Raw genomic sequence first — 144,179 nt, forward strand, 5'->3', positions numbered from 1 at the left:
ATCAGTTCCTGGCTTTGGCCAAAAACCTGTGCTAAAAACTGCATCAAACATTTCATGTGTGAATCTATGCTTTATCAAGAACACAAACCTTTGGCCTATCATTTAAGCATTTTTCAATAGGAGCAACCTTTAAAATTAGCAAAACCTAATCATGAAACTTACAGATGTTAGACATATGCAACATTTATATACAGCAATTATACCAGGCAGAAATACAGTTAAAAGAAATATTCACCTGAGTGAACCAAGTCAAAGATACCTAAAGCTCTCTGACTCTGCCTTCAAGTAGATATCTATTTTGTGTAAACATAAATGGCTTTTGTGCTCAAGTTAAAAGAACTTCAGTTTTGTAACTTCCTTATATTCTTCTACCCAGGACTGTCCAGACACACTTGTGCACAGCAGACTTGGAAATAGAGTGCGTAGAAAAGTCAGCAAGGCTGGGGCCCCATGTGGCATAACACAGTGTTTTACCGCCATGTGAGGCCCACACATTGTGAAAAATGTGCGTTGTGGTTGTGGAAATTGTAGCATATCACTTATACCTACGGAAACACTCAAAGTTTCCATATAGGTATAATAGCAGTGCTTTCTGTAAAAAGAGCTGCAGGAAAAAACACAATGTGGTTTTTACTGCATCGCTTTTTTGCTGTACTCCGCTACTTGGAGCCTTAGCCTAAAGTAGGTTTCCTTTTTACTTTAGTGATCCCACGATACATTATATCACTCACCAACCTTGTTTTTATTCAATGTTTATAGATCATCTGGTTGCAATTTGTACATTGCTGGAGATGGATTGTAAGACTTAAGCAAAGCATTATCCAGAAATCCTAAACTGGAGCATAAAAAATTGGTGGTAGCCACCAAAGAATGAATTAAGTGTTGGACCACTCTATCCGGTGGCGATATATTGTGAAGTGTGGTTATTGGCTACCTTACACAAGACATAATGAATTGCAGATCATATATATATATAAATATATATATATATATATATATATATATATATACAGTATATATATATATATATATATATATTAATATAGGGCTACTCTAAGTATCCCCACAATATTTAAGATGTTAAAATTGAACATACAACAATTCCTGACAACTTATCTCTCTCTCCCTATCACAATAAGCAAGCACACCAGCACACTTGACCACCAGGTTTCTAGAGGTGGCCTTATTGTAAAGGTCAACATGATATCAAAATCCATTATGTAGCATGAAGCCCGAGTACTTGAAAGTAGGGCAGAAAAACCATTTAGTTGCCATATGTAGACCTATTAAGAGGATACTGGGCGTTGGGAAGGGTATTAAGGGTACTAAGTGTATTGTTTATGCACCCTAGGAGCAGGCCAGGAAACTGCTATTGGGGCCCATGTATGAGGGTCCATTACAGATTGCTCATCTACTGGTTCCCAAATTGTGGCTAATTATTAAGGAAGGCTTTCCAGGAGAAAAAATGGTGTGGTGTTAAGCAGCTCCAACTGAGGCTCCACTGAAATGTTAGTTTTGGGCTCTGCCTATAACATGCACAGCTCTGGCTAGAAATCTCAGTGTTGATTAAACCAGCACACATATCGAGCAGCGGTGAAATTCCCAGAATGCCAGGATACACCGGTATGCAGCAGATAATACAAAATCTACGGTAACTAAAGGCACTGTTGCAACATATTAACACTTAACATTTAATAAATATTTTTAAAACGCATCCCCACAGAGATACCTTCAATAACAATTGGCACCACAGCCGGTCTAGAAATAGGTAGTATAGTAGGTAGAAAATACAACGATCTTACCAACATCTGTAGGCAGGATTCCCACGGTAAGGGTGCATCATACAGGAGAACAGAGGGAGAACTCTCCCTGTAGCCAGAGACTAAATCTGTCACTACAGGGAAAGTTAAGTAGTCACTTTCTCCTCCATTGTGGGGTTTCTTTAATACTGTTTTTGCCATTGCAGACAGCTATTTGGATCATTTATAACAGAAAATTTCTTTGAGCATAGATGTCAGATAAGAGAGTTCATAAAGTCCCCTGATGAGTTACTGTACCAGGAAACGTGTAGGGACTAGGGAGACTTAGGGTCACTTTGGAGGGTCAGTTTGGTACTGCCCTCATAAGGGTGGGGGCACTTTTGGGGTTTGAGGATGAGCATTGGAGGGTGAATATAGGGACCTCTGTTCTCCTTTATGATGCACCCTCACCATGGAATCCCGCCTACAGATGTTGGTAATATCATTCAATGTTCTACCTACTATACTACCTATTTCTATACCGGCTGTGGTGACAATTGTTACTGTTGGTATCTCTGTAGGGATCAGTTTTAAAAATATTTATTAAATGTTAAGTTTTATATGTTGCAACAGTGCCTTTAGTTAAATGTCAGTGTTGCTCGATATGTATGGTCATAAACAGAAGCGTTAGACATCTATGTCCCACTATTATGCTATAAGAGTTAGAATGTCGATGAATGGTCATTCTAGGAAGTAATGAATGGGATATACAGAAATTGCACAAGGTGGGTACACTCCCTTAAAGAATTAGTAACCTATTTTCATTTTACTAGGAATAAGGTAATACCATAGCAACTTTTCTTATGAGATATTAGTACATTCTGATATTGCCAAGGCACATAACACAGCAATTATAAAATAGTGTACAATAAAAGAGGAGTAGCAAATACTTTTGTGTCAGTTTCTTCACTATAGCAAGGCAGTTGGTGATTTTTAATATGCATAAAGTTAGGCCCCATGCACACAACAATGATAAATGGACATGTAATTGACATATTTCTTAATGCCTGGTAAATATCCATTTATAGAACAATGGCAGTCAGTGGGTACATAACTAAATACTAAACTAAGAGTACCTAAATACAAGACAACTGGAGTACTGTAGTGCAAATATTACCAGTAACCAATTCATATCTGTCTAAAGGGTTCTAAGAGTGTATTCACACATGACAAATTCTTGGCAGACATTTTTGTGAATTTAAATTCATTCCATAAATATAAATGAGGCTGATTGTCCAACATATACATTTCTGCAAGCTACATTCACATTTATAAATAGATATAGAGTATGTTTTAATAGACAAGCTGCCCTTTCAGTGTTTGTTACTTTTCGTTACTAGTTAGGTAGCTCTGAGAGGTTGCCTAAGGGTATGTTCACACAGAGTTTTCTGGCAGAGGATTTTGAGGCGGAATCCGCCTCAAAATCCAATGCCAAAAATGTCTCTCATTGGCTTCAATGGGAGCCGCTTGCTCCCATTCTTTCGGACCAAATCCAGAGCAGAATACCGCAATGGGATGCCGGTGCACTGCATCGGCATAGTCGCGCAGAATGTTCACATGCAGAACCTATTTACTGCCGTGTGAACATAACCTTATCTTGATCTTGCCAGTGTTTTTGTTACAAACTTTTTCAGCCAAAAAAGTCCATACAAAAATGTGACAAGATTTGTTGTGCATATTTGATTCTGCAATGATCTGCAGCAAGTGAGTAATTGAATGAGGCCGTCTCCTTCTTCTAGTAGCCACTTCTGACTTAACACAGACTTCACTTCTTTAAAAGATTGACTTCTCTCAGAAGGACAAGCTGTTTATGGCCAGGGCCCCACATAGCGTAAACACCGTGGCACAAAAAATGGGGCAGTAACTACAACGTGGAAGGGATTCCGGCTAATCCCATCTATACATCACAGAAAAGAATCTGCAGCGGATATGCTGTGATATCAAAAATGATCAAGTTTTTGTAAATCACAGCATGTCAGTTATACCTACAGAAACTCTGGTGCTTTCTGTATAGGTATAAGGGTCAAAAAGTCCGCAAAGATAAACTCCAAACACTTTCTGTGAAAATCGCTGTGGGAAAAACCATAATGCATTTCCGCTGAGGTTTTTACTGCAACTCTTATTGATGGTGAGTTCTTAGCCTATATCATATTTTCTTAATTTCAATATACCATTGCATCCACCCTTAACTTACAATTTGATTGCTTATGAAAGCAATTAAATACAATGTCTTTAGATATTCACAAAAACAATACAACCATTGTGTACTTATGGCACATTTGGCGCATTTGGACCAATATTTTCCTTCAAAAAGGTGGTATTGTTTTTGTAAACATACATGGGTTGTGGGGAAAGGGGGCATGAGCTTAATACTCCAAAATTGTGGAAATTTTAAAGTGAAACTCTGGTTCAAAGTAAGAAAACAAACTGATGGTATAAATGTAGACTAGACAGTCTAAAGAAGCAAGAGACTTACTATCTAGCTAATGCCCCTTGGATATATATGACACGTTTTCAGACTGTCTGTTACTATCATCTTGAAAAGCTGTTCTCATCATACACATACAGTATTTGGTTATGCCTAGGCAACAGAAAAGATAAAGAAAAACATATAGGTAGCTCTACAATATGTTGGGAATTATGTCAGACACAGTCAATGGCAAAATGTGGTCCAAAATTCAGAATATTCACAAAACAATGCAATAGAAGTACCGTATTTTTCGGACTATAAGACACACCTAGGTTTTAGAGGAGGAAAATAGGGAAAAAAAATTTTGAAGCAAAAACTGGTAAAATATTTAATATAAGGGTGCATTCAGACTACGTAACGCCGGGCGTGTATGAGAGCCATACACGCCGGCATTACGGCAGACTGCCGAACACTTCCCATTCACTTCAATGGGAGCGCTCGTAAACGCCGCTGTTACGAGCACTCCCATTGAAGTGAATGGGAAGTGTTCGGCAGTCTGCCGTAATGCCGGCGTGTACGGCTCTCATACACGCCCGGCGTTACGTAGTCTGAATGCACCCTAAGGGAGTTGTAGTTTTGCAACAGCTGCAAGGCCACATTGACAGGTGACCCTGCAGCTGTACGGGGACGCATAGAGTGTTTTTTTTTTACGGGACCAGAAGTACTTTTTAGTTTACCATTTTGGGGAATATCTATTGCTTAGATCACCTTTTATTGAAAAAAAACCCAGTGGTTTATGACATATGATTTTCTACTTTTATATATATATATTCTAGGGACAGGAGGTGATTTAGAACGTTTATTTATTTCATATTTTTATTATATATTTTTAAAGCTTTTTTTTTTTTTTTTTTACTATTTTATTCCCCCCCCGGGGCTTGAACCTGCGGTCACTTGATTGCAAGTCCCATAGACGGCAATACAACTGTATTGCCGTCTATGGGACATTCTGTCTATTACTATTACGGCTGGTCATAGACCCAGCCGCAATACTAATATTTAGCAGTGACAGGCCCGGGAGCCTCATTAGGCTCCCGGCTGTCACCCGAACAGGTCGGCTCCTGCGATATCGCCGCGCAGGAGCCGGCCTGCATCTTTACAGGTACGGGGGAGGCACAGGTTCGGGGGAGAAGGGGCCACCGATACTGTCCCGGCATCCGCTGTACTAGAGAGGCGGATGCCGGTGAGGGATAGACGCCGGGGCCTGAGACATCGCTGCCCTGCTCTGCATGAAGCCAGCGGCGGGGGGACGGAGGAGCGGAATAGCATCACTCCTCCCGCTGCTGGCTTCATGCAGGGCAGAGGAGCGCAGCGATGTCGCAGGCCCCGGCACCTGTAATGGCGTCTATCACTTGCCGGCTTCCGCCTCTCTATTACAGCGGATGCCAGGCGCCACATTCGGCCTATAAGACGCACCCTTCTTTTCGTCTTATAGTCCGAAAAATACGGTATGTTAAATTATAAACGAAACAAAACTAAACAACTGAAGTTTTCCATGTATCTAGAACAACTTCCTACGTTATGCCTTTACATAGGCTTTGTGCAGAAGGTCTTATATAATTAGCAATTACATTTTCACCATAGAGAATCTGTTTTTAGAAAGCTGTCAAATAAATAGTCAAACTCATATTCATATTAAAAACATAATAATTTATAGAAACGCTTAGCTCTGTTAATATCCATATTGCTGTAGTTGCTTTGTCCAAAATAAATATGGTAATAATTCTTTTTGAATATGACTATGTGTGATATAGGCAGCTTTGGCATCTCTTGCAGTTTTTTTTAGTGCCGTAGTGGAGATAGGTCAGCTGGAATCCCTTTCCATTCTGGTAGGAATGCAGCATCGTAATGGAAAAGTTTCAAGAATTCTGATTCAGGAAGTGTAAAGTTAGTGAGGTAGATGGTTTCTCCTCCAACCAGGTAACTTGCCCAAAATCCAAATGTCCCAATAGTCATGATTGTGTGGTTACAACTAACCAGAAGTGCAAAATCTTTGCCTGGAGTAGACTCATTGCCATCCCCAGAGAAGTAGACATCTCCCTTGGAATTGTCAATATTCTCTTTACACCATTTCATTCCATTACTGGTTACAACAAAAACTGGTTCTTCATATTTATTTCTGAAATAGTTCATGGCTTTCTGCAGGTATCCTTTGTCTGCAATCACACCCTTCCATACATTTGGCATGACGGTCACATAATCCCCTCTCCGTACATGAACCCCAATATAGGTGACATTTTTCCGAGAACCTTTTATGCCTTCTAAAACTTGGTTAGCCTCGGTCTTAAGATAATCATGGATGGTAAATTCTCTAAGGATATCCTCCCGAAGATGATGAAAAAATGTCCATGAACAAGGATAGCCTGTTAGTTTAATAAAACTATCTTCAATGTGATTATATTCCTCTGACATCCAGTCATGTATCCAGTATTCTTTAAACGGGACATGCTTGGCCACATTGTCATGTAAAACTGGCAATGTGATTTTAAATATTGGTGCCAAGTAGTTATGCATGTCTGAAAGTATAAAAGCTTGACGTCCATTTGCTTTGGCCAAGGCGTACAATGCAGCATATTCACCCATATGATTTCCCAACCTACCATCAGGTTTTACAGTCCATATTCCTAAATCTTTGCATTTAGCTACTATCTCATTGTCACTTTTTTCTGATACATCTTTTGTTTTAGGTGGTTTGTCATCTTTTTCTGGGCATATTAAAGATATAGGCAGATGAGCAGAAAATGTCAAAAACTGCATTCGATGCTGTAATCTGTATAATACAAAGAACACAAATAGGGACATAAACAGACAGCCCAGGAGAAAAAGTCTCTTTTTCTTGTTAGACAACTCCATCTTCGTCTGGTGTCTTGCCTGCTCTCTGGATGGTAAAATTGATTCATTGATAAGGAACCTAATACCTGTTGAAAAGCAAAAATATGTTTAATTATTATACACAGAATATAATCATATAATAATCCATCTCTTCAATAGAAGCATAAGCTGATATGTGTTGCAGAGTGGTTTAGTGGTGAGCACTGTTGCCTGGTTGCACTAGGATACTGGGCCAAATAAAACCAAGGACGACATCTAGATAGACGTTGAATGAACTGCTTTTGGTTACTGGCAAAACATACTGGCAAATTGTCCCTAGTGAAAGAGAAATAAGATCTTTGCCTATTGGAAACAGACAGTGATAGTAACGTCTATGCAGAGCTAGATACTATGCTGAGAAATCAAGAATATAGAAATAAACACAATTGGTGAAATGAATATAAATATATGGCAACAAAAGAAATATAACACATGTGACTTGTTGCCTGATTTGAGTTGAGTAGGTGGTGTTCTGATGGATAGTCCAAGGTCATGTGATGGACACATAGGTACTTGGCTCATTCTAGTCACAGTACAATAATCACAGTTGTATCTTGCTAGGAGCCGTATACCTGTGTATCTATCACATGACCATAGACTCATACTCAATGAAAGTTAATGAATCACAGCAGAGATCTAGAAAATAATAGCAAATAGCAATAGCAAGAAAATAATACTGCAAATATTGGAACAAGGGGCACAATCTGAAATTATTTTGTGAGCGAGGATCAAAAGCAATTCCAGAGATTATTATTTTCTGGAAAAGGTAGTTGAGGCTTGGACAAACTTCCAGGAGATAAATTCGGAAAACCAACAATAAACAAATTTATACATGACTAGGAAAAATAAATCTATCCTAAGATAAAAAGAAGATAATATAAGGACAGATTAAATGGACCATGTGGTCTGCTTCTGCTGTCAGTCACACCATTAACAATTGTGTCTATGATTCAAGTGGTTATGTTAAAGGATAAATACAGATGCGTTTTCTGTTCATCGGTCAGCAGCACACAAATGGGTTTATGTCCCCCTAGGTCCAATCTACAATTTGGACTTGTAGATTGTGGACAAGTCCTGGACTTAGTTTATGGATTGTTGATCTTCCTGTTCCCAGGAAGAGGGTTTCTTGTCATGGGAACCATGTCCCCTCATTTAGATTATGTTGGTGCATACTCTTGTCGGTTAACAGGGTCACTGCAGATGGAGGATTCCTCTTGCCCTCCTTGCTGTTGGAAAGAGTTACTGTACTTGGTATCCTACAGGGGACAAAGTTTGTGCACGTCTATGCCATTTTTCATAAAACATTTTTAAGATATGCACTCTTCCAGTATATAGGGGTGTCCGAAATAGGTTCTGTAACAATTTAAAGTTAATACTTCTACATTCCAAACATTATTTCATGTATCAAAACTTTATTCCGACATGTTGTTTAAACAAGAATTCATTCACACAGCAGAAAGTCAATCAATAACAGTGCCCAAACGTTTCAGTCCCTCGTGGACCTTTATCTGCGGGACATCTGTTAGGATGACCTGTGATGCATGAGCACACTGGCATATGAAAAAGAGATTGGGATATTTCTTTCACATATATGATGCAGCTGTATATACATATCCTAATTCAGACTGTTTGCAACCAGTGATATCTCTGGAAATAATATAGATACCATAGAGATTCTCCTTTTTCATATGACACAAAAAGCAAGTTTCTAAGGTTATAATACCCGAGATATAACTGTTTCCCTCCCCTACCCTTATTTTATCTGCATTTCAAACAGTGAAGTACTCCATATAAAGTAACACTCATTGAGAGGCAGGAAGAGCTCTCAATACAGAAGCCAGGGGAAAAATACAGAGATACAGGATTTCACAGAAAGGAGAGAAAACTTGTTAATAAAGTATATTATTACATTTATTATGACACAAATATTGCCAGAAAATCAAAAGTTGTCAGAAAGTTTATTTATGCTTTAAATGGATAATAAGGATATACACTGTGTGGTCAGGCAGCATGACTTATGCTCTGCTCCTGTTGGCCGCTTTGCTACCTGGTGCCAGGTAACATAACTGGTGTGTTCATATATTACGTCATATGTTTTGCAGATGATATCTGCTGTTCCCTTGAAGCTGGTTACCTCCACTCTCATGTGAAATCTGCTGTGATCTGATTATCTAAGGTATTCTACGGTCTATAATCTGTATGTTCATGCATGTTGCCTTATAAATTGGCAGGTGATATCTGCTGTGATCCATCTGATAATTTCTGGTATCATGTATTATAGATAGAGATGGGCAAATTGGTTCATAACAAACCAGAGTTGACCTGAATATTCAAAATTGTTTGGTTTTTAACTAATCCAAACAATTTGGAATTCGTTAGCGAACTAAAAGGGCCACTACGTCATGTGCCTGGAGTCAGTGCTGAGGTCCATGATTAGGCCACAGCAGTGACATGGACACACTGAGCATCATGACATCATTATGTGGTAATGTCAGGTGTATGATGTCAGAGGAGAGCGCCACGTGTCACTGAAGAGACCGAGACAGAGAGCCAAGTAGGCTCTAAAGAGGTAACAGAAGGTGAGTATAAGTGTTTTATAGTTTTACACCTCCCCTGCACCTCCACCTATTATACTCTGGAGTCTGAAGAGAGAATAATAATTTCAGATAGGTGCATGAAGCTAGAAACCTGGCTCAGCCACAGCACCCTCCACCTTGCAGAGAAGAGCCTGAATCTTCTAGTTTTCCCATAGATGGCGCCTCTTGCTTTCCATGTAATGGCAGCTCAAATCCATGCAAAACAAACATTTTGCTTTCTAATCTTTGCTGGGTCACTCTCTGCCCATGAATGAACTGGTCAGCAGCTGGACAGGCAATCTTTTTGTATTCCTCCATTTCCATCTGACAAAGAATTGCCAGAAAGATGATGAACAAGCATGTGGATGTCATAGCAAGAGTACTATTTTCTTGTATTGCTCTCACATCATGGCAAGGGGCTACTTCATTCTCACATCAACAATCTTCAATTATCTTCAGTTCACCAAACCATTCTGAAGCTTTGGAACTCTTATTGGACAAAAGTCCCAGATTGATTTTCCATCCAGGCTTCACATCAACTACTTGGGCTGAGATTCAGTATTCCCATCTCTCAGGATCAGTTCTGCAGAATTGCAGCCTGACCAAAAAGTAAATAGAAATGCAAAAAATATATGCACTAATTAGAAAACTAACAAACCAAAAACGAAATGCACTAAAACTTGACCTTTATTAGTGATTTTAAGAGCCCAAAAAATAGTGGCACCGTTTGACTACCACCAATAGTAGGAGATATTAAAAGGTGGAATGGAGTGGAGATAACGTCTTAAATATGTAAGTCTCTCAGGAAAAGGCCTTAATATTCGAGCTATAAAATCCACCTGACATAGACTCACTAGCCTTAGGATGGGTTACTGGTCTACCTGGTTTTCGTTATTTGGTTCCATGAATCACCCACAGCCCCCACATGCTAGAGGACAGGCATGCATACAATCAGGCTGAGCCAATATTAGGACCTAATACACACTAGCAGGGAATGCAGTTATCACTCCCTCCTATTTAAAACCCTCCACTCCACACACACTGAATTGTCAGCACATTAGTAGAATATAAGCTCGGCCTGACGGTCCGTTTCACCAGACAAAAATCGGTTCATCAGAGGCAATGCGAGCTATTTAAATAATGCCGGCAATGTTGTATAGCATCAGTATATGTTAGTAGCATGTAGTCGCTCAGATCGGTTGTAATGTCACCTGTTAGACCAGTAACCCAGCCTAAGGCTAATGAGTCTATGTCAGGTGGATTTTATAGGTCGAATATATATTAAGTCCTTTTCCTGAGAGACTTACATATTTAGGACGTTATCACCACTCCATTCCACCTTTTAATATCTCCTACTATTGGTGGTAGTCAAACGGTGCCACTATTTTTTGGGCTTTTAAAATTACTAATAAAGGTCAAGTTTTAGTGCATTTCATTTTTGGTTTGTTAGAATAGCAGCCTGACATCATCTTCATCTTCAGCAATTACATTATAGATAGCATGGGATGGAGGGTTTAGTTTTTGGCAAAACCATGCTGATAAAAGCTTCTCAGATCACACCCAAATTATTAAACATTTACAGATCCGATTTGTTCGCTGCCAATGGATGAACAATAAAGAGAAAATTTGCCAAAATTTGTTTCCTGTAGTCAACACAACTTACCCTATAGTCATGTGAACTTCGTAGTATTCATTAATGTGAATGGCAGATATATCACATGATCAATACTTTAACTCTCCATTTTAGGTCCTGCTCTATTTTTGTCCATTTTTAAGGATCCTTCTATGCACTGCAATATATGAATGATCTGTAAAAATGGATGTCCCTTGGGCATAAAATGGTCATTAAAATAGGACATTTTTCACTGCCGTTTGCACCCACAGCCGTGTGAATGTAGGCTTACCTATCCTTAAATATATTTTCATTGCTACATACAAGTGCGGGGCAGTCTCTCCAGCCTTATATAGGGTTGGGGGAGTATCATCACTCCATAGGGAGAGACCACCATTTAGGTGTGTGGAGTCTTATTAAGCCATGAGCGTTCCACTGTGCAAAGGAACATGGGAAGAATATGCAAATCTGACTTCCATGATGTAATTAGGAAGTCAGTGCCTCAGACATGCACACCAATAGAGGGCGCTCACTGAGGATGTGTAAGTCTATCTTCCATGATGTAATTAGGAAGACAGAGCCTCAGTCATGCAACCCAATAGAGAGTGCTCCCTTTAACATCATGCCAACCTTCTCAGAGGCCTTTGTTTGCAATGATGTTGGGATTTTACCAGGTAGTCTCTCAGCCAAGGACAGCTGTTTTGATGTTATTGCATCTCATCAGCTTGGTGCAGAGAGGACTGACCTGGCAGAGGTGAGAGGCTTCTAGACAGGGTTGGGGGGATATCGTCACTCCATAGGGAGAGACCACTATTTAGGTGTGTGGAGTCTTATTAAGCCATGAGCGCTCCGCTGTGCAAAGGAACATGGGAAGAATATGCAAATCTGACTTCCATGATGTAATTAGGAAGTCAGTGCCTCAGACATGCACACCAATAGAGGGGGCTCATTGATGGTGTGCAAGTCTATCTTCCATGATGTAATTAGGAAGACAGAGCCTCAGTCATGAAACCCAATAGGGAGCACCCTCTATTGGAACATTGGAAAAAAAAGATTTTTTTTTTAGACATCTTGCCTTAGACATAATATGCTATAAAAAGTAATCAAAAAGTCTTATATATCCCAAGACAGTACCAATGAAGAGCACAGGTTGTCCTACAAAAAAAAAAAAGCCTTCAACCGACTCTGTCAGTCAAAAAATAAAAATGTTACACATCTCAGAATATGTTGATGCAAAAATAACTGATTTATGTCCCCAAATGGGTTTTTGTTCTGTAAAATTAGTAACACATAAAAAGACAATATAAATTAGGTATTTCTAGTTAAAGGAAATATGTTATTTATGCTGTACGCCACATGGCAAAAAAGTTAAAAGGTAAAACGCAATGCCAGAATTGATGCTTTTTTTATCCACCGAAAAAAACTGTTAATAAAATGTATTGAATAAGTTATAGGCACCCAAAAATGGTGTCATCACAAAATGCATCTCATCCCACAAAAAACAGCCCTCATATTGTTACATCACCAGAAAAAAATAGCTTGTACAATGTAAAGACAAACCCCCCCAAAATCAACAAGTAATTAGAATAAAAAGGATTCCGGCAGGAAGGGAATATATAAGCTGTGCAAATGTATATCAGAATACACCCCAGATTTAATGCTTATGAGGAAAAAGACAACAGAATTGACCCCCAGAGTGACCCCAAACTATCACAACTGGGTCTCTGCAAAAACAACATTGCATCCAGAAAGTCCATCTAAATCTATACTCCAAAAGCTAAAAAGTTCAGTGCTCCTTCCTTTGTGTGCCCTGTTGTGGCCCAAGAAGCAGTTTACGCCTGTTTTTATTCATATGCTAATTAGCCTCTTAGTGCACCCTGGAAGTCTCCTCGTGCACCCTCTGCCTATTCTTTCCTATGTATGTGTACAGCACAGGCTGCTACTGCTGCTGATGACTGGCTGCTTGCTGTTTGCACACACATATAGCAGAGATGAGTGCTGCAGGGAACTTTCTGTGCTGGCTGGAAGCTAATCAGCATATGAATAAAAACGGGCTCATTCGAAAACCATGGAGCTATGCATGTATGTACTTAGTTAAAAATGACTTTTTCCAATGATAGAGCCCCTTTAATAGTTTAAGGATTGCTTGTCTCTGAAGATACAAAGTGGACACAACATATTGGACACTGAAATGTCATATTTCTATTTCTTGGGCTGAAAATGATGTTTTCCCTTTAAAAAAATCATTGAAAGATGTAGTTTCTGAAATCGGGTCACTTTTTGGGACTTTCCATTGTACTGGTGCTGTAGGGGTTCTGCAAATGTGACATGTCACCTGAAAACTGTTCCAGCAAAAGTTTGTACTCCAAAAGCCAAATAGAGAGCTCTTTCCATTCTGAGCCACACCATGTACTCATACAGCAGTTTCTGACCACATATGGGGTATTGTATGTTCAGGTGAATTTGTGTAACAAACCTTTGTAAGGTTTTTTTTTTTTTTTTTTTTTTTTAATTGAAACGTTTTAAACCTTTGTAAGGTTTTTATCCTCTTGTGAAAATAAAAAAATTGTGACTAAATTGATGACTTATAGAAAGAAAATAATTTTTCATTTTCACATCCCAATATTAATAAACCCAGTGAAAAAGATCTGGGGTCAAAATGCTTACTATACCCCTTGATATGTTCTATGAGGGCGTGTAGTTTCCAAAATGCGGTCACTTAAGGGGATTTCCATTATATTGCTACCTTAGTGGCTTTGCGAATGAGCACCTGAAAACTATTCCAGCAAATACTGCCCTCCAAAAGCCAAATAGCAGATGTAAGGGTTCATTCACACGGAGTAAACGTGTGCTCATTTTGGCAAAATACACGTGTAAAAATAAGACTCCCATTGACTTCAATGACATTTTACACGTGTATTTTGACATGTATTTTGACATGTTTTTTGAGATGTATTTTTCTGTGTTTTTTTACACGTGTAATTGAAGTCAATGGGAGTCTTATTTACACGTGTATTTTTTACACGTGTATTTTGCCACGTTTACTCCGTGTGAATGGACCCTCAGATCACATATTGCTGTGTTGCTGTGAACAATTGTTTAACAAACTGTGGGGTGTTTTTCTCTCCTTTAACCCTTTGGTAGAATGAAAACTTTAGGGATAAAGTGACGTTTTCATAATTTTTCATTTACATATCCCAATGCTAATAAGTAAAATGTGGCTGTGAAATGCTTAAAGATTTAACAAACATCCTAAATGCTGTTTTGAATTATTTGGGGGTGCAGTTTTGAAAATGGGGTGATTTATAGGTTTTTATAATATATAGGCCTTTTAATCCCTTTAAGTACTGAAGTGATCCCTAAAAAAATAGTTTGGGAAATTTTCTTGTAAATCTGGAAAATCGCTGTTAAATATGTAAGCCTTCTAACATCCAAAATAAATTAAAGTCGATTAGAAGATGATGCCAATATAAAGCAGAGATATGGAAGATAATATTTATAAGGTATTTGGATGGTATAATCTGTCTGAAAGGCAGAGAATTTCACAATTTGAAAATTGCAATTTTTTTTTCAAATTTCCTATTATTCTTTTTTTTTTTTTTACAAGTAAATACAAAAATATTGATGAATGTTTACCACTAACATGAAGTACAATGTGTTATGAAAAACCACCCTCAAAATCACTTGTGTAAGTAAAGCTTCTCAAAGTTATTGCCATATAAAGTGACATATGAGGGTTTTGAAAAATGAGGCCGTGTCCTTAAGGTACTTTTAGACTGTGTCTCTAAGGGATTAACATTCTGCATTTTTTCTGCAGTGCAGGAATGAGGATACATAGAATCTTAATCACTTTGCTGGAACTATAAAATGCTGAATTTTTTCCCTGGGGCCTTAGGGTAGTTCATATGGTGTTTTTTGGACCGGAACCTGAGGCGGAGGCCACCTCAGGTTCCGGTCCAAAAATTGGGTAGCTGCGACTGAAAGCTGTTGCACTGCACCAGCATCCAACCGCGCACTCCATTCCGGATTAGGCCCAATGAATGGGTCTAGTCTGGAGGAGGGAGTGTCTTCAGGCCGAATCACGAGGCGAAACGGCCTGAAGAATGAGCATCATTCTTTTTTCCAGCTTCTCAGTACATTGTATAGAATAATAAATGGTCCCATTATGGACAACAATTTGTCCCTCAAATATTAAGCCATCCTATTCCTCTGTGAACAGAAAAATAAAAAAGTTATTAACTTTGAAAGGCAGGGAGTACAAAATAAAAATCAAAAATTGAAACGTCACCGGTGGGAAGGGGTTAAACTTCACTGGGTTTCGCAAATCGTATCTGCCTTGTCTAAAGTCTACATTTCAGCTAGCTAGATCAAATTACACATCTCACAGATACTCGCAGAACATTATGTGGCATGGCTTATTATAATGTGTGTAAAGTTAGGGGACTGACCCTCCATCATAACCAAATGAATATGGAAATGTGTCAGAAAAGAATTAATCAAATTTTTTTGGCACTGAAGTTACATTAGTTGTATGTGAGTGTAAAGACTCAGGACACATCCTGTTACTGTCCATTATTGCAGCTTGGTCTCATTCATTGAAGGCTGGGTGTAGCTACAGGGGGTGGGAGATGGCGCCCCAGGGAACACTGACTTTGTGGACAACAATAGTACATGCCGTACACAAATCTAGTTAAAATGAATCTTGGAATTCTCTATATTGCAAATACAAGGCACTTCAGGCCTGCAGTTTACATGACGCCAAAACCAGATGTCTGCATCTCAGCACAGTCAGGTGTGATGACGTCATAGCATCATGCGTCCCGTGCTGAGACGCAGACATCCTTTGCATGGTCATGACTTATAAGCAGGGGTGAACCTACCTTTGTCGCCGCCCGAAGCGGATGACAGAAGGCCGTCCCCCCCCCCCCGGGAGGTGAGGGTGGGGTGCAGGGGGCGGGACAGAGCGAGGGGGCGGAGCGAAGGGGGCGTGGCGGAACGGCATTAGCAGGCAGAGAGCAGACAGGGAGAGGACCTGCTCTCTGCCTGAGCGTGAGGGGAGGCCGCTGCTCCAGCGGCCTCCCCAATCCACTGCTTGGTGATGGTGACACTAAGCCAGTCCAGGAAAGCCTGTCCTGGACTGGCTTAGGTAAGCAAAAATGCCGCCCTCCCCGGGGCCCTGGCATAGCGCCGCCTGAAGCGGTCGCTTCAGGTCGCCTCATGGGAGGTGTGACGCTGCTTATGAGGCGGTGGTGGCTCCATTTTTGTCTATCAAGGAATCTCAGGCTGTATAGCTTTAGTTTGGGCTTTATTGAAGGAGTTTTCCAGGTCATTTTTATTGATGATCAATCCTCAATATAAGCCTCAATAAGCCTGTTTATATCGCACACAGTTTTATAGTGATGTAATTGTAATAATGTAATTACAGCTTGTCCCCTATATGTTTATAAGACAAATCTGTAGTTACATCACATGGTCACTATAAAATGAATGATACAATGTAAACAGAGAAGGGGTTATGGCACTTGCATTCAAAAAGCCAACTGAGGAGGTCCCAAGTGTTGGAACGCTAATATTTATTTTTTTTATCATTGACCTGAAAAACTCCTTTAGGCTAAAGCTCCATGGGACGTTCCACAGCAATTAAGTGCTGTGAGAAAAATAGTGACAGCAGCGCATCACAGTTCTTCCCAAAGCAGGAAGAAAGTTTGTGGAGTTTTCCTCCATGGAGTTTCCGTTACAATTATATCTATGCAGAAACCAGTGTTTCCGTAGATATAATTGACATATTGCGATTTCCGAAACCGTGCCACATTTGGAAATCGCTGTGTGTCTGCACTGCAGTTTTTACTGCAAAGTGTGCATGGGATTAGCTAGAATCCCCTCCACTTTGCACTTACTATAAAACGCTGCGATTTTTCCACCGGCGTTTCTGCCGCGGGAAGATCATTGCGTTTCCATCCCGTCGGGCCCCGGCCTTAATTAGGAAACACATGGGTTATTATTAATTAGGGGCACTATCTAAGGGACACACAGGGACATTATTAATTTAAAGATGTTCTTGGGACTATTATTCATTCTGGGGGGTGGATTCTATCAAATATTTTATGATTGGGGGTAGCAGCAGGACAGGGGCTTTGTGTAGGTGAGGACAATGTGGATAAGGTGTCTGGAAGAGTGAGGAGCCAAAGGTGTCTTCGTTTCTAACTTCACAGAGACAAGTCACAGTTGGTTAAAGTTGTCATGGTGGTCCACATGGGACAGATGGAAATGCGAATGATTAGTCAGAGACATCACCTGTAAGTCACTAAATGCTTCCTGTGCTGTATGCACCTAAATATTCTGCAAAGCCCTATGTAGAACCCCAGTATATACTAATATATGGTGCCACCATGTGGTGATAATATTGGTATACCTTAGCTGGGGAACCACTTGGACTTGTTTGCCCTATCCACTGTTTCTTCATGGACCTGTATGAGGACAGAGTTCTGTGCATTTAGCCTAACAGAAAGACTCACTTGTATTTATACCTAGATACATTTGCCTTTGCCCACTTATAAATATGTTACGAGTGAAACTGGACTTTTTTGTTGCAGAGTTTGCTGCGGTTTTTTGAGCCAAAGCCAAGAATGGCTACGAAAGGAATGGGAAATATCTAGGAAGTTCTTATACTTCTCCCTTCTGTTCAATCCACTCCTGGCTTTGGCTCAAAAAACTACAACAAAACCTGCAACAAAAAAAGCTGCGTTTCCACAACGTGGGGCCTTAGCCTCAGACAGACTGTACCTTAGGTGAATGAGCCCCTAAGGCTGCGCTCAGCATATGTACCAGAAACATACATGTCGCAATATAATGTAAAAAAGCTTTTTGAACATAGCCCTAGGACAGTGTATGAGTACATTAGGTGCAGAACTGGTATCCAAAGAACAGTACTACCAGAATGCTTTGATGATTGATGGAAAATCATTCGGTGGAAATTAGAAGAACGGCTCCATTATTTTTATGACGTTTCCTGTGTTGCACGTGTTTTCATACCTTAGCAGTTTTCTCTATATGACCTTTAAATAATCTCTTGTGATAAGGTGTTAAATCATAGGCACAAGGCACACCTAACTAAAGTATGTCAAACAACCAAATTAGGGCCCTATCCCAGATAAGGGACAAGCCAAAGGTTGTCCTATGCAAGAAGTCTGTATTGTCTGAACTGGTACAAACTGTTTAACTGCTGTATGTGAACAGGTAACGCTAGGTTCACACCTGCGTTCTACTTTCCGTTCTGTGCTTTCCGTCTTCTGCATGCCAGAAGACGGAAAGCACAGACCGGGTCCGGCCATGAGCGGCAGTGAGCGTTTTATGCTCTCCGCCGCGAAACCGGATTTTTAAATCCGGACACAGAGTACTGCATGTCCGACTCTGTGTCCGGATTAAAAAACCCGGTTTCGCAGCAGAGAGCGCAAAACGCTCACCGCCGCTCACGGCCAGACAGCTTTCTCACCCATTCAATTGAATGGGTGAGAGAGACTCCTGCAGGTTTCCGTCTCCTGCTCTGTTTAGGAAACGGAAACCTGCATAACGGAGAGGGCAACGCTGATGTGAACGAGCCCTAACATAACTTCCCAAGAATTTAAGCAGCTCCGTTCATTTTGCTACTGTATGTGAAGGGAGAAAAGTTTGAAATCTGATCTGAAAAAGCAGGTTTTGTTCTTCATTAACTCAGACAGCAAAGTATTTCAGAACAGATTACTACACAGACTCTATCCAACATATTGAATGTCATAGAGAATTACACAATGTGGGCTCTGATATCGGATTCTCAGAAACATCACCCTGGGGGAGCCCTTCACAGGGTGATTTGTGAATAGCAGAACAGGCAAAAGTGGGAGTGGTCTTTCCAGGGGTGAGACCTTTATAAAAGTGGATAGCTCCATATATTCAAACCCCAGTAATATTAGATCCCACATTGCTACTGGTCAAATAAAACAAACAACTGCCAATTTTATTTACACCATTTAGTGATCAGGTTAAATATTGTATTATTGTATGTGGTTCATAATGATTATGGAGATACCAAACACGACTATGTTATTTACTATGTTTTGTGACAGATATTTAATAATGTACATTACTAAAATGAGTTTATTATAAATTAAAGCTTTAGTAATTTCTAATATATACTATATATACACACACACACTCTAAAACTCTTATACAAATTACTACAGCTCTTAATAAATTACTGAGGAGATCCCTCCTTCTATTTAGTCACATAGTAGATGAGGTTGGATGAAGACATCAGTTCATCAAGTCCAACCTATAACCCTATAGTCCCCTACAGTGTTGATTTAGAGGAAGGCAAAACACCACATGAGGCTTCTGTCACTTTTTACGTCAGGGGAAAAAAATTCCTTCCCGACTCCAAAATGGCAATCAGTATAAAACCCTGCATCAACTTGGCCTTAACAAAATCTAGAACCCATAACTTGTAATGTCTTTCTGTTTGAGAAACGCATCTGGGTCATCTTTGAACTTTCTAAATGAATCCACCATCACCACTTCCTGGGGCAGTGAGTTCCATAGCCTCACTGTTCTTATAAAAATGAATCCCCTTCTATGTTGCTGGTGAAACTTTCTCTCCTCCAGATGTAGAGGGTGTCCCCTGTAACTGTCACTCAGGGGCGGATCCAGGGCCGGGCGAGCCAAAGTGGTCCCGGTCGGCATGTCCCGACTCCAACTTAGCTCAGCGTTAAAGCAGGAGCTGACATCAAGTCAGCTGACATCAAGTCAGCTTTAAACGCCTATGTATTTCAGCTCATCGGCGGTAGGACGCCGATGAGCTGAATGCATAGGCGTTTAAAGCCGGAGCTGTCACAGCTCAGCTCCGGCTTTAACGCTGAGCTCCGGGCCTCCGGCATTTGTAGCCGCGATGTGATGACATCATCACATCGCGGCTACAATATGTGCATGAGGGAAAGAGCGAGGGAGGGAGGAGGGAGAACGGCATGGCACTGGGGCAGATGGAGGGGGAGAACGGCATGGCACTGGGGCAGATGGAGGGGGAGAATGGCATGGCACTGGGGAAGATGGAGGGGGAGAACGGCATGGCACTGGGGCAGATGGAGGGGGAGAACGGCATGACACTAGGGCAGATGGAAGGGGAGAACGGCATGACACTAGGGCAGATGGAGGGGGGAGAATGGCATGACACTGGGGCAGATGAAGAGGGGGAGAACGGCATGACACTAGGGCAGATGGAGGGGGGAGAACGGCATGACACTAGGGCAGATGGAGGGGGGAGAACGGCATGACACTGGGGCCGATGAAGAGGGGGAGAACGGCATGACACTGGGGCAGATGGAGGGGGGAGAATGGCATGACACTGGGGCAGATGGAGGGGGGAGAATGGCATGACACTGGGGCAGATGGAGGGGGAGAACGGCATGACACTGGGGTAGATGGAGGGGGGAGAACGGCATGACACTGGGGCAGATGGAGGGGGGGAGAACGGCATGACACTGGGGCAGATGGAGGGGGGAGAACGGCATGACACTGGGGCAGATGAAGGGGGGGAGAACAGCATGACACTGGGGCAGATGAAGGGGGAGAACGGCATGACACTAGGGCAGATGGAGGGGGGAGAATGGCATGACACTGGGGCAGATGAAGAGGGGGAGAACGGCATGACACTGGGGCAGAGACAGGGGGGAAATGAAACTGTGGGCAGATAAAGGGGGAGAATGGCATGAAACTGGGGACAGAGATAGAGGGGGGGGGACATGAAACTAGGGGTAGATGAAGGGTGTATATGAAAATGGGGGGGAGATATAATTTACGGGTGACTGTAGGAGGATTATACTGTGTGGAATCACATGAAAATTGAATGAGAATGGGTGGAGTCAACATAAAAGTGGGTGGGGTCTAATTTGCTGCGGCGCGCGCAGCGGGCCGCACGTTTTGTTCCCTCTTTCTAGTCTTCAACAGTTGGGAAGTACAGGTTAGAAGTGCGAGACCCCCACTATGTAGGGCCCCGCCAAAGTCAATTGCCCAGGGTCCCGCAAACCCTGGATCCGCCACTGCTGTCACTGGCCTAGGAGTTAAAAGATCACTAGAAAGCACTATCTGTGCCTTGTGGCTCTATCAGTGATTTGTATAGAGGTATAACTATCTTCTTATCATGAGACTCTTTTGATGCATCTCATCATTTTATTTGCCTTGGCAGCTGCTGCCTGGCACTGGTTACTAAAGGTAAGCTTGCTGTCCACCAAAATCCCCAAGTCTTTTTCATTGGCCGTCTTACCCAGTAATTTATTATTAAATACGTGAACATACATTTTATTTTTTTGACCAAAATTCCTAACCTTACATTTTTCAACATTAAATTTCTTTGCCAAGTCTCAGCCCATGCTTCTAGCTTCCCTAGATCCCCCTGTAATATTCTACCATCCCCCTCATTTTTGATTACCTTACAAAGTTTAGTATCATCTGCAAATATGGACACCCTGCTCTGTTATACAGGGTCATTAATTATGGATTATCCACAGCAGTGCGCAGAGCAGTGCTGGGAGAAGAGTGCATGCCTGCAGAATCAGTAAAGAAGGGAGTTGTCCCGCAGGAAGAAGCCTGTAAGGTAAGTATGATGGGGTGGATAGGGGGAGGGGAATAGTAGTGATGATCCATTCAGGAAATGGGGAAATAGATTGTCACTGGATAATCAGTAAAATGTCCCTGGGATGGTCATATGACCTCCCCAGGGATATGGGTAAATATACATTTTAGATTAATTATGTTATTTAGAAAGTAGGAAGGGGAGGGTGTTTAGATTAGTATAGGGCTTGCCATTTATCCTAGACAACTCCCTTATAGGCCTACAGTTTCCAGGCACACTTTTAGACCCATTTTTGAAAATTGGCACCATGTTTGCTAAACACCAATCCTGTGTAACAGACCCAGACACTGCTTAATCCTTAAATATTAGATATAAGGGTCTATCTATCACCGTGCATAATTCCCTCAGAACTCGGGGGTGTATACCATCTGGACCGGGCGATTTCTCTATTTTAGTGTTTTGAAGGCAACGCCACACTTCTTCCTGGGTTAAAAAGGTGACATTTAATGTCCCATTTTGTTTGCATTCCCATCTCTTTGAGGACATTGTCCCAGTTTATGCCGCTAAGCTCCTCACTAAAGCTGGTTAAAATTAGCCTTCCAGATGTTCAGTATTTTTGCACCCCCTCTACTGAACATCTTCTTAATGTGTACAAGAGAACTTATTATGTTGTGGTCACTATTACCTAGATGACCCACAACCTCCTCTTTTGACAATGTGTCAGGTTCATTGGTTAAAATTAGGTCTAAAAGTTGGGTCGTGCACTAGTTGTGATAGGTAATTGTCTTTTATTACTGACAATAACCTGTTCACTTTGTTGGACCTGCAGTTTTCTGCCTCCCAGTTGAAATCCCCCATAATAATGACTTTATTATGCTTAATGGCTGGCTGGTGTCAGCACCCAGCATACCCGTCCAAGTGCCGGGGCCTCAAGCTCCTTAGGGGGCCCACTCGGCAGTGGAGTAGAGTAAGGGGCCTGCGACCAGCTGGAAATGGCCCGGGCCCCAGACCACCATGGTAGCGGTTGGGGAAAACCTGGTTCCCCAACAGCTATATATACTGCTAATGGAAAAGGGCCAAGCGATCCCCTGGCCCCTTTCCATTAAATGCCAACCCATGGGAGGCGATTTAAAATAATAATTAAAAAAACAGTTATAATCACCTCTCCTGGGCTCAGCATCCACTCTGGAGCTCTTCTGGCCGGTGAGTGAGGCCTTGCTTCCCAGACCTCACTGTTGGGGCCTATGATTGGGCGCCAGCGATCACTTGGGGCGTGTCAGTGTAATCGTGCTCCACGTGACTTCTGAGGCCCAATCATAGGCCCCAGCAGTGATGTCTGGGGTGCAGGACCTCAGTTACTGACAGAAGAGGAGTAAGTAAGTGTAAAAAGCACACAAACAGACCAAGGATGCTCCCGGAGAGGTGAGATAAGGTGAGTATGAGTGTTTGTTATTTTTAATCACTTTCCCTGGGCCTCTGATTATTACACTCTGGGGTCTGAGGTGACCTCAGAGTATAATAATAGTGCCAGCTTCTCTCTGGGAGGGGGGCCATTGTGTAGTATATAATACAGTGTGGGGGCCACTGCGCAGTATATAATACTATGTGGGGACCACTATGCAGCATATAATACTGAGTGGGAGCCACTGTGGAGCATATAATACTGAGTGGGGAGGCACAGTTGAGCATATAATACTGTGTTGGGACCACTGTGCAGCATCGAATACTGTGTGGGGGCCACTTCGGAGCATATAATGCTGTGTGGAAGCTACTCTGGAGCATACAGTGCTGTGTGGGGGCCACAGTGGAGCATGCATTGCTGTGAGGACCACTGCGGACCATATAATGCTGTGTGGGAACCACTGTGGAGCATATAATGCTTTGTTGGGGTCACTGTGGAGCATATAATACTGTGTGGAGGCCACTATGCAACATCGAATACTGTATAGGGGGCCATGGCGGAGCATATAATGCTGTGTGTGGACCACAGTAGAGTATACATTGCTGTGTGGGAGCCACGGCGGAGCATACAATGCTGTGGGAGCCACTGTGGAGCATATGATGCTGTTTGGGGATCACTACGGAGCATATAATGCTATGTGGGGGCCACTGTAGTGGCCACAGCGGAGTATATAATTCTACCATCCCTCTCTGCATTTACCCCAGCGAGTTCCTGCTCTGTGCACCACAGCTTCTGTTTTGGTTGTTTTTTCCATGTGGCTGAAGCAAACCACACGTATAGGTAGAGTGCTGTTGTTTAGTTAGTCATCCAGCCAGGCAGGTGATTGTGTTTACTATTTTTGCCTGATGTTAAGGCCTGTTTATTTTGTCTGTCAACTCCTTTTATTTTGTTGCAAAATAAACGCACAGGTTTAACACCCTGTTGAACCTGATTTTGGTGTCTGTCTCTGACTGTCTGGGACAGCTGCTGCTACCACTGAGCATACCTCCCCCACACAGGGTATACCCCAGATTTAGACATTATGAGGGAAAAGAAACCATAAGTGACCCCAGAGTAGGGGTGGGGAAATAGTAGGGAATTTGGTGTTCCCAATGTACTCTGCACAACTTATACACTTTTCATCATGCACTGGGCATTCACTTACGGGATACTAAGTCTCACTACACCCGTTGATAAACTCTATGGGTGTGGATTTTTCAAAATGGGGTCACTCCTTAGGGGGCGTACCTTCTGGTACCTCTGCAGACTCTGGGCAAACAACCAGGCACACAAGGCAAAGAGCACTATTTGATTTTTGGTTGCCATTACATTGGAATACAGTGGAATCACCTGAAATGTGACACCATTTTGGAAACTATACCCTTGAAGGAATTTATCCAGGGTTAGAGTGAGCTTTTTTAACCCCCAAGTGTAGCATTAATTTATTTTCCAGAAATGAATATGCAGCTGAAAGGTAGAAGGTGAAAATAGCAATTTTCCCAGGAATATATCATGTCAGTGCACAATATGTTGTGCCCAGCTTGTTTCAGAAATAAACACTCCAAAAGATGTTGTGCCTGGAATACCCACTTAACAGTCTTTGGAGTCTGTGTCTCTACTCACACAAGCTGGGCACAACATATCGGACACTAAAATGGCATAACTCTGAGAAAATTGCAATTTTCACTTTTCATTATCATTAATTTCTGGAAATTAAATTAATGCAACACTCACGAGTTAAAAATGCTCACTACACCACTTGATAAGTCCCTTGTATCCTTCCAGTGCAGTTTCCAAAGTGGGGTTACATGTCTGCAGATTTTACTTTACTGGCAATTCAGTGGCTCTGCAAAAGTGGCATGACATCCAAAAACCAGACTGTGCTCCAAAAACCAAAATAGTGCTCCTTCCCTTCTGTGCATGGCTGTGTCAAACTCACATTAACTATTGTTAAAGGTGTATTCCCAACTTGCAGGCTGTATGCTCTGTTCACTTCCTGGTTTTCTTGGTAAATTGGCGGGCAGGGTTTCACTTGCTGTCTCACAGGCAAAGCCAGCTCTGGAAGATGCTCTGGAGGAAGATGTATCTCTGGAAGATGCACAATATGCGCGTATCACATTGAAAGCAATAGGTAAAATGGCCTCCCATTGAGTTCAATGGGTAGTGCGCGTAAGACCGAACCCATTGAAGTCAATGGGATTCTGTTTTACTGCGCTCATTCTGACACGTGTTTACGTGTCAGAATTAGTGGTGCGTTACTCCGTGTGAACGCAGCCTAAGGTCTCTGCAGATACAACATGGAATCTGAAAACTATTCTAGAAAAATCTGCCCTTTTCCCTGTTCCATTCTGAACTTCACCATGTATCCATACAGCAGATTATTACCACATATGTGGTATTGCCCTGTGCAGGAGTAATTCTTGAACAACCCGTGGGGTACGTTTCATTTTTCTCCTTTAATCACTTATGAAAATGAAAATTTTGGGGATAAAGTAATATTTAGTAAATTTTCATTTACACATCCGAATGTGTATAAAATCTGTGAAACAACTGTGGGGTGAAAATACTCACTATATCCCTTGATAAATTTTGTCAGGGGTGTAGTTTCCAAAATGGGGTTGCTTTTAAGGGTTTCCATTGTATTGGTACTCTAGGGGCTCTCCAAATGAGACATGGCACCTGCAAACTATTCCAGCAAAATTTGCTTTTCGAACAGCCAGTGTCAGTCCTTCCGTTTCACACACTGCTATGTGTCAGGATACAGAGTCACCGCGGTCTCCTTGCTGCGCGGCGTCTCCCTGGGAGACGTGTTAGGAGTTCTATTGGGTGTGCTTAGGTCATTAAGGGTTAATCTTTTACTTACCTTCAGTCTCCATGCCATTAGCCATCATGTGTGTTCTCTGCTGCTATTTAAACCCCACCCAGGAATGGATCCTTGCCAGCCATTCACTTTGGGTTTCCTGGTCCCCCTGCTCAGTCTGATTCCCTGTCTGTTTGTATTCCATATGTTTCTTGGTTTTTAGACCCGGCTTGTATTTTTGACTCTCCCTTGTCTTTTGATTCGGTACCTTTATTATATCTCCTGGCTCGACCTCTTGCTCGTCTGACCTCGCCTTCTCTTCTGTGTCTTACTGGGACTTGTGGTCCTCCCTGGTTCCATGCTGTTTTAGTCTTTTGTTTTGCATTGCAGTACACTGTGCTTTCTGTTCAGGTGTGACCCCCGTGACTCCAGTCCCTAGGACTTTCAGGGCCTCCTCTTCCCTTATCCTAGCCGCCGGATAGAAGTGTCAGGAGCCTTGGTAGGCGCACTTCAATTAGGAAGTGCATTGGTCTGCCTCATCTCAGATACTACAGCATAGTCATAGCCGCAGGGCCTACGACCCCTTTTGTCCTTAGCTGCACAGTGTTGCTTTCCCAGCTGTGTCACTTTGCACTGCCTGACCCTGACTCCAATCCTTACACTATGTGCCCAAACATGAGTTTACACCCACAGTGGGGTATTTCTGTGTGCAGGAGAAATTGTGTAACAAACTGTGAGATGCATTTTCTTCTTTTTTTTCTTTTTTGTGTTTACCTATAAGGTGGTACCCCATTTTTAATATTCTAATAAAGTGTATATTTTAATACGTCCTACTGATGGGTTATGACTCACCTATCAATCCCTTCCACTAAATACAGTTAGTCCTCGGCTTACGACGGTCTCGGCTTACGATGTTTCGTTACGACAGCTCCCTTGTAACAGAAAACTGCCAGCACTCCCAGCTAGCAAGGACTAGCCTGCGGAAAATCAATGCTGGCAGCTTGCTGTTACAAGTGAGCTTGTAAAATAAAACCCTGAAACAGAATGTGAAACTTACCGTACGGTGCAGGGTGGGCGGGCGGGCATTCAGGCCTCCTCTTTCTCCGATGTTCCGTCCTCCTCCGGCGCTCGCAAGCTGATAATGGCCAGGGCACATGCGCAGTATCATGATGCTTCTATTACGGCTACTGCGCATGCGCCCAGGCCATTATCAGCTTGCGAGCGCCGGAGGAGGACGGAACATCGGAGGAAGAGGAGGCCTGAATGCCCGCCCGCCCACCCTGCACCGTACGGTAAGTTTTAAAGGGGGGGGGGGAGGTTGATCCGTTCCTACGCGGCGTCGGTATGGTAGGTTCCGACTTACGTCGAAATTCGGTTTACGACGCCGCGCAGGAACGGATCAACGTCGTAAGTCGAGGACTACCTGTACTATAGGCATGTAAAACCTCTTAGTCCTTTGTATTTTTCTCAGGAGAAATTGTGTAACAAACTCTGAGATTTTCTTTTTTATACCTTTGTGAATGTGTAAATTTTAGGGCTAAATGAACTTATTGAAAAAAAAATGAAATGTCTAAATTTCACGTCCATATTGTTTTAATTTCTGTGAAGTGCTTAAAAGGTTAACAAACTTACCAAATATAGTTTTGAATTATTTGTGGGGTGCAGTTTTGAAAATGGGGTGATTTGTGGGGTTTCTAATATATAGGCCATTACAATCCCCTTCATAACTGAAGTGGTCCCTAAAAATTAGTTTGGGAAATTTTCTTGTAAATCTGGAAAATTGCTGCTACACTTGTAAACGTAACTTCTAACGTCCAAAATAATTTACAGGGCGATTAAAAAATTATAATAATATAAAGTAGAGATATGGTAGATAATATTTATTAATATATTTGGGTGTTATAACTATCTGTCTGAAAAACAGAGCATTTCACATTTTGAAAATTGCTATTTTTCCCTAGTTTCCTATTTTTTTTTTTATAAATAAATATAAAATGTTTGATCAACGTTTACCACTATCATGTAGTGTCAGGAAAAAACACTCTCAAAATCACTTGTCTAGGGTAAATTTATTGCCATATAAAGTGATACATGTCAGCTTTGAAAGAGTTTTCCTCTGCGGACTTTCTCTTAACGTTATATCTATGGGAAAGCTGCCGGCGTTTCCGTAGATATAATTAACATGTCGCAATTTGCAAAGCCGCGACGGCTTTGCAAATCGCAGCGTGTCCGCGCTGTGATCCTTTCCGCAAAGTTGGGATGGGATTCACATGAATGCCATGCCTGCACTGTACAATGCCGTGATTTTTCCCGCAGCGTCTCCGCTGTGGGCAAATCGCGGCGTTTACGTCCCGTGGGGCCCCGGCCTTAGGGCGGGTTCACTCCTGCACATGGCTCCGTCTTCTATTCCAGAAACTGAAGAGGAGACGGAAACTCGCAGTCAGTTTTCAAACCCAATTACTTGAATGTGTTTGAAAAGTGTCCGCCCATGAGCGTCTTCTGCCTCTCCGCGGCAAAACAGGTTTTTTTAACCGGATACAAAGTTGGACATGCAGGATTTTGTGTCTAGTTAAAAAAAAAAAAAAAAAGGTTTTGCCCCTCACGGGTGGACACTGACTGCCAGGTTTCCATTTCCTGTTTCTCGGGCAGAAGATGGAAACTCACAAAGTGGAGAGGGGCGCAGGTGTGAACCCGACTTACACCTAATGAAATAAACTTAAGGCAATGGAGGGATCACCAGGCAACCTCCTCATTACTATTCAGAACTGTGCAGTGAATATTAATGAGCTGGCAGCCAGGTGAAAGTGACTATTTACCAGGTATGGGGACCTGAAAACCATGAGTTGACATGTCTGGTTTCTAACCTACTAGTCCCAGGGGCAGATATAAAGCTGTGTGCAGTGTGTGCAGCTGTTCAGGGTCTAAACTACACTGTAGTAATAACTTGGGAAATAAGTCGTAGAAGAGGCTGAACACTCCAAAATGCCCAAACTATTCAAATTTACCCATATGGTTAATGGAGTAGTGGGGACAAATATTGAAATGGCCAAATGGTTGTTTTTTTCAACATTTTGCGTCCTTTAAAAAAAAAAAGGAATAAAATGTGATCAAATCTTCAGATCTTGCCCAAAATGATATTAATGAAAAATGCCATCTTGTCCCACATAAAATGACGTCTTGCCAAACTCGATACACATAAATATAAAAAAGTTATGCGTGTCACAATGTGGCAAAACAATTTTTTTTTTTACATTTTTTAAAAAAGTATCAAAACATTGCAAACACCATATAAATTTGGTATCGCCGTTATCGTACTGGCCTACAGAGTACAGGTAACATGTCATTTTTACCACATAGCAAATACCATTAAAATTTAACCCATAAGAAATTGGTGCAAATGCATTATTTTTAATTTTAATCTCATTCTGAATTTTTTTCATGATTCCCAGTACATTGTACAAGATAGTGAATGGTGCTGTTACAAACTACAATTTGTTTTGCAAACAATAAGCCATCATGTGACTTTGTGAACTGAAAAATTAAAAAAATATGGCTTTTGGAATGGGGGGAGGGAAAAACGAAATTCCAAAAATGAAAATTGGCTGGGACATAAAGGGGTTAAGGGACATGTTTATAGTGTTATATTTACTGTTTACACACCGTTGTATGTGCCTGTTATTTATGTGCTGTGCTTTATTTGTATATATTACCCTAAGGGTGCCTTCACACGGCGTAGTGCGCCGCTCCTTTAGACACGTATACGCGTGTCCGAGTGCGGCGCTTCAAAACAGAGCCCATTGATTTCAATGGGTGCCGATATACGCATGCTACCCATTGAAGTCAATAGGAGGCTTTTTTACCTATTGATTTCAATAGGTAGCACGCGTATATCGGCACCCATTGAAATCAATTGTCTCTGTTTCGAAGTGCCACGCTCGGACACATGTATACGTGTCTAAAGGAGCGGCGCGCTACGCCGTGTGAAGGCACCCTTATCTGTTTTGTGTGATCTATGAAGCTAATGTGAGCAGCACTTGCTATGTGATGTAGTATTCTGTGCTTGCTTGTGTTTACTTTGCTTGTATGATGTGTGTTCTGCATCTCTGTGATGTCTTTGTTAAGTATGCCTGATGTGTATACAACATATATTTGCTGTATTTCATTTAATATGGTTATCCAGAATATCTAATGGCCGATTCTTAAAGTAGATCATTAATTTAATCCCTTCCTGACTTTTTTTTATTTTTCTGTTCACAGAGCCATATTAGAGTTTCCCTAGCTATATCCCTAGCTATACCACTGATAGGTCATCAACGAAGAGTAAAGTACATTTAACGTATACTCAATGAAGCTAGGAATGTGGGACAATTAAAAATGGCCCTCAAATTCCTGTCATTGGAACTATGCAGAATGAGCTGCCTGATCCTGCCTCTAACTCCTAAAACCTTATTTACAGTCAACACGACCAGTCTACACTCATAAAAATAATCATTCTCTTTAGTGTGTCTGTGCTGGATAATATATATATATATATATATATATATATATATATATATGTATAGGGTCCAGGAGAGGTATTAGTGTAGGGTCCTACCTTTATGAGGTCGCCTTGTCGGGGCAGGTGGGCTTCCTACTGTTTGATCAAATATGTACAACGAAGAACCTCAAATTTATTTACATATTTAGTTTATAGTATTTTTATAGTTTTTTTTTTTTATAGTTTTTTTTATAATTTTTATGTACTGTGTCAGAGTGCTGCTATATTTTTCTGTTTTTATGTATTTTTGCCACAGTAGCATGCACCTGTTCACATTGGGAGGTGCTGTCTGAATTTTCATATATATATATATATATATATATATATATATATATATATATATATATATATATTATATACACCTTCTGGCAAGTGTTCCCAGTACATGACAGTTTTACAACAAAGCCAGGGCAATACATCTCAGCTTTACAGGTACAGTGAAGATAACTTCTGACACATGATCATTGAATATGATGTCTGGCACATGCTCCTTGAAGTAGTACTTGTATTAGCTTCATTGCAGAACTGCCCATTTGCACATGTACTAGAAGCAGCAGAGATGAATCCAATGAGATTCACCCCTCTGTAAGTATAAATGTTTTTCATAAGCCTTGCATTGGCAGGCTTTATGTAACAAGATTTGGTACATTAAATCACTAGCCCATAAAGACCTGTTGGTGGTTTAGGGTCCCTAATTCAGGTGACAATTTCTCTTTCAAAAGAGTGTCCTAATAAATGTTTAATTGCATAACAAATTGGGATATAGTATGCTTTGAAATACAACTGTATAAAAATGTTAAAAGACATTATGATGAACATATGCAACTAGACAAGCATACTGGTGTATAGGTTTTAAATGGTCCCCCTGAACATGATGTTTCTATGAAGACTATACCTAGTGAAAAAGTACTAGGGGAAAAACCACGGTGGAAATGCATCATGAAAGCCAGGGGAATCCTAGAACATCATGTGTTTTGATAAAAATACCACCACCAATAAATGCTACAAAAATGCCACATGCCAATATGTTATGTATACAGAGAGCTTTTTCATTTACAAAAAAACAACTTGCTGCACCTAAAATTTCTGATAAAAGACAAAACCCCGTGCACCTCCTAATATCAAAGACTGAGGCTACATTTACACCGCTGAGGTGCAAAGTGTCCATTTTTCATGCCACCCTTGCAACAGAGGGGCAGTTGTTTTCACAAATCCCCCTATGCATTTATGGAGTGATCCATGAAAATGGATATATATAGGACATGACCTATATTTTGATGGTAAGTTACAACGGACCATCAATTTAACAGTCATGTGAATAGCCCACTTGAATTGAATTTATTGCTTTAATGTGACAACGGAAATCACTGTTGTGTGAATACAACTTTAACAGTTTTGTACATCCGCCCAAACCCTATTGGGCATGCTTACAGATAGCAGATTTGTTGCTAACATTTCTGTGACTCTTAAATAGATTTAAATGGGGTTGGAAAAGTACTGTAAAAATAACCTTACTTACATGTACCATATGGAACTATACCTATAAACATACCAAAAAGCTTTTATACATTGAAGTTGTAGCTGTTTACCCAACAGTCATTCGGGAGATAAGGTGGATGAGCCTCAGGGAATCTCAATTCCCCATGAAGGCTCCAGCAGCTTCACCAGCAGAACATAGATGCTGTACACTATCTATATATTATTACTATTAATGAGACAGGAGCTAATTATTACAACAATTCACTAAAATATAATTTTATTAGTCAATATTCGTTTTATAGTCATGACTATAAATAGCTACAACAGTGGTTCACACTTTATAAATGTGTCATCAGGCAGCATTTCCCAACCAATATTGTGGATCGCTCAGAACACAGGAACAAGTCCTGTCAGTTCTAACATGGTTTATGGTAAAAAAAAAAAAAAAAGCTGGGAATTACTGGGCTCAAATTAAAGAATATTTCTCTCTTTGTCTCTCTTTCACAGTAACCACATCTCACATCAATAGTAATATTCTCAAACTATATATAGACACAGTATGTATATAGAAACACATGTACACACTATATATATATATATATATATATATATATATATATATATATATTATACAGTATTTGCACAATATGTAGTGTCATCTTTATAGAAATAAGATATAGATTTTTTTTATGCATAGTGCCATTGTTTTCTGTAGCACTAATATATACACATATACATACACAAGGAAAGTAGTAGGCAGCACTCTATAAAAAAACAAAGTGTATGGTGAGTGCTAGCAGTTACATCCTGATCCTAGGTAGGTATTTTAAATAAATGTAAAGAAGTTGCAGCAATCCAGCAGAGATCCAGTTAAAAACAAGTATAATACTAGGTTCACACCTGCGTTCGGGTTTCTGTTCTTCAGGTCCACCTGGGAACCAAAAAACAGAAACTCACTCCCTTTAAAAAGCGGTTACCCACAGAAACCTGTAGACCAGGGGTGTCCGCCCAAAAAATGTGGAGAAAAAAGTCCTGCTTAAGGACTTTTCTCTTTGCATTTTTCCAGCGGATTCAGGGACAGAAACCCCGAACGGAGAGCATGTGCAAGTGTGGACCTAGCATTAGGATTTCATACAAGGCTTATTAGACAGCATAAGTGCAAGGCTTAAAATAGTTCCATTGTGGAACTGAAACGTTACACTGATAAGGGCTAATAAACCTTTGCTTTTAACTTGTCTCTTACTGCATCTTTGCTGGAGTGAAATATTTTGGTTATAGAAGAGCTGAGTTTGTCATTTCGCTTAAGTCATTGTTATCTTAGGATTTGTCTAGAAAACACTTTTAACTAGGAGAGTTATCACAATGCTCAAATGAAGCTGCCAAATAGTAAAATGGAAAGAAAAAAAAACAAACACCACTACATTTGTATATTACATATAACATTGGTTTGCTTTCTTTTATATAGTAATGTAAAATATCAACTTCTATAGAAACATTATTCTTTATGTATGGCGGTCTGCACAGTGTATCTTGTGAATCAGATCCTTGTATTATTCACCACTTTCTTACACTACTAACAGATCTCACATACTATCGACTTCACAATGTGTTAGAAAGATCAGTGTTTTCTTTCCATGGAGACAAAGAACCTTTAAATTCACTTGAGATAAGCGGATAAGGAATATTACACAATCCTTAATTAAAGTCTAGGGATGCTACACGCTCTGGAGAAAGCTCAGTATCTGAAGTGCTAAAGCGATCCTGCCTTCATTACCAATGCAGCTGAAATAAAACATCATAACACTGACAATTGCCATATATAGCAGTGTCTTTTACTTCTGGTTTAGTTGTATAGTCGACACAAGAAACAACAAAAGCACATTAATATAACACAGATACAGCTTACCTTTCAGGATCTACTCCAGAGCATTGTAGCCGCCTTGTTCCTAGACCATATTTGTACCTGTGGGAAATGGCAGGTGGAAGGAAACCTGCACCGTGACAGGTGTAAGAAGATTATGTCATGAAAATAAGTGTGACTGTGCAGCTCCCTACTGGCACTAGGTGTCAGAGTCCTGCAATTTAAGCAATGTCTTTTCCGTCAATGACCTGAACCAGTGTCAGGTTTCCGCATTAGCTGTCTTCCTCTATATTTCTAGTTTTGTTTTGCTCTGAAAGTCACTTTGAGCACCTTCATCCATTATTATTAAGGCCACATCCTCATCAGAGGCTGTGTTTAAAATGGCGTATGGAAAAGGTCCTCCCTCACACAGCGAAATGACTGATACCAGACAAACCCCATTACAGTCAATGGACTTCCTTGGGATTTGTTGCTGTCCATCATTAGAAGGATTTGTTTAGATCATCCTTCTCTTTTTATGATGGAACACAATACCGGGCTAGACAATGCATTTGTGAACCCAGCCTAACACCAGTTATTTGTGTTAGGATTACATAGATGAGCTAGTGGTTGTAGGGTAAACTCAGTGTACATGTGAGAAGATGACACTGGTGAAGTATGCATAGTTTTCAGCAACAGATATTTAAGTGTAGAGCCATGTATATAACCGGAAATATTTGTGATGGGCCAACTGTAATATGGGCCACTGGGCTGGCAAGCTGCCCAGAGACTCAGCCCTTACTCTGACTACACAGGCCAACGACCAAAAAACTTTTTGTTGAATAATAGGCTATTTCCATGTATTTTTGTGCACTGAAACTGAAAATTACCTCCAAATGTATCTATTTTGTCTCAGATTTAGACAAAAACCCCACTCCCTTTTCATTATTGAAGCATGTTTAAGCCAATCAGAGCTAAGCTCTATCTATCTAGTTTCTTTCAGACTGCATAAGTCCTGAAACAATTATTATGCTCTGGGATCTCTTCAGACCACAAAATATAATATGCTGAAGTCCAGGGGAGGTGATCAAATATAATAAACTGTGTTACTCACCTTTCCTGGGCTCCAGTGTGGGTTTTCTAGCCTCTTCTGGTGTTAGAGACATCATGAATGATATTAGAGACCGCTGAGGCCTGTGATTGGCGCTCAGTGATCATGTCAACATCATGATGCTGGCGTGACCCACGTAACGTTACACCATTGTCATTCATGATGTCTCAAAATGCCAGAAGATGGGCACTGGGAGAGGTGAGCAACACTGTTTATTATGTTTAATCACTTCCTCAGGGCCTTAGATTATTATGATGAGACCTTAGAGTAAAAGGATGGTTCATGGGTAGCAAACCTCATAAAGAAAACTGCATGGATCACTTTTACCTGCTTTACCAGGACTGTACCTGTGACCCCAGAACTGAGTGCAGTTATAAGTACATCCAGGTACATAGAGTGTCACCTCCTCAATAATGAGAAATAGCCTGGAATAAATTAGTGTGTTACTTACTTAGTATACCACTTAGTATAATGGAATTATTAAGTATATAGTGTGTCACCACCCTAGGATGTAGTAAGGGCCAGGGTGGAATATCATCGCCACAGTCTCAGTTTTATTGCTAAAGTGTTATTAAACCTTAAACACAGTCATAAATCAATCCTTATACGGTAATAAATTTAGAAGACTGACAAGACTCTGTTCATATGGTAGTATACTGCACAGCTGTGATGATAATTAGAAAAGACTTTAACCCTTTCAAACAGAAGTTCTTGAATGCAAATACCACAGTCAAAAAGTTTTTTTGTTTTTTTTTAAAATACTATATATATATATATATATATATATATATATATATATATATATATATATATATATATATATATTTTTTTTTTTTTTATACTATTTTTTCTCTTTTTTTTTTTTTTTTTTTTTTTTTTTTTTTTTAGTCACATACTGTATGGATCTTTAATGTTGCATCAAGACAGAACTGGCACCTTTTTTGATACAATGGGGTCTCTTCAGGCCCAAAAACATTTATTTTCACCTACTGTTACCTCTTTTGAGCCTCCTTACAGCATCCAGCACTCTGGCTCTACCTCTTCAGTGACTTCTGGCACTCTCTTGTGATGTCATGCACCCGGGGTCACCTGTGATTGGGCCTCAGTGGTGACAAGGGTACAGCGTGCTTCATGACGCTTGGCATGCCCATGTGACCTCTGCTGACTCCGGGCACATGACATCACAGGGGAGTGCCAGACTCCACAATGAGGCCCAAAAGAGGTAACAGATAGTGTGTATGATTTTTTATTTTTATTTTTACCAATTCCCCAGTCCCCAGTCCTCCACCTCCACTCTGTGGTCTGAAGATACCCTAAAGCTTAATTCGGCAGCCATTTTATTTCACCATAAACCATTTTAGAACTGACAGGACTTGATTTGTTCAGTTTTGGAACAGAATGTACGATTTGGAATATTTGGGTTTAACCATCTCTAGTAATTAGTTACAACAGACAATATTAATGTGCACTTGCCTCACATCATCATAATAACAATATGATATTAGATTCACTTGCTCTTTTCTTTGCTATTTGTTTGCTATGATACAAGAGATGAGCAAACCTCACAAGATTTGTTCTATAAGCGAGCTAAACCTGTTACTCTTCTTGATTCAGTGGTATGGGAGTTATAGAAATAGCTGAAACAACCTGTTCAGCTACAGTGAAGGAAATAATAATTTGATCTCTTGCTGATTTTGTAAGTTTACCCACTGACAAAGATATGGACAGTCTATAATTTTAAGGGCAGGTTAATTTTAACAGTGAAAGTTAGAATATCAAAATTAAAATCCAGAAAATCACATTGTATAAACCTTATAAATGTATTTGCATTTTGCATAGAGAAATAAGTATTTGATCCCTTTGGCAAAGAAGACTTAATACTTGGTGGCAAAACCCTTGTTGGCGCGCACAGCAGATGTTATTTGTAGTTGTTGATGAGGTTTGTGCACATGTCAGGAGGAATTTTGGTCCACTCCTCTTTGCAGATCATCTCTAAATCATTAAGATTTTGAGGCTGTTGCTTGGCAACTTGGAGCTTCAGCATCTTCCTTTAGTTTTCTATGGGATTAAGGTCTGGAGACTGGCTAGGACACTCCATGACCTTAATGTGCTTCTTTTTGAGCCACTCCTTTGTTGTATGTTTCGGGTCATTACCCTGCTGGAAGACCAAGCCAAGACCCATTTTTAATGTCCTGGCGGAGTGAAGGAGGTTGTCACTCAGGATTTAAGGTACATGACTCCATCCATTCTCCCACTGATGCAGTGAAGTAGTCCTGTATGATTAGCAGAGAAACACCCCCCAACACCCACCTCCATGCTTGACAATGGGGATGGTGCTCTTAGGGTTATAGGCAGCATTTCTCTTCCTCCAAATATGGCGAGTTGAGTTAATGTCAAAGAGCTCAATTTTTGTCTCATCTGACCACAGCACCTTCTCCCAATCACTCTCAGAATGCCCCCAGTACTGTGAGAAAACTCACTTACAGAAGAAGAAAGAAGATATTTCTCAGGCGGCGTGGATCAGAATAATAAAGGTAAAAGAAGAATAGCTTTTCTTAAGGCTATTTCTAAGTGTATTTAGTTTAAAATGGTATTCTAATGATAGAATCCCTTTAACATTTCCCTACACCCCTGTGCTCAAGTCATCCACCTGTTTCTATGGTGGGTAATGGTCTCTCCATCCCTTCCCTCCTTCTTTCCCCCCTTATTCCTCTTTGGTTTGCACACTCCCCAATGTTAATTCCTGTTGTGATTGTTTGTTTTTTTACTTGATGTTTTACTATATATATTGATGTTTTAATATACTTGCAACTTCACCATCTTACCCTCACACTCCCTCTCAGCAGTTTTTCCCCCTAATATCCCTCTGCTTCCCTTTCCCCCTCCCCTCTCATCCATAATTCACTTGTGATTTATGTTGTTTTTCCTTTTATGCAAAACGTTAATATAAAAAACTATAATGAAAAATTAAAAAAAAAAACATGACACATTCCCTGTAATTTTGAACTTCTTAAAGCGGTGTTCAGTTTCAGGCTTAAAATAACAAAACATTAAATACTCCCTTGTCAGTTTGATCCAGTTTCCATTCAGGTTCTGCTTGCACTAGAGCTTTTCAGCCAAACATCACGCAGAGACTAGAAGGCCAAGTGTCCACAATGTAATGTAAACTTTTAACCTATCCTACCAGGTTCCCCAATTCCCAAGCTTACGTGTTTCAGGGTGTAGTACCCCTTAGTCATGAACTGAATCAACAGCTCAAACATTTTAAAACCACAAAACAAACCCTCCCTTCTAATCACATGATAGGGTAAAATCCAAAATATGGAGCATGAATGACATAACATTACACTTAAAAACAACATATATTAATAGATCCCAGCAATGGAATTTTAATTATATGTTTGCATAAGCGACATAAAAACCATCAAGATACTTTAACAATAGGTATTCCACCTGTCAAACCTTTCTGCACTTTACCGGATAATAGTTAGACATCAAAACATGGCGTAATAATTCCACAAAACTATCAGAACTAAGTACTAAATGTGCGAACTAATACTTATAGACCAGTGAATAAGTAAACTTCCTCCGAATAAGGTCCTATATTACAATAAAAACTCCGAGGACCGAATACTCCATCACTCGTGTTCTTTCCTTCCTATTGAAAATACACTGTCTTATGACCCACCAAATGACTCCCCACATAAAACCTGGAAGGATATCATACTGAAAGCAATGTCCATGTATGGTCATTGCATGGTCATGTGATGCAACATATGGGATCAATGATGTCACAAATATCAAAGTTGGTTCCTTTAAAACATAAAAGACAATAAAATATTAAAGATAACTTTAATTTATTAATCAAGATGAAAGTAGTGCAAATAAGTGTTCAGTGCAATGAATAAAATGTGATGTATAGCTCAGGCTGATCCCTCACACTTTCCAGATAAGAATACAGTAGGGGTCTATGGTATCCCTGTTTGTCCCTAGACATGTGAGAGGACCCAAATAACCAAACGGTGACTAAAGCGATGAGGATAGGAGTACAATACAATGGGACAAACTCACTTAGAAAATTCGACTGTGGGTAAATAACCACTGGCATCACCTCTAATACAGGAGAGACAGCAGAGCGAGAGATACGCCAATCTGATAAGATCAATGGAACCCAGACCAGCGGAGAATAGTGAGTGATTTCTGTTTCACTCCAAATGGTGATTCTTACTGCTCCTGATGAACCTGGCTCCCCCCCATCACCTGGTGGTAAAGCAGGTTCATCAGGAGCAGTAAGAGGAAACAAAGATCGGAGATAGATAATGGGCTACTCTAGTACTGGAACCAACCATCAGGGCCCTGGGAACTGCAGTTTTAACTACATTTATCCTATTTCTGATCTTTGTTTAATCTCATATTAAATATTTACTCAAATTACATCTTGCTAACTTTACATGGATCACCTGGAAAACAGTGCATACATATCATGTGAATAGGTCTGAATTGTACATTTTACTTATGCTAGCTTCACAAAAGCATTCGGGTTTACGTTCTTCCAGAAAACGTAAACCCAATCTGCTTGAAAAGCAATTATCTGCGGAAAAACTTGAACCCCATAGACTGTAAGGGGATCCACCTGGTTTCTGACCGAAAAATGCAGACAGAAAAGCATTGCTTGAGACTTTTCTCTCCATACTTTTCAAGCAAAATGGGGAACAGAATCCCCGAATAGAATCCAGGCATGGGTGTGAACCTAGGCTATGATAGATAGGCCACATCATTTATTCATATAAAGTCCTGCAGGGAAGCATATTCCTAACTTCAATATCCAAAAAGCTCCCTTTTTAAGAACATTTTGAGCCAATCTCCACTTCTAGAGATGTATTCTCTGAGAGATATATTATATTGTATATAATTTAAAAGAAGAGACAACCCCTTTATGATGTAAAATAAAGTGCTTGGAGGCAGATGATATATTGTCATCAACCTCCTTACCACAATCTGTCAAATGCTCTGCTTTATATGTATTTACTGGATGAATGGCGCCACCCATATATATTAATTGCATCTGTCACACAAGATAATATTTATAACACTGTGACTGTCACAGTTTCGAAGGCTTTTACTTTATATTTACAAACACCTTGATAGCTCACATCTGAAAATAAAAAACTCTCAGATTCAACCATATGGAGGATTCACAAACTCTTGGCCACACATTGAATACCTTGTCCAAGAATATTGTGCAATAAAGAATCTAATTGCAAAATAGATAAAATTATTCTTGACGATATCTGTGATTTGTTTGCATTGTGTACTAAACGTTGGGGAAAAAAATGTAAAATCTTTCACCTGTTTAGAAATGAATGAATCTTTTTTCAATCTGTCGGGGTCTATTCTCCACTATTTTCATTGCCCTTTTTAAGGTCCACAGTGGAGAACTTCTTTTCCATAGTCTCTCTAAGGTTTGTTCACACTGTTCCTTACATTTATGATCTGATGAGCAAGCTCTTCTGAGTGTAACTAGCTTGCCCACTGGAATAGATAGTATGTTTTGGGTGGTGGCTACTCGCACTTAAAACTGTATTACCTGCTGACCACTTTCTAAATAAAGTTGTTTCAATCGTTTTTTACCATGTCCCCAAGAGTGTGATATCCAAAAACAAATACTTTTGTGTTCTACCTCAAAAGTAAATTTTAAATGCACTTACTTCAAATAATTAATAAAGTCCGGTATGGGCGCCAAGTCGTTTGACCACACTTTAAGCAGGCAGGTACTTGATGTATCGCCCATACTACAACCAAAAGGATCAGTGGGGGCAAAAATATACAGCTCCTCCAATCACGCCATGACCAAATTGGCCAGCGATGTTTCAGGCAGCGCCACTGCCATTATGTTGAATTGTAGCTAAACAGAAGATAGTGTTCCCTCTTGGTGCTATTTTGCCAGGGGGATTTTTCAACCACCCATTATTGGGGTTTTGCTGATTTTTCCACCTCCACCACTGTGGATATGGCTTTTGAGTGATCCATCATTATAGACATTTAATGAATCTTTTAGGTTAATGTAGTGAGGTCCTCTGATGATTGGTGCACACGCACCGGGACACCCATAGGGACTGTGTAGAGAATACGGCATAGTTTGGTACTGTCCTTGTCTGGGCGGGAGTCACTTTGGGGTTTAAGGAACAGTTTTGTGAGGAAGCAGCATAGGGATTGTCCTACTGACTCGTTATGTCCATAACTGCCATAGCACATTGGATCAGATAAGATCTACCCTTTTGTGTTAATTTGAAGTGTTATTTGCGGATTTTAGGCCAGGTATCTTCTAAACCTCTTATGTATTTTTTTGGGTTGGATAACCCCATTGTTCAATCCAAAAATAGAGAAAACTGGGCACTCACCATTAGAAGAATATGATAAAAATTCCAATCTTATTTCAAAAATACATGTTAAAATACATATAGGAGGAGGAAGAGCGACAGCTGAGCTTGAAAAATTGCTATTTGTATGAAACAGCTGTCGCTCTTCCTCCTCAGGCGTGCCTCCTCCCGTATGTATTTTAACATGGATTTTTGGATTGCATATGGACTTTTCTGCCTACTGTGAGCACCTCCGGTGAATTGTATGAAGTTTGCCCCTTATCCTCTATAGAACAGTCTGCATGCACTAAGTATTGCCACCTTACTCTTCATATTGATAACCCCATTGTTGTTGTTGCCAAGATTTGGTATGATCTGTTTCTTAATTGCTATATTTCAATTAATTTGGATTTTATATCTATTCTATTTATTAAATGTTAAGTTTTTATCACATTGGTGCTGTTTTTCAATATCAATTTTCTAATGTAATTGGCATCTTTCCCTCTGTTACTAGGGGGTAGATGCTAGTGTGGCTCATTTGCTTAAAGTGTTTAAATAAAACATATAATAAAAATTTAAAAGATATTGTCTAATTTTTTGTTTTTGTATTTCTTTATTTTATTTTAAATCTGCCATTATCAACCTAGTCTTACAGATTATCATTGCCTATAGTTTATCTTTATATTTCTATGTGACTGATTATGTAAAATGTGACAATATAGCCTGTATTCAGGATATTATACCAAGCTGTTAAGCAATAGTGTACTTAGTCCCCACTATAAGTAATATGAGTCATTGCCTTGGTATACCTTTAGCATTAATATCCCAGCTCTCCATGGAACCTTTGTTCCCAAGTGATAAGATAACCTTTAATAACAGCTGAAAAACCAAACCATTTTCCATCTGTGTTAAAAGTTAAAGTTGGCAATAACTTCTGTTTCTCCAGGACAGATGAGTGTTTGTGGGAGGATGTGGAGATGGAAATTAACTTTAGTATATTTTATCTTTTTTAAATAGACTGTCATCTTTTTCCTTTAAAGCTTTAATAAAGCTCCCATAGAGTTTAATTCCATCATAAGGAGAAAGCAGAGATCCCTCACTAGAATGATCCCAATTAGAGATGAGCAAACAGTGAAATATTCAATATTCGTTATTCGTTTCGAATAGCCGCTCAATATTCGACTATTCGAACGAATATCGAACCCCATTATAGTCTATGGGGAAAAATGCTTCGTTTCAGGGGAACCCACAATTCGACTCAGGAGGGTCACCAAGTCCACTATGACACCTCAGGAAATGATGCCAACACCTCTGCAATGCAACTGGGACAGCAGGGGAAGCATGCCTGGAGGCATCTAACATGCCAAAGTCCCTGTACTACCCCACTATCACTGCCTAACAACTACATACTTTCCACACTCAAAAAACCTCTGTGAAAGTGGAAAAATACCTGGAAACCTTCTTTCCTCCCCAATTGAATGGACAGAAACCCAAATTTTAAGCTAAAGAAACATTACCAAGCACCCCTTTAAATCACATTGCCCGTGACAATCACACATGGAATAGGCAATGGGAAATCCAACAGTACCCACCCGTAACTGTCATTGTGGATGTGTGTGTGTGTGTTTGTGATGTGGTAATACCTTCCAAAATTCACGGTTCTGGCCCTTAACGTGAACCCTTCCAAATTAAGTTAGAGGCCCTTAAGCTGATCTACCAGCAGAGATTGAGGCCCTTTAGGTGACTTCAGCCTCTTACCAGCAGAGTTTTAGGCCCTTTAACTTAGTTGAGCCTTGCACCAGCAGTGTTTTTGGCCCTTGGAGTGAGTTGAGCCTCTAACCAGCAGAGTTTGGGGGGATCCGGGTGGATTGAGACTCTGACCAGCAGAGTTTGAGGGAATCCGGGTGGATTGAAACTCTAACCAGCAGAGTTTTGGGGAATCAGGGTGGAATGAGACTCTAACCAGCAGGGTTTGGGGAATCAAAGTGGATTGAGACTCTAACCAGCAGGAGGAGGAATTGTAGAGGGTGAGCACACACATGAAACTTCATGTCGGGGTGCTTGACACAGGTGGACATGAGAATGATCGTTTTATTCAGTGGTTGTTCATTTTGATCAGCGTCAGCCGGTCAGCAGTGTCAGATGACAGCCAGTTGCGCTGAAGACCCTTTCCGAAAGCACGCTGGCGACAGGGCAGGAAAAGACCTCCAATGCGTACAGCGCAAGTTCCAGCCACAAATCCAACTTGGAGACCCAATAAGTATAGGGCGCAGAGGGATCGGAGAGGACAGGGCTGGGGTCGGCTAGGTAACATGCACCTATACTTCTTCCTCCTGGTGACACTAGGCCCCTCAGTGGCGGTAATTTGGCGAGTGGGTGCCATTAACGTGTCCCAGACCTTGGAGAGTGTGCCCCTGGTGGGTGTGGACCGGATGGCAGTTGTTAGTCTGTTGGAGGAACTCTCCTCTCTGCTGCCAATGACAGTGGATGGAAACATCTCCATCATATTCTGCACCAGTTGCTTGTGGCAATCACTAATGCGACTGGCCCTCCCCTATGCCAGAATAAAAGTAGAGATATTATTTTTATACCAGGGGTCGAGGATTGCAAAATTCCAATAGTGGTTGCTCTCTAGGATTTTGACAATGCGTTTGTCACTTGAAAAGCACCCCAACATGAATACAGCCATGTGTGCCAGAGTGTTACTTCGCATGACTTCGCTGCCCCCACCGGAATGGTCACTCTCCATTTCCTTCTCTTCCTTCTCCTCCTCCATTTCTCCTGATCTGCGCTGCAGCAATGGGACACAATGAACTTCCAGCCTCCTGTGTGAAAATGAGATCATCTGCAACTTTGTCATCCTCCTTCTCCTCTTCCTCCCTCAATATATGCTGTGAACTGGACAAGGGTGTGCACTGGCACACAGGAGCGGGATTGTTACACTCACGAGTGCTTCATCACAGCTGACCCTCTTAGTGGACTCTTCAAAGACATGCAAGATCTTGCATAAGTCTACCATCCATGGCCACTCTTGGTGCAGAAACTGCGGGAGCTGACTCTGAGGAACCCTTGGGTTTTGGAGATGGTACTCCATCAAGGGTCTCTGCTGCTCACACACTCTGCTCAACATGTGGTATGTCGAGTTCCAGCGTGTGGGGACGTCGCAAAACAGCTGGTGTTCTGGCAGATGGAGGCGTTGCTGGAGGGTTCGGAGGCTAGCTGCGGCTACTGTAGACTTGTGAAAGTGGGCACACAAGCGCTGCACTTTCACCAGTAGCTCTGGTAAATTGGGGTACGTTTTTAAAAACCGTTGCATCACTAAATTGAAAATGTGGGCCAAGCATGTGTTGGAGGTTGGCAAGCTGCAGAGCCGCTACCAGGTTCCGGCCATTATCACACAGGACCATGCCTGGGTCCAGGTGCAGCGGCGAAAACCATGTTGACGTCTCATCGAGGAGAGCATCCTTCACCTCGGAGACAGTGTGCTGTCTGTCCCCCAAGTTGATGAGCTTCAGCACAGCCTGCTGACGTCTCCCCACGCCAGTTCTGCAGCATTTCCAGCAGGTAGCTGGGGTTGATGTGATGGCGGAGGAAGAGGGTGGTGGTTCAGAGCCCCTGCCAGGAATGTTTGGCGGGGAAATGAGGTAGACCGCCCCAGTGTGTGACCGGGTCCCAGCCTCAACTACATTCACCCAGTGTGCCGTCAGTGAAATCTAGCGTCCCTGTCCGCATGCGCTTGTCCACGTGTCGGTGGTCAAGTGGACCTTTGTGCAAAGCGCGGAACTTAGGGCCTGCCTGATGTTGCGTGACACGTGCTGGTGCAAGGCGGGGATGGCACAGCGGGAGAAGTAGTGACGGCTAAGGACAGCATAGCGAGGTGCCGCACTTGCCATCAGGTCACGGAAGGCCTGAGTTTCCACAAGCCGGAACGGCAACATCTCCTGGGCCAGGAGTTTGGAGATGTGCGCGTTTAAGGCTTGTGGATGGGTAGCACTGTATTTTTGCTTGCACTCAAACGTCTGGGAGATGGTGGGCTACTGGGAAGAGGCACATGGTGCAGGAGAAGGAGCTGAGGCAGGAAAAGGGGAGGACGAGGGCGAAGTCTCCAAGGTGGCAGATGTGGAGGTATCCTGGTTGCTGGTCTGGACTGCAGCACCAGCACTGCCAAAAGTGGGAGAGGTAGTGGCGGCAACGCCGGACAAAGATTGTCCTGCGTTTGCTCTCTCCCACTGAGGCCAGTGCTTGCATTCCAAATGACGGCACATGGCAGTGGTCGTAAGGTTGCTCTTTTCAGAGCCCCTACTCAGTTTCGAGTTGCAAAGTGTACAAACTGTACTATATTTGTCCTCCACACATACATTAAAAAATTTCCACACCACTGAAGACTGTGGCCTCGTTGTGGAAGTTTTTCTAGACTGGCTAGAATAGGGAACACTTTGGACCCTGCTGGCTGTGGCCTGGCTTCAGTGAAGCAGGTGTCCTCTGCTTCCGGACATGCCTCTGCCTCTAGCCACCCTCTTTGGTGCTGCACTTCCCTTCACATCTACACTGCTTTTCCCGCTTGACATCCCCCTGTCCAGGTCGGGTCAGTGTCCTCGTCGTCCACCACCTCCTCTTCCAATTCCTCTCTCGGCTCCTCCTCCTCCTGCACACCGACCATGGCAACAGGCTACCCTGATGGTAACTGTGACTCATCATCGTAATCACTGAGGGCCGATTGCTGGTCAACAACAACAACAGGAGATGGCGGATGCTCCAGTGTTTGGACATCAGGACGCAGAAGCTCATCTGGTACCTCCGGTGATTCAGAACGTGGTGGAACAGAGAGAGGGACAGTAAATGGACCCGAAAACAGCTCCTGGGAGGTGAAAAAGGAGGGATTACTTTGCTGGGAAGATTGGGCATGTTGTGAGGAAGGAGGACCAGACTGTTGGGTAGGAGGAGGAGCTGATGTAGAGACTGACTGGCTGGTTGAGAATGTGCTGGAAGCATTATCCACCAGCCATTGTAACACCTCTTCCTGGTGCTCGGGCCTGGTTAGTGTTGTACCCTGCACCCTACTTAATGTGGCAATCAAGCCTGGGACTGTGGGGAAGCGCAATGCTTGCTGCCGCAGAGCAGTAGGCACAGTAGATGCTGTTGGTTGACCGCAACCTTGCTCCCCATCTGCATTTCCACGCCCCTGGCCTCTAATTCTTAGTAAATTGGCTAGACTCCCTCCAGCAGCAGTAGTATTGGGTGGGAACTTTATATGTTTATCTGTTTTGGTTCACCTGTGTTTGGGAACCTTGGGAATCAAGAATAGGGTCATCTTGAACTAGGAAATAGAGAAGTCACCATAGGGGCTAAGGAAGAGAAGGGCTTCTTATTGTTAAAGGTACCAGGAATGAGAATGTGAGCCATGTTGGGGACCAGTAATAAGTGAGCTATCCTGGAGACTATGATTGAAAGGGATAGGAGGAAACCATGCTGATGGCCAGAAGAGGAACTAAACTAATAACTAGGATTTAGAGGGGTGCCATACTGGGGATGAAGAATGATTGGCACATCTTGGACGAGGAAATAGCAAAGTCATCATAGCAACTAAACCACCTTTGGTTTATATATGTGGGTTGGGGCCATTTGTTTACAGTGCCATAGCTGTCTTATTAGTCCTATTCTAGGCCTCTCTGTAATATGCTAATGTGATGACAAGCATAGAATACATGACTTAGGACACTTATTATTTGTGTTTTTTGGAGAACCAGTCTTCTGATTCAATACTATTTTTTTTCAGATGACCACATCCATTTAAAAAAAATAAATAAAAATTTCTGTGCAAATTTTGGTTGGCTCGCTCAAAAAAAAAAATCACTGTATATAGTTGAAAATGTAAAAAACTTTTTCATGTTTCAAATATGAAATGTAAAGAACTTAGAGCTTTGACCTGTGCATGAAAGAGCTCTATGGGTGTCACTGAAGGAAAGCTCTTTGTTATAAATGAGAAATTACATAAATGAGATGATAAAGATGTTTTTCAACACAGAAGAACATAGGCTGCAACTTCCCCAAAAGCTTTCTTCAGTGCTCTATTTACATCCATGCGACTGTTGACAGGCTGAAGAGAACAATACTTAAACTAGAAATGAATTCATTACAGAGTAATTCTGGTAGCACAATACAGGAGTTTACACTCATGCGTCAACTGCTTCCTCCCTCAGCAGCCGAATAGCAGTCCCACTGCAAATAGTTCTCCTTACAGACAACTATATAGCTCAGCAGTACACAGCTCTTTGCCCATTTGCCAGCAGCATGTATAGCTATAGCTATGTCCTGTTTTGGGGGAGTATATGACCTCAGAAAAATACTGCTTAATGTAGTATCTCTACTGTGCTAACAGAGAGAGGGACCCTTCAGCCATCATTGATGGTAAGAGGCAAGAGAAGTTTCCCATAATCTAGAGAATCAGATAAAGGGCATTAGATTATGTAATGTGTATGAGATTGACTCCTTTCTCTAATCCCTCCTTCTCCTCACTGTCACACCTCCCCAAGCTGCTTCCTTAAATGAACCCATAACTATGGAAGAACTAGACTCTGCTATAGATGCTCTTAAGAATGACTCTCTATACTACAAAAACATTTAGGGCTATTCTTTTGCCACACCTTCTCCAAATGTTTAATCATATCCTGCAGGGAGATAAATTTTGTGCTCAGCGTGTCAATAATGATTATTCCTAAACTGATGAAGATGATACTACCCCTGATAACTTCAAACCTACAGGATATAATTTTTAAACTTAGATATAGGATTATTTTCCTCCATCCTCGCCACTCAATTGAATAGACTACTTCCATCCCTCATACATTCCAACCAAGTAGGTTTATTCCAGGTAGACAGGACTCAAATAATGTTAAACTTTGTTACATTATTCATTGGGCTAATTCTCTTTACAAGATTATTTCATTATTGGCTTTAGATATTGAAAAAGCCTTTGATAGTTTATCATGGAGCTATCTTGCCCATCTCCTGAGGTTCATGGGCACTTTATTGTGACCCCAATGCCTTTTTGAAGCTCCTGACAGACCTCCTGATACCTATCAAGATCTGTTGTTACATCAAGCAAACCTGCCCCTTATCTTCCATTTTTATTAGTCTTTTCCATAGAACCACTCTCCGATCTCATTCTGATGTTATAGGATCATAAACTGAACATAAAACTAACCTGTTCGTGAATGACATGCTGCTCACTATGACAAAACCTCTGATCATCCTCCCAAACTTGATTAATATCCAGTTTACAGAACTGTAGGGCCTTTAACTTAATACTTCTAAATCAGAAATATTACATTGTAATGTCCCCTCTGTTACCAAAAAAATTATTTTTAACTTTGGCAGACTAGAGATAAATACCTACCCTATTTTCGAATAAACCTTTGTATTCCACTAGATACCCATTTCAGCTGGAACTATTCCACGTTGATCCTGAAACTTTTGAAGAATCTTGTTGCATGGCATTCCCCACACTATCCTGGGTTGTTAGAATTTACATGGTTAGACACAGGTGCCCACAACTGTTCAAAGAATTTCAAATGTGGACTTATGGGCATAGCCAATGTCTTAAATGGTCAGAGGCACAAGACCCAAGGGAAAGCCCCGCCCCCTCTCCATACCATATAAGTCAGCGTTTCCCAATCTATTCAAATGAAGAACCCCTAGTATCCTTACTTCTTTCTGTGACACTGACGTGCAACATGCTGGTCATATCCCTTTTATCGAGACATGGCTGGGATCAGGGGCGTAACTACCGTGGTAGCAGCAGTAGCAGCTGCCACAGGGCCCGGGCCATTAGGGGGCCCGGTGACAGCCGCTACCGCTGCGGTTTTTTTCAATAGGCAGTTACGGGCCCTATTCACTTCCCGATCCTGGCTGGGCCGGGATCGGCAAGTGACACCGCGGGCCCCACAGAGGCTATCATTATACTCGGGGGTCTTTGCAGACCCCCGAGTATAATGACCGGCGGATCGGGAGAGGTAATAAACATAAAAAACTGTTACTTACCTCTCCGCGATCCTGCCAGGCCTCCGTCCTACTGCTGTCTGACGTCTCTGACGTCACATGAACCCGGCATGCTTCCCGGGTCATGTGACGTCCGACGTCATTAACGAAGGATGCGAGAGGAGGACAGCACAGCACAGGAGCCGGGGAACAGAAGCAACAGTGGGTTTTTTTTTTAATGTTTTTATTCCCGATTTAGTCTCCGATTATTATACTCTGGGGTCTGAAAAGACCCCAGAGTATAATAATTGTTTATGGGTGTACACAGAGGGACACTATTGGGGTTAACACTGTGTGCAGGGGACACTATAGGGGTTAACACTGTGTGTGCAGGGGACACTATAGGGGTTAACACTGTGTGTGCAGGGGACACTATAGGGGTTAACACTGTGTGTGCAGGGGACACTATAGGGGTTAATACTGTGTGTGCAGGGGACACTATAGGGGTTAACACTGTGTGTGCAGGGGACACTATTGGGGTTAACACTGTGTGTGCAGGGGACACTATTGGGGTTAACACTGTGTGTGCAGGGGACACTATTGGGGTTAATACTGTGTGTGCAGGGGACACTATTGGGGTTAATACTGTGTGTGCAGGGGACACTATTGGGGTTAATACTGTGTGTGCAGGGGACACTATTGGGGTTAATACTGTGTGTGCAGGGGACACTATTGGGGTTAATACTGTGTGCAGGGGCAAGTAAGTAAGGGACATAATAGAGTGCGGAGGAGGGGGTCAGTCGAGGTCTTCGGCGTCAGTTGGGATGGGGGGGGCCCCATGTCAAAAGTTCGCCACGGGGCCCCGCCATTCCTAGTTACGCCACTGGCTGGGATGTATAATTTATTCTTTCAAGAGCCCAGAGGATGCAGGAGCATTCCAAGAAGACTAAAAGATTTACCAGCTCTTCTAGGATGACACTTCTTTTTCTGGGACTTTACTTGACAGGTGTAATACAAAGGAATGTAACTAGCAAAGACTGGGCCCCATAGCAAATTTTGACTTGGGCCCCCAAACCCCCACAATGCATAGCACCTTTTCCATTTACACACATTATAATGTCCCAAAGTGGCCTTCAGACAGTATAATATTCCATAGTGGCTCCTCCACACAGTTTAATATCCCATAGGGTCCCCTCCACAGCGACGTTCTGATGCTGTTCAGCATCAGCAATGTGATATGGGACCCACGGGGCCCCCTGGAGGTCTGAAGGGGAAGTGGAGGCAGCCGTGAGCAGGAACGGGGATGGGTAAGTAAATAGGGCCCATTTCTTTCTGGGGTTACTCCAGCAGGTAATGGCCTGTTAAAAAAAAGGGAAAAAAAAGCAGCAGGGGCCCTTTAGACCCCTTAAATTTGTGGACCCTGTAGCAGTCGCTGATTAACATCCTTCAGTTTTTACAAACATCTTGTAAAACTAACCCCAGATGTTCTGTGGATAGAGATGTATTGATTTTTATTTGATTTAGATTTCTCTTTTGTTTATTCGCTTAATTTTGTTAATTGACAAAAATAAACTATTACACATTATTTTGAAAGCATTCTTATTTTTCAGCATTTTTACCACAACCGCACAATACTCTATGTGAGTGTGTTTATATAAACATGATCTAGCTGCGTTGCTGTACACACACACACACACACACACACACACACACATTACAGTCTGAAAGTCTATGATACCACAAGGATGCAAACCTGGATTTGGGAATTTTTGTCATTCGTCTCCGTAAATCCTCTCAAACTCTATCAGGTCGGATGGGGACTGTCAGTGGACAGCCATTTTCAGGTCTCTTTAGGAATGTTTAATTATATCAGGACTCTGGCTGGGCCACTCATGTACATTCATTTAGTTGTCTCTAAGCCACTTTTGTGTTGTACTGACTGTGTGCTTAGGGTCATTGGTTGTCCTTTCCATCTGTCACAGAGTTCAGCCACAGTGACTATTGGGTTCTTCATCACCTCTCTTACCAAGCCCTAGTAGGAAGAGTTCCAAACTTTTTACATTTAAGAATTATGGTTTGGTTTGGTTTTTGTTGCACCCTTCTACAGAGCTGTGTCTCTACACAATCCTGTCTCTGAGCTCTACAGGCGGTTATTTCGTCCTCATTGCTTGGTTTTTGCTCTGATATGCATTATCATCTGTCTCAAAATGATGTGAAATCAACTGAATTAACTACAGAGGGATCCAATAAAGGTGTAAAAACTTGTTAAAGTTGATGACAACATCTGCCTGAAGTTAAGGCTGTATTTTATTTATTGTTTTTTTTCTAAATAAACCGGTTTGCTGCATATTTCGTGTCCCTGTCTTTTACTTTTTGGATCTGCACCTTTGCTGCTATTAAGCTACCTCCCTCACTATATATATATATATATATATATATATATATATATACACACACATACAGACACACGCGATCACAAACATGCATGCACAAGATTTATAGACATACAGCAGATGCTGGGAGATATCCCAAGCTTCCACCCCAATTAGACTGAGAATACCCCTTTCACCACCAGGCACACCCACAAACTGCCCACTTTAAAGACTATTTTTACTCAAACATTACTACTTTGTGGTTGTCTATGCCCCTTCATGTCCATTAACATCTTTTGTCTTTAAAGAAAAACAAAATAAGGCCCAATTCACACAACCATAGTCATGTTTATGGGTCGCATTTATGGTCCCCAAATGCGGTCCATATAATGTCATATCCTATCTTGAAACACTAGACTGCAAATTGCAAAACCACAATTGCGGACAGTTACGGACCAGAAAAATAAAGTTTTGTGAATGGGGTGTTACAGAGCTTTTCAGTACAGTTTTGCATTTGGCATATCTTTGAACCATCAATGTTCACTATTTACATTGCACAGGATCTGTTTTATATCGAGCTTGCAATGTTACTACAGCCTGTAATGTCTTCTAGAAAACAAAATGTGATATAAATAGTAAATGGCCCCCACACAGTACAATCTGTTCCACAACAGCCCCCACACAGTACAATCTGCTCCACAATGGCTCCACACATTATGGAATCCTCCCAAGAGTAGCTTCATGAGAACCCCACAAATAGTTTTTCTCCATCAGGTTTGTTTCAGTGCTATTATTATAGTATGGGGTGTCCTCAGGCCCCAGAGTATAATAAGTGGAAGCCCAGGGGAGGTGAATAAAAATAACAAACACTTATACTCACCTTGAATCACCTTTCTGCTTCAATTAAACCAATAGGGAAGGGTGGGCAATTAATTTTCCCATGGGGCCACATGAGAAATTGTAACGGTTCTAGAGGGCCATGCGCACAGTGGCAATTTTAGCTCCACCCACTTCTCCACTGACTCCGCCCAATCTCAATCATTTTTCCATGTGCTCCACAAAGTAAAATCCTCCTACAGTCACCCTAACATTATACACCCCCACATTATAACATTTCCCTCCAAATATCCCACAGTATTAAGTCCCTCTCCTGATGCCCCAGTATAAACTAGCAGAAACATTAAACTGGGGCAGCTGGAGGGGGATATTAAATTGGTGGCAACTAGAGGCAGACATGTCCCCCTCCAGCTACCCCCCATGGTTTAATATCCTCCTCCAGCTGCCCCAGTTTAATGTCACCCTCCATCTGCCCCCTAGTATAATGTCCCCTCTCCATGTGCATTCAGTTTAACTGCCCCCCTACATCTGCCCCTAGTTCCCCCCTCTTGCTCACACATGCTGTCTCTTCTCTCTTTATCATCCAGCAGCCCCCATTGCCGGCAGCTTTCATCAAGCACACAGTCCTGTGTGGCTCCGCCCACTAACGAGTCATAGCCTATCCTGGTGATAGGCTGTGATAATATCACAGGTCCTTGAACATCTGCCCCCTAGTAGTTTAATGTCCCCCCTCCATATGCATTCAATTTAACTGCCCCCCTACATCTGCCCCTAGTCCTCCCTCTTGCTCACAAATGCTGTCTCTTCTCTCTTTATCATCCATCAGCCTCCATTGCCGGTAGCTTGCAGCAAGCACATAGTCCTGTGTGGCTCCGCCCACTAATGAGTCATAACCTATCCTGGTGATAGGCTGTGATGACATCATCACAGGTCCTTGAAAAAACTTCAACTAGCTATGCGGGCCGGATAGAAGCAGTCAGAGGGCCGGTGTGGCCCACGGGCCGTACATTGCCCAGGTCAGCAATAGGGAAATCTACAGCAACTGTTTTGGAACTTACGCATTTCCACTGCAGATACAGTATATTTTTGCAATCTGTGGATGGGATATGCTAGAATCCTATCAATTTTACAGGGACTGTAAAACGCTGCACTTACGCCACATGGGGCCAAGGCCTAAAGGTTTTGTCACTCATGGAAATTGGGTCATTTGCTTCTAAATTACCATTTGTTTGATCTGGTTCTTTTTATCTACTTTTAGGATTTGTATGAAATCCTGATGTAGTTTTAGGTCACATTTAAGAAATATGTAAAATTCTGAAGAGTTAACATGTTTTCAAGCACCACTGTATTTACACTTATAGAAATGGTGTTAGTGCTGTTTTGCATTTTTCACTATTAGCAAAGCTGGAAGGAAACTTTAGGTTTCCTCTGTGGTTAAGCAGTCATAGACTGCAGCTATTTCCCGGTAAGTCTGACAGCTTTGTCTGTGACCGTTTCCTGTGGACACAGCATGCTCATCCCACATAACTAGAGATGAGCGAACAGTGTTCTATCGAACACATGTTCGATCGGATATCAGGGTGTTCGCCATGTTCGAATTGAATCGAACACCACGTGGTAAAGTGCGCCAAAATTCGATTCCCCTCCCACCTTCCCTGGCGCCTTTTTTGCACCAATAACAGCGCAGGGGAGGTGGGACAGGAACTACGACACTGGGGGCATTGAAAAAAATTGGAAAAAGTCATTGGCTGCCGAAATCAGGTGACCTCCATTTTAGACGAATAGTGGATTTCAAATCCGGGTCATATGAGAATGTGAACTTTGTGACTATGAGACAGGGATAGCTGTACAGGCAGGGATAGCTAGGGATAACCTTTATTTAGGGGGGAATGTTATTAAAAATAACTTTTTGGGGCTCTATCGGGTGTGTAATTGTGATTTTTGTGAGATAAACTTTTTCCCATAGGGATGCATTGGCCAGCGCTGATTGGCCGAATTCCGTACTCTGGCCAATCAGTGCTGGCCAATGCATTCTATTGGCGTGATGAAGCAGTGCTGAATGTGTGTGTTTAGCTCAACTACACCGGTGGAGTAGTTGGCTAAGCACACAGATTCAGCTCTGCTTCAATCAGCGCTGGCCAATGCATTCTATTAGCTTGATGAAGCAGAGTGTGCACAAGGGTTCAAGCGCACCCTCGGCTCTGCTACATCAGAGCCGAGGGTGCGCTTGAACCCTTGTGCACACTCTGCTTCATCAAGCTAATAGAATGCATTGGCCAGCGCTGATTGGCCAATGCATTCTATTAGCCCGATGAAGTAGAGCTGAATGTGTGTGCTAAGCACACACATTCAGCACTGCTTCATCACGCCAATACAATGCATTAGCCAGTGCTGATTGGCCAGAGTACGGAACTCGGCCAATCAGTGCTGGCTCTGCTGGAGGAGGCGGAGTCTAAGGTCGGACCTGAATGGAGACTGGTGTGGAGCGATCTTAGACTCCGCCTCCTCCAGCAGAGCCAGCGCTGATTGGTCGAGTTCCGTACTCTGGCCAATCAGCGCTGGCCAATGCATTCTATTAGCCCGATGAAGTAGAGCTGAATGTGTGTGCTTAGCACACACATTCAGCTCTACTTCATCGGGCTAATAGAATGCATTGGCCAATCAGCGCTGGCCAATGCATTCTATTAGCGTGAACTGAGTTTGCACAGGGGTTCTAGTGCACCCTCGGCTCTGCTACATCAGATTGCTACATCTGATGTAGCAGTGCCGAGTGTGCATCAGATGTGTAGTTGAGCAAAACTGACTCAGCACTGCTAAGTCTCTGCATTCGCATAGGAATGCATTGGCCAGCCTTCGGCCAATCAACGCTGGCTCTGCCGGAGGAGGCGGAGTCTAAGGTCGGACCTGAATGGAGACTGGTGTGGAGCGATCTTAGACTCCGCCTCCTCCAGCAGAGCCAGCGCTGATTGGTCGAGTTCCGTACTCTGGCCAATCAGCACTGGCCAATGCATTTCTATGGGGAAAAGTTAGCTTGCGAAAATCGCAAACTGACAGGGATTTCCATGAAATAAAGTGACTTTTATGCCCCCAGACATGCTTCCCCTGCTGTCCCAGTGTCATTCCAGGGTGTTGGTATCATTTCCTGGGGTGTCATAGTGGACTTGGTGACCCTCCAGACACGAATTTGGGTTTCCCCCTTAACGAGTTTATGTTCCCCATAGACTATAATGGGGTTCGAAACCCATTCGAACACTCGAACAGTGAGCGGCTGTTCGAATCGAATTTCGAACCTCGAACATTTTAGTGTTCGCTCATCTCTACACATAACCCTAATTCTAAAGTTTGTACCACATACATTTTCACCCATAATTTAAATAGAAAACAAAGTTGTTCAATTTCTTTATATCTTCATTGAAAAAAAATTAAGATTTAAAATTCACTTGAAGTGTAACTCCCATTTTTTTTCACTATTGTGTCAGAGGATGTTTGGTGACCATTTTGTAATATACTTTATTAGTCTATCTACATTAAGTTAAAATATAGGCCTATACAGTCTGTAATATTGTTGTTTGCTTCACATGGTTGTATCTTCAGTAGTATACCCCCTAGAAAAACAGCTCTGATACCATAACAAAGTTGGGATTCTCAACTTAATATGCAGCAGGTCAAGCTGAATATAACATCACATTCTTTTTTTTTTTTTTTTAATCGAGTTTTATTAAACATTTTGTATTATACATAAATGAAAGATTGCAAATCAGACAGCTTCAAGAGACAATATATGGGTATAGTTAAGTAAACATTAATAGGAGTAAACAAACAACAACCGAAGATAAATGGCTGATCACAAGTCAATACAAAAGAGGCTACTACCTAGCCACCTAAATATTAGCAAACCTGCAATAAAAGGGGGGGGGGGAGCGATCTCCCAAGGGGGAGAGGAATAGAGGGGTAGGGGAGAGAGGGGGGGGGGGGCACAGGATGGTTCGACAGTTAGTGGGGGGGGAGGGCTAAAGAGAGAGAGGTGAGCAGTAGATAAAGTCAAGTCGAGAGGTCTGGGACCCAGCCGATGGAGAGAGTCAGTCAGGAGTAGAAGTTCAGATCGTCTTGTCCACTGCGAAAACTGGGACTTGGGCATAGTTGGGTGTTGTGACGCCTTGAAATGTGTCTCTTGGAGAAGTAATATCTCTGACTTCACACTTTTAATTATACAAAGCAAACTATGTCTCTTTTCTGGTGAGTTCATGCCATTAACGTTGAAGGAAGTAATTGGTGCCCCGTGTAAAGAGCTATTGGTATCGGTACCGTAGCTCTTCACCATCAGAAGGGAGTTCCTGACAGTTTGTCAGGAACATCCTTCCTCACAGCAGCACCTATAGCGCTGTAGTGTGAGAGCGGGGAGGAACAGCTCCCTCCTCTCCTGATAGTACTCATCCATAGACGAGTACTGGGCGGACGTTCCTCCCCACTCACACAGTACAGTGCTATAATAATAATATAATAAATTTTATTTATGTCTGGCAAGCCACGCCCCCTATAACATAACATTCTTGACTGTGTCTTTAACTAGTGATATCTCAGTTATCACATCCCAGTAAAAATGATCAGCGCCCAAACAAAAAATTATGATTAAAATATAACTTTTAATCTCCATGTTAAAAGGGTAATCATGAAAAACGACGATTTCACAAACATCTCTTAATCATGACAAAAATGTTGATAAAAAAAGTATCAGCATCAATATTATAAATAAAGTTTAACTTTTAATCATATAAAAATAAAAAAAGAGAACAACCTAGGTCTCCACTTTCCCCCCTCCCTCTCTCCCCTCATTGTGCTCTTCTTTTGTCCCTCGTATTGTCCTTGTCTCCCCCCCTTCCCCCGTCTCCTAGTTTTATCTGTTTTCATTTGTTTGGTTTCTCTTTGTACCTCTTTCTTGGGGCATTTTCTCTGATTTACTAGATTCTTTGTACCTTACCGGGTGGGGGTTGGGAGCTCCAGCCCCTTCTCCCCCCACCCCTTAAACTGTTCTGACTTCTCTCTGTATGGGTTTTGCTTTTTGTTATGGAAAATTCTTTAATAAAAATTACAATTGAAAAAGGAGAACACAGTTAACTTATATTTTTACATCATCGGTGCTGATACTTTTTTATCGACATTTTTGTGAAGATTCAACAGTCTTTTTGTTTAGTTCTCTTTTGGTGCACCGAACCCTAGAATATGGATTTCACTTTTTATTCACGTGTTTATTTTTGTATTCGCGTTGATATATTTTTGGACTCTCTTAGTCATGGCTTGACTAAGAAGCATGTGTCTCAAAACGCGTAAGCGTTTTTCAGAATCATTGGACCAATAGATATACTTTTTTTTAACAAAATGACACACCACCAATGACACCATACAAAATAAGAAGTACCGTAATGGAGAGGAAAAACTATTTTAGGCTGAGGCCTAAATTGTGGAAATGCAGCATTTTTTTTTTTGCTGCAGTATTTTGAGCCAAAGTAAGGAATGGTTTGAAAGGGAATAGACAATATAGAGGAAGCTCTTTGAGTTAAATTCACTCCTGACTTTGGCTCAAAAAACCACAGCAATAAATGCTACATTTTTCCAACATGGGGCCTCAGTCTTAGGGTGCATGCACACTGAGTAACGCCGGGCGTGTATGAGAGCCGTACACGCCGGCATTACGGCAGACTGCCGAACACTTCCCATTCACTTCAATGGGAGCGCTCGTAACAGCGGCGTTTACAAGCGCTCCCATTGAAGTGAATGGGAAGTGTTCGGCAGCCCTGCTGTAACGCCGGCGTGTACGGCTCTCATACACGCCCGGCGTTACGTAGTGTGCATGCACCCTTAAAAAGTAACACTTTGTGCTATTGCATAAAAAAAATGAAAAACAGACACATTTTCCCTCCTCTTTTCTTTATATTTTCCCGGATATAAAAAAAAAACAAAAAAAAAACATGCAAAATAAAAACAATATAAAAATAAAGCCCTATGTGTCACCAAAAAAAGACGCAGAAATTAGTTGAATATTGCAAATGATAAAAATGTTACAGGCCTCAAAACACTGCAGCCATACACCGCTCTTACCTATATACTGCTGAGAGCTGTGTTTGGCTGCAGTGGTCCCAGCAACATGATGTAACCACTGCAACCACTCTGTATAAAACAGAGCAGCGGAGGCAATGGCCAGCCCGCTGCAGACACGGATGGGAAGGTACAGGTAAGTATCAGTGCAGATTTATTTTATTACCCACCCATGTTGCCAGAATTAAAATCTATGATCTGGAATAATCCTTTTACGAGGTTGATTATAAAAACGTAAAAATAAAAAGGTAAAATCTATTATTTTGTCACATTTCATACTGTTCATGGAAGGTGTTGGTTGAAGCAATACCTATGGGAAAGTCTCAGATGTAAGTATAATTACTGTAATTACGTGTAAGTGACATCTGTATGAGAGCAGTAAATGGAAAGGATTTGTCTCCAGCTGGAGCTATTGTTGTTCAGTGGTTTTTATAACAGCAAAACTATTTTATAGGGTATTTGCGAAGGCCTGTTTAATAAATACTCATACACCTATATTTATAATTATAGGTTATAATAATCTTGACAGATGTACAAGACAGGAAAACATAGCTTCAAAGTGGTCAGATTTGTGGCTGCTTGATATGGATGATATATAACATGTTTCTGATTTGTGTATTACCTTACAGGCTTATATTTACTGGGAGTTAAATAGGACACAATGATTTTCTGACCTTAAACATATATATATATATATATATATATATATATATATATATATATATATATATATATACTGGTTTCTGAGTGGCATAGATTTCAGCTTTTGAACACTGAATAATTCAGTCTCATCTGCTGCTAGTAGTGTGCCAATATTAAAGGGATTCAATCATTAAAACTGCATTTTTCCCCCTAACATGTAGGAATAGCCTTAAGAAAGGCTATTATACTATTACCTTTAGAAGGCTTCTCCATCCGCCGTTCCGTAGATATCCCGGTTTTCATCGGTATGCCATGCGTGCGGCCATTTTCTTGTGGTCGCTTACAAAGTAGGCTCGTGTAAGCGGCCACAAAAAAATAGCCGCAGGCATGCAGAGTCTTCCGATGGAAGAGCCAACTGCGCATGTGTCCCATTTAAAGCCAGACAAAGCCATCCGAAGAAAACATCGCGGAGAGGGCGTTCCAGAGAAAGAAGAGGCCGTCGCTGGATAGTTTTTTCGCAGCACTGGAGACTGCCCTCAGTGCTGCGAGAAAACTCATTTTCACACCGATGAAAACCGGGATATGGAATGGTGGTGGGGAGAAGACTTCTAAAGGTAGGAAAAGGAGAAGTCTTTTTGTTTAGTTCTCTTTTGGTGCACCGACCCCTAGAATATGGATTTCACTTCATTACATCAGTCGGTGAGCTGCGTTTATTTTTTTGACTCTGTCTCTTAATCATGGCTTGACTAAGAAGCATGTGTCTCAAAACATGTAAGCGTTTTTCAGGATGACTGGACCAATGGATATACTTTTTTTTAACAAAATGACACACCTCCAATGACACCATACAAAATAAGAATTACCGTAATGGAGAGGAAAAACTATTTTAGGCTGAGGCTGAGCCGTGTTAGGGAGAAAAATATTGAATCCCTTTAAGACTGATGCACTACGGTATGTGCCGGTCTTACTAAATTCCCCTCATTGTGTATGGAACTGGAATACATTAATAACATGTATTTAAAAAGTTCCCCATATAGTCCTCTACATAAAAAAAACATTACATAATAAACAGTTATACTTTCCTTTCAAATATCATTTTATTAAGGTTTTGAGCATTGGAAAGTAATGGCAACCATATCACAACAATGAACAGAAATATAAGAGTATCCAATGAGGAAATGTATTTATCGGAGAAAATAACTTTGTACATTGAGAAACAAAAGTATTCAAAATAACTGAGGTGTTCTCAAAGGAGGTAAACCAGGGCGCTCAGGCCTACCCTATTTATCATACTATACAGTGGGGAAAATAAGTATTTGATACACTGGCAATATTGCAAGTTTTCCCACCTACAAAAAGTGGAGAGGTCTATAGTTTTTATCATAGGTACACTTCAACTGTGAGGAACAGAATCTGAAAAAAAAAATCCAGAAAATCACATTGTACGATTCTTAAAAAATTTAAATTTGCATTTTATTGCATGAAATAAGCTTTTGATCACCTACCAACTAGCAGAATTTGGGCTCGTTAGTTTTTCTTTAAGAAGCCCTCCTACTCTGCACCCATGATCTGTATAACAGACACCTGTCCATACAGTCAATCAATCACACTCAAGACCAAAGAGCTGTTTAAGGACACCAGGGACAAAATTGTAGACCTGCACAAGGCTGGGACGGGCCACAGAACAATAGGCAAGCAGCTTGGTGAGAAGGCGACATCTGTTGGTGCAATTATTAGAAATGGAAGAAACAGAAGATAACTGTCAATTTTCTTTGACCTGGGGCTCCATGCAAGGTCTTGCCTCGTGGGATATGGATGATTCTGAAAAAGGTCAGGAATTAGCCCAGAACTATGTGGGAGGTCCTGGTCAATGACCTGAAGAGAGCTGGGACCACAGTCTTCAAGATTACTAGAGATGAGCGAGTACTGTTCAGATCAGCTGATCCGAACAGCACGCTCGCATAGAAATGAATGGACGTAGCCGGCACGCGGGGGGTTAAGCGGCCGGCCGCCGTCAAAGCGGAAGTACCAGGTGCATCCATTCATTTCTATGGAGCGTGCTGTTAGGATCGGCTGATCTGAACAGTACTCGCTCATCTCTAAAGATTACCATTAGGTGGCATTCACACGGACTAAAGTGGCGCTGATTCTGGCATGATAACTCGCGGCAGAATCAGCTCTGATAAAAAGACTCCCATTGAGTTAAATGGGTTACGTCTTCCTCGCGGAACACATTGAAATCAATTGGTTAAAAAGCCTCCCATTAATTTCGATGTGTTCCGCGCAGAAGACGGAACCCATTGAACGCAATGGGAGTCTTTTTATCAGCGCTGATGGATGGGAGAAGGTCATGTGGTCAGATGAGCCCAAAATAAAACTTCTTGGTATCAACTCCACTCACTGTGTTTGGAGGAAGAGGAAAGATGAGTACAACTTTCAGAACACTGTCCCAATCGTGAAACATGGGGGTGGAAACATCATACTTTGGGGGTGCTTTTCTACAAAGAGGACAGGACTACTGTACCGTATTGAAATGAGGATGGATGGGGCCTTGTAATGCGAGATTTTGGTTAACAACTTTTTTCCCTCAGTAAAAGCATTGAAGATTAGTCAAGGCTGGGTCTTCCAGCATGACAATGACTCAAAACACACAGCCAGGACAACTAAGGAATAACTTTGTAAAAAGCATTTCAAGGTCCTGAAGTGGCCTAGCCAGTCTCCAGACCTGAACTCAAATGAAAATGTTTGGAGGGAGTTGAAGCTCAATATAGCCCAGTGACGGCCCCGCAACCTGAAAGATCTGGAGAAGATGCTGCAGTGTGTACAAACTTGGCCAAGAACTACAAGAAATGTCTGACCTCTATAATTGCAAAAAAAGATTTCTGTACCAAATATTAATGTCTATTTTTCTATTATATCAGATACTTATTTCATGCTATAAGGGCTAGTTCACACGTGAACTGCCCGCGCGGGTTTTGACACAGAGAGAGACGCGGCGAGCCGCGTCTCTCTCTTGTCAAAACCCGCCCGCCGCGACCATCCCTGTCGCGGCTTAACCCTCTGCTGTCGGCTCAAATGCATGAGCCGACATAGGAGGGAGCTGTGGGGGGCGGAAGCCGCGCGGCTGAGACTGCGCGGCTTCCGCCTGAAGAAAGGGCATGTCCTTTCTTTTCTCCGCTAGCAGCAGCTCGCCGCTAGCGGAGAACAGAAGCCCGGCGGTCTCCATAGACCACCATTATAAGGGGAGGTTTTGGACGCGAAATCCGCTGTCAAAAACCTCCCCTTATACTCACGTGTGAACTAGCCCTAAAATGCTAACTAATTATTTAAAAATCATATAAAGTGATTTTTTATTTTTTATTATCTGCCTCTCACAGTTGAAGTGTACCTACAATAGAAAATACAGACCTCTCCATTCTTTGCAAAATCGTCAGTATATCAAATGCTTATTTTTCCTACTGTAAGCGCATGTCAAGGTGAGCACTTATACTTTAATATAACCTATAGAATTTCTGATTTAATCACTGTAATAATTTTTTCATAAGCCAAAAACCATGAATTGCATTCATATATCATTGGGAGCAACTGTAGTAATACGATGTTCAGGTAATGCTAGAAAGCTAGCTAAACATCAGCCTGCAGCTAGAGACAACCTATTATACCTATAGAAATGTTAATCTTTCTTAGACAGAAAGCAGGTGACGTATAGAGGTGTGGTGGCATACTAAGTCGCTGGAATGTTTACTTTTTACTATGAATATCCTTCAAAATAGATCTATGCAATCCTAAATGTTGAATTAGCTCATTTAAATGGAGCTTCAGCTGCTTAGTTCAATGTACACACAGTGGTCATAAATAAAGGTGGCTCTTTTCTTTGTTGCAGAGCTCTACCCACCAGGATCCTAATAGCAAATTGTTTAAACATAGCACTCAGGTGAGTAAATGGAACAAGGAGGGATGAGTGTGTGCCCTACAGCTAGGTTCAAGCCACACTGGGGTGGATTCATAGGGACATGATGTGGACTGTATTACAGCAGCAAATCCCATCATGGCTGCATTATAGGACCCATGGGAAAACCTGCAATTGTAGATACAATAATTCACACGTCGTGTGGTTGGGAACAGATTTGAACTTTATTCACAGACCTAGAAGCAGTGAAAAGTGCAGTTGGATAAGAATTATCTCATGCACTTGTTAAAGGGATTGTAGTTCCTGAAACACATAGTGCTCGATTTCTGAATAAAGATCAAATCTGATTCCAACCACACGAAGTATGATGTGTTGTATCTACAAGTGCACGTGTAGTCCTGCCTTTCCACAGGTCCTTGACCCTTTTGTGCCTGTATTGTGATGTAGGACAAGATTACTGGCACCCTAATTGAGGTCACAAGCTGATTGGTTGACTCCTTACAACTCCATAAGGTAGGAGGTCATTTAGGTTTTATTACGTTATTTAAAGCTTTGTTACGCTATGTGCCACTCAGAGTTTCTCTTCCTCTTTTTGTGAGTATAAGGGTGCATTCAGACTACGTAACGCCGGGCGTGTATGAGAGCCGTACACGCCGGCATTACGGCAGACTGCCGAACACTTCCCATTCACTTCAATGGGAGCGCTCATAACAGCGGCGTTTACGAGCGCTCCCATTGAAGTGAATGGGAAGTGTTCGGCAGTCTGCCGTAATGCCGGCGTGTACGGCTCTCATACACGCCCGGCGTTACGTAGTCTGAATGCACCCTAATGCTGCAATTCTGGATCATTAGACCCATGATCTGGAAAGTAACTCCAACTGCATTATGGTCTGTGTAATACAGATATATTAAGGCTATTTGGTACCAGTTATGGGGAATACCTACTACATATATGCCACAAAAATTCCATCAACCTTTCCTATAGATTTTCATCATCAAAAATCATTGTGGACATAAGTTCTCTTGAAATACATGTGAGGCCCTGAGGTGGATTTTCCAGTATCAGACATATCTCAGACACTGATATCTCTTTAGTATTAGGTCCGCACATTGTGCAAATAGGATGGACAAAATCGATTGAAGATTCGGAATTTTCAGTGAAATTCACAGCTTAAGCTGCATACAAATTTGAATACAGTAATACAAAATACAAACAGAATTAACATGCCAATTATAATCATCAGATGGCCAAGGGAGGTGTGGGAACATAAAAAACACTGTTGCTTCTCCTGCAATCTGGTATATATCCCAGCAGGCTTCAGGCCTCTTTGATGACTCCCCAGAAGTCACGTGGGCCAGGCCAGTATCACGTGACCTCTGTACGAACATTGAAAAGGGCCAAAAGCAGTAGAGAGTGCACCAGAGCCCAGGAGAGGTAAGTAACAGTGTTTTTTTATGGTTGCGCCCAGTCTTTGCTAGTTATGCCACTGCTTAATGGGTTTTAAGACCTTATAGTAATTGGATTGAGCTGGCAACAAATACTTACCTCATAGCATTTAAATGTTGTAAGTCAAACTTGACAGACTTGACCTGTTGCTCAATCCCAAAAAGCTTTTTAGCTGATAACTAAACAGGGAGAATGTGATATATATAATAAATGTCCAGATAACTAGATGAACTTATTGTTAGCATAATATAATACTAGTACTAGTCCACACCCTCATAATCTTCCACTTAGATTACTGTAACACCCTTCTCCAGGGCCTCCCAGCGAATACTCTTGCCCTCTCCAGTCCAACTTAAACTGTGCTGCTCACTTAATACTTCTCTCCCCCCGTTCTTCATTGGCTGCTCCCCTCTGTTAATCCCTTTACTGGCTACCCGTTGACCAGCGAATAGAAAATCCGCCTGAAGGAAGCTTTTTTTTCCGCAAGTGGAGAAATAAAGCGAGTGGAACCCATAGAACTCTATGGGGAGGCGTTTTTTCCACATGAATTCAGCATCAAAATCAGTGCCAAAAATGGAAAATAGCGCTGTATTTGGCACTGAATTTTCAGCTAGCAGAAAATTACGCGAGTGGATAAAAAAGCTAGCCAAACCCATTGAAATCAATGGGATGCTTTTTTTCAGCTCTGAAAATTCAGCGCCAAATACAGCATAATTTTCCTCCGTGTGAATGGACCCTAATACTGTGTGAGGGCTGCTCTATATTTACTATTCATCCTATTATATCTCTTATCAGTGTCAGATGTTGCTTCCAAGCGACATGCCCTTCAATTTTAAGCATCTGCAGTTCCCAATCCGTCTTACATTTGCTATGACTTTAAAGCACGGGCGGGAAACGCAGCACTAAAGCATTGCGGGAACAACTGCGATGTGAATGCATCGCGGTTTTTCCCACAACACTTAGAACAGAAAATTCACTGAGTTTTTCTCCGCGGACTTTCTGTTACAATTATATCTACGGGGAACCCATACTGAGCCTCCCGTTACCTGGTTGATCCTGCCGGGTACTAAAGGAAGCCAATCGATGCCTCTGCATCGCTTGACTTCCTGTTACAGACTGGAGACATGTGCAGCCTGTGTCTCCAGCCTGTAACATTGATTCAGCAGTGAAATCATTGCTGAATCAAGTGTCCAAAAAAGGACACATAAAAAAATTGAAATAAAAAGTGAAAAAAAGTGAAAAATAAATAGTGTTTGAAAAAAATGAATAAAGGTATAAAGCCCCCAAAATCCCCCTTTTTCTATAGAAAAAAACCCTAAAAAATAATAAAAACAATGCATATTTGGTATCGACGCGTCCGTAACAATCTGTACAATAAAACTGAAATAATATTTAATGTATACGGTAAACATCGGGAAAAACGGAAAAAACCTGCCGGAAGTAGTGATTTTTCGCCATCTCACCTTAGAAAATATGCTATAAAAAATTATCAAAAAGTCATATGCACCCCACAACAGTACCAATAAAAAGCACAGGTTGTCCCGCAAAAAATAAACCCCCAACCAACACTGTCAACCGAAAAATAAAAATGTTACGCCTCTCAGATGATGGCGATGCAAAAATAACTGATTTATGTCCCCAAATGTGTTTTTGTTCTGCAGAATTAGTATCGCATAAAAAAATACTATAAATGAGGTATTGCCGTAACCGTACCGACCCACAGAATAAAGGTCACATGTTACTTATACTGTACGCTGCATGGCGCAAAATTTAAAAGATAAAATGCAATGCTACAATTGATTTTATTTAAATCCAGCAAAAAAAGAGTTAATAAAATGTATTCAATAAATTGTAGGCACCCAAAAATGGTGTCATTACAAAGTACATCGCATCCCGCAAACAACAAGCCCTTATATGGCCACGTCACCAGAAAAATAAAGAAAATATAGCATCTAGCAATGTGAAGACAAAAACCCGCAAAAATCGCCAAATCATTAGAACACAACTGGTTGCGGCAGGAAGGGAATATATAAGCTGTGCGAGCGGATATCAAGTGACACCCCAGATTAAGAGCTTATGAGGGAACAGACACCAGAAATGACCCCCAGAGTGACCCCCAGAGCAACTCCCCCAATCATAGGAGCTACTGGGACATAGTAGGGAATTGGTGTTTGCAATGTCCTCCGCACTGCTTATATATTCCCTCTTCGCCATCCGCTTTGCAGTCACGTCCGGGATACTAATACTCACTACACGCCCTGATAAATTCTTTGAGGGTTGCAGTTTTCAAAATGGGGTCACTGCTTTGGAGAATCCACTTTTCTGGTACCTTACAGGCTCTACAAACATGACATGGCGTTCAGATACCAAACATCTGAATCTGGACTCCAAAAGCCGCATAGCGCTCCTTCCCTTCTGAGCCCTGCTGTGCGCCCAAACTGCAGTTTATGCCACATGTATGACACTGGTGTACGTAATGTCATATGTGGTATAAACTAATGTACGTAATAAAATAAATGTCATATGTGGTATAAAATAATGTACGTAATGTCATATGTGGTATAAACTGATATTGGGGCACAGCCAGACACAGAAGGGAAGAAGCGTTATTGGGTTTTTGGAGCACAGACGGTTTGGTTTTTGGATGCCATTACACTTTTGCAGAGCTGAAACGCCAGTAAAGTGGAATCCCCTGATATGTGACCTTATTTTGGAAACTAAACCCATGAAGGATTTATCCAGGGGTACAGAGAGCATTTTTAACCCCCAAGTGTTGCTATAACTTATTATCCATAAATGAATACGAAGCTGATTGTGAGAGGTCAAAATGACCATTTTTCCAGGAATTCGTCATTTCTGTGCGTAATATGTTGTGCCTGCCTTGTATCAGAGATGAACGCTCTAAAAGCTATTGTGCCCGGGATACCCGCTTACCAGTTTTTTGAGTGTGTATCTCTTCTGACATAAGTTGGGCACAACATATCAGGCACTGAAATGGCGAATCTCTGGAAAAATTTCATTTTTAACTTCTCATTATCAGCTGCGCATTCATTTCTGGAAACTAAATAAATGCTACACTCAAGGGTTAAAATGCTCGCTACGCCACTTGATAAATCTAATCAGTGGGGTAGTGTCCAAAATAGGGTGACATGTCTGCGGATTCCACTTTATTGGAAACTTAGGGGCTTTGCAAAAGTGACGTCCAAAAACCAAACTGTGCTCCAAAAACCAAAATAGCGCTCCTTTCCTTCTGTGCCCGGCTGTGCCCAAACAGCCAATTCTACCCACATGTGGCATTAAGTTTGTTATCCGGGGTACACCAGTGTCATACATGTGGGCATACACTGCCATTTGGGTACACAGCAGGACGCAGATGTGAAGGAGCGATATGTGCTTTTGGAGTGCAGATTTAGATTGTTGGTGTTTGGACACCATGTCACTTTTGCAGAGACCCTAAAATTGCCCTTACAAAATGGGGTCACTTCTTGGGGAATTCCAGTTTACTGGAACCTCCAAGGCTCTGCAAAAACATCATAGTGCCCGCCCAGAAAGTCCCTGTAACTCTGTACTCCAAAAGCTAAAAAGCACAGTGCTCCTTCCCTTCTGAGCCCTGCTGTGTGCCCAAGCAGCAGTTTACACCCACATATATAATTTTTTGCCCCTCGGGATGGCCCCTTAATAGTTTTAGGAGTGCAGGTCTCTGTCAACACAAAGTGGGTGCAACGTATTGGGCACCGAAATGGCAGATTTCTTTAAAAATTTCAATTTTGTACATTAATTTTTGGGAAGCATTTTTAGGCTAAAAATGATAATACGCCTTGATACATTCTTTGATGGGTGTAGTTTTTAAAATGGAGTCACATTTGAGGAGTTTCCATTGTATCGATACTTTAGGGGCTCAGCAAATGTGACATGGCACCTGAAAACTATTCCAGCAAAATCTGCCTTCAATAGTAGGAGATATTAAAAGGTGGAATGGAGTGGTGATAACGTCCTAAATATGTAAGTCTCTCAGGAAAAGGCCTTAATATTCGACCTATAAAATCCACCTGACACAGACTCACTAGCCTTAGGCTGGGTTACTGGTCTAACAGATTTTTGTTATTTGGTTCCATGAATCACCCACAACCCCCACATGCTAGAGGACAGGCATGCATACAATCAGGCTGAGCCGATATTAGGACCTAATACACACTAGCAGGGAATGCAGTTATCACTCCCTCCTATTTAAAACCCTCCACCCCACAAGACGCTCAATTGTCAGCACATGTAGACTATAAGCTCGGCCTGACGGTCCGTTTCACCAGACAAAAGCCGGTTCATCAGAGGCAATGCGAGCTATTTAAATAATGCCTGCAATGTTGTATAGCATCAGTATGTGTTAGTAGCGTGTAGTCGCTCAGATCGGTTGTAATGTCACCTGTTAGACCAGTAACCCAGCCTAAGGCTAATGAGTCTATGTCAAGTGGATTTTCTAGGTCGAATATTAAGGCCTTTTCCTGAGAAACTTACATATTTAGGACGTTATCACCACTCCATTCCACCTTTTAATATCTCCTACTCTTGGTGGTAGTCAAACGGTGCCACTATTTTTTTAGGCTTTTAAAATTACTAATAAAGGTCAAGTTTTAGTGCATTTCATTTTTGGTTTGTTAGTTATGTGCAAAAAAACTGCCTATAAAATGACACTTTTGTGTAAAAAAAAATATGATTTTTTTTTGTTTGACGCAAATTTTCTACAAACTTATGGGGTCCAAGTACTTACTATAACCCTCAATGAATACCTTAAGGGGTCTAAGTTTATAAAATGATGTCGTTTATGGGGGTTTTCAATTGCTTTGGTAACTCAAATCTTGTTCAAATGTGCAATGGGCCTAAAATATCTGCAAGCAAAATTAGTGTTTTCAAATCCATTTGGGCCTAACTCTTGGGCCCTACTGTATGTGTGTACATAGGACTAAGGCCACAAAGTGTACATTTTTTAACACAGGAGAAGTGGGGTGATATAGTTTGGGGTGCGTTTCTTCATTTTGATGTGTTGTGTGCAGAAAAACAGGCTTTAAAATGACACATATTTGAAGAAAATGAAAATGTATTTTTTTATCATTTGTAATAATTCTTGCAAAACAATATTTGTTTGATCAAAATAGTCACTATACCCCTCAAAGAATACCTGAAGGGGTCTAGTTTTTACAAATTGGGTCATTTAATGGGAGGTTCTGTCATTATGCCACCTATTCCTGTCTGCAAACATAGCTTGGTACAGGAAAAAATCACATACTCAAAATAATCCAAAATCTGCTTATAAACTTGATAAACTTGTAAATTGTCTAAGTTACTCAAATATGCTAAAATTATTTCAAATATGCTTGAAACACAAAAGGAACATTTGGAAGTATATAACTACTAATTTTTTTGCCCTGTATTATTGTGTATATGTGAGATATCGCAGCTGAAAATGGAAAACATTGAAAAATTTTCAAAATTTTCAGCATTTGTGAGTTTTTTAAATAAATTTACACAATTTATATCAGTCTAATTTTATCTTCTCAGTAAAGTACAACATGTCACGAAAAAACAATATCAGAATCACTTGGATGCCTAATACTGTAACAGAATTATTCATTGATAAAGTCACACAGGGCAAAGTTCCAAAATTTGGCTTGGTCTTTAACCCCTTCCCGCCGATGGCATTTTTTGATTTTCGTTTTTCGTTTTTGACTCCCCTCCTTCTAAACCCCATAACTTTTTTATTTCTCCGCTCCCAGAGCCATATGAGGTCTTAATTTTTGCGGGACAAATTTTTCTTCATGATGCCACCATTAATTATTCTATATAATGTACTGGGAAGCAGGAAAAAAATTCAGAATGGGGTGGATTTGAAGAAAAAATGCATTTCTGCGACTTTGGTTTTACGGCGTTCACTGTGCAGCCAAAATGACATGTCCCCTATATTCTGTGTTTCGGTACGGTTCCAGGGATACCAAATTTATATGGTTTTATTTACATTTTGACCCCTAAAAAAAATTCCAAAACGGTGTTAAAAAAATTTTTTTCTAAAAGTTGCCATATTCCGACAGCCGTAACTTTTTTATACATAGGTGTACGGGGATGCATAGGGCGTCTTTTTTTGCGGGGCCGGGTGTACTTTTTAGTTCTACAATTTTCGGGAAATGTTATTGCTTTGATCACTTTTTATTCAAATTTTTATCAGAATCAAAACAGTGAAAAAACGGCGGTTTGGCACTTTTGACTATTTTTCCTGCTACGGCGTTTACCGAACAGGAAAAATATTTTTATAGATTTGTAGAGCGGGCGATTTCGGACGCGGGGATACCTAACATGTATATGTTTCACAGTTTTTAACTACTTTTATATTTGTTCTACGGAAAGGGGGGTGATTTGAACTTTTAATACTTTTTATATTTTTTTATATTTTTTTTTAATTTTTTTTTTTTGCATTTATTAGACCCCCTAGGGGTGTTGAACCCCAGGGGGTCTGATCACTAATGCAATGCATTACAATGCTAATGCATTGCAATGCATTGCAAAAAATCATCATCTCTTTTGCAGGCTGCATACACCAGCCTGCAAAAGAGAGAATTTGCAGACCGGCTGGGAGCCTTTAACAAGGCTCCCAGCTGTCATGGCAACATGACGTCGGCCCTGGAGCATGCTCCAGGAGCCGGCGATCCTTGCCAAAATGGCGGCGCCCATGCGCCGCCGGGAAAATGGCGCCTCCGGCGCCTTTGACAGCAGCGCCGGAGGGGTTAATGCCTCCGATCGGTCCGGGGACCGATCGGAGGCATTAGAGCCGGTTGTCTACTGCTTAAAGCAGTAGACACCCGGCGGCTATGACGGCCGCCCGGCTCCCGGGCGGTCGCCATAGTTACAGACCCGACACGCGCCGTACTATTACGGCGCATGTCGGGAAGGCGGTTAAGGTCCAAAACAGGCTGGTCACTAAGGGGTTAAATTATTTTCATTGTTAATGTCGTAGTGTTGATTTGATCTGATACTGAAGTAATATAGTAAGAAGAATTCTTAAAAACTGTTTTATAACTTTGTATATTGTTTATGTCTATTCTGCGATGATAGCAACATATAAAGCTAGTAGCATTGAATCTTTCTTTTTTTGGTGGTGGGGGGGAAGCGTCTTTCTATATTCCGCCTCAGGCAGCAAAGAGGCTAGTTTTGCCCCTGTCTCTGATCTAATCTCCCGCTACCTACCACATGTAACCTGCGATCCTCTAAAGACCTCCTACTCTGCTCTGCTCACATCCGCTCCTCACACAACCGTCTCCAAGATTTCTCCCGTGCATCCCCCATACTCTGGAACTCCCTACCAAGACACATAAGACTGACCCCCACAATCACAAGCTTCAAGAAGACCCTGAAGACTCACCTATTCAGGAAGGCCTACAACCTCCAATAACGCTACTGCCTCCTCACCACTATCTGAACAGCCTCTCCCCTCGCCTTCTGTCTCTATCCCTCTGCCCTCATTGACCCTAAGCCATTGTGGGAAAGGCCCTCTATCCCACTGTGCCAGTCGGTCATTAATAGTATTAAGTTGTTTTGTGCATGTAAACCCTCAAATGTAAAGCACCATGGAATTAATATAATAATGTAAAGCACCATGTAATTAATGGTTCTATATAAATAAAAAATAATCATAATCCTAGTATCTCCAGTAAGTAGTTTATGATCTGCAACAAATGTGAATTATTGCCATCTAATGGTGCTTTGTGATACTACATATACTCTTAGAATTTGGTTTTTTGGGACTTCTGTATTCCGTTTTACTTCAACTAGAAAGTCATTTTACCATTCACAATGGTCTTGATGTTTCCTGTGCCAGCTGAGAGCCCCCTTATTTCATGATGAGTCTACGCAAAGGCGTAAATAATAATAAATATGGTGTATGAGAAATCCCTGCCCAAACCCTGCTCTCCTTTCAGTAAAGTAGCGATAACAAAGATGTCCGATTTTTCAAGCAGACAACTAAATCCTAAATTGAAAAATCAGACATCTTTGTAAACGGACACTTAAGGACAGACAAGGACATTAAAGGACACACATGATGTTCCATTTAAAATAATGCAAATTGTAACGGACACAGCTAGTGTCCGATGCTAATGTCCGCGCAAGATTTTGCGCGGACATTAGCATCGGACACTAGCTGTTGGACACCGACGCTAGTGTGAACGCGCCCTTAGTAGTCAAACACACATGCTTGTTAGTTTAAAGTTAAACATCTCTCAGGCCTGGTACACATTTGTGTTCAGGAAATTATTAAAGTCACCCATGATGAGGGTAGGAATGTCACAGGATAGAAAAAGGGGAAGCCAAGAAGTAAAGTGAACCAGAAATTGGTAGGGTGAGCCAGGTGGACGGTTTGGCTATGCATAAGGAGAGCGGGCAGAAAAGTCTGATGGTGTGGTCCTCAAATGAAGGGAAGATGAGTGAGGGTACTGGGGGAATGACCTGAAAAATGCACTGCAGTGATAGAAGTATGCCTTCCACCCTGCCTATTGTCAGGCCTAGAAGTGTGTGAGAAATGTAGGCCACCATGAGACAAAACGGCAGGGGAGGCAGTAAATCCTTATAATGTTCATAAAGTACAGTTATCTAATGTGACGAAACAGATGGTGTGCCTGAAAGGATAAGCCAATATAAGTGTGGATCAAAGTAAAGTTGATCTAGAGAAGTAATGCAGGGAGAATGTCATATTATGTAACATATGTCTAAATAACTGTAGGTGAATTTATTGTTAGCATATTGTTAGCATCCTAGTATCTCCAGTAAGTAGTTTATGTTCTGTAACAAATGTGAGTTGTTGCCATCTAATGGTGCCTTGTTGTATTACATATACCCTTAGAATTTGGGGTTTTTTTTGGACTTCCATATTTTATTTTACCAGTCACAATGGTCTTGAATGTTTCCTGTGCCAGCTGAGAGCCTCCTTATTTCATGATGAGTCTACGCAAAGGCGTAAATAATAATAAATATGGTGTATGAGAAATCCCTGCTCTCCTTTCAGAAAAGTAGCGATAACAAAGTAAAAAAAGACACTTGATCATAAATTTTAATACTAAAAATAAAATTATTACAATGTTATTATTGTACAGTTATCTAATGAAACTAATCAGACAGTGTGCCTGAGAGAGTGACCAATGTAAAGCTGGGTTCAGATGGTGTTTTTGGACTGGATTTTGACGCAGAATCCACATCAGAATCTGGATCAAAAAATAGTTCCCATCAAATTCAATGGGTTCCTTTTTCCACGAGCTGTTTGTTCCCATGCGGAAAAAAGAAGCGACATGCCCTTTCTTGAGGCGGAATCCGTGGCTGAATCAGCCGCGGACGTCCACGGCACGACACTCTCTCCTGACTAGGCCCATTCATTTGGGCCTAATACGGAGCAAAATGCCGCAACTGGATGCCGGTGCACTGTATGCACTGCTCTGGCTTCCAGTCACGGCTAGACGATTTTTGGACCGGATTCTGAGGCAGCCTCCGCCTCAAAATCCGGTCCAAAAAACCCCCAGTGTGAACCCAGCATAAGGGTGGATCAAAGTTGATGTGGAGTAATTGTAGAGTAGATCTGTGTCAGATACTGATAATGTGAGAAAGAAAGACAGAGACAAATCATCGGGTGCGTTGTTTTGCACTCCATGCCCGTCCTTCCCTGTCCGCAAGTGTAGATGTCCGACTTCTCAAGTGGACAGAAGAACCCTGCATGTAGAGCAGAGTGTGCGACTGGTTGCCGGTGCACTGGCATCAATTCGCAGCTACACGTCAAAAAACCCTGTGTGAACCAGGCCTAATAGGGGCAGAAAGTCTACAGAGGAAAATTGTTTGAAAACAGAATGATGCATTTCTGTTGCATTTTTTGCTGTATTTTCCATGTGGGGCCTTAGCCTTAAGCATACCTCCCAACTTTTGAAGAACCGAAAGAGGGACAAATTTAGCCCCGCCCACTTTTGTGTTGACTCCGCCCACTGATTAATTTTCCATGTGCCCGCACACAGTATAATCCTCCTACAGTCACCCTTAAATTATATGTCCCCCCTCTATCTCTCCCCCAGTTTCATATACACCCTTCATCTGCCCCCAGTTGCATGTCCCCCCTCCATCTCTGCCCCCAGTTTCATGTCCCTCCATCTCTGTCCCCAGATTCATGTCCCCCATCTCTTCCCCCAGATTCATGTCTCCTCCATCTCTGCCCCCAGATTCATGTCCCCCATCTCTGCCCCCAGATTCATGTCCCCCATCTCTGCCCCCAGATTCATGTCCCCTCCATCTCTGCCCCCAGATTCATGTCCCCCATCTCTGCCCACAGATTCATGTCCCCTCCATCTCTGCCCCCAGATTCATGTCTCCACAACTCTGCCCCCAGATTCATGTCGCCCCATCTCTGCCCCCAGATTCATGTCCCCTCCATCTCTGCCCCCAGATTCATGTCTCCACATCTCTTCCCACAGATTTATGTCTCCATATCTCTGCCCCCAGATTCATGTTCCCCATCTCTTCCCCCAGATTCATGTCCCCCATCTCTGCCCCCAGTTTCATATACACCCTTCATCTGCCCCCAGTTTCATGTCCCCCCTCCATCTCTGCCCCCAGTTTCATGTCCCCTCCATCTCTGCCCCCAGATTCATGTCCCCCCATCTCTGCCCAGATTCATGTCCCCACATCTCTGTCCCCAGATTCATGTCCCCCATCTCTGCTCCCAGATTCATGTCCCCCATCTCTGCCCCCAGATTCATGTCCCCACATCTCTGCCCCCAGATTCATGTCCCCTCCATCTCTGCCCCCAGATTCATGTCCCCTCCATCTCTGCCCCCAGATTCATGTCCCCTCCATCTCTGCCCCCAGATTCATGTCCCCTCAATCTCTGCCCCCAGATTCATGTCCCTCCATCTCTGCCCCCAGATTCATATCCCTCCATCTCTGCCCCCAGGTTCATGTCTCCACATCTCTGCCCCCAGATTCATGTCCCCTCCATCTCTGCCCCCAGATTCATGTCTCCACATCTCTGCCCCCAGATTCATGTCCCCACATCTCTGCCCCCAGATTCATGTCCCCACATCTCTGCCCCAGTGTCATGCCGTCCTCTCCTTCATCTGCCCCCAGTTTCACGTTCCACCTACTAAGGTACACTAGTACACATTACACTTACCTTCTCCTTCGCTCCCTCGCCACTCTCTGCGCGCCTCTCTCTCTTGCTGACACTGTTGTAGACGCGATGTGAGTTCATCACATCGCGTCTACACAGCCAGTAGGCAGCGTGCAGCGGCAAAGCAAGGAGCTGACCTGTGTCAGCTCCTTGCTTTAGCCACGTATGTGTTCAACTCAGATCTGCATCCTCTGGACGCAGATCTGAGTTGAAATCGGGACATACCTCCTTCCAACCGGGACCGCGGGACATGTCACCGGAATCGTGAATGTCCCGCGGAAATCGGAACGGTTGGGAGGTATGCTTAAGGGTACTTCCATATGTTAATAAAGTCTGTCTATCTATCTATCTATCTATCTACAGTCCTATGAAAAAGTTTGGGCACCCCTATTAATCTTAATCATTTTTAGTTCTAAATATTTTGGTGTTTGCAACAGCCATTTCAGTTTGATATATCTAATAACTGATGGACACAGTAATATTTCAGGATTGAAATGAGGTTTATTGTACTAACAGAAAATGCGCAATATGCATTAAACCAAAATTTGACCGGTGCAAAAATATGGGCACCTCAACAGAAAAGTGACATTAATATTTAGTAGATCCTCCTTTTGCAAAGATAACAGCCTCTAGTCGCTTCCTGTAGCTTTTAATCAGTTCCTGGATCCTGGATGAAGGTATTTTGGACCATTTCTTTCTACAAAACAATTCAAGTTCAGTTAAGTTTGATGGTCGCCGAGCATGGACAGCCCGCTCTCAAATGATCTGAAAACAAAGATTGTTCAACATAGTTGTTCAGGGGAAGGATACAAAACGTTGTCTCAGAGATTTAACCTGTCAGTTTCCACTGTGAGGAACATAGTAAGGAAATGGAAGACCACAGGGACAGTTCTTGTTAAGCCCAGAAGTGGCAGGCCAAGAAAAATATCAGAAAGGCAGAGAAGAAGAATGGTGAGAACAGTCAAGGACAATCCACAGACACCTCCAAAGAGCTGCAGCATCATCTTGCTGCAGATGGTGTCACTGTGCATCGGTCAACTATACAGCGCACTTTGCACAAATAGAAGCTGTATGGGAGAGTGATGAGAAAGAAGCCGTTTCTGCACGTACGCCACAAATAGAGTTGCCTGAGGTATGAAAAAGCACATTTGGACAAGGCAGCTTCATTTTGGAAACAAAAATTGAGTTGTTTGGTTATAAAAAAAGGCGTTATGCATGGCGTCCAAAAAGAAACAGCATTCCAAGAAAAACACTTGCTACCCACTGTAAAATTTGGTGGAGGTTCCATCATGCTTTGGGGCTGTGTGGCCAATGCCGGCATCGGGAATCTTGTTAAAGTTGAGAGTCGCATGGATTCCACTCAGTATCAGCAGATTCTTGAGCATAATGTTCAAGAATCAGTGACGAAGTTGAAGTTACGCCGGGGATGGATATTTCAGCAAGACAATGATCCAAAACACCGCTCCAAATCCTCAGGCATTCATGCAGAGGAACAATTACAATGTTCTGGAATGGCCATCCCAGTCCCCAGACCTGAATATCATTGAACATCTGTGGGATGATTTGAAGCGGGCTGTCCATGCTCGGCAACCATCTAACTTAACTGAACTTGAATTGCTTGTCCAAAATACCTTTATCCAGGATTCAGGAACTGATTAAAAGCTACAGGAAGCGACTAGAGGCTGTTATCTTTGCAAAAGGAGGATCTACTAAATATTAATGTCACTTTTCTGTTGAGGTGCCCATACTTTTGCACCGGTCAAATTTTGGTTTAATGCATATTGCACATTTTCTGTTAGTACAATAAACCTCATTTCAATCCTGAAATATTACTGTGTCCATCAGTTATTAGATATATCAAACTGAAATGGCTGTTGCAAATACCAAAATATTTAGAACTAAAAATGATTAAGATTAATAGGGGTGCCCAAACTTTTTCATAGGACTGTATCTATATTTTTTAAATCATAGTATGTCTTCTGCAATGTCTCAATGAAAAGTGACAACTTTTTTGTCAAGGCAAATAGTGAGGCATTTTGTCAAGCAGGTCACTGGTTTGTGATAATAATGTGTAATATTATACCTGGAACCTGCTTGATGTTTTTACAAGGGCTGCTGTATAATTATTATATGAGAAATTATTTGCTTATCTGTGGTGGCCAATATCAGAAAGTATGTATGGCTATTTTCTTTTGCTCATCAGCTATTGTTGGTGTTTGTGTATTTAAAATGTGGCCTAAGATAATTCTTCTTTTTTCAATATAGCCCAAAGAAGCCAAAAAGTTGAGCCCCCCTGCATCCCTTAAATTTCAAAAATGTGTCAAATGTTTTAGCTAAAACTGGTCTGAATCAGTTCACTCATCTCTAGTCCTGCAACTGGAAGCCCCCAGGGAGAACACTCAGATAACTGAAAGAGTATCAGGGGATGGGGAGTTTTAAGTGTTTCTTGGAAGGTTCCAGTAGCTGTGCTTTGTCCTTCTACATTATGAAAGCCCCAACAGGTTCAGATACCAGAACTGGTTGTCCCACTGGCTGATCAAAGAGAGTATGTTCTGTAACTGGAGGCAGAGTGAGATTTTATTCACAAGTTGACTGACCTTGATGTTATCCTTATACCACAAGTAAAGAGCTATAGTGGAGAACTATAAATTGCAGAATTACTGTTATATTGAACTATTTGCTGTTATTGAAGTGGCACCTGCAAGAAATGGTTGGATCTGAGGCAGCGTGACTGCTGGAGTGACATATTTATACCATTAGAGTTGCAAAACAAGTATGTATTTGACCCTAGGAAAGCAGGGTGGCACAGAAAAGTCTAGGAAAGTTGGGTGTTTCATGTGGATCTGCACACAAATGATCTGTTAATAATGCTTAAATAGCAGGAGATGAAAGGGCTCTATAAGTTGTGTTAGCCCTTCCCACAATGCTCCCTGTTTGGGGATAGAAGGCTGTGTGCCAGAACAATATGTTGGTGGAGAAGCTGAATAGTAGGCCCAGGGTCTTAGGGCTAGTTCACACGTAAAAACTGCCTGACTTATTTTGGTCCTACAATAAAATGCTTCCTAATTAGGATGCTGTTTTTTGACCTTGCTGCGTTGTTTGGAGCGTTTTCTGGAGTAGTTTTTGGTAAAAACTGCTTCAGTAAACGCCAGGTGGTTTTCCCCTCCACTAAAGTGAATGGACTGTAAAAAAAAAAATGCTAGGTATTTTCAGTCACGGTTTTTTGCAAAACAACGCTAGGCGTTTTTCACCTCCCATTCACTTCTATTGCTTTCCTCAGGCGGAATCCGCCTGAAGAAAGTCATGCCGCTTCTTTTTTCTGCTAGCAGAAAAAAAAGCTAGCAGTCTCCATAGACCACCATTGTATGGAGGCAGATTTTGAGGTGAAATCTGCTGTTAAAATCTGCCTCATTGCCCTTGTGTGAACAGTGATGGATGGTGAATGCCTAGTCAGTATCCAGATGGTTGAGGGTTTGCTTTTGTGATGTGATGTACATGTTTGCTATGAAAAGAGAAGAATAAAGCTGTTTGCTAACAGTATTAAATTGAATCTATCTATCTATCCATCTTCGATCGAATACCTACTCGATCGAGTACTACTCGTTCATCTCTAATTTGCATACCAACAAAAATCGGGATTTCTACCGAACAGCGGCCCGGAGAAAACATCTAAAGGTAGGAGAAGAATAGCCTTTCTTAAGGCTATTCTGACGTGGTAGGCAGGAAAAATACAATTTTAATGATAGAATCCCTTTAATCTCACCCACACATTTCAGGGGGAAAAAACACAGCATGTTAATTTTAGCTGCATAATCACAAGCATTTTTCCTACTGTATATATTTAATAGTGGAAAAAAAATGTACAGAAAAGCACTGTGGAAAAAAAAGTGCAGCACATTATTATTTTTCCCTTTTCGTTTTTTAACAGCATTTCATACTGAGTTTTTTGGCAAGGATTTTGGCACTGAATCCATGTCAGAATCCATGTGGTAAAAAAGCCTCCCCATAGGGTTCTATGGGTTCCGCTAGCACTTTTTTCCAGCTAGCAGATTTTTTCCGCTAGTGGAAAAAAGCTTTCTTCAGGTGAATTCCACCTGCAAAAACCAACGCAGTCAATGGGAGGTGGAAAAGCCACATGGAATTGGTAAAAACTGCGTCGAAAAACCGCTAGCAGTTTTTTCAAGGTGCATACACTGTGCTGGAGGAAAAAAAAAATTCCTGAAGCAGATTTTTTTCTTCTCCAAAATCCTGAGGGTGCATTCACACGGAGGAAAATGGTGAGGAATTTGGTATGGAATTTCAGCGCTGAAAAAAAGCCTCCCAGTGACTTCAATGGGTTCCTTTTTTTTGCTAGCAGGCGTTGTACAGTACTTGCAAAGTGGATGGGATTCATGCGAATACCATGCTCACTTTGCGGAAAAAAATTGCAGCACAGACACGCTGTAATTTCCAAAACCGTTGCGGTTTTGAAAATCACAGCATGTGAATTATATCTACAGAAACGCCAGCAGCTTTCCCATAGATATAATTGTAATAGAAAGTCCGCAGATGAAAACTCTGTGAACTTTCTGTTCAAAGCGCTGCAGGAAGAACTGCAATGTGTTTACGCCGCATTTGTTCCTGCCGCGCTTTAGTGCGGCGTTTCCGGCCCGTGCGGCCTTAGCCTTAGGGTGCATTCACACTACGTAACGCCAGCGTGTATCACAGCCGTACACGCCGGCGCTACAGCAGGGCTGCCGAACACTTCCCATTCATTTCTATGGCAGCCGGCATGCGAGTGCTCCCCATAGAAATGAATGGGAAAAAGCAGTCCATTCATTTCTATGGGGAGCGCTCGCATGCCGGCTCCCATAGAGATGAATGGGAAGTGTTTGGCAGCCCTGCTGTAGCGCCGGCGTGTACGACTGTGATACACGCTGGCGTTATGTAGTGTGAATGCACCCTTAGACTGAGAATTAAAGCACTAAATGCTTAGTGGCATATCCGTATTACTGGCAAGGTGGTAAAATGCAAAATTTCATGGTCAGTAGTGAGATAAAACTTTCACAGGGGATGTGATGTTGACATAATGGAACTGTAAGGTGCACAGTTGATCATAGCAGCAATTGTTCATCCATCATGTAGGTTGCTCCTCCCCCACACCACTCCAAAAACAGTATGTTACACTCCAAATGCTGAACTACTGTTGCAAAGACTTCAATTGTATCCTCAATTCTTCCTGCTCTACCTATAGTTCATTGACTATTTTGGGGTTTAAAGTAATCTTCCAGTTCTCAATAAGTGCATTGTATGTAAATACAATACATGTCACTCTCCTTGTGCAATTCCTCTGATTCCTAGGGTGTGGTCAGGTCAGCACTCTGAACTTATCTAATGAATAGTTTAGCCAGAAGGCGATTGTCTTCTTATAGTATTTCATTCATTATGGACAATGACCTGACTCCTCCCCCACATTACACACAAACAGCTAGAACCTAACAGAATTTGTCTTCTCCCCATCCCTCTAACACAAGCCATAAAATGAAGTAGTAATTTAAAGTTACCCTAAAATAAAGTGTTACGAGAAGTAAAATCAGCTGTGAATGGAAGATGAAGGAATGGGACCCTTTTATTTTGTTTCAGCATTACATTCATTATTAAGCCTAAACCTCATAATACATCCAATTACATTTATCCACTTTTTTTTTTTTTTTTGCAAAGAAATACAGAGCACTGCCGTTGTGAATTTGGCAAGTGGCACTCTCTTTGTACTATAAAGGAAATGTTAATAAGGAAGGGGAAGAAGACGTAAATGCTTCATAGACTATGAAAACACTATTAAACAATAACTGCTAGATGCTTACCTTATGCACATGATATTCACCAAGATGTTTTTTAGAACTGAGCGAACAGTAAAATATTCGATAGTTATTATTTGTTTCGAATAGCAACTCAATTTTCGACTATTCGCTCGAATATCAAACCCCATTATAGTCTATGGGAGAAAATGCTTTGTTTCAGGGGAACCCATCATTCGACTCAGGAGGGTCACCAAGTCCACTATGACACCTCAGGAAATGATGCCAACACCTCTGAAATGCAACTGGGACAGCAGGGGAAGCATGCCTGGGGGCATCTAACAAGCCCAAGTCATTCTTTTACCCCACCATCACAGCCTATCAACTACACACTTTCCACACTCAAAAAAACCTCTATCAAAGTGGGAAAATACCTGGAGACCTTCTTTCTTCTCCAAATGGATGGACAGAAACCCAAATTTAAGCTAAAGAAACATTAACAACCACCCCTTTAAATCACGTTGCCCATGACAACCACAGATCGAATAGGCAATGGGAAATCTATCAGTACTTACCCTGAACTGTCATTGTGGATATGTGTGTGTGTGTGTTATGTGGTAAGACCTTCCAAAATTCACTTTTATGGCCCTTAACGAGCCAAATCTATACACAGAGTCCTTTGGAATGGAACAAAATTCATCAGCAGTGTTTTTGGCCCTTAGGGTGAGTTGTGCTTTGCACCAGCACTTGTCCCATAACATCAGGCAGGCCCTAAGTTCTGCGCTAAGTTGCACAAAGTTCCACTTGACCACCGCCACGTGGACAAGTGCATGCGGCCAGGGACACTGCATCTCAATAGCGCCACACTGGCTGAATGTAGTTGAGGCTGGGACCGAGTCGCAAACTGTGGCAGCCTGCCTTGTCTCCCCGCCCAATATTCCTGGCAGGAGTGCTGAAACACCACCCTCCTCCTCCTCCTCTAGCGTTGAATCGACCCCAGCTACTGGCATGGGGAGACGTCAGCAGGCCGTGCTGAAGCTCATCAGCTTGGGGGACAGACAGCACAGTGCCTCCAAGGTCAGGGATGCCATCCTGGATGAGATGGCAATGTTTTTTGCCCCGATGCACCTTGGCCCAGGTGCAGGTTGACATATGTGATAATGGCCGGAACCTGGTAGCAGATCTGGAACTTGCCAGACTCAAACATGGTCCAAACATGGCCCACGTTTTCAAATTATTGGTGCAATGGTTTTTAACAAATTAACCCCATTTACACAAGCTACTGGTTAAAGTGCGGCGCTTGTGCTCCCAATTTGGCAAGTCTACAGTACCTGGTGCTAGCCTCAATACACTCCAGCAACGCCTACATCTGCCTGAAGTATCGGCTGTTGTGTGAGGTTACCACATGCTGAAACCCTATATACCGTATGTTGAACAGGGTGTGTGAGCAGCAGAGACCTTTGATGGACTTCCATCTACAAAACCCAAGGGTTCATCAAAGTCAGCTCCCTCAGTTTCTGCACCATGAGTTTCCATGGGTGGCAGACTTATGTGAAATGCTATCCCATCCTTTCCACTGGACAAGAAACATTAGCATGCGCTCATCACAATTCCTGATATGGCAGCTGCGTTAAGCAGGGTGCAGGGTACAACGCAGACCAGGCCCGAGCACCAGGAAGAGGTGTTACAATGGCTAGCGGATAATGCTTCCAGCTGCTTTTCAAGCAGCCGGTCAGTCACTACCTGCAGTCGTGTTCATACCCTAGAGTCTGCCCCTTCTTCCTCCCAACATGACCAATCTTCCCAACAGAGTCATCCCACCCTTGCCCCCTTTTTAGGAAACCCGCACCATCCATTTGATATTCTTTCAAGGCCTATTCTCTTCTCTTTTGCTGCAAAACACAAATCTGCTGAAGTTCCTTTGGGAGCTCAGAGGAGGTGGCATCAGTGCTGAGAAATACATCTGATGCCCCTTGGCAATATGCATTAAGATAACCATCGACCAACGAAGTGTAGTCAGCTAGCATAGCATCGAGCATGGCTAAACGCAGAGAAAAAAGGTGTACCACTTCCAGAGATAGTAATTTCAGTGCTCCAGTTGGCACGGTGTACGGTGTAACGGGATTAGCTCAGGAATCGCTGTCTTGACCACTTTTTGGCACAAAATGAAAGTCCAATCCATCCAACTATGGTGTATCTGGCCGCAACCAGTTTTATTAGGGTTTTTCAGGCAAAACAAAACAGAAACAATACAAAATAAAATCCTAGCCGTCCGGCTTCTACCTTCAACAGCAGGTATCCTAACTATGAGAGCTGGGCCTTCTGCACAGCTCCCTAAACACAAAAACAGCAGTATTACTCACAACTTCATAAGTAGTTTCCCAGGAGCAGAGAGAGACATATATCTGGGGGCTGACTGCCCTTTCATACACATACTTCTGGATAGCAAGGATTTAACTCCACATATCCCAAAACCTGGAGTGGCTGAATGGAATAGAGACACCAATACTCCCTGCTCCAGCAGCCAGACCTTTACCAGGATTTTGGTAAGACCCACCAGCCAGGAGCGCAGCTATGCTCAGCTGCACCTAGATTGTGTATGACAGGAACCTGGGAGAAATGTATACTCCTTCTACCACTTTTCCCCTGGTCCTGTCACAACGGTCACACCAGATGTTCGGATTGTCCTTCATTAAAGTTTCCTTATACTTTAGGAAAGAAACTTGTGAGGGTGAAAGGTTGAGAGATATGACATCAAACAATCCTTAACTGTACTTGTGTGACTGTGAAGAATGCCAACAGTTGCCATTGAGAATAGGAAGACATGAGCGACCTAAGTATCAAATATATTGTTTAGTGTATCACACCGTATTGAGTGGAAGTGGCTCAACAGAGGGAGAGACAGTAAAAGGACCCGAAAAGAGATCCTGGGAGGGCGGAGAAATAATGGCTGCAGTTGTACTACATTTATATAGAAGTTTTCAGTGTTCTAGTACCAGTGTCCGGTGCTTGTACTGCTTGAGTTATTGGTTGAAATAATGTCACAGAAATAAATGAAAAATACAAGGGGTAGACCCTTAAAAATTGGATTGAGCTGATATAGCCTGACTGAATTTCTGTCTCTCCCACCTAAGTTTTGGGGTTACACACCGTGAAAAACTGAAAAGAGCAGACATAGCCTGACTGAATTTCTGGCTCTCCCACCTAGGATTTGGGGTTATACACTGTGAACAACTGGATTGAGCGGACATAGCCTGACTGAATTTCGGTGTCTCCCACCTAGCTTTTGGGGGTACACACCCTGGATATCTGGATTGAGCATACATAGCCTGACCTAATTACTCTGTATCCTTGTTTTGGGGTTGACCACCTGAAAAGCTGGTTTGGACGTATATAGCAAGAAGTAACTGCTGTGGATTCCTGCTATTTTGTTGTGGCCCTCCTAAATAAAAGCTGTTTGTCTGGTATATAGCAAGAAGTAACCCTGTTTTCCACCGTCCGTGGAAATCTGGACTCCTGTCCCTGCAGTGTATAGTTCTGAGAAGAGCTGTTGTTCTTTGGTTTTTCCCTGCCTATCTGAAGCTAATGCCTCTCTAGCCCTCAGCAGATATGTTTCTCTCCCTATCTCTGACCACAAAAATGGTGAATATGCCGGTGGCCATTCTTATAAATGGGAGGTCACATGTTTTCGGCAGTCAATAGGTTTTTTCAATTTTTTTAACTGCCTCTGTTGTTGTAGTTCCTGTCCCACCTCCCCTGAAGTTATTGGTGCAAAAAAAGCGCCAGGGAAGGTGGGAGGGGATACGAATTTTTACTGCATATGCGGACTGGTATTCGATTGGAATCGAATACCTCGAACGGCCTGATATTCGATCGAATAGCTACTCGATCGAATGGTGTTCGCTCATCTCTAATGTTTATACCTCAAGTAGATGACAATATTACAGATACATTATGTATATATCTGGTACACATTACATGATGCATTTCACCTTATAGCAGCCCTGTTGTGTAGCCTGGTGCATTTTAAAAGGGTTGTCCTATCACAGCAAGTTGCTCCCTATCCATATGCTCATGAGTAACTTGATGATCTGTTGTGTCCGACCACTGGGAAAGCCACTGATCATGATAACTGGGGGGGAGAAGTTGTGCCTTAATTCTTCTGCTCCATTCTTTTTAATCGGAACCTCTGTGTGACGTATCGCGCCGTTCCGCCCCAGCCTCCGGCCCCCAAGGCGCGAGGACTCCGGCCTCCACCTCAGCCACACGGCCGCAGTCGCTGGCCCACCTTTGCCATGGGCGGAACCCGCGATCGCCTTCTTAACTATACCGTCCGCTCCCACAAACCCAGAGAGAGGACCGGGCCTTATAGGATAATACGAGAAGAGCCTTCTAAAGTTTTAAAGTTTTATTAACCCAAGATGGTTGATACTAGGTCAACCAGAAATATATATATAAAGATATACCCTGGCGGTCACAAGCTTATACGGTTACAGAGAAGGTATGTTACAGTGCAGTGAGATAAAACAGATTAAAGAGATTAGAAACAGAAACAGTCCTTAGGCACCCGGCGATTCCGCAGCCAACTCATGGTACCCACAAGGCAGGAGATACAGTCCATTAAAGACTCTGGTGGAGGCACCCGTGGCACCCCCCCCCATAGCATATAGAAATAAAGAGAGTTTTTCCATACCGATGTAAAAAGTCCATAATCAGATGGGAGTTACATCAAATTCCTCATAATTCCATAAGTCCATTAGCGTTAAAGTAGTACCTGGCTCTCTTTCAAAGTCCCTCGGCCGCATGGCATTCTTTGTCTCTCAGCACATGGGCGCACATGGCCGCTTCTGCCCCGCCCTTCCCCCCAGCAAGGGGGGAGGGGGCCACACACAGAGCCAACTTGCTCACATGTGTCCAGATGTGTCAGAGCAGAAGAACAAGAACAAGAAGCTTCGCCCCAGGTCAATCTTATTTTTTATTTTTTTTTTAAATGTAGATTGTGAGCCCCACATAGAGCTCACAATGTACATTATTCCCTATCAGTATGTCTTTTTTGGAATATGGGATGGAAATCCATACAAACACAGGGAGAACATACAAACTCCTTGCAGATGGTTTTTTGCCCCTGGTGGGATTTGAACACCAGGACTCCAGCGCTGCAAGGCTGCAGTGCTAACCACTGAGCCACTGTGTGGTCCCTGTCAATCTTATATTGACCCTGGGCTCCACCCTGAAATGACATCATCAGGGCTTTCGGACCACCCTCAATCTTAGCAATCAAATAACTTTAAATGGTCATAATTCCTAATCACATGATCATACGGTGAAACAAGTGGCATGTCTTTGCTCGCAGTGAGTTCCCCAACACATTGACACCAAACATGATAACCCAATACCCTTTGAGTAACGAGAACTGGGCCTGGGCTCTTCCCAAGCCCGTAGGCTTCAAGTTTTTGGGTTAAAAACGTGCGTCTCACTACTACGCACCGGAAGAGCTAATTGTCATAATGATAACATCTTTCCCTGGCGCAATATCATAAAACCATAACTGTTTGAAGTTATCCAGGTAGTCAGGTTGTCTGCTCACATGTGTTAGAACTTTCAGAGCCAGGATGGCCCCCTGCTAAGAATCAAGGAAGTTAGCACAGATATGTTAATGGCATGCCTAGGGTGAGACAATGGCTTTTGATCTTGGCAACTGGCCACAGATAATTAGTTTTGGCCATTCCTCACTTGAGACAACACCAGAGAGAGGAGGGCTCAGCCCCCGCAGGGGTGGACGTGTCCGCAGACACAACAGCCCTCACCTCTGTCACAGGTATAAGCACAGCCTCATTAGCATTTTCACTGCACTCTGCTGGTGACAGCAGAAGGGGTGGCGCATAGCTAACCTACCCGCTCTGTGCAACAAACTACAGCTTTGCAATAGCATCATCAACATTAACATACGTTGCATGACAACAAGTCACGGTACTCAGTTGTGCACACATCAGGAGGGGTGGCGCATAGCTAACCTACCCGCTCTGTGCAACAAACTACATCATTACAATAGTATCATCAACATTAACATACATTGCATCACAATAAGTTGGGGTTACTTCCATCCCATAATGGGACTCCAGGGGCCCTAAGTCGGTCCCCAACAGTTTATCAGCAAGCAGGTGAGACCGCAGCCCCACCTCCCGCAGTCCTTTTCCTGCACCCCAGTCCAGAGGATCCCCAAATCCGTATGAACCCGGGTCACAGGTAATCCTGGATGGCATCCAGCCACCCTGTCACAGGCAAAGTCTTTCCAGGGATAATGTCCTCAGAGTCTATCACTTCTGGCCAAGCCAGTGGACAACTGGCCCCTGAGTCTCTTAGTCCCTGCTTGACTCTTACCCCTCCCCCTCACATGGCAAAATCTCACCCGCCTTGCAGAAAATAGATGATGGTGAGATCCAGCTTTGCCTCTCCTTCCAGCTTGGGGTCTTTGCAGTTTGGCTCCTCCCCCGGTCTCTGGCCTCCAGGTGGCCGCATGGCAATCTGCAAACTGTACAGCTTGGACTGTTGTTTGGCTCCTGGGCACACACAAACTGGGGAACATCCAAAAGGAAAACATGGAGAAACTGGTCTTTAATCACAAGATCCACAAGGTCCACAAACTTGGTAACAGTATCTCCAATCCATGGCTAGAAGGTAGTCCGTAAGTTGTCCGCAACAATGGCATAGCTGTCTGTGGCATCCAGCCGGATGCTGTGGAACTTTCTGCAGTACAACTCTGGAGTGAGGTTGTACTTCTTTGAGGAGGGTTGCCTTAATGATATTACAGTCCACATCAGCCTCAGATGGTAGGCCAACAAATACTTCCAAGGCATTGCCTTTTAACCCTGGAGTCAGATATTGTGCCCTCTCAGCTTGACGCTCTGCAGCTTAGTGCAACTCAAGGATCAACTGCATGTGAGCAGTAGTGTCACTAGGGCACAATTGTTACAGGCCCAGTGGCAAATGCAAGTCCACTCCTTTCAGAGACCTGGGCACATGGTCGTCTGTAGAACTTTCCTCAATATCTTGCACAGCTGCTTCTGTCTGCTCACCAGCCATCTGCTGGAAAGTCTCGCAGACTAGGAGATAGGATAGACAAAGAGAAAGTAGGAAAGAACACTGAATCACACTTTCACCGTATATACAGCTTGTCCTAGTACCGGGCTCAACTCATAGGCTTGTCGCAACAATCCCCAATGCTTGAGTTATAACGAACTCACAACACTGTTTATCCTATATCCCACCACGCTGCCACCACTGTGACGTATCGTGCCGTTCCGCCCCAGCCTCCGGCCCCCAGGGCACGAGGACTCCGGCCTCCACCTCAGCCACACAGCCGCAGCCGCTGGCCCACCCGGCCTTTGCCACGGGCAGAACCCGCGATCGCCTTCTTAACTATACCGTCCACTCCCACAAACCCAGAGAGAGGACCGGGCCTTATAGGATAATACGAGAAGAGCCTTCTAAAGTTTTAAAGTTTTATTAACCCAAGATGGTCGATACTAGGTCAACCAGAAATATATATAAAGATATACCCTGGCGGTCACAAGCTTATACGGTTACAGAGAAGGTATGTTACAGTGCAGTGAGATAAAACAGATTAAAGAGATTAGAAACAGAAACAGTCCTTAGGCACCCGGCGATTCCGCAGTCAACTCATGGTACCCACAAGGCAGGAGATACAGTCCATTAAAGACTCTGGTGGGGGCACCCGTGTCACCCCCCCCATAGCATATAGAAATAAAGAGAGTTTTTCCATACCGATGCAAAAAGTCCATAGTCCATAATCAGATGGGAGTTACATCAAATTCCTCATAATTCCATAAGTCCATTAGCGTTAAAGTAGTACCTGGCTCTCTTTCAAAGTCCCTCGGCCGAATGGCATTCTTTGTCTCTCAGCACATGGGCGCATATGGCCGCTTCTGCCCCGCCCTTCCCCCAGCAAGGGGGGAGGGGCCACACACAGAGCCAACTTGCTCACATGTGTCCAGATGTGTCAGAGCAGAAGAACAAGAACAAGAAGCTCCGCCCCAGGTCAATCTTATATTGACCCTGGGCTCCACCCTGAAATGACATCATAACTTGCCAACTTGTTGCGGTTGGACAACCATTTTAAGAGAGGAATTACAATAAATTCCTCAGATAGTTTGCACAAGATCACATGGAGAAGCATTACTGCTCAACAGCAACTTAACTACTGACTGCAGAAAATAGTGTGGAAAACAGTAAAAATAACTTTCACGTTGGTTTTGGAATTTTTACAGTATTTGTACAGCAACACTGTGTCAATTATTACCCCTTTAACACCTTACAATTGTTTGCTGTAGTCTGCACAGTTTTTTACGTCATGCCCTGAGTGAAGTAATTTTGCGCCTATTTACGCGCCTTTCTTTAAAAAAAAAGGTGCATATAATAAATCCAGTGAACACATGTTCCTCTAGCCAACCGCGTCTACTTTTCTCACCAAAATCACAAAGTGGCGGATAGGGAATTCTCATGTAGACAAAAGGCGCAAACAATTCATAAATCCAGTGTAAGGGTGCATTCACACTGAGTAAACGCTAGCTTATTCTGAACGTAAAACACGTTCAGAATAAGCGGCGTCTAAAGCAGCTCCATTCATTTCTATGGGAGCGGGGATACGAGCGCTCCCCATAGAAATGAATGGGCTGCTTCTTTCACTCTGTGCAGTCCCATTGAAGTGAATGGGGAGTGCCGGCGCGTACGCTCCGGCATGAGCAGAGCTTGCCGTATACGCCGGCACTCCCCATTCACTTCAATGGGACTGCACGGAGTGAAAGAAGCAGCCCATTCATTTCTATGGGGAGCGCTCGTATCCCCGCTCCCATAGAAATGAATGGAGCTGCTTTAGACGCCGCTTATTCTGAACGTGTTTTACGTTCAGAATAAGCTAGCGTTTACTCAGTGTGAATGCACCCTTACAGCGAAAAAGGCGCAAAAAAAGATGCAACTCACACCAATGCCAAGCACAAACACGTCGATAAATGTGCCCTAATGTGTCTATTCACATGGCTGTTTTTTTTCACTTACTATTTTTAACAGCTGTCAAAAAATTTGCATACTGATTCTCTGTTTTCAGACTTGCACCCAATAGAAATCAGTGGATCCATTTTTAAAACGGATTAGTGGGTTGGGTCAAAAAAGAGAAACCAATGAAGTGTATCCCTTTTTTCACTGACAGTTAGAAACTGATGCAAAATGGATAACACTCTATCAAAAACAGAAACATGGAATGGAAGCAAAATCAACGTCTACACATTCAGAAGTACTGTACAAGGAGAAAATGCACTGCGCCGTTTATTGTGCAATATCTCTCGACTACAGAAATATCACACATGTGGATGTAAACGGGCCCACCGGCCTTCATAGAATGTATTGACATTAGGACAGAAAAATGAAAAATTACATTTTGTTCGTGAAAAAAGCAAACTTTTTTTTTTCAATTTAAAAATTTTATTGAAAAATTTCTTTTACAAACAACAAACATGAGCCAGACTTAAAATACAATGTCAGAATGATGTCAAGGCAACAAAGTATGATCCATACATCATGAAATAGAAAGGAGAAAGCATAGAGGGGTATAGTCAGGTATGAATATGGACAATAGTAAAGGGGTCCTATGCCATCATAGCAAGATTTTCTGGGCTCTCTCCCTATATATTGCGCTTTAGTATATTTTTGACATCCAGAGAAGTCCCACATGCTAGTCTGATATTGGCAGTTGTACATTAAGATCTGCTTCTCATCTGAGAATGTATCCAGGTTTAGATTTCCCTGTTTCAGCCATGAGGAATACGCTGAAGGGAAAAAACTGGGTTGAGAGAGTAGAACATCTTAGAATACCTTTTTTCTGTAAATACTTGTAAAAGTCTTTAAGGGGTAAGCATTAAGTAGTAGAGAGATCCTCTAAGCATATATTACCTTCTTGCTTTAAGCGTTTGAAATGCGTGACTCCCAGGCCAATCCAATTGCGCAGTGAGAGTGAGGGCTGAAAAGCGAGAAAATATCGTAGTGGTAACACCATCAGAGGCTTGGTATCATCTTTCTTCGTACACCTAAGGAGGAAAGACCAGGCATATTTAGAAGCTAATATAGTTGCTAATGGGCAGCCCAGTGTGATAGGAGGCTGAGATAGGAGAGGCAGGAGAGCAATGAGTGGTGCACCAGCTGCTTCCCTTTCAACCCACCTTAGAGGTGAGGCGTCTTGCCACCAGTGGGTGAGGTGTGTCAGGAGAGTGGAATAATACTTCTTCATATCGAGACACCCATGCCGCATCTTTACGCAATCTAGTCATGGTGGAGAAACAAATTCTAGGTTTGTGTCCATTTAAATTTAGCAATTACCAATCTTGCAAATGGGTAAAGTAGGAGGCAGGCAAGGGATGACATTTGTTCTACAGTATGTACAGTATGATCAGTAGAATTAGCATCTTAACCACAGCTATACGACCTGCCCAGGACAGGGTTTGTGTATTAAATTTGTCTAGTAAGGTGGAGACTCTGGTGAGGAGAGGGATGTAAATAGATGAAAATTATGCTGAGCTAGGGCTAGTCAGGGAGATAAATAGATAGGGCAAAGGGCCATCCTGCCATTTAATGGGGAACTTGGAAGAGAGAAAGGCCCTGGTGTTGTTGTCTACTCCAAAATTCAGCACCTGGGATTTAGCAGCGTTTACCTTTTAGTAAGATGCCCATCCGTTACTGTCCATTCCCCATAGACTTTAATGTAAAAAAATAACGGCCATACGACGTTAGTCATGAAACTATGTTTTACGGGCACAAAAGTGAAGGATTTTTTGTCCGCGAGAAATAATAGACATGTGATGGATTTGGTGTAAAAGGACACTAACGGTCATTAACTGACACCAGATAAACTCAATGGAATTTTTAATGGCTTTGTGACGGTTCTGATATTGTCCGTTGTAACGAACAATAGCAACAGACTCATTAGTGTGAATGACCCCTAAGGTACCAGAAAAGCAGAATTCCCTAAGCGGTAACCCCATTTTGAAAACGTCACCCTTCAAAGAATTTATAATGGGGTGAATGAGTATTAGTATTCCAGACAGGAATGCACAGCGGATGGTGAAAAGTGAATACGTAAGCTGTGTGGAGTACAATGGGATCACCAAATTCCCTACTATATCCCAAGTAGCTTCTATAATTGGAGGTTGTCAGTCTTGGGGGGGGGGGGTCACTTCTGGTTTCTAATTTTCAGAGCATTTAAAGGAATTTCTCACTTTCAAACTGGTGATCTATCTCAAGGGTAAGATTGTTAGATTGATGGATAACCAACTCAGCATCACATCAATTGACTGTTTTGAGAAGGCTGCAGTGTTGCGATAAGCACTACATAGTTTTCATTGTTTACAATTCTTCTTAGTGCACTACTAGCGGTTATATGTGATATTGCTGTTCAGTCCCATTTACTTGAGTGTGATGAAGTTACAATGGTAGAAAAAGCAAAAGTATCCATGCCTTGTAAAAAACTGAAGGGAAGAATCACGTGGCCATTGAAATAGCATCTCAGTGTTGGTGTCATTTGAAATCCCACCAATCTATCCTTAAAGGCCATTGAATTTTAACAACTGGAAATTCCCCCTCTTACTGATGCCAAAATGCTTAATAAGGTACTTATTTTTTATATTTTCCATCAGACAGATATTTCCATGTCCATATACAGTATTTTCAATACCCCAGAACACACCACACACCTGCCAAAGCATTAGGCATACTTACCTGCACCCACGTATTCATGAGTGGAAATAGCTTTCCAGCGTCTTCTTGTCCGGTTCTATGTAGCCAATAAAAACGACTGAGGACACGGATGCTTCTACCCATAGCAACTAGTTCATGAAACCTTATCATTTTTTGTCTCATCTTTCCACCTAGTATTTACAGCCTTGTAACATGACTTGGGATATAAGCCAGACCAGAAAATCTCACCCAAAAGAGCAGGGTACTATTTGGCTATGTAAGATATGATGTGGGTTTGATTGGTAGTATTTCTCCCTATGGAGAACACAGTCTGAACATAGGAAGGCTTAAAGGGATTCTACCACTAAAACAACATTTTTTCTATTTACCACGGCGGAATAGCCTTAAGAAAGGCTATTCGTCTCCTACCTTGCTCAGTCACCTCCGGCTCGCTGTTTTTTAGAAATACTGTTTTTTACCAGTATGCAAATGAGTTCTCTCGCAGCAATGGAGACGGGCCCCAGCGCTCAAACGGCAATGGGGGCGTCCCCACTGCTGCCAAAGAACTCACATTCCCTTACGTCCTACCAGCAGCACAATATGGGGTATTTCTGCCCCTGTGTGCTGGTAGGACAGGTGGAATTTTTAATTAGCATAATTAATTGCAGGACAACACCCTATAAGGGTAAGTTCACACGATGTAACGTTGAGCGTGATCTGGCACGTATACACATGCAGATGACACGCTCAAAATGCTCCCATTCATTTCAATGGGAGTTAGGAGCGTTATTTTGCGCCCAAGATTTTGCGGCCGCAAAATAACGCGGTGTATACGCTCCTAACTCCCATTGAAATGAATGGGATCTTTTACGGCGTGCAAACTCTGACATTATACGTATACGTGCCAGATCACGCTCAACGTTACATCGTGTGAACTTACCCTAAGAGGGAAAAGAGATTGACTCCCCCTTGTGTTTTTTCTGTCCTGCGTGGTGGGACAGGTGGAGGGAGGCTCTTTTGTCGTCCCTTTTTTCCTAAAAGGATTTTGAGGGTTAACTACTTTTTAGTAGCTTTCTCCTCTTCAGCTGTTTATCTCATTTCCTCTGAAGGTTTACTCCTAAGGCTTACTTGTTTCTTTCTGCTGCACTCTGTGTCAGTGGCTGTTCTGGGCTGGGTGTGCCTGCCCTTGTCGGATCACAGCAACTGTGCAGCTTTTTGCCTTGCTGAGAGCTTATGCTTTGGAGGAAGTGATGTTGTCACTTCTGGCTCCAGAACCTTCCTTTTGCAGGTCCTTGTTCCCTGGGAACCCTTTTTTTCTGTTACACTTTTGTGGTCTTCTCCTGTACCACGGAATTGGGGTACCAGTGAGTCTTAAGGCCATTTTCATGTAGTGGTATTAGCCCCTTCCCAACATCCGCCGTAATAGTAACTTGATTTCTCATATCTCTAATCTTTAAGAAGACTCATTCTGAAAGACACTCAGTCATTCCATTAGTGGAGGAATTTCACGTGCTCAATAAGACGCACTCGTCTGATAAAGACACTTCAGGTATTTCCAGCAGGCCTCTCTTTCCTTAGGAAGGATAGAGAGGCTGCTGAAGTCCATCAGGTCATGGTACCATGATGTTGAAATGGGATAAAGCCTCTAGTTCCACCAATAGAGGGCCAAGGGCCTTCCAAGTGGATGTGACACTGAATAAAGCTATGACAGGGGAGTAGAGACAACCCAAAAAGGAAAGGAAAAAAGGAAAAAAAAATGGGTGCAGTTTGCTTGGCGGCAGACTATCTAAGCTAAGCTTCCGTACACTAAGTCAAGATTGCTGCCAAATCTATGGCCCTCTCTACACTAGACAGAAGGTCCACGGTCCAGCCGGTTTGGGCCCTGTTGACTACAGATGCATCCCTCATTGGTTGGGAAGCACATCTAGAGGTAATTCCTGTGTTAGAAGGCCATTATGGTTAAAGCCTTGTAGAGAGGACAATGCATCCAAGCATAACTTATACTCCTTATGCTTTAAGCTGGGTAAACATTTTAGCAGAGGTCTGGACGATAAGTGCCTTCTACAGTCTTATAGAGGAAAAACAGGACCTTCTGGCCAGGGCAGAAGTTATCAGCTGCCACCTTTTACAGCTGGCACCAATTTACACTCCAATATCAGAGGTGTGCTAGATATCAGTCCACAGGGGCTGAATGTAAGTTCCCCAAGGGAGAGGACAGAAGAAGCCCAGCTTTTGACGTCATCTTATTGCCTTGTTCATGCACTCAAGCAGGTTATACTGGAAAATTACAGTCTGAAATACCTGGTAAGGAGGCTTTTAAAAAAGTTCCCCCTCAGGAGAACGTTTGGGGTCTACTTTCCAGACTTTATGCTACCATATAATCTGTGATTATAGTCCTAATATCTAAGTCACTTATAAGGAAAAGCGTTTCCAAATGGAGAGCGTGAAGTTGGTCATATCTTTTCTGCAAAACGATGTTCTTGTCACTCTCGACCTAAAGGTATGTATACTTACATGTTCCATTTATCTTCCTCACAGAAGGTATATGAGAATTGCTGTATCAATTTCCAGCCACAGGAGGCATATCCAATTTGAGCTTCTGCCCTTCGGCATTTCCTCGGGGCTCCCCACACTTTTAGCAATCGTGGCTCCAGTAACAGCCATGCTCAGACTTCAAGGTCTGTTCATAGTGCCATATTTGGATGATTGGCTAATAAAAGCCTAGTCAGAAATAATCCTGCTCCAGCACCTGCAGACAACTGTGTCTTTTCTAAAGCATCTAGGCTAATAGCCGGGAGAAGTTAGAGGTGATGTCTTTCACAGAAGAAGTTTCTGACTCAGTCTACCTGGGAATTTCTTTACCTCCAACAAGGAAAGAGAAGATAATCAAAACACTTCAGTATCTTCTCAAGACACGTCGGGTGTTCATCAGAACAACTTTGAGAATCTTTGGCCTCATGTCAGCCGCAGTCATTGTAGTGCCTTGGACTTTATGGCATAACAGCAGCACAAGCTACCCCCCCCCCCCAAGGTAATATTGTTTTTTTTTTATAATTGACACAAGAGGGAGAAGATCTCTTATATGGTGTAATACTACCCTTATACCTCGTATACTGTGAACTGGAGGCTAAAACATTTGAACAATTTGACTTCAATTAGTTTAGTCTTGGCTCAAACTGAGTTCTATAAAACATCTTTACAAATGGAAGCTGGAATGAGTTATCAGATTACTATCTATTATCTCAAGACTATATTTGGCTGTCATCACACTTTCAACAGGTGGCTTCCAGAAGGGACATCTCCAGCTAACCACCAATACATTTAGAAAAGGAATCTTACAGAGAACTTTCTCTTATCATATCATTCATTATATCTTCAGTGTGGTGAGAAAAAGACAACTTTAATGCCCACAGAAAATATTTCTAAGCTAATTTACTATGACAATACACATAGCAGAGTCAAGTTTGTCAGATGCAGCTGTGTCATGTGACTAAATCCTTTCTATTAAAGTGGCATCAAGTTGCAAGAATCTCAGGTTGCACATGGTACCAATCTGCTGTATCATCCAGCCACTTAACCTATCACATGTGATACAGAGACCAAAAGAGATATGTTCCATAGCACTGGAAACAGGATACCCTGCCCCTGTCTGAAATTTGGTCCACCCATGAGGCACATACAGTATACACACAAGGAGCACTTTGCATACAGCAGATGCTGCAGTTAGTACCAAGCCAGGACCCATTACAGCAGACATCAGCAATTTTGTTCTAAGGTACAGTGGATTACATTTCCTTACACCCCTTACTCCATGGGGAGGAGTATCAGAGAAGGGAATTATGGGAAAGGCCTGCACAGAAAAGAGAGAGGATACCCACATGGGCTACAGAAAAAAATTTCTAGCAACTGGCAGAGGGCATATAGCTTGGCATTGGGTAACCGAGGATATAGAGAAAGTCCTGCCAGCCCACCAGCTCACTCTGAGGGAAGAAGCATCCTCCCTGCAGGAGCAGCACCTGTCCAGACTGACCAGACTCCCAGAAGGTACCCAGGGCTGCATCCAAGAAGACTCCTGCCTCATAGTCCATTAGGATCCTCTCATGTGAAAGGTGCAGCACCCAGTGATAACTCCAGGTTGGCCCCCGATTTCCTGCAAGAGTTAGTGAGTGGAACTTTACTGGAATTTGCTTTACTGCTGTTAGAAAGTTTCTGACAACTGTTGTAGAAAGTATCTGCTGAGTGTACAGTGTGCACCAACATTCCATGAATGTTCAAATTTTCTTACAATACTATGTCCCCATAGTGGCCCCGGCACACTACTATTCCCCACAGTGGCTCCCGCACACACAGTATTATGCCCCATAGTGGCCCCTGCACACAGTATTATATCCCATTATGGACTACGCATGTACAATTATTATACTCTGGGGTCTTTTTATAATTAGTATAATGATCGGAGACCCAGTGGGTGGATACAAACATAAAAACACAGTTACTTACCTATTCTGGGATCCAGCGCACTCCCCACTGATGTCAGTCATATTCAATGATGGAAGAGACATCACTTGATCCGGGTCGGCGTCGTGACGCATAATGACGCAAACCCGGCCCACATGAATCCTGGAACATCACCAAGTAGGCCGAAGCCTTCCAGAGCCTAGGAGAGATAAGTAAGATTGTTCTTTATGTTGTCTCACCTCTCCTAGCCCTCTGAAAAGACCCCCGGGTATAACGATAGTAGTGTTTGTGGGGTTCGCAGGCCCAAAGCCTCACTTGCTGATCCAGGTTCCTGCTCACAGCTGCCTCCGCCGATGGGGAAGCGCTAGTGCCTGTGAGAAAGAGCCAGGATTGGTAAGCAAATAGGGCCCATTACCTGCTGGAATCATTCCAGCAGGTAATGGACTATTTTTAAAAAACAAAACAAAAAAAACCCCAGCATCCCGGGCCCTGTGGCAGCTGCTACCACTGATACCCCGGTAGTTACACCCCTGCGTAATGCTCTCTCGAGCCCTGCAATAAGTGCTATCATACTAGCAGGGACACCTTCTGTAGCACAAGGACTGCCTGCATTAGAAAAAGTTTTGACTGCAAATAACTTTTTTTGCATTTGGGGTTACATACAGTCAAGTCATAACTGGAGGTAACTCCTTTTATAAAGCAATGAGTGCTTAAATCAGTGTGATGGAAACGCTCATTGCAGGACCAGAGAACGAACAGTACTTGACCATCACTCGACTGTAAATAACTCCAGAAGCACAATTAACTCTGTAGCAGAAGTAGTCCATGCACAAACTGTCGAATCTCAGGTCAACTTGCGTCAAAAACAAAGGGTTATTAAAGTTCATTAGTCAATGGACTCTAGTAACACCTACTAGCTGGGTACTGCAGTCACTGATTGGTTCACTTCCCGAGAGAGGTGTGTATAACTTTATTGTTTTTTAATATGTTGTAGAAAATTAGGACGTAGCTAAACAAAATCAAAATTTCAAAAATTCTGCAAACACACTAAACCACTAGCCACAAAACCAGTCTGGCTAGTTGGACAACCTGGGTATTACAAATACTAAGGTAGCCATAATTATAACACAACTGTTTTATCTGATGTCAACTTCCCAGAGTACATCCCCTAGAGAAGTACATTCACAATAAGTAATTATAATGGTAATTATATCTCAGGGAATTCTAACTATATTAGGCCCTAGAGTGGCTGGACATCTGAGTTGAATATACACAGTAGCTGTGGGATACAGCACTACAGGTCTGAATGATCTAAAGCTGAGAATTCTTGCATCATAGAGGCACTCTGACCTCTGTAAATAGGCAACTGCCAGGAGTTAGGTACAGTGTTAAATTGAGGAAGGAGCTGTTCCTTTCTTGGTCCCATATTTCGCTGGTCAGCAACAACCATCATATTACAGTACTGACCACATGAAATTATTGGAGGTCCGAAGGAGAGAAAACAAGTACACTAAACATTAAAATATCTCATTTCATGTTTAGTAGCCCATAGAAAGGAGCTTTTACAGCTATAAAACTTCAGGAATGTAAGGCCACTTATTTCAATGTTTTGCTTTGCCTGCTTAGATAACTAAGATACAGATGCGCCTCAATAAATTAGAATATGATTAGAGATGAGCGAGTAGTACTCGAATGAGTAGGTATTCGATCGAATACTACGGTATTCGAAATACGCGTACTCGGTCGAATACCGCACGGTAAACGCAGTAAAAATTTGATTCCCCACTCACCTTCCCTGGCACATTTTTTTTTACACCAATAACTATGTAGGGGAGGTGGGACACGAACTAGGACAATGTAGGAATTAAAAAAAAAGTGTATACAGTCATTGGCTGGCTAAATGAGGTGACCTCCACTTTATAAGAACAGTGGGTGTCAGTTTTGATTCAGACAGGGGCGGATTCAGGGTATCTGACGTCTGCCGAGAGAAGAGGATTGGGGAGGCAGCGGGAGCAGCAGCAGCGCGATCGGTAAGTATAATAACATTTTTTTTGTTTTATAATAGGCCGCTACCTGCTGGAGTATCCCAGGTCTTTTCAGACCCCAGAGTATAATAATCGGAGACCCGGGGAATAAAAACATTAAAAAAAAAAAAACACTGTTGCTTCTTACCTGTTCCCCGGCTCCTGTGCTGTGCTGTTTTCCTGTGCTGACTGCCGCTCGCGTCCTTCGTTAATGACGTCGGACGTCACATGACCCGGGAAGCAGGCCGGGTTCATGTGACGTCAGAGACGTCAGACAAAGTAGGACGGAGGCCTGGCAGGATCGCGGAGAGGTAAGTAACAGTTTTTTATGTTTATTACCTCTCCCGATCCGCCGGTCATTATACTCGGGGGTCTGCTCGCCGCGTCTCTCTCGGTGTCAAAACCCGCGTTGGCAGTTCACGTGTGAACTAGCCCTAACAGGCTAAGACAACTCAAATAAAACGCTCAATAGCTCAATGCTTTTCCTCAGGTAGATTCATCAGGGGCTACATACAAAATTGTTGGGACTCCTCGTTTAATGAAAGAAAAACTCATAATGGTCACAGAAATAACTTGAATCTGGCAAAAGTAATAAATAAAAATTCTATGAAAATGAACAAATGAAGTCAGACATTGCTTTTCACTCCAACAGAATAAAAAAAAAAAAATTCATGAAACAGGCCTGGACAGAAATGATGTTGCCTTAACTTAATTTTTTGTTGCACACCTTTTGAGGCAATTTCTGCCATCAAACGATTCCTGCAACTGTCAATGAGACTTCTGTAGCCCTCAGCAGGTATTTTGGCCCACTCCTCATGAGCAAACTGCTCCAGTGGTCTCAGGTTTGAAGGGTGCCTTTTCCAGACGGCATGTTTCAGCTACTTCCAAAGATGCTCAATAGGATTTAGGTCAGGACTCATAGAAGGCCACTTCAGAATAGTCTAATATTTTCCTCTTAGCCATTCTTGGGTGTTTTTGTCTGTGTATTTTGGGTCATTATTCTGCTGCAAGACCCATGACCTGCGACTGAGACCAAGCTTTCTGACACTGGGCAGCACATTTTTCTCTAGAATCCTTTGATAGTCTTGAGATTTCATTGTACCCTGCAAAGATTCAAGATACCCTGTGCTAAATGCAGCAAAGCAGCCCCAGAACATAACAGAGCCTCCTCCATGTTTCACAGCAGGGTCAGTGTTCTTTTCAAGATATGCTTCATTTTTCTGTCTGTGAACATAGAGCTGATGTATCTTGCCAAAAAGTTCATTTTTTGTCTCATCTCTCCATATGACATTCTCCCAGAAGCTTTGTGGCTTGTCAACATGTAGTTTGGTTATTATTACTTTTGTCAGATTCAAGTTATTTCTGTGACCCTTGTGGGTTTTTCTTTCATTAAATGAGGGGTACCAACAATTTTGTCCACGTGTTTATGTGTGTGGGTGGTTTATTACCAGTTAAGGGGTTAATACTTGTGGGGGAGCACTGTTACTGTAATAAATCCTCCTTGCACATAAAGGGAAAGACTATTACTATTACTAAAACTACTGCCTGGGGGAGATCTATTTGGATATGTGGAATTGTGTCTATTCACAGAGATATCGGTGATATTAGTTTTGGCAGAGGGGCCAGCCTTACAGCGCAGTGTCATCACTCGACAATGAGGAAAACCCACTGACAGTACATTACTTTAGAAATGTACCGTCCAGTGATGCTGAGCTGTAAGGCCGGACCCTTTGACAGTTTCGGTATATCTCTGCAACTGTGGCAGATAACAGCAAAACTGACAGTGTGCAGATTTCAGTGCAATGTCAGCTTTGAAGTGGTATGGTCACTTATGATCTTTATTATGAATCCGTATAATTTTGTTTATATGGTTGGCGTTGTGGTCAGTGTAGAACTAATAATTTTTGTGAGGTGTGGTCTTTTGGCTCCATTAAATCCTGTTTGCATTTAGTCCATCTTAAGCTATGAGTAAGGGGCGTTTTTAGCCCTGAAACACGTAAGCTTTTCATAGACCATATGTAACCTTTTCGGCTACTACCTTTTTAATTTATGGATTAAAAGTTAAGGTGTTTTTTTTCCACCATCATCGGATGCTGGAATTTTTTAAATCTTTTTTTCTATATTTCATCGTACTATGGAGTCCTATGTGTATGTTCCGTGCACCACATTGTAAAAGTCAGACTTTTGGATTATATGGGTCAACTGTTCGAGACTTTTTTTCTCTACCGCTTTATAATATAAATATTAGAACTGCAGATTTTTTAAATGATGGTATCGCTGATCTCCAGGTGTAAAACTACAAATCCCAGCATGTTATTAATGCTGCCAAATCTTATGACATGGGGATTTTAGTTTACAACAGCTGGTAAGCTACAGGGTAGCCTATATTCACACAAAATGTGAGCTCCATGTTTAGTATTCACTCTTGATCAAAACTGTTGAACATACAGTATACCTCTCTAACTTATAAAAATGAATTTCTGTCTGTCTGTTCTTTATGCGCGATCAAACGACGGGACCGATCTTCACCAAATTTGGCACACAGATACCTCAGGTGTCCGGGAAGGTTTAAAACGAGAACCCAACTCACTCGGACGTACCGTTCTGGAGATACAGCTTTCGCAAGACCCTGACCCCCCATTAGCCAAAACAAACCTGCAAGTCTTTCACTCATATTCCAACTGCAATACACACAGTCACTCCACATGTACAATCCAACACTGATAACCAGGCTGAGATACACGCATCAGGGGATTAGATACACAGGTCAGCACACAATATCATATGTCAGAGGATTAGATACGCGCGTCTGCACACAGTTCCACAAGCCGAAGGATTAGATATGTGCGTCTGCACACAGTTCCACATGCCAGAGGATTAGATACACGCGTCTACTCACAGTTCCACATGCCAGAGGATTAGATACACGTGTCTGCACAAATTACCAGGCGCCAAAATATTAGATACGCGCGTCTGCACACAGTTCCACATGCCAGAGGATTAGATACATACGTCTACACAAAATACCACACACTGGAGGATTGGATACACAGGTCAGCACACAGTATTACATGGCAGAAGATTAGATACATGCGTCTGCACATATTTCTAAACACCAGAGGATTAGATATGCGCGTCTGCACAAAGTACCACACGCTGGAGGATTAGATACACAGGTCAGCACACAGTATTACATGCCAGAGGATTAGATAGACGCGTTTGCACACAGTTCCACATGCCAAAGGATTAGATACGCGTGTCTGCACACAGTTCTACATGCCAGAGGATTAGATACACATGTCTGCACAAATAACCACATGCCAGAGGATTAGATACATAAGTCAGCAAATAGTATCACACACCAAAGGATTAGATACGCGCATCTTCACACAGTAACACACGCCAGTCGGAGGATAAGATACGCACATCTGTACACAATACCACACACCAGAGGATTAAATACGCGCCACTGCACACATTATTATACGCTGGAGGATTAGATATGTGCCACTGCACACAATACCACATGCTGGAGAATTAGATACGCACGTCTGCACACAGTACTACATGCTGACCAGAGGATTAGATATGTACGTCTGCACACAGCACCACACGCTGGAGAATTAGATATGCACGTCTTTACACAATACCACATGCCAGAAGATTAGATACGCACCACTGCACACAATACCACATGCAGGAGGATTAGATATGCACATCTGAACACAGTTCGACACGCCACAGGATTAGATATGCGCTACTGCACACAATACCACACGCCAGAAGATTGGATACGCGCCAATGCACACAGTTACAAATGCCGCAGGATTAGATACACGCATCTACACACAATTCAACATGCCGGAGGATTAGATACACAAGTCTGCACACAGTTCCACACGTCTGAGGATTAGATACGCACCTCAACACATTGTACCACATGCCACAGGATTAGATACGCGCGTCTTCACACAGTTTTACACGCCGGAGGATTAAATACATACTTCTATACAAAGTTATACATGCCGCAGGATTAAATACGCACGTCTTTACAAAATACCACATGCTGCAGGATTAGATACACCCATCTGTGCACAGTTCCACACGTTGGAGGATTAGATACGCATGTCTTTGCACAATAACACACAATGGAGGATTAGATACGCGCCACTGTAAATACCACACGGTGGAGGATTAGATACACACTACTGCACACAATACAACACGGGGAGGGTTAGATACACGTGTCTGCACACAGTACCACACGCTAGATGAATAGATACGCATGTCAGCACACAGCAACACACGACGGAGGTTTAGATACGTACGTCTATACACAGTTACACATGCCGCAGGATTAGATACGCACGTCTGTGCACACTTCCACACGCCGGAGGATTAGATACGTATGTCTTTACACAATACGACACAATGGAAGATTAGATATGCGCTACTGCACACAATACCACACGCCAAAGGATTAGATACACGCTATTGCGCACAATACCACACAGGGAAGGTTACATACACGTGTCTGCACACAGTACCACACGCCAAAGGATTAGATACGCATGTCTGCACACAGTACTACTCATTGGAGGATTATATACATACGTCTGCACACAATAACACACGCTGAAGGATTAGTTACACAAGTCAGCACACAGTATCACACGCCAGAGGATTAGATACGCGTGTATGCATATAATACCTCATAGTGGAGGATTAGATACACAAGTCAGCACACAGTACCACACGCCGCAGGTTTTTCACTGATATCCGAAATGAGATGCTTATGGACACACACACAAACGATATGCAAAATACACCAGTGCAAAACTGGACAATTCTTATGGGGCCACTACACAAACAAAAAAATGTAATATACCTGTGCGAAGCCGGGTCCTCCTGCTACTCCCAGATATAAGCAATTGTATGACTATATAGTCTCACACAGAAAGAATACACACTTTGCATTTCAACGCATTTAAAATAAGGTTTACCAACATATTCTAGTTAATTCACAGTTTTTCGTATAATTCTGGCCAACATGACCCTAAGAATGATGTGAATTTAGTCCTACAAACATTTTTACAGGATCATGCTGCATTCATGAGACTCAGCTGCTCACATACCAATTACACTGTTTGTACCAGTCTGAAACACTCTCATTCATGAAAAGTGTCACGGCCTGGCGACGTCGCAGCCTGGTTATCAGCATTACTGAATGACAATAATGTACTCTTTACCCAAAAGCATTATTCTTTGTTATCAAATCTCAGGAACGTTGGATCCATTAAGGAAACCTTAGAATAAAAGTAACAAATGATTTATTTCATATCAAACCTACTTACAAATATTCTCAAAGGGATGACAACAAAAATGCATACAAAGACTTTTGACAATATTTTTTTGTTGGTAATAGGGCTAAATGTACAAAAGAGGAGCGATTTCAATGTATGACACAGATTTGAGATGTCAGGACTGGGGCTATAGTACTGTATAACTGGTGGTGATAGTTATTGTTTCCTTACCTTTATATGCTTTCCTACTGTCATTTTTACTTTTATTATCTGATACCTGATTTTAGATACTATTGTTTATTTGCTATTGTGCTTGTCAAAAAATCTTAGAGATTAGCCAAGCTCATATTGGTCCGGCTACAGCTAACAGGGACATTACTTAGAATATGATAGTAATATGCCACTAATTCATAAGACAGCCCTTTTAGATTTGCCATCTTACGCCATATAGTCACTGAACTACAGTTTTCACCTTTGAATTTCTCTTAAACTGGCCAAATACATGAGATGTGCATTGGATGAAGCTCACTCACAAGGATTGGCCAACCTTGTAATAAGTAGGGAGGCCCACTGACTCCCCCCAAAGGCAGATATTAGGGAGATATGAACTTTGAAATCCAATGAAATATTCCTGTTTTAGGGGAGATAAGAAACTAACAGCAGTTTTATCCCCTCTCCCAATGCAGTGCACATGAGCTCCATGTAGGGCAGAAAGCTCATTCTAGTACCCTAGAGGGCAGCTAGATCAGGCAAGTGCAGGAAGGATGGGATGGAAGAGACACACCATGATCCCTGGGGAAGTGCACGATTAGTTCAGCACAGACAACAGGCAGTAAGGGTGTGACACAGGGCTGACAAAGCCAGGCTACAGGTAGAGCTAGGAGAACTTAAATTTTGAGGCAAATGCCACATCAGACTTGGCCCTAGAAAAAAAAGAAAAAACAAAGAAATACGTATACAGACACTCAGAGTAGTGAGGTCAAAAATAGACCAAAACTCGTAATAGGAATATACAAACTTTAATAGTATCACATTAAAAAATTATACAAAATATATGATGCGAGTAACACACAGATAAATGTAATTAACTCCGTGTGAACTAGCCCACGTGAGGTGTAAACACGTATTTTCATGTGGCTATGTCATAGCACAGTTATTGACTTTAGAGGGAACAGTGCTAGCAATTTTAACTAACTCATTTTTCTCATTTTAATTTCAATAAATTTTAAGTTTTATTTATCTAACCACACATAATGTGAGTGGGAATTTGGGATTATTTAGAAAAGGTGTCCACTTAGTTACTTCTACATATTTTGTACTGTATGAGTATACATATATGTAATAATAAACGCATACAGAAATATTCATTGGAATGATGTAGTATAGAATTACTAGGTTAAACAAGATAAAAAATTTAATACTTCCTTACTTTTCTTTGTATTCCAGGGTGCCAGCATATTTATGGCATGTTCAAAGAGAACAGTGGATTTTCCGGTAATGTTTGCGGATGGAGAACATTGTATTAGTTACGTAGCTAGATAATGCAGCTGATAAGATGGAAAAACGTACATGTTCATTAAGTGTAACCTATTATCTTACCATAGTGATCCAAGTAGATGCCACTTGCACCATGTAGGGGAAATATTCCTTCCCGACTCCATACATGATACACAAAATAAATCCCTATATCAACACTTCATCTCCAGAAATCTACCTTTAATTTATGATATCAGATTTTTCAATAAAAACATCAAAGCACATCATCAATACAATTAGGTATATTTACTAATAGGGTCTCAGATTTTACTTAGACAACATTGTCTTAAACTGCTCCAGACATGTTGCAATTTCAAAAACCATTGCTTTTTTGTAAATCACAGCATGTCAATTATACCTACGGAAACGGAGAAGCAGAAAGTTTGCAGAGGAAAACTCTGCGACTCTGTGAATAATGCTGCGGAAAAAATGTGAGCCTTGATAAATGTTATGCACAGTGCATTGTGCTTGGTAATTGTCCCCAATGAATCAAATATCCCAGCAAGTTTCATAGTCTTAGCAAGTCAATTCATGCTGTGAATTTCATCATTTGTCATGCATATGGTGAATTTTGTGCAAGTTTGCAACATTTGCCATAATGTCATTCAATCTGCAGCAGATACATTACTATAAACATTCTCCTAAACAATGTTATACCCTATAAAGATTTAGAACCTGCTAGACATAACAGGTGTCTATATAAGAACAATCTTAAATATCCATGCAAAGTTTGGTATGCCAAAACTATGCAAACCTACATGATAAGCTTACTATTTGGAACAAAGTAACTTTGTTGGGCATATGAGCTGTTACCTGTGTAACCCTGAATAGAGTTAATAGGGTGTCTGACAGTGACTTTCTCCCCTCTTTTCTCACAAGCACAACCCAGCTTACTCAAGCATCTGTATAAGGAGTCAGGCAACATAAACTGTCTGCTAAATAAGCATTCTTCAGAAAGCTATCACCGTGCACAAGAAAACTTGGAGATATAACAGAACACTGTAACACCAGTACATGGAGCTAACAAGTTGTTTAACTTCTTAAAGTGTGTATGAAACTTTATTATCAGTAACATACAATTACACATACATAGACATACACAACTACCTACACATATGTATACTGTACACAGTCATGCTGGCTTTTCATATTTGAATGGAGGACTGCAATAAATTGATATTTTAGTATTTTGCTCTTCCAGTTCAATATCAAACAGTATGTTACAGTATATGGCATAATGTCATAGTGCAGTATTTGAAGTCAAATCTATTTTTAGAGCTGACCTTAGAAGACCTAATAGTGATAGTGAGCAATATACTTACAGTAGCATTTCTCATAGCTGTGAGGCAACAACTAGCTTGCATTGATTTTTGGCAGAATAATCCAACAAGGCACATCCATTCATGATATATTGTAATGATGACCATCCAAATGTTATAACCTGTCAGTCTTGAAACAGCCCCAGCTTCTGCTTATAATGCCTTTTCTAGACGCAAACCTTTGTCATGTTCCTCTGCACTGTAGCTCCACACCCATAACTGGGAGACTATTTAGAGTGCGTTCAGTTTATGCTTCCAGTTTAATTTTGGAAAACAATGTGTAAACAGCTCCCCCTGTCAGAGAGATTGGAGGTTCCACACTGCATGCTATACGGACTTACTGAGCAGCCATAATAAACAAGTAATACAGCTGAAATTGTTCTCATTTTATTCTACAACAAACTGTTGAGCTATAACATTTTAGGCTCACACTTTACAACACAAGTTCAGTCATTCTAAAAGTGATGAGGTAGAAATTGTTCTTTTCCTTCTCACGGTTATCTACTCTGTTGTGCCTGTGGTTTACTACATGCACTAATCATTCATCATGTACTGCTGCCCAAACTGATGTCCTAGCATGTGTCACAGTGCTATTCAATGTGCGTTTCACCATACAGCCATGAAATGAGGGAGGGGATGTAAGCATTGGCTTGTCCTGGGTATGTCCAGTGTGGAGGAACTTGAGGAGGTCACATTAACAACATGTTTGCAGAGTGACAATTTACATAATTTCGAGAAAAATTTGGGGCACTAATACTAGTTTAGGTTTTTTTTATGTAGATTGTGAGCCTATATAGGGCTTACAATGTACATTTTTTTCCCTATCAGTATGGGAGGAAATCCACACAAACACGGGGAGAACATACAAACCCCTTGCAGATGTTTGTCCTTGGCAGGATTTGAACCCAGAACTCTAGTGCTGCAATGCTAACCACTGAGCCAGCGTGTTGGCCCTAGCTGCCTAGTTTGCCAAGTGAAAAAGCTGTCTGTCTTCCAAAAGTGACCAGTTCTATTCCTTTCTGCCTGTGATTTGCTGCATGTATTTATCATCCAGTATATACTGCTGCTCAGACTGATGCTCCAGGTGCTCAAGTACTACAGAGCCACTCAATATGCTCTTCAGCTTACAACCATGAAATGATGAAGGGCCCTAGTGACATTGGGGACAGGAAATGGTCTAGAGTGGAGGAAGTGGAGGTGATGGATGAATTCCGTCTGAAACTGTCCCTACCGTGAACCCATGAGGTGATGTCAGTACTAGAAATCACCGGGCCTTGCTGTGCTTCTAGACTGTGGCCTTTGACACTCACTGGGGGCCACCACGTGGACATTTACATGGAGAGGCCCACATGGCGATATCAAGCAGGGGCAGCTTTCCTAAAGAAATAATGGTGGCTAAATATTATCCATTGAGACTGTGCTCTGCCGTCAGTTGGGGATAACTATAAAACCCTACAGTGATCTAAACACCCTCCCCCTACCTACTTTCTAAATTACATAATCAATCAAAAATAGTTACCCATATACCTGGGGCAGTTATGTGACTAGGGACATTTTCTTATTATCCAGTGATGATCTGTTTCCCCATTTCTGGAAATGAATCGTCACTACTACTCCCCCTACCCATCCACTCCATCATACTTACCCATCTTCTTCCTGTGTAGGCTTCCTTCTCTGGGACACAGCTTCTCCTTCTTTGACAGGAAGTGAAGCAGGTGCAACAGAGCCAGAGTCTAGGTTTAGTGCTGAAGCTGTCACTACATCCAGTGGCGTAACTACCGCCATAGCAGCGAAGGCAGCTGCCACAGGGCCCGGGACATTGGGGGCCCGGTTACAGCCGCTACTGCTGCTATCATTATACTCGGGGATCTTTTCGGACCCCCGAGTATAATGATTGGCGGATCGGGAGAGGTAAGAAACATAAAAAACATGTTACTTACCTCTCCACGATCCTGCCAGGCCTCCTTCCTGACCTCTCTGACATCACATGAACCCAGCCTGCGTCCCGGGTCATGTGACGTCCGACGTCATTACAGAAGGATGGCAGCGCAGAAGGCAGTGGAGAAGACAGCGTAGGAGCCGGGGGACAGGTAAGTAACAGTAGTTTTTTTATGTTTTTATTCCCCCGGGTCTCCGATTAATATACTCTGGGGTCTGAAAAGACCCCAGAGTATAATAATTGTTTATGGGAGTCCACAGTACTGTGTGCAGGGGCAACTATAGGGGATAATACTGTGTGCAGGGGCCACTAAGGGACATAATGCTGTGTGCAGGGGCCACTATGGGGCATAATACTGTGTGCAGGGGCCACTATGGGGGATAATACTGTGTGGAGGGGCCACTATGGGGGATAATACTGTGTGCATGGGCTACTATGGGGGATAATACTGTGTGCAGGTGCTACTATGGGGGATAATACTGTGTGCATGGGCTACTATGGGGGATAATACTGTGTGCAGGGGCTACTATGGGGGATAATACTGTGTGCAGGGGCCACTAAGGGGGATAATACTGTGTGCAGGGGCCACTAAGGGGGATAATACTGTGTGCAGGGGCCACTATGGGGGATAATACTGTGTGCAGGGGCCACTAAGGGGGATAATACTGTGTGCAGGGGCCACTATGGGGGATAATACTGTGTGGAGGGGACACTATTGGGGATAATACTGTATGCAGGGGGCACTATGGGGGATAATACTGTGTGCAGGGGTCACTATGGGGGATAATACTGTGTGCATAGGCTACTATGGGGGATAATACTGTGTGCAGGGGCTACTATGGGGGATAATACTGTGTGCAGGGGCTACTATGGGGGATAATACTGTGTGCAGGGGCTACTATGGGGGATAATACTGTGTGCAGGGGCCACTAAGGGGGATAATACTGTGTGCAGGGGCCACTATTGGGGATAATACTGTGTTAAGGGGCCACTATGGGGCATAATAGAACGCACAGAAATGCGTAGGAGGGGGTTGGTTGAGGTCTTCGATGTCGGTCGGGGGGGGGGGGGCCATGTCAAAAGTTCGCCACGGGGCCCCGCCATTCCTAGTTACGCCACTGACTACATCTCTATTGTGCAAGATGGGAGTCTACACAATAAAGATGTATATAGTGAAGCAGAAGAATGATAGGAAGCAGACAGGCAAAGTATAATAGGGTGGGGGGGCTGAGTGAGTTGGGAGGGGTTAGCAGTGGGAGGAATAGCTAGGGAAACAGGGAGGGGTGTTAGAGAGGGGGGAGGAGAGAGAGGGAGATAGTGTGAGAGCGTACAACTACCAGAATGCATTGCAGTCAGAAGCTACACCATTTAAACAAATGTAGAAGATGCTAGGTGCTCCCAGAGAAACCCAGAAATCACTCAAAATACTGCTAAAGTTATATGGGTGCACTTATTAACTCATTAAAAGCGCTAACAGACCTTTTTTTGTAAAAAATAAATAAATAAATAAATAATTTTTAATAATTTTTGCCCGGAAAACCCCTTTAAGTAGCATGGCAGTAACTTGACCAGCTAGGAGTTAAAGTTGAAGACCAGCCGGATGACTGGACTCAGATTGTTATTTATTGAACACACGTTCCTTGATGACTGACGTTGGCGTGGAGGAGGAGGAAAAGCAAATGTATATAATGATAATGGCCATGTGCTAGGTGTGGATTTGGCCTACCTACAAAGATGATCATGGGGAGAAAGAATAGAATGGTCTTGCTCACTTGGTGGCACTGCCAATTCTGTTTTGCGAAATCGTGTTAATGTTAGCGGCTGAACATTAAAGCCGACCGGGCATTCACAATTAACCAGGCCAGTGACTGCACACATCTACTATGTTCTAATCTTAGAATTGCCTCTGATGAGCTATTATCTAGCAGAAACGTGTCAGACAGTATGGTTGTTGGCGGTGACATGCCGTCCTAATTGTGTGTATGTGTGTTACTAGCTGCACTAGTCTGAAAAATTCCCTGAGTTAGCCGGCCCCAGTTTCAGACTAACATCTGGTGTGCATGATAAATGGTGTATGTTGTGCCAAATCAGTCACAATTTATAACTCAAACTGAGTCAGATTATATTGAGTTAGCTGAATTACTTCAGATAGCGTCTCTCAGTTCACTTTCTGAGGGGCGGAGGGTAGGTCTGGCTACCACTATTAGAGTGGAGGGGAAGAGACTTAGTGGTTTTTATACCATTAGTTGTAGTATGTAGCAGTTAGCTTTCCATCCAGATTAGTTTACCTCAGTGTTAATATCTGCACTGAACTATGACAGACTAGCAGTGCTGGGTGGTAGGTGTTATACTTAAGTAATGCTACAGTGTATTGGCGCTAATTGAGTGCAGACTAGGTGTATGCAGCGGTAGCACTTATGTAAATGACACACACAAAGCATTTCTATTGAACGTTTCATTATTTATTTATCTTCATCTTTTCGAAATTAATATTAAAAGTTACATTTTAAGTGTACACTAATTCAAAATATCAATTTCTGTACACATACCCATCTATAGTACTTTTCTATTTCACTTGTACATATTGTACCTTGTAATCAATTTCTCATTTGGTAGAGTACAAAAAAAATTTCCATATGGAAAAAAAAAAACACACATAGCTGGTGCCACTAAGTCTAGTAGCAGTGGAAACATGTCTGCCAGTGCCACCACCACCCAAGTTTGCCTTAGATTTACTCCAGGCAAGTCTGGATGTTGCAGCTGCTACCACCCTCTTCCTCTCATGTCTCCCTGTCCTGGTTGCCAGGTCTTATCTGAAACAGATTCATAATCAGATATACTCATGTCAATTGGATTCCTCCATACCCTCACAATTCCTAACAAATTTCCCTCTAGTATCCAGCATGATTAACTTGTAGCATACCCCCTGCCACTACTGCCTCTATCATCACCCATGACTTCCATGTCTACCTCTTTTTCGCCTGCACCATACATTAATACCCTTATAGGAAAATGAATTGGATTATTACAATCTCATACATAGTATTTACCATAAAAGAATAATGAGATTGAACCAGAAGGTTAAATCTCTCTATTATATCCTCCAACTAAGGGGGAAATACGTGCAGAGTTGCACATTAGTTTATGTAAACCAGCTTATTCGAGACGGATGTCAGTTGTTCAACCATTGTAAACAACCAACAAATAGATATTTTTGACTATATTAACAAGTTAACCCCTAAATGTCTCTTATATTTTAAGATGGGAGAAAATAGAAACAGTAACGCACCTAAATACATAAATCATATATTTTTTTAAATTCAAGAAAGCATATTTTACACAGTCTAGTCATATCAATGTGACCACCGCCTACTTTTGACGTCAACGTTAAATAACCAATCGCAGAAGGCACGTGTCATCAGCCATTTGAGTGCACTCATCATTGTGGAAGGCACGATGGATCAACACAAGTATGCATCTATCCTTGTGGACCATGTTCACTCCTATATTGCGAATTGTTTTTTCTCAGGATGATGGCATCTAACAGCAGGACAATGCGACGTGTCATAAAGCTCGCAGTGTACGTGCGTGGTTACAGGAGCACCAGGATGAGTTCACCAAACTTCCTTGCCCAGCAAATTCCCCGGACTTGAACCCAATCAAGAATCTGTGGGACCACCTCGATCGGGTTGTTCACGCCATGGATGCTCAACCGAGTAACCTAGCGCAGCTGGCCATGGCACTGGAGTCAGCAAGGTTCAACATCCCAGTGAACATCATCACAACATCCCCTCTCTTCCAGTACATCTCGCAGCAGTCCGCTCTGCCAAAGGTGGTTATTTTGACAGATGGTCACATTAATGTGACTGGACTGTGTATTAGATGCCCATTGACCACTGCTATAGCTTAACGCTATAAAAGGTCATTACTTCTAACAGCAGTGTCTCATAAACCCTAAACCATAATTATAAATCAAAAGGGAAAAAAGTAAAAATCCAGAATTATTAAATGAGCAGTAACCTTATTTATATAACTCCTGTTGTTTCAGGAACACAAATTTTGCAACACAAGGCACACAAAAAAGCAACTGCTTCAAAAATAAACTAAGTATGACTATGTCCAAGAAGGGACAGAAGCAACACAATAAATAAAATGACAATTTTTATTAAGTGATAATAAATATGAAAACATAAATTACACATAGACAACAGGGTGTAAATGTTTCACAAAATGTTTCAGTCAAAATGTTTCAGTCATTCAATCCAAGTGGTCCCGTTTTGCATCTTTTTCTAAATGTATTTTATCTTTATCCCCTCCGTATGGAGGCATCTGAATATTCTTGATATCTGCATATGTCATGCAACCAGCATCCCCATTATGGGCTTCATTTGTATGGTGAGCCTTCCCCTGAACTCACTGATTTAAAACGCCCACAGAATCTTACATAGAGAAATATTATTGTTTTTTCTATGGAAAAAAAAAGCCACAATGACGAAAAATAGCATACACAACAAATTGCGTCCTACAGATCAAAAATTGTGTGACCCAATGGTTAATATCTCCAAAAGGTAGGACATTTTTTTTTTACAATTGAAACAAGTGCAGGTGTTACAATTACAATTACCCTCTGGTATTCCCTTTTTAAGTCATGGATCCACCATTGTAGTCAAATGACCAAAGACTAAAGAGTCTTTAATTGTCTTACAATATCTATAGGTCATTAATGGTTTATTGCTCGTTTTTGGAGTTAGTACCGCATCGGCCCCCTTAATGCCCCAATTTTCCAATGTATGGTTGTTCTAACCATCAGGCTAAACATAAAAAAGATAAACCTCTCTATATTTTTTCTCCTCATAGATTTGTCACGTAAGGGACCTTTTCTATCTATTCCCTTTGCCCTTTAGGCAAAGGCTTTTTGGATGATATTTATGTAATGTCCCGGTACTGCTAGTCTCATTCCCTTTAATAATCCGTGCAGACCGAGATGGTATGGACATTTTCATATAAGGTAAAGCGTTTATTCCCCCTTCATTGCTTCATTTCTATTTTTCCAGAGCATGCGCCATCTTGTGGATGTTTTTGTGAACTACACCTGCCTATACTTTCCCATTGTAATTTGAGTTGTTACTGTAAAGGGAGTGTCCATTATGATTAGCCAATCAGGCTCCCTTGACTGGCCTGGAGGGAGAGTTGAGTGACCACCCTCTCTAGAGGGGGTTGGGGATGTTTTTGGCTGACGTCTTTTGTGTGGGGCTACAAGTCTAAGACTTGAGACAGCTAGCAGACAGAGCACATGGAGCACGGATAATGGCTTCCCACTATCAGGGTACACCAAGCAGAGATGCCTTCTCCTCTGTCCTCAAGGCCCTTCTCAGAGAGTGTTTTCCTCTGAAGCTCTAATCTTACAAGCACTGAAGTTGATGGACTTGTTTTATCCGTACATCTGGGACCTCACACGTATATCTCTATCCAAGTAAGTCTTTGGGACAAATCTATAGTTAAGAAGCCCATAGCTAGTCTGGCAGAAATTGAGGGTCTCCCGCTGCCGAATTGTATCTCCTCTTCTATATACGTGTACCCAGTTTTGTTGAGGACTAACCCCCTGGATACGGGCCATCCTTACAAGTATATACAAGTTAACTGCCAAGCAACTACTATCCAAAGCATTCTGCCCCATCCTCTGCTAATTGGACACTACCTACAAAGATCGCTGTATTGTATGTGAAGAAGTCCCCCATATGTACATTTGTATTACTGCTAGTAAAAAGAAAAGCAACGATTACCCCCGAAGCCTGGTTGTCTGTTGTCATTGTCAGATATCACGTGGGGGCGGGTAATCAGGGACATCAAAAAGGAGATTTTGTGCACATTTGGGATCCAGGGACTCCCTGCAAGCCGGCCACATTGGATATAATCACCAGTGATACCAGCCCTGGCCCCTCCTGAGTGTTGCATTTATAGGATAGCCTCTGGCCAACAAACGTGCTTTTAGATCCTCTGCCTGTTTTTCATAAGTTAGTTCATCATTATTGATCCTTCTTAACCTGATGAACTGTCCATAAGGGACTAAATTTTTCACATGTTGAAGATGGTAACTATCGTAAAGTAACAGAGTATTTGTTGCTGTGGATTTTCAAAAGACCTGTTTTTATACATTTAGATTTTTTTTTAATGAGTACATCTAAAAGCTTGAGATATTTATCACGTATTTTTGATGTGAATTTCATATTTATATAATTTATATTTAAGTATTTCACAAATTCTGTAAATGCCTCTTCTGATCCAGACCAGAGTATGAAGACATCATCCACATATCTTAAGTATAAATGGATATGTTGGGCAAAGACATTTGAATGAGAAAATACTTATAAATATTGGCATAAATACATGCGACGGGCCCCATCGCGGTACCGTCAATCTGGGCATACCATTTATCATTAAATACAAAGGTGTTATTAGTAAGGACTAGTTTGATGCCTTCAGTAATCAACTCAATAAGTTTTTCTCCTTTTTCAGCATGTCTGAGAACACAAGCTTGTGGACTTCTGCTATACAAACTTTCAACGTCAATAGACGCTAAATTAAAATGTCCTTCCCCATTCACATCATTGATGTTTCTAAGGCAATCATTAGTATCTTTCACATAAGAAGGTATAGTAGGCAGTATAGGTCTCAATTGCCAATCGAGATATTGTGAGAGAGGCTCGGTGACAGACCCAATGCCTGCTAAGATTGGTCGTGGATTTGCTAAGGTTTTATGAATTCTTGGGAGAAATTACCACCCCTGTTTTATTGGGAAATCTGCTAATAATTTTTCTGCTGCTCTCCTATAAATTACCTCTTTCTCTACATTAGATCTCAAAAATGTTTAGATGCAGTGGTAAATTGTTGTTCATTTAGGCGAGTCCTTTGCTCCATTTTGACTTTACATAAATCAGCAATGACCTGTCCATATTCTTTTTCATTCCTCTTTAGTACTAACTGTATGACTTTTAGGGCATGTTCTAAGTGCAGCTGCTTCGATTCAGTCATAAAAACTGGATTATGTTAAGGAATTGCTAGGATGACAATTCCCCAGTAGCTGCTGAACCCTGGAGGAAGGGGCACAAGAGACAGTGAGCCCTGGTCTGAAGCCTCCCACTGTCCCTTCCTGCTTGCCTAGTCCTATCCTATGTAATAGGCGGCGACTTGGAGACGGACCCTTCCTATATACGTGAAACACAAAATGCAGACAAGAAAAACAGCAACAAATGGAGGTAAGCTAGTCAGGGGTCAGTAACAGTCGAGCAATGCAGTGTCAAAATTGATATCCAAAAGAGTAGTCAATAGGGAAAGCCAGAGGTCAAGAATCAGAATACACGAATATACAGCAAGAGAAAAAGCCAGCATGCACAAAGCAATAGCAAGCATCAATGTGAAAGTGAGCAAAGAAAAAATAGAGAGGAAGAACCTGCCCAGAACCTGATAGGAAGGCAGGCTGTCAATCACAGGGCAAAACAAAACTTAACTCTTAGAGGGGCAGAGGAAAAAGAAGGTGAAGGACACGGTGAGGTGGAAAATCAATGAACAAGGTGAAGGAATAGAACAGTGTTCAGAGACTACTGTGACCACAGCGACCCAAGCAGAGATTACAGAGACGAGACGTTACAGATTGTCTTTAAAAATACAGGGTTCTTTGTAGATCCTAAGTCCCCTCGGGACTCTATTGCTGCTGTTATATGATTGCAATGAATTGAGGGTCCAAAAAATATGTCTTTCTTGCTCTGCCAGGGTCATAATTTTCTGTTCCAGGGTTTTAGTACTCAAAATCTGAAGCTCATCTTTTTGGTAGCAAAATGAAAAAAAATGCCAGTGCATCCTCTCTCCCATTTTGTATAACATATTCTTCTGCCATCTATATTTTTTGTCTTGCTGTTTCTTCTTAGGAGTCAAGATTACAGCATCATTTTCCTTTGATATATATACACTCACCGGCCACTTTATTAGGTACACCATGCTAGTAACGGGTTGGACCCCCTTTTGCCTTCAGAACTGCCTCAATTCTTCGAGGTATAGATTCAACAAGGTGCTGGAAGCATTCCTCAGAGATTTTGGTCCATATTGACATGATGGTATCACACAGTTGCCGCAGATTTGTCGGCTGCACATCCATGATGCGAATCTCCCGTTCCACCACATCCCAAAGATGCTCTATTGGATTGAGATCTGGTGACTGTGGAGGCCATTGGAGTACAGTGAACTCATTGTCATGTTCAAGAAACCAGTCTGAGATGATTCCAGCTTTATGACATGGCGCATTATCCTGCTGAAAGTAGCCATCAGATGTTGGGTACATTGTGGTCATAAAGGGATGGACATGGTCAGCAACAATACTCAGGTAGGCTTTGGCATTGCAACGATGCTCAATTGGTACCAAGGGGCCCAAAGAGTGCCAAGAAAATATTCCCCACACCATGACACCACCACCACCAGCCTGAACCGTTGATACAAGGCAGGATGGATCCATGCTTTCATGTTGTTGATGCCATAATTCTGACCCTACCATCCGAATGTCGCAGCAGAAATCGAGACTCATCAGACCAGGCAACGTTTTTCCAATCTTCAATTGTCCAATTTCGATGAGCTTGTGCAAATTGTAGCCTCAGTTTCCTGTTCTTAGCTGAAAGGAGTGGCACCCGGTGTGGTCTTCTGCTGCTGTAGCCCATCTGCCTCAAAGTTCGACGTACTGTGCTTTCAGAGATGCTCTTCTGGCTACCTTGGTTGTAACGGGTGGCTATTTGAGTCACTGTTGCCTTTCTATCAGCTCGAACCAGTCTAGCTATTCTCCTCTGACCTCTGGCATCAACAACGCATTTCCGCCCACAGAACTGCCGCTCACTGGATGTTTTTTCTTTTTTGGACCATTCTCTGTAAACCCTAGAGATGGTTGTGCGTGAAAATCCCAGTAGATCAGCAGTTTCTGAAATACTCAGACCAGCCCTTCTGGCACCAACAACCATGCCACGTTCAAAGGCACTCAAATCACCTTTCTTCCCCATACTGATGCTCGGTTTGAACTGCAGGAGATTGTCTTGACCATGTCTACATGCCTAAATGCACTGAGTTGCCGCCATGTGATTGGCTGATTAGAAATTAAGTGTTAACGAGCAGTTGGACAGGTGTACCTAATAAAGTGGCCGGTGAGTGTATATATATATATATATATATATATATATATATATATATATACACAGTATATATACTAGAGGGAGGACCCGGCTTCGCACGGGTATATTACATTTTATGTTTGTGTAGTGGCCCCATAAGAATTGTACAATTTTGCACTGATGTATTTTGTATGTTGTTTTTGTGTATGTTCATGAGCATCATATGATTATGTGTATCTCATTTTGAATGAAAAACCTATGATCAGTTGTTATGGATACCTGGAGTAAAGCTGTATCTAATCCTTCCCCATGTAGTACTGTGTTTAGATGCAAGGATCTAATCCTTGTTGGTGAGGTGCTGTGTGCAGATGCACATATCTAATCCTCCCCGTGTGGTATTGTGTGAAGAGGCGCGTATCTAATCCTCCAGTAAGTGAAACTGTGGGCAGACGTGCGTATCTAATGACTCTGGCGTGTGGTACTGTGTGCAGATGTGCGTATCTAATCCTCACCATGTGGAACTGTGTGCTGAGACGCGTATCTAATTCTCTGGCATGTGGTACTGTGTGCAGAGGCCTGTATCTAATCCTCCAAAGTGTGGTACTGTGTTCAGATGCACGTATCTAATCCTCCCCTGTGTGGTATTGTGTGAAGAGGCGCATATCTAATCCTATGGCGTGTGGAACTGTGTGCAGATGCGCGTATCTAATCCTACGGCATGTGGTACTGTGTGTAGACGCGCATATCTAATACTACGACATGTGGTACTGTGTGCAGACGCGTGTATCTAATCCTATGGCGTGTACAACTGTGTGAAGACATGTGTATCTAATCCTCCCCTGTGTGGTATTGTGTGAAGAGGCGCGTATCTAATCCTACGACATGTGGTACTGTGTGCAGACGCGTGTATCTAATGCTATGGCGTGTACAACTGTGTGCAGACGTGCGTATCTAATCCTCTGGAGTGTGGAACTGTGTGTAGACGCGTGTATCTAATCCTACGGCGTGTACAAATGTGTGCAGACATGTGTATCTAATCCTACGGCATGTGGTACTGTGTGTAGATGCGCGTATCTAATCCTACGACATGTGGTACTGTGTGCAGATGCGTGTATCTAATCCTCTGGAGTGTGGAACTGTGTGTAGATGTGTGTATCTAATCCTCTGGAGTGTGGAACTGTGTGCAGATGCGCGTATATAATACTCTGGAGTGTGGAACTGTGTGTAGACACGTGTATCTAATCCTACGACATGTGGTACTGTGTGCAGACGCGTGTATCTAATCCTATTGCGTGTACAACTGTGTGCAGACGTGCGTATCTAATCTTCTGGAGTGTGGAACTGTGTGTAGATGTGTGTATCTAATCCTCTGGAGTGTGGAACTGTGTGCAGACGCGCGTATATAATACTCTGGAGTGTGGAACTGTGTGTAGACACGTGTATCTAATCCTACGACATGTGGTACTGTGTGCAGACGCGTGTATCTAATCCTATTGCGTGTACAACTGTGTGCAGACGCGTGTATCTAATCTTCTGGAGTGTGGAACTGTGTGTAGATGTGTGTATCTAATCCTCTGGAGTGTGGAACTGTGTGCAGACGCGCGTATATAATACTCTGGAGTGTGGAACTGTGTGTAGACACGTGTATCTAATCCTACGACATGTGGTACTGTGTGCAGACGCGTGTATCTAATCCTATTGCGTGTACAACTGTGTGCAGACGCACGTATCTAATCCTCTGGAGTGTGGAACTGTGTGTAGACGAGTGTATCTAATCCTCTGGAGTGTGGAACTGTGTGCAGACGCGCGTATATAATACTCTGCAGTGTGGAACTGTGTGTAGACACGTGTATCTAATCCTACGGCATGTGGTACTGTGTGCAGACGCGTGTATCTAATTCTATGGCATGTACAAATGTGTGCAGACGCGCGTATCTAATCCTCTGGAGTGTGGAACTGTGTGTAGACATGTGTATCTAATCCTCTGGAGTGTGGAACTGTGTGCAGACGCATGTATCTAATACTCTGGAGTGTGGAACTGTGTGTAGACACGTGTATCTAATCCTACGGCATGTGGTACTCTGTGCAGACGCGTGTATCTAATCCTATGGCATGTACGTGTTCTAATACGTATCTAATCCTCTGGAGTGTGGAACTGTGTGCAGACGCACGTATCTAATACTCTGGAGTGTGGAACTGTGTGTAGACACGTGTATCTAATCCTACGGCATGTGGTACTCTGTGCAGACGCGCGTATCTAATCCTCTGGAGTGTGGAACTGTGTGTAGACGCCTGTATCTAATCCTACGGCATGTGGTACTGTGTGCAGACGCGTGTATCTAATTCTATGGCATGTACAAATGTGTGCAGACTCGCGTATCTAATCCTCTGGAGTGTGGAACTGTGTGTAGACATGTGTATCTAATCCTCTGGAGTGTGGAACTGTGTGCAGACGCATGTATCTAATACTCTGGAGTGTGGAACTGTGTGTAGACACGTGTATCTAATCCTACGGCATGTGGTACTCTGTGCAGACGCGTGTATCTAATCCTATGGCATGTACGTGTTCTAATACGTATCTAATCCTCTGGAGTGTGGAACTGTGTGCAGACGCACGTATCTAATACTCTGGAGTGTGGAACTGTGTGTAGACACGTGTATCTAATCATACGGCATGTGGTACTCTGTGCAGACGCGCGTATCTAATCCTCTGGAGTGTGGAACTGTGTGTAGACGCCTGTATCTAATCCTTCGGCATGTGGAACCGTGTGCAGATGCACGTATCAAATCCTTCAGTGTGTAGAACTGTGTGCAGAAGTGCGTATTTAATCCTCTGGTGTGTGGGACTGTGTGCAGACGCGTGTATCTAATCCTGTGGCGTGTGATACTGTGTGCTGATCTGTGTATCTAATCCTCTGATGTGTGTATGTTTGGATATCAGTGTTGTATTGTGCATGTGGAGTGACCGTGTGTATTGCAGTTGGAATATGAGTGAAAGACTTGCAGGTTTGTATTGGCTAAGGGGGGGACATTGTGTTTGGAATGCTGTATCTCAGCAACGGTACGTCCGAGTGAGTTGGAGTCTCGTCTTAAACCTTCCCAGATTTCTGAAGTATCTCTGTGCCAAATTTGGTGAAGATTGGTCCAGTCGTTTGGTTCGCATTAGAGAACAGACAGACAGACAGACGGACAGACAAGAATTCATTTTTATAATATACTAGAGGGAGGACCCGGCTTCGCACGGGTATATTACATTTTATGTTTGTGTAGTGACCCCATAAGAATTGTCCAATTTTGCTCTGGTGTATTTTGTATGCTGTTTGTGTGTATGTCCATAAGCGTCATGTGATTATGTGTATCTCATTTTGGATGTCAGTGAAAAACCTGTGATCAGTTGTTATGGATACCTGGAGTAAAGCTGTATCTAATCCTTCCCCGTGTAGTACTGTGTTTAGATGCAAGTATCCAATCCTTGTTGGTGTGGTACTGTGTGCAGATGCACATATCTAATCCTCCCCGTGTGGTATTGTGTGAAGAGGCGCGTATCTAATCCTCCAGTAAGTGAAACTGTGTGCAGACGCGCATATCTAATGACTCTGGCGTGCGGTACTGTGTGCAGATGCGCGTATCTAATACTCTGGCATGTGGTACTGTGTGCAGATGCACGTATCTAATCCTCCCCTGTGTGGTATTGTGTGAAAAGGCGCGTATCTAATCCTACGGCATGTGGAACTGTGTGTAGACGTGGGTATCTAATCCTACGGCATGTGGTACTGTGCGCAGACGTGCGTATCTAATCCTGCGGAATTTGGTACTGTGTGCAGTCGCGCTTATCTTATCCTCTGGCGTGTGGTACTGTGTGCAGACGCACTTATTTAATCCTCCCCCGTGTGGTACTGTGTGAAGAGGCGCGTATCTAATCCTACGGCGTGTGGAATTGTGTGAAGAGGCGCGTATCTAATCCTACGGCGTGTGGAACTGTGTGTAGACACGTGTATCTAATCCTACGGCATGTGGTACTGTGTGTAGACGCGCGTATCTAATCCTACAGCATGTGGTACTGTGTGCAGACGCGTGTATCTAATCCTAAGGCATGTGGTACTGTGTGTAGACGCGCGTATCTAATCCTACGGCATGTGGTACTGTGTGCAGACGCGTGTATCTAATCCTATGGCGTGTACATATGTGTGCAGACGCACGTATCTAATGCTCTGGAGTGTGGAACTGTGTGTAGACGCCTGTATCTAATCCTTCGGCATGTGGAACCGTGTGCAGGCGCGTGTATCAAATCCTTCAGTGTGTGGAACTGTGTGCAGAAATGCGTATTTAATCCTCTGGTGTGTGGGACTGTGTGGAGACCCGTGTATCTAATCCTCTGGCGTGTGATACTGTGTGCTGATCTGTGTATCTAATCCTCTGGAGTGTGGAACTGTGTGTAGACGCCTGTATCTAATGCTTCGGCATGTGGAACCGTGTGCAGGCGCACATATCTAATCCTATGGCATGTGGTACTCTGTGCAGAAGTGCGTATTTAATCCTCTGGTGTGTGGGACTGTGTGCAGACCCGTGTATCTAATCCTATGGCGTGTACAACTATGTGAAGACACGTGTATCTAATCCTCCCCTGTATGGTATTGTGTGAAGAGGCGCGTATCTAATCCTACGGCGTGTGGAACTGTGTGTAGACGCGCGTATCCAATCCCCCGGCATGTGGTACTGTGTGCAGATGCGCGTATCTAATCCTATGGCATGTGGTACTGTGTGTAGACGCGCGTATCTAATCCTCCCCCGTGTGGTACTGTGTGCAGATGTGCATATCTAATCCTTTGGCGTGTGGAGCTATGTGTAGACGCGCGTATCTAATCCTACTGCATGTGGTACTGTGTGCAGACGCGTGTATCTAATCCTATGGCATGTACAACTGTGTGCAGATGCGCGTATCTAATCCTCTGGAATGTGGAACTGTGTGCAGACGCGCATATCTAATCCTCTGGAATGTGGAACTGTGTGCAGACGCGTGTATCTAATCCTATGGCGTGTACAAATGTGTGCAGACGCACGTATCTAATCCTCTGGAGTGTGGAACTGTGTGTAGACGCCTGTATTTAATCCTTTGGCATGTGAAACCGTGTGCAAATGCACGTATCAAATCCTTCAGTGTGTGGAACTGTGTGCAGAAATGCGTATTTAATCCTCTGGTGTGTGGGACTGTGTGCAGACCCGTGTATCTAATCCTCTGGCATGTGATACTGTGTGCTGATCTGTGTATCTAATCCTCTGATGCGTGTATCTCAGTTTGGATATCAGTGTTGTATTGTGCATGTGGAGTGACCGTGTGTATTGCAGTTGGAATATGAGAGAAAGTCTTGCAGGTTTGTATTGGCTAAGGGGGGGGGCACTGTGTTTGGAATGCTGTATCTCAGCAACGGTACGGCCGAGCGAGTTGGAGTCTCGTCTTAAACCTTCCCGGATATCTGAAGTATCTCTGTACCAAATTTGGTGAAGATCGGTCCAGTCGTTTGGTTCGCATTAGAGTACAGACAGACAGACAGACAAGAATTCATTTCTATAAGATAGGGAGACTAGAGGGAGGACCCGGCTTCGCACGGGTATATTACATTTTATGTTTGTGTAGTGGCCCCATAAGAATTGTCCAATTTTGCACTGGTGTATTTTGTATGTTGTTTGTGTGTATGTCCATAAGCGTCATGTGATTATGTGTATCTCATTTTGGATGTCGCACGGGTATATTACATTTTATGTTTGTGTAGTGGCCCCATAAGAATTGTCCAATTTTGCACTGGTGTATTTTGTATGTTGTTTGTGTGTATGTCCATAAGCGTCATGTGATTATGTGTATCTCATTTTGGATGTCAGTGAAAAACCTGTGATCAGTTGTTATGGATACCTGGAGTAAAGCTGTATCTAATCCTTCCCCGTGTAGTACTGTGTTTAGATGCAAGTATCCAATCCTTGTTGGTGTGGTACTGTGTGGAGATGCACATATCTAATCCTCCCCGTGTGGTATTGTGTGAAGAGGCGCGTATCTAATCCTCCAGTAAGTGAAACTGTGTGCAGACGCGCATATCTAATGACTCTGGCGTGCTGTACTGTGTGCAGATGCGCGTATCTAATCCTCCCCTGTGTGGTATTGTGTGAAGAGGCGCGTATCTAATCCTACGGCATGTGGAACTGTGTGTAGACGTGCGTATCTAATCCTACGGAATTTGGTACTGTGTGCAGACGCACTTATCTTATCCTCTGGCGTGTGGTACTGTGTGCAGACGCACGTATTTAATCCTCCCCTGTGTGGTATTGTGTGAAGAGGCGCGTATCTAATCCTACGGCGTGTGGAACTGTGTGTAGACGCACGTATCTAATCCTACGGCATGTGGTACTGTGTGCAGACACGTGTATCTAATCCTACGGCATGTGGTACTGTGTGTAAACGTGCGTATCTAATCCTACGACATGTGGTACTGTGTGCAGACGCGTGTATCTAATCCTACGGCATGTGGTACTGTGTGCAGATGCGCGTATCTAATACTCTGGCATGTGGTACTGTGTGCAGATGCACGTATCTAATCCTCCCGTGTGGTATTGTGTGAAGAGGCGCGTATCTAATCCTACGGCATGTGGTACCGTGTGCAGACGTGCGTATCTAATCCTACGGCATGTGGCACTGTGTGCAGACACGTGTATCTAATCCTAAGGCATGTGGTACTGTGTGTAGACGCACGTATCTAATCCTACGGCATGTGGTACTGTGTGCAGACGCGTGTATCTAATCCTATGGCATGTACAACTGTGTGCAGATGCGCGTATCTAATCCTCTGGAATGTGGAACTGTGTGCAGACGCGCATATCTAATCCTCTGGAATGTGGAACTGTGTGCAGACGCGTGTATCTAATCCTATGGCGTGTACAAATGTGTGCAGACGCACGTATCTAATCCTCTGGAGTGTGGAACTGTGTGTAGACGCCTGTATCTAATCCTTCGACATGTGAGACAGTGTGCAAATGCACTTATCAAATCCTTCAGTGTGTGGAACTGTGTGCAGAAATGCGTATTTAATCCTCTGGTGTGTGGGACTGTGTGCAGACCCGTGTATCTAATCCTCTGGCATGTGATACTGTGTGCTGATCTGTGTATCTAATCCTCTGATGCGTGTATCTCAGTTTGGATATCAGTGTTGTATTGTGCATGTGGAGTGACCGTGTGTATTGCAGTTGGAATATGAGTAAAAGTCTTGCAGGTTTGTATTGGCTAAGGGGGGGGGGCACTGTGTTTGGAATGCTGTATCTCAGCAACGGTACGTCCGAGCGAGTTGGAGTTTCGTCTTAAACCTTCCCGGATACCTGAAGTATCTCTGTACCAAATTTGGTGAAGATCGGTCCAGTCGTTTGGTTCGCATTAGAGTACAGACAGACAGACGGACAGACAGACAGACAGACAGACAAGAATTCATTTTTATAAGATAGGGAGATATATATAGCACCGGAAGCAGCACCACGTCTACCAGAATGGCAGACCTGAAGGGAGACCAACATAGCTCAAGCTCGCAACAAAATAAGGGACAAACCAGAAGGAGAACTGCACTGAAGACTACAGGTCCTGAACAAATTATTATATCCTCCAAGGGAGAAATACATGCAGAACTGCACAATAGTTTATATAAACTGGCTTATTCAAGCCGGATATCAGTTGTTCAACCATTGTAAGCAACAAACAGATACTTTTGACTATATAAACAAGTTAACCCCTAAATGTCTCTTATATGTTAAGATGGGAGAAAATAAAGGGATAACAGTAACACACCTAAATACATGAACCATATATATTTTGGTTGTTTTTTTCAAAGCTGGAATCAAAAGACTGCTTTTGTTAAAAAAAAATACGCTCTGTTGAGGGCCATCCGTTTTTGCTTCTCTTCTGTATATTCATACCTATATTTGTAGATAACACTGGTCAACATGATTTTTTTCACAAAAACATTAAATAGCAATTATAGTAGTATTTCACATCCTGAATTCGAATATGTTGTCAGAATTGTTCCATCAGGCTCATTTTTTATATGACGTGAATTCAAAAGTTAGTTTAATGGCTTTTCTTTTGCATAATGGCAATTCCTTACCGTCAATACCTGTTGTGCATGCAGTGGTGAACCTAGCCTCTCTGCTGCCTGAGGCAAACTACACTAAAAAGGAACCCTCCCCTCCACAAAAAAAAAAAAAAAAAGATATGCACATGGTACACAACACCTTTTTTTTGGCCATAACACTGCACACAACACCTTTTTTTTGTCCATAACATTACACACAACACCTTTTTTTTTTTTTTTTTAACCCCGCACTCCATATATGGCTCTTCTTTTTTTGAGCCCCACACAGTATATGACCTCCTTTTTCTGAAATCTCCCTAGTATATAACCCCATTGAGGGGCTATTCGAAACGAATATCGAATATTTTACTATTCACTGATCTCTAATGGAGACCACTAGTGTTCTTTTTTCCGCTAGTGGAAAAAAGAAGTGAGCTGCCTTTTCTTCAGGTGGATTCCGCGGCTCGCTGAGCCGCGGCTTCCGCCTGGCAGCAGCAACCTCTTAGGTCAGCCCATTCATTTGAGCCAACTCTGGAGGGGGAAGCCGCGACTGCGACGGTCATGGCAGGCGGGTTTTGACCTGAGAGTGACGTGGCTCCCCGCGTCACTCTCGGTGCCAAAATCTGCCCCACCGCCCCCCGTGTGAACAAGGCCTTACTGTAGGGAAGAGTACCTAGATAATGATACTTACTATCTGCAAATATTTAGAGGGAACAATGGCTGAAACCTGTATTCAGACTAACATTTGGTGCCCCTTGTTTTTCTTGTCCAGAAGCATTTTATTATTTGCACAAGCCAGGGTAGGATGCTGGTTTCTATGTATCTAACATTAGCTAGGAAATATTCCAAATAGAAAGCTATGCTAAAAAAAGCTTTCATCTATATCCAAAAATAGAATAGGAAACAAGATGCATCTGATGCTGGCAATTGTCCAAAAGTCCTTATGAAAACTAATTTCAGAATTAATAGCATATTTTTTGTCTACAGTTTTGATACATTAGTTTATATCTATTGTAAATATGTAAAAATGTACATTGGCATTCCTATGTCCCGGTGCAAAGTATATAACAGGCCTGTATATACAATTTGCCATTTATATTACTGGGGTCTTCATAATGTATGAAGCTGATGGGTATGTGGCCTGGTGTGACTGCTACATGCTTTTTAGCCTCAAACTTGCTCTGCTAGTTTGTAAGAACTGTCTAAAGAAATTAAATTATAAATGTTATTAAATCCTGGCTTTGCAGCAAGCTGTAAGTGACTACAACTGCAGTGAAGACAGGCTCAGTCTCTCCATAGAAGGACATTGTTTCACGCAGAAACATAACTTGAAGCACATGGGTCCAAATGCTTCAAAAATGCCCCAAAATTTGTAAATAGACCCCTACATAATTTGCGCCATTTAGAATATTGGAATATACAGTATTATGTGTCAGAAGGCCCTCCTCAAGATCCAGGGCCCGATAGCAACTACTACCGCTACACCCCTATAGCTACACCCCTGTTTTCACATCTGGAGCAATTTTTTTTAATTTCAGCCTTCAACCAAATGTAGGTCTCATGTGATCAACATGGGACATACTATTATGTCCTGGACACCTGGTACTTGCCGCAAATGTACGTAATAGTACGTCATGTGATGGCCACTCACTATTTAAGAGAGCAGCATCTGGAGCAAGTGTTACCTGTAACTGACCACTAACACTCGCTCCATTAACCCCGGTTGGATCTGTGTATCAGGAGTTTTAAACATGATGATAGCATCCAAGGGGTTGTGCAATAACAATGACCCTCATCAACACCTTCTGCAGCGAGATCTTGGGGTGCTGTTATGTATTTTCTGCAACCCAGGGTCTGGCCAGTGACCCCAGACTGCTAGGAGCCCCCATACTTGGTTGATCCTGCTCTCAAATTGAGGATGTTAACCTATGGATGTCCCTGACTTCCTCTATACACTACAATACATGTATATACCAGAATTGATGGAGGTTTTTTTAATCCAGCAAAAAAAGAGTTAATAAAATGTCTTCAATAAGTTATAGGCACCTAAAATGGTGTCATTACAAAATGCATTTCATCCCACAAAAAATAGCTTGTACAATATGAAAACAAAAAATCCCAAAATTGCTAAATCATTAGAACAAAACTGCCTGCGGCAGGAAGGGAATGTATAAACTGTTCGAGAGTATATTAGAGGACACCCCAAATTTAGAGCTTATAAGGGAAAAGAAACCAGAAATGACTCCCAGAGTGACCCCCAAATCATAGGAACTACTAGGGAAATAGTACAGCTTATATATATTCACTTTTCACCATCTGCTGTACATTCCCGCCTGGGATATTATTGCTCACTAGCTGGTACCTGCGACTTCATCTGCGGTGATTGTAGCAGTGGGTATATACAGGCGCGGGTAAGGTTTTCATACTGTGTATAAGGGATGGGATATGAAATGTAAGTTTGTATCTTGTTTTTGCTGTAATTCCGAGAATACGTGAGACTTTTGTGTTGAAGTTAATTTGTATTTGAGCTGCTATATATACAGTGTTGTGAGAAACTTTACATAGTGACTTTGGGACAGAAGTATTTGAAGTTAACTCTTTCCCGCCGATGACATTTTTTGATTTTCGTTTTTGACTCCCCTCCCTCTAAATCTCATAACTTTTTTATTTCTCCGCTGCCAGAGCCATATGAGGTCTTAATTTTTCCTGGGACAATTTTTTCTTCATGATGCCACCATTATTTATTCTATATAATGTACTGGGAAGCAGGGAAAAAATTCAGAATGGGGTGGATTTCAAGAAAAAATGCATTTCTGCGACTTTCTTACGGGCTTTGGTTTTACGGCGTTCACTGTGCAACCAAAATGACATGTCCCCTATATTCTGTGTTTCGGTACGGTTCCAGGGATACCAAATTTATATGGTTTTAATTACACTTTGACCCCTTAAAAAAAATCCAAAACTGTGTTTAAAATTTTTTTTTTGAAAAGTCGCCATATTCCGACAGCTGTAACTTTTTTATACGTGCGTGTACGGGGATGTATAGGGCGTATTTTTTTGCGGGACCGGGTGTACTTTGTAGTTCTACCATTTTCGGGAAATGTTATTGCTTTGATCACTTTTTATTCAAATTTTTATCAGAATCAAAACAGTGAAAAAACAGCGGTTTGGCACTTTTGACCATTTTTCCCGCTACATTGTTTACCAAACAGGAAAAATATTTGTATAGCTTTGTAGAGCGGGCGATTTCGGACGTGGGGATACCGAACATGTATGTGTTTCACAGTTTTTAAGTACTTTTATATGTGTTCTAGGGAAAAGGGGGTGATTTGAATTTTTAATCCTTTTTATATTTTTTTTTTATATTTTTTTTTCCTTTTTTAAAAATTTTTTTTTGCATTTTTTAGACCGCCTAGGGGTATTGACATGGGTGGGGGGTGTCGCGGATTGTCAGAGCGGTGGGGGTCGGCAAACATGGCTGCTCCGGAGCGTTAAAGAGAGCCTCCTGGAGTATCGTGAAGGTGAGGGGCAAAGTGGTAAAGTATATGTATATGAGATTGTGTGGGGTTAGGGGCGAGGCTGTAGAGGGCAATATGAATTTTGTGGCTTGCTATGGTCCAAAGTGTGTGAGATTGCAGAGATAGTGGTGTGAGTTTGGGTTTTGTGGGGGTCCTGGCACAAACGTATGTGCGCTATTGTGACGAAAAGTAGCCTATTGTTTAATCGGGTGTATTAACTATGATTGTGGAAAATTTCAGCCGAATCAGTCGAGCGGTTTTTCCGTGATTGAGGAACAAACATCCGAACATGCAAACATCCAAACACACAAACCCACAAACTTTCACATTTATAATATTAATAGGAGTACACCCCTTGATAAATTCTTTGATGGGTGCAGTTTTCAAAATGGGTTCACTCCTTAAGGGATTCCATTTTTCTGGTACCTTTGAGGTTCTGCAAACATGACAAGACATCCAGATACCAAATATCTAAATCTGCCTCTAAAAGCCATAGCACATAGCGCTACTTCACATCTGTGCCCTGCTGTGCGCCCAAACTGCAGTTTATGCCACATGTATGACACTGGTGTCAGCACCCGGCAAACCCAGGCAAGTTCCGGGGCCCCATCCTCCTGAGGGGCCCCACTAGGCTTCCGGCTGCTGACTGTTTGTGTTGCTGAGGGACAGAGAGACTTGAACCTCCAGTAGATGAAAGTGATTTTAAAGGGGTATTCCCATCTACATAATTATTTTTAAATTTGTAGATAATTAAAAGTTAAACATTTTTGCAAATATAAGTAATTAAAAATTCTGTAAAGTTTAAAGATTTTCTCTAGCTTTCTTAGTGGTGACAGTCTGTTATCTTGATCGGTTGCCATGGATACAACCACCAATGCAGGACTTTTCTAAGGTCAGAAAATCAGCTATGATTTCCTTATTGTGGCCGGGATATCTTCTCATACATGTAGTGTCCCTGCCTGATAACCCGGCTACAATAAGAAAATCATAGCTGGGTTCCTGACAAGTCCCAGACCATAGAAAGTTTCTGCATTAGTGGTTGTATCCATGGCCACCGATCAAGATAACAGACTGTCACCACTAAGAAAGTTAGAGAAAATCTTTAAAACTCTGCAGAATTTTTAATTACTTATATTTGCAATAATGTTTAACTTTTAATTATCTACAAATATAGATATGATTATGTACATGGGAATACCCCTTTAAGGACCTGTGAGGATGTCTTGTGTGGGTGGAGCTACTCAGGATCGTACATAAGAAACAGTTTGATGATGAATCGTCTGGAAACAGTGTAATGGAAGGTGAGGAGAAGAGAACATGTGTGACTGGGGGACATGGGGTTGCAGGCTATTTGTGAGCAAGAGGGGGGGGAATTGAGCGGCAGGCTATGTGAACAAGAGGGGGAATGGGGGAGTTGAGGCTCTGGGGGATGGACACTGTGAGCATATAATGCTGTGCGAGGGTCACTGGTGAGCACATAATACTATTTGGGGGCCACTGTGGCACATGTAATACTGTTTGGGGACCACTATGGAGCACATAATACTGTTTGGAGGCCACTGTGGAGCACATAATACTCTTTGGGGGCCACCGTAGAGTACATAATACTGTTTGAGGGCCACCATGGAGCATGTAATACTGTTTGGGGGTAACTATCGGTTTTTGCGTTCTGTACCCCCAGTGAAGAGCTATCGGTGCCGGTACCGTAGCTCTTCGCTGTCAGAAGGGCGTTTCTGACTGTTAGTCTGGAACGCCCTTCCTCACAGTAGCATCTATTGCTCTGTACTGTGAGAGGGGGTGTTCCTTACTGCCCAGTGATGACGCTGAGCGGTGAGGAACGCTCCCCCAGTACTCGTCTATGGACGAGTACTATCAGGAGGGGAGGGAGTCATTCCTCGCCACTCTCACAGTACAGTGCAATAGACGCTGCTGTGAGGAAGGGCGCTACTGACAGTGAAGAGCTATGGTACTGGCACAGATAGCTCTTCACTGGGGGCACAGAACATGAAAGCCGTTTTGTTATGTCGCCTTTGTAGTGGTGTATTACACCGCATGTACCCCAGGAGGTGAAAGGTCCTCTTTAAAGCATCTCAAAGTTATTGCCATATAAAATGACAATTAGCACAAGAAAATATTAATATGGTTACTTTAATATTTTCTTGTACAGTTATATTCTGGCAAGAACATGATTATATGAGGGCTTTTGAATTATTATGAGGGTCTAATTAGTCATAGTGAGCTATATTTAGCCTTGTTCCCCTCTTTTCCGTATGTTTATTTTATTCTTAATCCAATTACCAGCAGAGGTTGCCAAATCATTGTTTCCTAATTTGGCTTTGTACATTGTGTAGTGTGTTCTATGGGTGTGTTCTTGGGTGATTCTGACCCTTGGCTTATTATTGGATATTCGTTTGCCTGCTGGTACTGCCATTGTTGTACCCATTTGAATCTGACCCTTGGCTTTCTAATAGATATTGCTTTTGTTTCCTGATTCTGCCTGCAACGTCTTCTCCTTTTTTTGCCTTTACAACTATTCACCTGTTTCTGATCTGACCTGTAAAACTATTGTGGGGTCTGGTTGATATCAGTTTGTACAGCATTTATTATTTGTACAGTTACTGTTTGGTGACCATTCAGACCATCAGATTCTGTACAGTCCAATTGGCATTGCAGCCAATGACGGAGAAGGCGTCTGGGGGGGGGGGGGGGGGGCTGTCTTTGGCTCCGGGTTCTTTGCGGATTTTAAATAGATTGTTCTACTCCTTGTTGTTATCAGCCAGTTCCTGCTTTTGTTTTTGTTTGTCCCTACAACCATAACACATGACTTATTCAATAACTTTCATTGACATTGAATTGCTTTTGTGATAACACTTTGCAGCAAGTTAAGGAATAGCTATGTTACTTGCATTTCAGTCCCCCCCCCCCCAAAAAAAAAAAAAAAAAAAAATTAAATCCCAAGTACATCTGGAAATATAACCCATACACCTGTCCTATATCAATGAAAATAAAATACCTGTTGGGATGCAGCAAAGCAAAAAAAAATCTTTGTGTCCTTAAACGGGATGCCCTATTATTCATCAGCGGATTGTAAGTTGCGCCAGCAGTGAAACCCCTACAGATCTAATACCATGGATAGAACCCTATAAAGTGATGGGAACTGATTTTGAATACAAAAATATGAACTACAACATACAAGACTAGAATTACGTCTAAATCAAATGGAGAAAATCATTTGTAATGCTACCAATTTAATTCCATCACTATAATTTATACTCTGAATTCATGAGTGACCCTTAATACAAAGATTGCAGAGTCATTTTATTTACGTACCTTTCTTTTGTTTGCTGTAGCTGGACACAGGACATAGCACAGACGGGATAGTGAAGGAAGCTTATATGTGTGTTTCTTGCAGTGCCCATCCCTTCTGAGTAGAGCAGCAGATAACAGCGGTTATATGAAGCTGGCACTGTTCAGACGTCTAATGTACTGTAATCGGCTGTAAAATGAAGAAATGACTCTGCGGTTTTCATAGACCTTGTTTATATTTTACTGCTGCCAATGCGCTCGGACAAACTGTTTCAAGCCTGCTTTGTGCTTATTTGGATTTCTTCGTACATTATATTTTAGTCATCAGGTCTACCTTTTATGTACATGATGTTTGCTCAGTCTATATACATATAGTGAAAGAGAGTGTAAATTGAGATTAAGTAACTTTACCAATATATTACTTATGTTGCATACTGTACATACTGATGTAGCCATCGACCAGGAAATTGGAAAGATGTGCTCCTGCGATAGGATGATTTGACAAGTAACCCAAGCGCAGACATTCCTTCGGAGCTGAAGGAGTCTCAGCAGTCCTGGTTAGAGCTTTGACTGTTATGAATCTTTTCTAGTTTAGGGACTCCATAAGCTCTGAAGGAGTCCCTACACTGGGGGTTACCCACAGTCAAGTCCTGACTTCTCATGTTGGAAGTGCTTATTGCAGGATGGTGAATAAGCTGTACATAATGTACTGGCATAAGGCTCTCTCCCCAGTCATAAAAGGTAGGAAGTACAGCCTAGAGGATGTTATACTTACTACAGAGGGTACACGGGCACTACAGGGGTGGGGGTAAGGATATTACATTATAAAGGTTACTCATGACTGAAGAACACAAGTAACTCTTCATAGGAAGGGGACTTCAGAATACCCTGGCTAGGGAACAAAGGACAAGTGATATAAGTAACATGGTATTGGTTGCAGTATAATATCAAGATATTTCAATGGACCTGTTGGCGATAACTACATGTATAATATCTAATATTAATTTATTTTTACTACAATCTGTACACAACCAAAATAATAAAAACCTACAACCAGTAGGAGAGGCTTTAAAATGGTCACTGCCACCACAGCAAGGGAAGGCAAGTCAATATTTGCAGTAATCACAAAGGACTGAGGCGCCATTTTTCCGGGGATTGCTGGCACCAGGAGCAAGCTCCGGGGTCAACATCCCATTGCTATGGCAGCCGGGAGCCTTGTAAACCATCTTTTTACCTCCTCTGAGAGGGCTGGGGCTGAGTCTCTGTCACGGCCGGGCCTCCTTCCTGGGGCACTGAAAATCAAGCACTGGCGGAGCTGCAACATTCTGCCGCCAGTCCCTGGACTGTTGAAGAAGATTCTCAAGCCAGCCTGCCCTGAGCTTGTCAAGTTAAAGGTGCCCCAAGCTGTCAGCCATTCCCAAGAAACAAGTAAGTTTTGGAGTGCTAGTTTCTTACATCAATCAAGTAACTGACAGAAGGTGATACTTATCCCACGTACCCCCAGTTTTATTCCACAGGTCCCGCCTCTAACTACAAAATTGTAACCAATTAAAAGAGAAGTCATCACCATTTTAAAAAATAGTATTCCTGATTTACCCACCCAACAGTCTCAGCCCTTACCACTAGATGTTTCAAGGGCTACAAGGCCAGTGGTGAGGGACTGTCTGTTTTGGCTTAACTGCCACTAACATCCTAGTGAGCTGCTTTTTCAAACAAAGGCATGCCTGTCTGTTGCTAATGCTATCTACTCTAAATAGGCCTAAACATTAAAAGGTGAGGTTCCTGAGTAACAGCTTACGCTGGGTTCACACCAGCGTTCGGGTCTCCGTTATCATGGAGAAGACGGAAACCTGTCATGCCGAGTCAAGCCATGAGCGCCAGTGAGCGTTTTATGCTCTCCGCGTCGAAACCGTTTTTTCTATACCGTACACAGAGCACTGCATGTCCAACTCTGTGTCCGGTTAAAAAACACTGTTTTCGCCACGGAGAGCATAAAACGCTCATCAGCGCTCACGGCCAGACACTTTTCAAACCCATTCAAATGAATGGGTTTCAAAGATGCCTACAGGTTTCCGTCTCCCGCCCTGTTTTGTGCAGGAAATGGAAACCTGCAGAACGGAGTCCCGGGCGCAGATGAGAACGAGCCCTTATTCATCCTGCCTTCTAGAAAACCCAGATCTAGTTTCTCTAGTTTGGTTAACTCTACTTTTCAGGAGCCACATAAAGTTAAAAAAGTGCAAAAATCATCATAGAACAGCACAAATTAGACATCCAAATAACAAAAAAATACTATATTTTACTACTAGTAGTTGTGGGGTAAAGTGCATTAGCTTTACATCTCAGTTTGAGCATTATCTGTGGACTCCAAAACATTGAAAGATTTAAATAATTAATTAATAATTAATACAATTAAACTGCATCAACTATAGACATACCTCAAAACTTTCAAAGGATAGAAAGAGGGACAGTATGTGCGGCATGGCAAATTTTGCTCCACCTACTTCTAGGTTGACTCTGCCCTTTCTCATCCATTTTTCTATGTGCCTCCACACAGTATAATGCTCCTACAGTCACTGTAACACTATATGCCTCCACATTATTATGTTCCCCTCCAATTCGTCCACAGTATGAAGTCCCTCTCCTGATGCCCCAGTTTAGACTGGGGGAAACTAGAGGGGGACATTGAACTGGGGCAGTTGGAGGATGACATTAAATCATGGGGGTAGTTGGATGAGGACATTGTGGGTATCTGGAGGAATGACATTAAACTGGGTGCAACTAGAAGCAGACATGTCCCCCTCCAGTTACTCCCACGGTTTAAAATCCCCTTCCAACTTGCCCCCAGGTTAATGTCCCCATTCAGCTGCCCTAGTTTAATGTCACCTCCATCTGCCCCCCCAGTTTAATGTTCCTCTTCATCTGTCCCCAGTTTAATGCCCCCTCCATCTGCCCCCAGTTTAATGTCCCCCCTCCATCTGCAGCTAGTTTATTGCCCCCTTCATCTGCTGCCAGTTTAATATTCCCCTACATGTTCCTACAAAGTCTCCGAAGTGTTCAGGGAGCTCCAGGTGCGATGTGAGTTATGTCATCACATCGTGCCTACAGCTACTAGGGTTGGAGCACACAGGATGGGCTTCACACACAATTGTATTTAACTCAACTGCGTCTAGAGAGGATAATTGAAAATGGTACATACCTCCCCTGGACTGGGACAAGACCCAGAATCCGGGACTGTCCCGCTAAATCCAGGCGGTTGGGAGGTGTATATATATATATATATATATATATATATATATATATATATATATATATATAATTTTTCTCAGCCTATCCTGCTATACAACACACTACCTACAGCTCAGACACAATGATCAACGTGACAGGTTCCCTTTAAATTCATGTTATATATAGATTTTACCCTGTATAGTAAAACTGGCAAACCTCCATGACAGAAAGGTTCTTTCTGTAATCTAAAAATATTAGTATATGAATGTTAAAAATATATGTTTAAAGAAAGAATATTATACTGGACCACATCAGTTTCTTACAGTAGACCACTGTAGTATCAATGTCATTTTATATTACTATACAGTAAATAACATACTATGGTGCCAATTAATGTCCTATTATTCTGCCACACATAATGCTACCCATACATTATACAAATGTCTCCATGTCCTTAGGCAATTGCCACTTTTATTGCAAAACTAGAATAGCCAACTTCCTTCTTGCTTTGCATTGCAGCATCTGGTCCTTGGCTTCCCGCCACTGCATCTGGATAACATTCTCAGTGTTGGTGGAAAAATCAATTGTAATAATAATTCTATTCACATATACACTAAAATATATTTTAATAGTATATTTACCAAATTACATACACTACTTAAGTAGACCCCATGATCCACTTTAGACATTTGAGTCTCTAATATACTCTTGTATAAAACAGATTTTTATGTGATATAAGGCATGTAGATGGAATTACTAGGGCCAGGCTCCACTGAATCTTGAGAATGGCAGATAATAACAATTTCCTGTTAAGAATTAAGGAGAGGTCTGTAGATCAACTGCAACAGCTAATCTTTGAAGAGAAAAGTATTACAAAAGGACTCGAAGATCTAAGAGAGATTTTTTTCACTGGAGATGTTTTAACCATAATGGATTATTAAGAATTGATTAATTTGGCCTCTAAAAGGCAGAAACATTAAGGTAAAGAAGACAATGCAAGTGTGGTCAGAGCCACTGATGTCTTCACTTACAAGATTAATCATTTATGAGTTATTGCCTGTTATCCTACTAATGACCACTTGGTTTCGATGGTTTAGCTGCAGAACTGCATGGCCGTGACAAATAACTTGTTTGGGATTCAAATAGTTTGGTCCAATAATTCATTTCAATCCAAATATATTTCTTCAAAATCAGTATAAATTGACTTAAAGCATTCTCTCAAGACTCCTAGGACTTTGTCAACCCAATTTCTAGCTCAATGAAGCAAAGACAGCTGAAGTAATGTAGAAGTAACAATAATATGTAGGTCTATGGTAAACCGATGGTAGGCAGTGTATACAAACTGCTTGTTTAACCATAACTGTACTGTAACTTTTTTATACGGTTTATAGTTTTAAAAAGGCCTCAAAATCAGATTGTTTTGGGGAAAGATGCCTACTCATTTTCATATATACACTGTCAGGATACGGAGTCGCCGCGGTCTCCTTGCTGCGCGGCGTCTCCCTGGAAGACGTGTTAGGAGTTCTATTGGGTGTGCTTAGGTCATTAAGGGTTAATCTTTTCCTTGCCTTCAGTCTCCATGCCATTAGCCATCATGTGTGTTCTCTGCTGCTATTTAAACTCCACCCAGGCATGGATCCTTGCCAGCCATTCACTTTGTGTTTTCTGGTCCCCCTGCTCAGTCTGATTCCCTGTCTGTTTGTATTCCATATGTTTCTTGGTTTTTAGACCCGGCTTGTATTTTTGACTATCCCTTGTCTTTTGATTTGGTACCTTTTATTATTATCTCCTGGCTCGACCTCTTGCTCGTCTTACCTCGCCTTCTCTTCTATGTCTTGCTGGGACTTGTGGTCCTCCCTGGTTCCATGCTGTTTAGTCTTTTGTTTTGCATTGCATTTACACTGTGCTTTCTGTTTAGGTGTGACCCCCGTGACTCCAGTCCCTAGCACTTTCAGGGCCTCCTCTTCCCTTATCCTAGCCGCCGGGATAGAAGGTTAGGAGCCGTGGTAGGCGCACTTCAATTAGGAAGTGCATTGGTCTGCCTCATCTCAGATATTACAGCATAGTTATAGCTGCAGGGCCTGCGACCCCTTTTATCATTAGTTGCACAGTGTTGCTTACCCAGCTGTGTCACTTTGCACTGCCTGACCCTGACTCCAATCCTTACATACACATTTTGCATTGGAAAAAGTAATGGCTTTTACAAGTTCTCCAAAAATTACACCCTGGGTGTAACTAGAAAGACTAGGATCCATCGCAAGCTTTTGACTAAGTCTCCCCTTTCCCTACAGGTATGGGGCTTTGCTGTCCCCCACACAGTATAATATCCAGGGCATGCCTTAGGTGAGGTGGAATATTCCTTGTGATGTACCTTACCCATCAGAAGAAAAAGTCTTTACTAAGTCTTGTACTCAGGGACCTGCTAGAGTTGGTCTGGGCCAGCTTGGTTGCCATCATCATCATCATCTTCTCCACAAACATAATTGGCAGCCATGATACCTTTTACTTCTAAAAGAAAGTCTATCTTCTCCTCAAGTGTTTCCTCTTCCCCCTCCTTTTGTCTTTTCCCTGTCTTTTTGTAGTCATTTTTTTAAATGCGCAGATAGTGCTCAATTATTAACCCCTTAGTGACCAGCCTGTTTTGGACCTTAATGACCAAGCCACATTTTGGAAATTTGCCCTGTGTGACTTTATCAGTGAATAATTCTGTAACAGTATAGCGCATCCAAGCGATTCTGATATTGTTTTTTCGTGACATGTTGTACTTTACTGAGAAGGTAAAATTAGACTAATATAACTTGCATAAATTTATTAAAAAACTCGCAAATGCTGAAAATGTTGAAAATTTTTCAATGTTTTCCATTTTCAGCTGCGATATCTCAATATATGCACAATAATACAGGGCAAAAAAGTTAGTAGTTATATATTTCCAAATGTTCCTTTTGTGGTTCAAGCATGTTTAAAATAATTTTAGCATATTTGAGTAATTTAGAAGTTTATCACGTTTATAAGCAAATTTTGGAAATTTTGAGTTTGTGATTTTTTTCCTGTACCAAGCTATGTCTGCAGGCAGAAATAGGTGGCATAATGACAGAAACTCCAATTAATGACCCAATTTGTAAAACTAGACCCCTTCAGGTATTCTTTGAGGGGTTTAGTAAGCATTTTGATCAAGCAAATATTGTTTTGCAAGAATTATTACAAATGATGAAAAAAATTACATTTTCATTTTCTTCAAATATGTGTCATTTTAAAGCCAGTTTTTTGCACACAACACATCAAAAAGAAGAAAAACATGCCAAAATATATTACCCCACTTCTCCCGTGTTAAAAAATGTATACTTTGTGGCCTTAGTCCTATGTACGCTCATACAGGAGGGCCCAAGAGGTAGGGAGGACCAATTGGATTTCAAAACACAAATTTTGCTTGCAGATATTTTAGGCCCATTGCACATTTCATCAAGATTTAAGTTACCAAAGCAATTGAAACCCCCCATAAATGACCCCATTTTATAAACTAGACCCCTTAAGGTATTCAATGAGGGGTATAGTGAGTACTTTGGCCCCATAAGTTTTGAGAAAATTTGCATCAAACAAAAAAATTTCATATTTTATATGCAGGTTTTTTTGCACATAACACATGAAAATGAAGAAAATCACCCCAAAATAGATGACCCAATTTCTCCTGTGTTCAAAAATGTACACTTTGTGGCCTTAATCCTATGTACGGACACACGGTAGGGCCCAAAAAGATGGGAGCACCAACTGGATTTCAATTTTGCTTGCAGATATTTTAGGCCCATTGAGCATTCAAAAAGATTTGAGTTACCAAAACAATTGAAAACCCCCATAAATGACCCCATTTTGTAAACTAGACCCCTTACGGTATTCATTGAGGGGTATAGTGAGTATTTTGACCCTATAGCCGTTTCACAGATTTTACTAACCTTGGGATGTGTAGGTTAAAAATTACTAAAATGTCCCTTTATCCCCAAAGTTTTCACTTTCACAAGGGGTTAAAAGAGAAAAAGCCCCCCACAGTTTGTTAAACAATTTCTCTTGAACACGGCAATACCCCATATGTGGCCATAATCTTCTGTATGGGTACATGGTGGGGCTCAGAATGGAAAGAGCACTAATTGGCTTTTGGAGGGCAGATGTGGCTGGAATAGTTTTCAGGTGCCATGTCGCATTTGCAGAGCCCCTAAAGTATCAATACAATGGAAACCCCTCAAAATTGACCCCATTTAAAAAACTACACCCATCAAGGAATGTATCAAGGCGTATTATCACTTTGAGCCTAAAAATTCTTCCCAAAAATTAATGTACAAAATGAAAATTGAAATTTTTAAAGAAATATGCCATTTCGGTGCCCAATACGTTGCACCCACTTTGTGTTGTCAGAGACCTGCACTCCTAAAACTATTAAGTGGGCCATCCCGAGGGTCAAAAAATTATATATGTGGGTGTAAACTGCTGCTTGGGCACAGAGCAGGGCTCAGAAGGGAAGGAGCACTGCGCTTTTTAGCTTTTGGGGTACAGAGTTAGAGGGACTTTCTGGGCGCCATGATGTTTTTGCAGAGCCCTGGAGTTGACAGTAAACTGGAATTCCCCAAGAAGTGACCCCATTTTGTAGGGGCAATTTTAGGGTCTCCGCAAATGTGACATGGTGTCCAAAAACCAACAATCTAAATCTGCACTCCAAAAGCACATATCGCTCCTTCACATCTGTGTCCTGCTGTGTAGCCGAATGGCGGTGTATGCCCACATGTATGACACTGGTGTACCCCGGATAACAGACTTAATGCCATATGTGGGTAGAAATGGCTGTTTGGTACAGCCGGGCACAGAAGGGAAGGAGCGCTATTTTGGTTTTTGGATGTCATGCCACTTTTGCAAAGCCCCTGAATTGCCAGTAAAGTGGAATCCGCAGACATATCACGCCATTTTGGACACTACAACCCACTGATGGGATTTATCAAGTGTCGTGGCGAGCATTTTAACCAAAATTTTTTTCCAAAATAAGGTCTCATATCAGGGGATTCCACATTACTGGCGTTTCAGCTCTGCAAAAGTGTTGTGGCATCCAAAAACCAAACCGTCTGTGCTCCAAAAACCCAATAACCCTTCTTCCCTTCTGTGTCCGGCTGTGCCCTAATATCAGTTTATACCCACATACAGTGGGGTAAAAAAGTATTTAGTCAGTCACCAATAGTGCAAGTTCCACCACTTAAAAAGATGAGAGACGTCTTTAATTTACATCATAGGTAGACCTCAACTATGAGAGACAAAATGAGAAAACAAATCCAGAAAATCACATTGTCTGATTTTGTAAGAATTTATTTGCAAATTATGGTGGAAAATAAGTATTTGGTCAGTAACAAAATTTCATCTCAATACTTTGTTCTATATCCTTTGTTGGCAATGACAGAGGTCAAACGTTTTCTGTAAGTCTTCACAAGGTTGGCACACACTGTTGTTGGTATGTTGGCCCATTCCTCCATGCAGATCTCCTCTAGAGCAGTGATGTTTTGGGGCTGTCGCTTGGCAACACGGACTTTCAACTCCCTCCAAAGGTTTTCTATAGGGTTGAGATCTGGAGACTGGCTAGGCCACTCCAGGACCTTGAAATGCTTCTTACAAAGCCACTCCTTCGTTGCCCTGGTGGTGTGCTTTGGATCATTGTCATGTTGAAAGACCCAGCCACCTTTCATCTTCAATGCCCTTGCTGATGGAAGGAGGTTTGCACTCAAAATCTCACGATACATGGCCCCATTCATTCTTTCATGTACCCGGATCAGTCGTCCTGGCCCCTTTGCAGAGAAACAGGCCCAAAGCATGATGTTTCCACCCCCATGCTTTACAGTAGGTATGGTGTTTGATGGATGCAACTCAGTATTCTTTTTCCTCCAAACACGAAAAGTTGTGTTTCTACCAAACAGTTCCAGTTTGGTTTCATCAGACCATAGGACATTCTCCCAATACTCTTCTGGATCATTCAAATGCTCTCTAGCAAACTTCAGATGGGCCCGGACATGTACTGGCTTAAGCAGTGGGACACGTCTGGCACTGCAGGATCTGAGTCCCTGGTGGCGTAGTGTGTTACTGATGGTAGGCTTTGTTACATTGGTCCCAGCTCTCTGCAGTTCATTCACTAGGTCCCCCCGCGTGGTTCTGGGATTTTTGCTCACCGTTCTTGTGATCATTTTGACCCCACGGGGTGAGATTTTGCGTGGAGCCCCAGATCGAGGGAGATTATCAGTGGTCTTGTATGTCTTCCATTTTCTAATTATTGCTCCCACAGTTGATTTATTCAATCCAAGCTGGTTGCCTATTGCAGATTCAGTCTTCTCAGCCTGGTGCAGGGCTACAATTTTGTTTCTGGTGTCCTTTGACAGCTCTTTGGTCTTCACCATAGTGGAGTTTGGAGTCTGACTGTTTGAGGGTGTGCACAGGTGTCTTTTTATACTGATAACAAGTTTAAAGAGGTGCCATTACTACAGGTAATGAGTGGAGGAAAGAGGAGACTCTTAAAGAAGAAGTTACAGGTCTGGGAGAGCCAGAAATCTTGATTGTTTGTAGGTACAGAAAACGTTTGACCTCTGTCATTGCCAACAAAGGATATAGAACAAAGTATTGAGATGAAATTTTGTTACTGACCAAATACTTATTTTCCACCATAATTTGAAAAAAAATTCTTACAAAATCAGACAATGTGATTTTCTGGATTTGTTTTCTCATTTTGTCTCTCATAGTTGAGGTCTACCTATGATGTAAATTATAGACGCCTTACATCTTTTTAAGTGGTGGAACTTGCACTACTGGTGAC

The 144,179-nt window shown here is 42.2% G+C and overlaps 1 protein-coding gene and 1 pseudogene across 3 annotated transcripts; both read right to left on the reverse strand.

Annotated features, from left to right (window-relative positions):
* Positions 1-6,028: 6,028 nt before the first annotated feature.
* Positions 6,029-108,317, reverse strand: LOC142210854 (galactoside alpha-(1,2)-fucosyltransferase 2-like). Of its 3 annotated transcripts, XR_012717002.1 has the most exons (3): positions 108,118-108,317; positions 91,965-92,064; positions 91,275-91,832 (listed from the first exon to the last, which is right to left on the reverse strand). XR_012717002.1 is itself a non-coding variant. In XM_075280317.1 (2 exons), exon 2 carries the CDS (start codon positions 7,120-7,122, stop codon positions 6,052-6,054), a length of 1,071 nt encoding a protein of 356 aa, XP_075136418.1. In that variant the 5' UTR covers positions 7,123-7,187; positions 108,118-108,317; the 3' UTR covers positions 6,029-6,051. The 3 variants fall into 3 exon arrangements, 2 of the variants coding, with proteins under 2 accessions (XP_075136418.1, XP_075136419.1); XM_075280317.1 differs by lacking the exons at positions 91,275-91,832; positions 91,965-92,064 and adding an exon at positions 6,029-7,187; XM_075280318.1 differs by lacking the exons at positions 91,275-91,832; positions 91,965-92,064; positions 108,118-108,317 and adding exons at positions 6,029-7,187; positions 34,092-34,152.
* On the reverse strand, positions 47,512-88,251 carry LOC142210018 (piRNA biogenesis protein EXD1-like; annotated as a pseudogene).
* Positions 108,318-144,179: the final 35,862 nt, after the last annotated feature.

Source organism: Leptodactylus fuscus, chromosome 6 (genome assembly GCF_031893055.1).
Source record: "Leptodactylus fuscus isolate aLepFus1 chromosome 6, aLepFus1.hap2, whole genome shotgun sequence".
NCBI classification, from domain to species: Eukaryota; Metazoa; Chordata; class Amphibia; order Anura; family Leptodactylidae; genus Leptodactylus; species Leptodactylus fuscus.

Excerpts from the sequence above, each read along its gene's own strand:
- LOC142210854 (XM_075280317.1), bottom strand. The coding sequence starts at position 7,122 with ATGGAGTTGTCTAACAAGAAAAAGAGACTTTTTCTCCTGGGCTGTCTG.